General features: G+C 48.7%; 3 protein-coding genes across 7 annotated transcripts; 1 reads left to right on the top strand and 2 right to left on the bottom strand.

The window, feature by feature from the left end:
• Nucleotides 1-52,322: 52,322 nt before the first annotated feature.
• LOC144949004 (polycystin family receptor for egg jelly-like) lies at nt 52,323-63,919 on the bottom strand. The gene is made up of 4 exons (XM_078878789.1): nt 63,809-63,919; nt 58,907-59,435; nt 57,378-58,810; nt 52,323-56,765 (listed from the first exon to the last, which is right to left on the bottom strand). Exons 1-4 carry the CDS (start codon nt 63,917-63,919, stop codon nt 52,323-52,325), a joined length of 6,516 nt encoding a protein of 2,171 aa, XP_078734915.1.
• A 22,758-nt stretch (nt 63,920-86,677) lies between these two features.
• On the bottom strand, nt 86,678-106,692 carry LARP7 (La ribonucleoprotein 7, transcriptional regulator). Of its 3 annotated transcripts, XM_078879044.1 has the most exons (13): nt 106,652-106,677; nt 104,013-104,063; nt 103,536-103,767; nt 102,572-102,672; nt 102,312-102,395; nt 101,839-102,003; nt 96,651-96,726; nt 91,613-92,153; nt 91,309-91,403; nt 89,076-89,227; nt 88,529-88,682; nt 88,109-88,200; nt 86,678-87,570 (listed from the first exon to the last, which is right to left on the bottom strand). In XM_078879044.1, exons 2-13 carry the CDS (start codon nt 104,016-104,018, stop codon nt 87,493-87,495), a joined length of 1,776 nt encoding a protein of 591 aa, XP_078735170.1. In that variant the 5' UTR covers nt 104,019-104,063; nt 106,652-106,677; the 3' UTR covers nt 86,678-87,492. The 3 variants fall into 3 exon arrangements, with proteins under 3 accessions (XP_078735170.1, XP_078735169.1, XP_078735171.1); XM_078879043.1 differs by lacking the exons at nt 86,678-87,570; nt 88,109-88,200 and having other exon boundaries at nt 88,208-88,682; nt 106,652-106,679; XM_078879045.1 differs by lacking the exons at nt 86,678-87,570; nt 88,109-88,200; nt 104,013-104,063 and having other exon boundaries at nt 88,209-88,682; nt 106,652-106,692.
• Nucleotides 106,693-107,117: 425 nt separating this feature from the next.
• Nucleotides 107,118-133,443, top strand: LOC144949158 (leukemia inhibitory factor receptor-like). Of its 3 annotated transcripts, none has more exons than XM_078879041.1 (17): nt 107,118-107,421; nt 107,893-107,993; nt 112,265-112,534; nt 115,181-115,307; nt 115,895-116,049; nt 117,264-117,421; nt 117,789-117,972; nt 119,281-119,360; nt 120,179-120,407; nt 121,843-122,097; nt 123,893-123,997; nt 124,711-124,845; nt 127,044-127,202; nt 128,283-128,373; nt 128,548-128,617; nt 128,864-129,155; nt 130,846-133,443. In XM_078879041.1, exons 2-17 carry the CDS (start codon nt 107,933-107,935, stop codon nt 130,956-130,958), a joined length of 2,484 nt encoding a protein of 827 aa, XP_078735167.1. In that variant the 5' UTR covers nt 107,118-107,421; nt 107,893-107,932; the 3' UTR covers nt 130,959-133,443. The 3 variants fall into 3 exon arrangements, with proteins under 3 accessions (XP_078735167.1, XP_078735168.1, XP_078735166.1); XM_078879042.1 differs by having other exon boundaries at nt 107,118-107,489; nt 128,286-128,373; XM_078879040.1 differs by having other exon boundaries at nt 107,118-107,489.
• The last annotated feature ends 10,736 nt before the right edge of the window (nt 133,444-144,179 follow it).

The following is a 144,179-nucleotide window of genomic DNA, read 5'->3' as shown; positions in this document are numbered from 1 at the left end:
ATAAGGAGCTGCAGCAGCTAAACCACCACGTACAAAACTAAAATATAAACTACATCAGTATCATCAATATACTAAATATACTCCCAATAAGCTGAGCTACTAACAGTAAGTCATACATTACATCTTCTTGGTTCTTTCGGTAAAGTCACGTAGAATGGAAATAATAAAATAATAAAAATGAAACATAAGATAATTCTCACGACGTTTCGGCCACAACACAAGCAGCAGTCCTCAGGTGAAGAACAGGTCTGTCAGAAAGACAGCGTCTGAATGAACACCACCAGGCTTGGCAGCGTATATTTAAGCTGGGTTGGAGGGGGAAGAGCGCCTTGACAAAGGAATTTGCATATCAAGAGGAATTTAGCATATTTATGGGAAATGCAGGTATGTGATTAGTACTACTTATGTCCGTGCATTATGCAGGATTAGCAGCATCAAAGGGAGGGAATATGGGAAATGCAGGTATGTGATTAGTACTACTTATGCCCGTGCATTATGCAGGATTAGCAGCATCAAAGGGAGGGGATATGGGAAATGAAGGTAAGTGATTAGTACTACTTATGCCCGTGCATTATGCAGGATTAGCAGCATCAAAGGGAGGGGATATGGGAAATGCAGGTATGTGATTAGTACTACTTATGCCCGTGCATTTTGCAGGATTAGCAGCATCAAAGGGAGGGGATATGGGAAATGCAGGTATGTGATTAGTACTACTTATGCCCGTGCATTATGCAGGATTAGCAGCATCAAAGGGAGGGGATAGGGGTAGCATTAATAAAGGGAAGGAGTGTTAATAATATGTAGCTGCAGTACCTAAAACCACCACGTAAACAACTAAAGTATAAACTACATAGTATCATCAGTATACTAAATACACTCTACAATAAGCTGAGTTACTAACAGTAAGTAATACATTACAATTCTACGTCGTAAAAAAAATATATGCTTCCATCTAAACTTTATTCTCTTACATCACACAAGTCTACACCGTACTATATACTGCCATAGACAAACCCAACGTTAAATTATATACTGTATTGCTATAAACCACCCTAAACCTTATACATTGTATTATACACTGTATTATTCTACCCACCCTAATGTATATCACACTGCTGTATATTCACTATACAATTACGATACTATATATTACTTTGTACATTGTATTAAGCATGTAATTTTTTTATACGATTTGTTATTATACACTGTACCATTGACCGTCGTATGAAAGATACTAAGAGGAAGCATCGAAATATGTCAATGGGAGAGTAGTGAGGGAAACTTGCAGCGGAGCAAAGAATCCATTCCCTGCAAAGAATACAATGCCAGTGAGTGGACTGCGGTCTGAAAGTCACCGTAAACGTGAACACAATCAGTTAAGTTATTACGTCCTTCCAATAATTGCTGAGCAAGAATCCATCTTCTTGGTTGAAATTGTCTCTGTGTTTGTATATGTCGATCGCCTCATGAACGAATTTCTCATGGGAGCCAGATGGCTTGCAGAGAACCTCTGTCTTGGAGAAGTCAATGTCATGTGAGCCCACTGAATTGTAACAGTGATCTGCCACGGCTGAGGTGTTTGTCCTACCGTGTTTCAGGTCTGCTTTATGTTCACGGATGCGGTCCGAGACATGTCGTTTGGTTTCTCCAATGTAACTGCTACCACAGAGGCAACTTAGTTTGTAGACGCCAGGGTACTGTATGTCTGGAACCACATATTTTACAGACGGGACCAGATCACGGATTTTATGTACTGTGTTGAATCGGACCTGGATCTTGTGTTTAATCAGGATTTTGGAGATCTTTTTTGTGACCCCAGCAATGTAGGGTAAGGTGATGATTTTGAAAGGCTCCTCAACAGGATCCTTCTTGATGGTTGGAGTGATTGCTTTGCGGATTGTGTAGTCGGAGTAACCATTAGCCTTAAGAGCTTGGCGTACGTGCTTGAGTTCACTGGCAATGTGTTCCTGGTCAGAGATGCATTGGGCTCTATGGTGTAGAGTCTTGATGAGGGAATTCTTCTGGGATGGATGGTGGTGGGAGTCCGGTTTTAGGTAAGCATCCGTATGGGTGGCTTTCCTGTAGACAGAGTGGCTCATTGAACCATCAGGTCTCCTTTTAATTAGGACATCCAAAAAGGGTAGCTTGCCATCTTTTTCGACTTCCATAGTGAATCTGATGGCTGGGTGTATGGAATTGATGTGGTCGAGGAATTGGTCTAGAGCAGGCTGGCCATGTGGCCAGATGACAAATGTGTCATCTACATACCTCTTCCATAAGGTCGGGCATAGAGTGGCAGTCTGGATGGCGTCAGTCTCAAATTCCTCCATGATAGGGGGGAGTGTCTCACCAGGGGGGGTACCTCAGTATTCAGTCCTTGATGAACCAAGTCTTCAATGATTGCGATGGTGTCACGTACAGGAACTTTGGTGAATAAGGAACCCACATCAAAACTGACAAGCAGGTCGTCTGGGGACAGGGAAATTCCCTTTATTGTCGATACCAGGTCAGTAGAGTTTAGTACCGCAGAGGTGGTTTTTCCAGTGAAAGGCCGCAGGATTTCAGACAAAAAACGAGCCAGTTTGTAGGTGGGGGAGTTGATAGTAGAGACAATGGGACAAAAGGGTGTATCTTCTTTCCGTATCTTCGGCAAGCCATATAATCTTGGTGGCCTGGCTGCAGAAGGTTTCAACGAGAACTGTTTGGTTTGATCAATTAATGCGGTTGAATCAGGAATGATTCTGTTGGTTTTAATGACGAGGCTGTTGGTGGGGTCTCTTTTTATTTTTGTATCGCTGCCATCGTTGAGTAGTTCTTGAATTTTGTTGTTGTATTCTATTTTGTCCATGATGACAGTGGCATTGCCTTTGTCGGCTGAGAGGATGACAATGTCATCCCTCTTTTTTAATTGAGCTAATTCAAAACGCTCATCTTTGCTGATGTTGATAGCTGGCATCTTAGCGTTTTTGAGGGTTGCAGCGATTTCAGATCTTGCTACGTCTGCAGCGATGTGACCCAGACCCTTGAGAGCCACATCTACTTGGGTAATGATATAATTAGCTGGTATGTGTCTAGGTGTGACTGCAACGTTTAGTCCTTTAGCTAAAACGGATTTCAGACCATCAGAAATAGAACTGTTACTGCGATTAATTATGACTTTGTTAACGTCTAGCTTTTCGGTGTGTGGGTCCCCGGTCTCTTGTTAGAGAGGAGGTTGAATTTGGAAATCAAGTTGTCCTTACATTTGGTCGACATAGCGGCAGCTGAAGAGGCAGTCATATTGTCTACATGTTCCCAATCTGAAGTGGACATTGTTGTAGTCAAAGATAAGTGTGATTTGTAGAGTGTCTTGTCTAACTGATCTAGTTCGGTGTGCGTAAGTCTAATTTTTTCTGAGATAAGAGCTAAGCTAGTTCTAGACAGAATTCGTTTAGCATTAGAAGAAGTTACAGCAGCAGAGGTAGTGTAAATGCGATTGGTATTATCTTAGTCGCGGCATCTCTTCAGAAAGGTGAGAGACTCGATTAGACAAAATAGAATACAACAAAATTCAAGAACTACTCAACCTTGGCAGCTTTACAAATATAAAAAGAGACCCCACCAACAGCCTCGTCATTAAAACCAACAAAATCATTTCTGATTCAACCGCATTAATTGATCAAACCAAACGGTTCTCGTTGAAACCTTCTGCAGCCAGGCCACCAAGATTATATGGCTTGCCAAAGATACAATAAGAAGATACACCACTTCGTCCCATTGTCTCTACTATCAACTCCCCCACCTACAAACTGGCTCGTTTTTTATCTGAAATCCTGCGGCCTTTCACTGGAAACACCACCTCTGCGGTACTAAACTTTACTGACCTGGTATCGACAATCAAGGGAATTTCCCTTTCCCCAGATGACCTGCTTGTCAGTTTTGATGTGGTTTCCTTAATCACCCAAGTTCCTGTACCTGACACCATCACAATCATTGAAGACTTGGTTCATCAAGGACTGAATACTGAGGTACCCCCCCAATACATACTTCACCTGGAATGGAACTTTCTACAAACAAACTGAGGGCACCCCAATGGGCTCCCCCTATCTCCGGTTGTAGCCAACGTTTTCATGGAGAAATTTGAGACTGACGCCATCCAGACTGCCACTCTACGCCCAACCTTATGGAAGAGGTACGTAGATGACACTTTTGTCATCTGGCCACATGGCCGGCCTGCTCTAGACCAATTCCTCGGTCACATCAATTCCATACACCCAGCCATCAGATTCACCAAGGAAGTCGATAAAGATGGCAAGCTACCCTTTTTGGATGTCTTAATTAAAAGGAGACCTGATGGTTCAATAAGCCACTCTGTCTACAGGAAAGCCACCCATACGGATGCTTACCTAAAACCGGATTCCCACCACCATCCATCCCAGAAGAATTCCCTCATCAAGACTCTACACCATAGAGCCCAATGCATCTCCGACCAGGAACATTGCCAGTGAACTCAAGCACGTTCGCCAAGCTCTTAAGGCTAATGGTTACTCCGACTACACAATCCGCAAAGCCATCACTCCAACCATCAAGAAGGATCCTGTTGAGCCATTCAAAACCATCACCTTACCCTACATAGATGGGGTCACAAAAAGATCTCCAAAATCCTGATTAAACACAAGATCCAGGTCCGTTTCAACACAGTCCATAAAATCCGTGATCTGGTCCCGTCTGTAAAAGATGTGGTTCCAGACATATAGTACCCTGGCGTCTACAAACTAAGTTGCCTCTGTGGTAGCAGTTACATTGGAGAAACCAAACGACATGTCTCGGACCGCATCCGTGAACATAAAGCAGACCTGAAACACGGTAGGACAAACACCTCAGCCGTGGCAGATCACTGTTACAATTCAGTGGGCTCACATGACATTGACTTTACCAAGACAGAGGTTATCTGCAAGCCATCTGGCTCCCATGAGAAATTCGTTCATGAGGCGATCGACATATACAAACACAGAGACAATTTCAACCGAGAAGATGGATTCTGGCTCAGCAATCATTGAAAGGACGTAATAAACCATTTCAGATCTTAACTGATTGTGTTCACGTTTACGGTGACTTTCAGACCGCAGTCCACTCACTGGCATTGACTATATATCTTTTATTCTCCGCAGAGAATGGAGTCTTTGCTCTGCTGCAAGTCTCCTATCACCACTCTCCCATTGACATATTTCGTTGCTTCCTCTTAGTACCTTTCACGCGACAGTCAATGGTATAGTGTATAGCAGATTGTATAATAATAAATAGTATAAAAGTGTAATGTTTAATATAATGTATAAGGTAATATATAGTATCGTAATTGTATAGTGAATATACAGCAGTGTGGTATACAGTAGGGTGGGTAGAATAATACATAGTGTAATATTAAATGTATAGGTGGTGTATAGTAATGCAGTATATAATTTAATGTTGGGTTTGTCTATGGCAGTTTATAGTACGGGGTCGACCCGTGTGATGTAAGAGAAAAAAGTTTAGCTGGAGGCATATTATATTTTTGCAACATAGAATTGTAATGTATGACTTACTGTTAGTAGCTCAGCTTATTGGAGAGTATATTTAGTATATTGATGATACTGATGTAGTTTATATTTTAGTTTTTTACGTGATGGTTTAGCTGCTGCAGCTCCTTACTATTAAAATTCTTTCCCTTTATTACTGCTAACCCTACTTCCTCTCTTTGATGCTGCTAATCCTACATAATGCACGGGCATAATATGACTTTGAAACCCCCCCCCACCTCCTACGCATTCCACAAGTAGTGAGTAATTCCATATCTGCATTTCCCATAAATATGCTGAATTCCTCTTGATATGCAAATTGCTTTGTCAAGGCGCCCTTCCCCCTCCAACCCAGCTAAATATACGCTGCCAAGCATGGTGGTGCTCATTCAGACGCTGTCTTTCCGACAGACCTGTTCTTCACCTGAGGACGTCTGCTTGCGTTGTGGCCGAAACGTCGTGAGAATTGTTTTTTATTACGTGTTATTTTTATTATTTCCCTTCTACGTGACTTTACCGAAAGAACCAAGAAGAGGCTTGCAGAAGTCCAAAAAGTTATAGAAAGTAGGGGGTAAATGGTTGATCTAAAAGGTTTCCGAAAATTGTCGACCCCCCACCCCTCAAAAAATATGTTTACCCCCGCGTAGGCTAAACACCCTACATTCACTAGAGTGAGTAGTATCCAGTGACTATAGTAGTATCTGACTCTACAGTAGTATCTTCTGACTATAGTAGTATCTATTTACTCTTTAGTAGTATCTACTGACTCTATAGTAGTATCTGCTGACTAGTTTTATCTACTGACTGTACAGTAGTATCTACTGAGCCCAGTAGTAGCTACTCACTGTTTAGTAATATCTACTGACTAGTAACTACTGACCGTAGTAGTATCTACTGACACTACAGTAGTATCTACCGACTCTATCGTAGTAACTACTAACTCCATAGTAGTATCTGCTGACTCGATAGTAGTGTAGAGAAGCTCCCACGGACGCACTCGGAGACGGAGGTAAGTTATGGGCTTTAGCCGAGGATTTATTAAAGCTGTTACAATAACACAAGGGCACACAACTCCCAGGGGCTAGGGGTCCTACTCTGAGTCCGGGTCCCTGCCGGCTAGCTCCGGTCTCTCTCTCTCGTGTCGGATCGGGGACTCTGCCGACTCCACCGACCGGAGAGATAAGCACCTCTATCGGCTACCACCGGCTGCTCCCCAGACTCACTACTCAATCCCTCTCTACCCCTGGTTCCCTCTTCACCCTTCTTACTCTACCCGTTCCCACAGTGACCCCGCTTACGTCACGGGGTATCCCTTAAGTACCCTAGGAGACGTGACGTCATCACAGTGAACGGCACACCTGACGTCACGTCCCCATTTTACTCCTCTACAGTAGTATCCACTAACTATAGTAGTAACTACTAACTCTATAGCAGTATCTACTTACTCTATAGTCGGTATTACTGACTGCAGCAGTATATACTGACTGTAGTGGAATCTACTGACTGTAGTATTATCTACTGACTATAGTATCTACTGACCGTACGGTAGTATCTAATGACTAGAGTAGTATCTACCGACACTATAGCAGTAACTACTGACTGCAGAAGTATCTAATGACTTTAGTAGTATCTACTGAATCTATAGTAGTATCTGCAGACTATAGGAGTACCTGCAGACTCTATAGTAGTATCTACTGACTATAGCAGTATCTACTGACTCTGTAGTAGCATCTACCGACTTGACAGTAGTATCTACCGACTTTACAGTAGTATCTCCCCACTTTACAGTAGTATCTCCCCACTTTACAGTAGTATCTACCGACTTTACAGTAGTATCTACCGACTCTACAGTAGTATCTACCGACTCAACAGTAGTATTTACCGACTTTACAGTCGTATCTCCCGACTTTACAGTAGTATCTACCGACTTTACAGTAGTATCTCCCGACTTTACAGTAGGATCTACCGACTCTACAGTAGTATCTACCGACTCTACAGTAGTATCTACCGACTCAACAGTAGTATTTACCGACTTTACAGTCATATCTCCCGACTTGATAGTAGTATCTACCGACTTGACAGTAGTATCTACCGACTCTACAGTAGTATCTCCCGACTTTACAGTCGTATCTTCCGACTTTACAGTCGTATCTCCCAACTCTAAAGTAGCATCTCCCGACTCTGCAGTAGTATCTACCGACTCGACAGTAGTTTCTCCCGACTTTACAGTAGTATCTACCGACTCTATAGTCGTATCTATCGACTCTATAGCAGTTAACTGCTACTTAACAGAGTGTCGTGGTGAGGCCTAGTCCCGTGCAGACCCCTCGGCCTCGCCTAGATTGCCCAGCCGGCCGAGGTAGCACCTTGGCAGGCTGGGGCTGGGCTGCTATAACCCCCCTCCCCCCCATCGCTCGCTCTACAGTAGCAGTAACTACAAACTTTACAGTCGTATCTACCTACTCTATAGTCATATATACCGACTCTATAATAGTATATATCAACTCTATAATAGTACTAACTTAACAGAGTGGTGTGGTGAGTCCTAGTAATGTGCAGAATCCCCGGCCTCGCCTAGATTGCTCAGCCGGCCGAGGTGGCACCTTGGCAGGCTGGGGCTGCGCTGCTACCCTCCCCCCGCCCGCTCTACAGTAGTAGCTACGGACTATAGTAGTAGTATCTACCGACTATATAGTAGTAAGTGCACACATTGGGGCGGGGGGGGGAGAAGAGGACATCACACTTTGAAGAATTTACCTCAGCGTTGTGTGTACTTTTTTCTGCATTGTTGACGCGAATGAGAATTACCCCCACCGATCGCGTGTGTGCATTGCTAGGGGCAACCACGGTTCAACTTTCTTGCGCATGCGCAGATGCGTGCTTTGGCACGCGCTCAGCATAGTAATATAATAATTAATAGTAATAAATTGTTAAATTAACTACTTGAAAGTTGACCGGCGTGAAATACGAATAGCGCTGGCTCACCACGGGGCTGATCACGTGGTATCTGGGTACTTTTTTTTTACGAAAACCCCACGGTTCGTGAGTTAAATCCATCGCAAGTTTCGTCCACAGACAGACAAAAAAATTACTTTTAATTCGATACAAAATCTACACATTACACAACACAACAATCATTAGCGTTGTTTGCTTGCGTTGAATGGAGGCACTCCCAGAAGGCCATGTGTCCGTATACTTCACGGCCAGAAGTGATGGTGGCCAGTGGTCAAGAATAGCGATGGAGTGAGAGCCAAAGCAGGGAATGCCTCCAAGAAAATTACATCCCACCGCAGAGATGGAACGGTGATGGAATGATTAAATCTTCTCGGATAGTGTTGCATCGTGAAATTGGGAGAGCATAGAAAATAGCAATGGTGCGGGGGAGCTCGGTGGGGTTGGGGCGTCATTCAGCAGTGAATAGATTTTGGCCGATAATTTGAATTTTCAACAGGAATTGTCTGGAGTTCCTGTGGTTCCCCGAATACCACATTTCTCTGGACAACATCCGCACCATGAGCGTGGAAGAACTCAACGCTTTTCCACTGGTAAGAGGTGTTTCTGTGTAAGTCTCAATGTCTGCATCTCTGCTTGTTTCTGTGTGTATGTAAATCTGTGTCTATATGTGTCTCTAAGTGAGTGTGTGTGTCTGTGAATTTGTATCTATGTGAGTCTATCTCTCTGTAAATCTCTATCTCTGTGCGAGTCTGTGTGTCTTTATAAATGTATAGCTCTGTACGAATCTGTGTGGTGGTGATGGTGGTCATGACAATGGTGGTAGCGATGGTGGTGACCGTTGCTGCCTACAGTGCTAGAGGCAAGCGAGGCTGCACCTGGCTGGGTCATGTAGCCTATATATGCCCAGCCACCGCATGCCCAAGCATTTCCTGTTTGGCCGGATAGATGGGGCTAAACGGGCAAGGCATGGGCTAGAGAAGATATGGACGTATGTGATCCAGAAGGATGTGGAGTTGATTGGACGTGCCGATGGCTGGTACCAGCAGTGTCCAGATCGGCATCTGTGCGGTTCGTGAAGGATGCTGATGGGGAGTTGGAAGCCGTCATCCTCCAGCAATAACAAAGGGCAGAGGAGCGATGCTCAAAAGGAGCAGAGCGCCGGGCTGCTAAAACACAGAAAATTGATAGTGCATCTGTTAGTCAACTCATGACACCTGAGTGTTTCATGACCTTCTGCCAGCGGGCCTCAAGATGCACATAACATGGCACATGCACTATGGTGACGTTACTGCCATTTAGTGGTGAACGGCGGTTGTTGTGATGGTGTTGGAGATGGTGGTGGTCGTGATGATGATGGTGTTGGTGGTGATAATGGTAGTGGTGATGGTATCTATGGGACCCCTTTTTTTCATTATCAAGATATTACAAGATAGACAAGGCGAGCAGTACAAGGAAATTGCAAGTACCAAAGCATTCATAGCTCGGGTTAAACATTTGTCATAGTGGTGATGCAAGTCCATGGGTCTTACCATTTTTCAGGCTGGTGTTGCGTACACCTTGTGCCACACAGAGACAACTGCTGCTGGGATTATGGGTGGTGGGGTGGACAGTAGGTTCTCCCAGGCTAATCTGCAGCAGCGCATTTAAATGCTCGAGATGACCTATGAGTGATATAAGGTGATTATTGCCTCATCTATCAATAAAGAGCCTTTACATCCTTCTTTCCCTCTTGTTTGTGCCCACATCTCCTTTGGTGCTCTGTGTTGCTTGGCTTGCGACAGGTGCAGCTGTTGCAGATGTACCAGGAGAGGATGTTTCAAATTATGGACCAGGTGGTGGTGCAGAACCAGCAGCACCTTGAGGAGCAGCTATGCTGCTTCCGCGAGAAAGTGCGAGTGCTTAGAAGCGTCATGGTGAAGGTGCGTGTACATGGTGGAAGTGTTTACCCAGTCTACCATGGGCTCGCCTCCCTATCAACGCGAGACAAGGAATGGTGGTGGTGGCTTATGCCCCCACTGAAGATAAACATCAGTGGAGGGATGCAGGCAAGGCCAAGGATTTGGGTATTCTTGGCCACGGTCACGCCCTCTTTCTCTATGCTTGCGAAACCTGGTCCCCCCTAATGGAACATCTGCGCCGGTTAGAAACATTCAGGCTAGCCTGCCTACGATCCATCCTGGAACTAGGTTATATTCTGTGAGGAGCTCACAAATCTTTGGAAGATGTGGACACATTGCCATAGGTGAGCTCCTCCAGCAGGCAAGGCTGCATTGGCTGGGGCACGTAACCCGCATGCCAAGCCACTGCATACCCAAACAGCTTTTATTTGGCCAGATATAGGGGGCTAAATGGGCGCGGTACAGGCTAGAGAAGAGATGGACTGATGTGGTACAAGAGGATATGGGGCTGAGTGGATTTTATGATGACTGGTTCCAGCGGTGTCAAGATCAGCCTCTGTGGATGATACTCATAAAGAACGCTACTGGGCAGTTGGAGGCAGTCACCCTCCAGCAACAACGGAGGGCAGAGGAGCAACACTTGCAACAACGAGCTTAGTGCCGAGTAGCTAAAACACAGCAATTTAGCACAGTAGGGGGCACAGGTGGTGCATCCGCCAGTCATTTCAGTAAACCCGTGGCACCTGGGTCTGTCCCTTGACCTGCCAGCGGGCCTTTGACACTTCATGTGGCCGTAAAGTGCACCTACAACAACTGCCATTCACCACTTAGTGGTGAATGGCAGTTGTTATTTACGTGACTTTACCGAAAGACCCAAAGAATATGGTGAATGGCAGTTGTTGATTTTTATTTGTCGTGATTGCTCACCCAGAACAGCTTTGCGGAGTCTCATTTAGCAGACGGGTCCTGCTGAGTGTTTAGCAGTTTGGGGGGGTGGTGGGTGAGCGATCATTGCAACTGCTGCGCTTAATTTCAATCCAATAATTGCCGTGGTGTATCCTTGTGTTGTTTTGACTTTTGCGACGTTGGCGCAGCGGCTTAGCTTTTACCGAGTGCCGCCACGGCATCTTTCACGACCACTGCGAACTAAACAGACGGCGCGGTGGTAGCGTTAATACTCACCGCCATGGTATTAACCGGGGCGGCCTGTGGGATTTGAGCTGCGAATCTCTACCGTCGTACACCCTCCTCCTCTCCTTCTCACGCAGGACGAAAATCCCGTCGACAACACGGACGCCGGTACGGACGCCTTCTTCGCGCGACTGGTCGCAACCTGTGCGCAGACGGCAGAATCCAAGCGGTCGAGCGATGACGCAGGGGGGCAGGATGACACGGGAGGGGGGGGGGAGGCCCACGCCCAGGAGGGCCCCCGCACCGTGCTTTTCGCTGACTATGAGGAGGAGGGGCAGGAGAACGATGCTGCGTCCCCGCTCAGCCTGGGCCCACAGGACAGGCCCACGGTGGATGTGCAGACCCTGCAGGACGTGACGATGTAGAAGGTCGTGGAGGTTCTGTTAGAGGAGATAGACCCCCTTCCCCTGCATAATTAGCCCTCCCACCCCCTCATACGATTAACATTTGTGCACTAGTAGCATCTAAATGCAAGCGGGTCTCCAAACACTTCAGAGGGGGGAAAGATTGTGTATATGCATAGCAAAATATAAATATACTCTTTGGTTTTTTCGGTAAAGTCACGTAGTTAAAAATAAAAGAAAAAACAACTGAATTAAATCACGACGTTTCGGAGGTAACACAAGCTTCCGTCTTCAGGTGGAACCGTCACAGCAAAATTACTGGATACAGTTATTTTTCTGTGAGGGTTCCACCTGAAGACAGAAGCTTGTGTTGCCTCCGAATTGTGATTTAATTAATTTTATTATATTCTTAGGTTTTTTCGGTAAAGTCACGTAGGTAAAAAACATTAAAAAGTGCCCGCGAGCACAAGTCAGATCTGAAACACGGCAGAACTGATTCTTCGGCCGTTGCCGATCATTGCTACAACTCGGTGGGCTCTCATGAAATTGTATTTTCCGAGACCAAGGTTCTCTGCAAACCTCCTGGCTACCATCAAAGGTTTGTACACGAAGCCATACAAATATACAAACACAGACATAATTTCAACCGTGATGACGGTTACAAACTGAGTAATCATTGGAAAGATGTGATTAACCATGCAAAAAAGATTTAACTACACTTATTTGCCAATCTTATTTGACAGACAACCATCACAGTTTTACCATGTCTAGTGGTGGTCTCCCTGTTACAGGTTGAGTCACAAACCGCACCTCTCCATAACAAAGGCTCAGCCTTTGTTATGGAGAGACACGGCATAACAAAGGCTCAGCCTTTGTTATGCAGTCTATTCTTAGTCTTAAGCCTCACCTTACTATATTAATAAAAGTATGCGGCCCTTGCCCCACCACCTTCTCCAACCATTATATAAACGGAGTGGTAGCTTCTGCAATCTCTCATTTACTTGATACAGCTGTCGTGGCTGTGACGGTACCACCTGAAGACGGAAGCTTGTGTTGCCTCCGAAACGTCGTGATTTTTATTTTATTTTACTTTTTAATGTTTTTTATCTACGTGACTTTACCGAAAAAACCTAAGAATATGAATCATTGCAGTCACGAAAGTTTCAAATCTAGAATTAATTTTATTATTTTATTTTTAACTACGTGACTTTACCAAAAAACCCAAAAAGTATGAATCCTTGCAGTCACGAAAACTTTTAATCTATATAAATATATATTACGATATATATGTACAGGAAAACTAATGGGGAGTTAAATCTTGACTTCAACCAGGGCAGGAATGGAGTTTCAACTGGTGTGGAGTTGCAGAGACGAAGATAATTCCCAGCCTTGCACACATGCGTAGGGAGTGCTAGTGTTAAGGTTAGCGCGCTGCACTTTGATCTCGGCATGTTCACAATGCATGGCTCACAGTGGAAGTGAAACATTTAGGCTGTAATCCGCCTGTACACTCGGCATGCTCACAATGTGTGGGAACTACAATTTATAATCTGGCTGTACTATAATGGGATAACTTGAGGTGCTATGTTTAACATATTAAACATACTGGACATTAATGAACCAAAGCTAAGGGGAATAGTGAGGGTGGGATGAGTTATTACATGGCTACTTAATGCCACCCATCCACTCACCGCCTCAACCATTCACTCGTCCACTCACCTGCTCACTCACCAGCCCACTCACCCGCTCAACCATTCACCCACACACCCGCTCACTCACCAGCTCAACCACTCACCCACCCACCCCACTCAGTCACCCACTCAACCATTCACCCACCCAACCACTCACCCACTCAGCTGCTCACCCATGCACCCACTCACCCGCTCACCCATGCACCCACTCAACCGCTTACTCACCCACTTACCCACTCACTCATCCATTCATTCACTCACTCGCCCCATTCATTCACTCGCCCAATCACCCACTCACCCATCCAGCAATTCACTTACCCACTTATCTGTTGGCCTGTCATGGCACACAGTGTGAGTGCAAGTGGTCAGCATTATGCCTGGAGGCTGTTATATCTTCAAAATCAATGTTAACCCATGAATCCACCTGTATATAATCTGTCTGGCTCCTGAAGACATTTATTTAAACAAAATTCAGGGAACACTAGCAAAGCGTGTTAATATAACTCTTGGTTTTTGCGTATACATTTTGAGAAATGGACAAATTAATGTTCAATCGCAACTTAGAGGTGTGAATCCAGGCTCAGATTTCTCTTTAGCTGCCTTCATGCTTGTAAAAAGTTCCATAGATAAAAAAACCTATTGTTTTATTGAAATCTACAAGTTGAATTGGGTTAATATGTATGTTGAACGTCTTTTGCATTTCTTTCGCACCGCACCGTGTGTGGCTAATTGAAGGTGCGGGAATCAGTAAAACTTTACACTCACTGGCACAGTGAACAAGGTGGTGGTATGGTCAACCATGCCTGGCCACCTTCATCTGCTCAACTGAGTAGCAATAAACCCGATGAAGGCCCACAATAAGTTCAGCTATCACTTTTCAATAATATTTGCCATCAGCAACAAACTGTCGGGTTCATAAGGGAGTGCATCAACAAGTGCACCACCGCACCCCACACATACACTTCCATATGTATACATTTCACGTGGGTCGGTAACAATATAAATACAATGGCAATCATTCGCTTCTCATTGGATGTGATGCCGTTTTGACGTAAAACTTGTGTGACTGAAGGAATTCATATTCTTGGTTATTTCGGTAAAGTCAACGTAGATAGAAAATAAAAGAAATACAAATAATAAAGTTAAATAAATACATTTCAAATTATACAAGCAAAAAACCCACAACGTTTCGATCGCAACACAAGTGGTCTTCATCAGGCGGAGAGAAAAGAGGGGGCAAGCCTCCAAATGCAACTCCTTATAAGGGCTTTCAAATTGAGCAAAGCTGTGCGGCGTAATGAGCATAGGCGGGGCAGCCAGCGCACATGTAAGAGCAAAGCACCAGAAGTACAAGTAAAGCGAGTGCGTTAGACAATGGGGGAGGGAGAGTATGGGTGGTAGAGCTGAAAGGCGAGGGCGCAGTCCAAGTGTTAAACAATGGAGGGAGGAAGAGGGTAGAGATGGGGGGGAGAGAAGGGAGTAGAGGTGGGGAGGGGGCATTGCACCTCGCTACACCCATCCACACTGCTGACGGTGGAGGTTGACAAGAAAACAAATCAAGTCATGACCCAAAGTGGTTGATGACATCTTTCCAATGATTGTTGAGTTTAAAACCGTCGTCTCGGTTTAAATTGTGTCTGTATATATGGATGGCTTCGTGAAGTACCATCGTCCTAGATAAATCGATTTCGTGTGAGCCAGCCGCATTAAAGTAATGATCAGCCACGGCAGAAGTATTGGTCCTGCCGTGTTTCATATCTGCCTTATGTTCACGAACACGGTCTGAGACATGTTGTTTAGTTTCCCCAATGTAACTGCTGCCGCAGATACAGCTTAGTTTATAGACGCCGGGATATTGCATGTCAGGAATCTTGTCCTTCACAGATGAGATCAGATCACAAATTTTATGCACTGTGTTAACTCGGACCTGGATCTTATGTTGTGTTTGTTCAAGATTTTGGAAATCTTTTTGGTTATCCCTACTATATAAGGCAAGGTGATGGTTAAGATTGGATCTTCAGATGGCTCCTTCCTCACAGATTGAGTAGTCAGAATATCCATATGCCTTGAGAGCCTGGTGTATGTGTTGAGTTCACTGGTCATGTGTTCATGGTCAGAGATACATTGAGCTCTATGGTGCAGCGTTTTGATGAGGGAATTTTTCTGTGATGGATAGTGGTGGGAATCAAGTTTTGGTAGGCATCAGTCAGGGTTACTTTCCTGATGTGGCGCTTTCGTGACTGCAGGAATTACTCTTTGGTTCTTTTGGTAAACAGAGTGGCTCAATTAGCTATCTGGTCTCTTTTTGATTAAGACATCCAAGTAAGGTAGCATTCCATCCTTTTCTACCTCCATGGTGAATTTGATTGCTGAGTGTATGGAATTGATGTGGTTGAGGAATTGTTTCAGAGCTGGTCGGCCATGTGGCCAGATGACAAACGTGTCATCTACGTATCTCTTCTATCTGCGTTACTTTACTGAAAGAACCAAGAATATGTGATGTCATTGCATCCCCCCCCCCCACCAGAGTTCCACCCCTCCCCCTGTTTCGTGCTGTTTGTTGTGGGAAAGGGGAGGCGATACCTGGGAGGCCCCACCCCGGGAGGGTAGGGCAAGGCTGAGTGAGTGACAGGAGGGCCACGAGAGACGGCCATCGGCGCGGCACGACCGCGTGGTCGCCTTAAATGTAGTGTTAAGAGGATGGAACTCGAGGCAGCTGCCTCCATCCACCTCCAGCACGTTCTGCTGGTGCAGCATACGAGTGGGTTCGTTAAAGTGTGGGTTGGTTAAAATGGTTAAGTGTTTTATTAAAGTTTTATTTGCAAGAGCCGATGGTTCGTTTTGGTCAACTGCGCTGAGGAGTGGCTGTGTGCTGGGAGCTCGGGTGGGCTGGACTGCTTCATGAGGGGTTGGAGAGAGGTCATTTCGGACCCACCCCTCATAATTTGGATAAATTATACAGGTAGGAACAACAGTTCTAGATTTGAAGCTTTCGTGACTGAAAGAATTCATACTCTTAGGTTCTTTCGGTAAAGTCACGTAGGTAAAAAAATTATATTAAAATAAATGAAAATAAATAAATTAAATCACGACGTTTCGGAAGCAACAAGCTTCCGTCAGGTGTAACTTCTCCAGTAAAATTAATGTAGCGTATGAAGTAAGCTATTCAAGACACGTGTTTTTTATATAGGGTGCTGGGCAGGGAGGAGCCAATGAGTCGGGGGGGGGGGGGATAACCATCTCGGTGCTTTTACACTGCAAGTACGGTGCTTGTACACTGCAAGTACGGTGCTTATACAATGCATGTACGGTGCTTATACAATGCATGTACGGTGCTTGTACACTGCAAGTACGGTGCTTGTACAATGCATGTACGGTGCATTGGACGCTGAATGGCGAATGGGAATGAAACACTGTTGTAAATCAGACTTTTTTCTCCTTAGTGTGGGTGGTGTATAAGGCTGGATATGACTGTAAAATTATAATAATAAATATGGATATGATTATGGGAGTAAATATAAACTGGCTGAATCTTAATTTTGGAGCTTTCGTGACTGCAGGAATTATTCTTTGGTTCTTTCAGTTAAGTCACGTCTAAAGATAAAATAATAAATTAAATAATAGCATATTACGACGTTTCGATTGCAACACAAGCAATCATCAGGTATAAAAGAAATAGCAACAAAAATCTAACTAGAAAACTATAGACAGACATACAAGCAGACAGACATCACAAGGACACAGAGAGAGGACACATATCGGCACAAAGAGAGAGGTCGTTTCTGTGACGGTGCCTTAAATATAGAGAGGGGGGCGGGGGCGGAGAGAGGGAGGGGGCAGAGAAAAAATTAGCATATCAATGAGTGGACGGCAACGTGATGCTGCTGCAAGTAAGATGACGACGCGGCACGGCACGCAGGCTTGAAAAGCAGGAGAAAGACACACTAAAATGTAATACATTACATTTCGATATTTTACTAGGTTATTTAATTTTAGTGTGTCTTTCTCCTGATTTTCAAGCCTGCGTGCCGTGCCGCGTCGTCATCTTACTTGCAGCAGCATCACGTTGCCGTCCACTCATTGATATGCTAATTTTTTCTTTGCCCCCTCCCTCTCTCCGCCCCCGCCTCCCTCTATATTTAAGGCACCGTCACAGAAACGACCTCTCTCTTTGTGCCGATATGTGTCCTCTCTCTGTGTGTCCTTGTGATGTCTGTCTGCTTGTATGTCTGTCTATAGTTTTCTAGTTAGATTTTTGTTGCTATTTCTTTTATACCTGATGATGATTGCTTGTGTTGCAATCGAAACGTCGTAATGTGCTATTATTTAATTTATTATTTTATCTTTAGACGTGACTTAACCAAAAGAACCAAAGAATAAACTGGCTGTTTAGCAGTAAAATGCACGACAGCTAAAGTTTGAACTTGGTTAATTACATCCTTCAGGTGGGGACTGCGAAGCGTAAGCACAACATCTTAAGTGTGTCTAAGAGGTGGCTTTGACGAGTTAAATCTTTTTTACATAGTTAATAACATCTTTACAATGATTGCTCAATTTGTACCCATCATCACGGTTGAAGTTACGTCTATGTATATCTGGATGGCTTCATGCACAAACCTTTGATGGTAGCCAGAAGGTTTGCAGAGCACCTTGGTCTCGGAAAGACTATCATGAGAGCCCACAGCGTTCTAACAATGATCGGCAACGGCGGAAGACTCAATTTTGCCGTGTTTCAAATCTGACTTGTGCTCGCGGACACGATCGGAGACATGACGTTTCGTTTCCCCAATGTAACAATCACCACAGCTGCAACTCAGTTTATAGACTCCAGGGTATTGCAAGTCAGGAATGACATCTTTCACAGATGGGATTAGATCACGGATGTTATGTACTGTACTGAATCGGACCTGGATCTTATGTTTGTTTAGAATTTTGGAGATATTTTTGGTCACACCTGCTATGTATGGTAACATGATCGTTTTGATCGGAGTTTTAGGTGGTTGGTTCTGTATAGTGGGAGAAACAGCTTGGCGGATGGTACAGTCAGAGTATCCGTTCATCTTGAGGGCCAGATGTACATCATCACGTTCATCTTGAGGGCAAGATGTACATGTTGTAATTCACTGGTCAGGTGGTGTTTGTCAGAGATGCAATGAGCTCTGTGGTATAGTGTTTTGATGAGAGAATTATTTTGAGCCGGGTGGTGGTGGGAATCCGGTTTCATGTAGGAATCTATGTGGGTGGCCTTCCTGTAAACAATGTCCCAATGAGCCATCAGGTCTCCTCTCAAACAGAGCGTCCAAGAATGGTAGTTTGCCATCTTTCTACACTTCCATGGTGAATCTGATGGATGGGTGTCTGGAATTGATGTGATCCAGGAAAAGGTTCGATGCTAGGAGGCCATGTGGCCAAATGACGAAAGTGTCATCTACATATCTCTTCCACAGGGAAGGACGCACGGTAGATGTCTGGATGGTGTCTGATTCAGACTTCTCCATGAAAACATCATCACGTTCATCTTGAGGGCCAGATGTACATGATATCGTCAGGAGACAGTACCATGTCCTTGACCATAGAAACCAATTGGGTTGAGTTAAGTACTGCTGAAGTGAAGGGAAGCAGAGTATCTGATAGAAAACGGGCTAGCTTGTAGGTAGGAGAGTTGATCGTGGACACTATGGGCCGTAGTGGGGTGCCTTTATGGATATTGGGAAGACCATAGAATCTGGGAGGTCTTGCAGCCGAGGGTTTTAGGGAGGGACGTTTGGTTGGTTCGATTAGGGAAGTCGAACTCGTGATCTTGTTGGTTTTTGTCGTTAGGCTGTTAGTAGGATCACTTTTAATTTTGGAGTAACTACCATCATTGATGAATAGGTCCTGGATTTTGTTGTATGAGTCTTTATCCATGATAACCATAGCATTGCCCTTGTCGGCCGAGAGGATGACGATATCATCTCTTTTTTTTAATTTGTGAGTTCAGAGCGTTCGTTTTTGCTAATGTTGCTAGTAGGTTTCTTAGAATTCTTGAGAATGGTGGCTATATCAGCTCTTGCTACGTCCGCTTGGATGTGTCCTATGCCTCTGAGGGCTACCAACAAGATCATCACGAGTTCGACTTCCCTAATCGAACCAACCAAACGTCCCTCCCTAAAACCCTCGGCTGCAAGATCTCCCAGATTCTGTGGTCTTCCCAAGATTCATAAAGAAGGCACTCCACTACGGCCTATAGCAGAGGTGTGGACTCGAGTCATGTGACTTGGACTCGAGTCAGACTCGAGTCATGAATTTGATGACTTGCGACTCGACTTGGACTTGCATAACAATGACTTTGTCCCACCTATGAGATGTGGACTCGAGTCATGTGACTTGGACTCGAGTCAGACTCGAGTCATGAATTTGATGACTTGCGACTCGACTTGGACTTGCATAACAATGACTTTGTCCCACCTCTGGCCTATAGTGCCCACGATCAACTCCTACCTATAGGCATTGCCTCACCAACACTTTACCTGGAATGGCACTTTCTACAAACAGAATGAGGGTACCCCTATGGGCTCCCCCTTGTCACCAGTGATAGACAATGTTTTCATGGAGAAGTTTGAATCGGACGCCATCCAGACGTCTACCCTGCGTCCTTCCCTGTGGAAGAGATGTGTGGATGACACTTTCGTCATTTGGCCACATGGCCTCCCAGCATTGAACCATTTCCTGGACCACATCAATTCCAGACACCCATCCATCAGATTCACCATGGAAGTGGAGAAAGATGGCAAATTACCATTCTTGGATGCTCTGTTTGAGAGGAGACCTGATGGCTCTTTGGGACATTGTTTACAGGAAGGCCACCCACACAGATTCCTACATGAAACCTGATTCCCACCACCACCCGGCTCAAAAGAATGCTCTCATCAAAACACTATACCATAGAGCTCATTGCATCTCTGACCAACACCACCTGACCAGTGAATTAAAACATGTACACCTGGCCCTCAAGATGAACAGATACTCTGACCGTACTATCCGCCAAGCTGTTTTTCCCACCATACAGAAACAACCACCTGAAACTCCGATCAAACCCATCACGTTACCATACATAGCAGGCGTGACCAAAATATCTCAAATTCTAAACAAACATAAGATCCAGGTCCGATTCAGTACAGTACATAACATCCGTGATCTAATCCCATCTGTGAAAGATGTCATTCCTGACTTGCAATACCCTGGAGTATATAAACTGAGTTGCATCTGTGGTGATTGTTATATTGGGAAACGAAACGTCATGTCTCCGATCGTGTCCGCGAACACAAGTCAGATCTGAAACACGGCAAAATTGAGTTCCGCCGTTGCCGATCATTGTTACAACGCTGTGGGCTCTTATGATATTGTATTTTCCGAGACCAAGGTGCTCTGCAAACCTGGCTACCATCAAAGGTTTGTGCATGAAGCCATCCAGATATACAAACATAGACATAACTTCAACCGTGATGATGGGTAAAAATTGAGCAATCATTGTAAAGATGTTATTAACCATGTACAAAAGATTTAACTCCTCGTCAAAGCCACCTCTTAGACACACTTAAGCTGTTGTGTTTACGCTTCGCATTCCCCACCTGAAGAAGGATGTAATTAACCAAGTTTAAATTTTAGCTGCCGTGCATTTTACTGCTAAACAGCCAGTTTATATTTACTCTCAATCATATGCATATTGATTCTTATAATTTTACAGTCATCCAGCCTGATACACCACCATCACTAAAGAGAAAAAGTCTGATTTACAACAGTTTTTCATTCCCATTCGCCATTCAGCGTCCAGGCATCGTACAAGCACCGTACTTGCAGTGTACAAGCACCGTACTTGCAGTGTACAAGCACCGTACTTGCAGTGTACAAGCACCGTACATGCATTGTTCAAGCACCATACATGCATTGTTCAAGCACCGTACTTGCAGTGTACAAGCACCGTACTTGCAGTGTACAAGCACCGTACTTGCAGTGTACAAGCACCGTACTTGCAGTGTACAAACACCGTACTTTCAGTGTAAAAGCACCGTACTTGCAGTGTGAAAGCACCGAGATGGTTATCTCTCCCCCGACTCATTGGCTCCTCCCTGCCCAACATTTTATATTAAAAAAACACGTGTCTTGAATAGCTTTCTTCACACGCTAAAGTAATTTTACTGGAGCAGTTATTTTCATTCATTATTATTTTTTTACCTACGTGACTTTACCAAAAGAACCTAAGAGTAGGAACAACAGGTTCCACACTGCCCACCAGGGATTATTTGTCGTGCATATGGGGAGGGGCGGGGCTGGGAGGGGAGGGGCTGGGTGGGGAGGGTGGGGCTGGGTGAGGAGGGCCTGCTCACCCCGTGGTGCCCTTATAAAACTTAACGTTTAACCAACACACTACACTATACAACGACACGATACACTACACTTATACAGGTAGGAACACCAGGTTCTACACTGCCCACAGGAATTATTTGTCGTGCACAAATGCGCTGTACAACCAAGTACCTACCTGTCCACTCCGAAGGAACGTGTATTTTCTTTGGATATATGGTGTGGATAAAATGCTATTTTTTACTATAAACGTCCAATGGAGGTAATACAATCAATTTCGATTTAAAGCTTTCGTGACTGCAGGGATTCATCTTCTTGGTTCTTTCGGTAAAGTCACGTAGAAGGGAAGTAATAAAATAATAAAAATAAAACATAATAAAACAATTCTCACGACGTTTCGGCCACAACGCAAGCAGCCGTCCTCGCCTGAGGACGGCTGCTTGCGTTGTGGCCGAAACTAAAATAAAAATCACGACGTTTCGGAGGCAACACAAGCTTCCGTCTTTAGGTGGAACCGTCACAGCCACGACAGATGTATCAAGTAAATGAGAGATTGCTGGAGCTACCACTCCGTTTATATAATGGTTGGAGAAGGGAGGGGGGTAAGGGCCAAGTGCAGCACACTTTTTATTCTTCGGCCGTTGCCGATCATTGCTACAACTCGGTGGGCTCTCATGAAATTGTCTTTTCCGAGACCAAGGTTCTCTGCAAACCTCCTGGCTACCATCAAAGGTTTGTACACGAAGCCATACAAATATACAAACACAGACATAATTTCAACCGTGATGACAGTTACAAACTGAGTAATCATTGGAAAGATGTGATTAACCATACAAAAAAGATTTAACTACACTTATTTGCCAAGCTTATTTGACAGACAACTATTACAGGTTTACCATGTTTAGTGGTTGTCTCCTTGTCACAGTTTGAGTCACAAACCGTACCTCTCCATAACAAAGGCTCACCCTCTTAAGCCTCACCTTACCATATTAATAAAAGTGTGCTGCACTTGGCCCTTACCCCCCTCCCTTCTCCAACCATTATATAAACGGAGTGGTAGCTCCTGCAATCTCTCATTTACTTGATACAGCTGTCGTGGCTGTGACGGTTCCACCTGAAGACAGAAGCTTGTGTTGCCTCCGAAACGTGATTTTTATGTTATTTTATTTTACTTTTATTAATTTTTTCCTACGTGACTTTACCGAAAAAACCCCACTATGGATAAGCCATACTTATCCATAGTGGGGTTTATATCTGGGTGGAAGTTGAGAGGCGGTTCCACCAGGGAGGCTTCGGGAACGTTCCGGGAAGGTTCCGGAAGGGGCGTGGCCAGAGGCGGGGCTTAGACCGGGGAAGGGGGATATAATGGGACACGGAGCAATGCGAAGGGGTCAGTGTCGAAGACAAAAGGAGGTGCCGCCGATGCTGCCCCGCCATATCCATCAACCACGTGGCGGCTCGTCCTCCAGCTGCTCCTTAGCGCACCATCAGCCAGCAGTGCGCTGGAGAGCGGGTGAACGCCACGTGGCGCGGGGCAACGTAGCTACGCGAAGAGTGGATGCCGCAAGGAGAAGAGACGGAGACATGTGGCTGGCTGTACTGAGTTTTTATTAAATACAAAACTTAGATTTCTTACCGTGTCTGAGACCACTCATTTCAGAGTGATGCGTTCCCTAGTTACCTCGTCACACCCGAGACCTTCCAAATACTGTACTCTCTCCATTTCATTACTTTTAACTTTATAAAAAGTGGAAAACTAGAATGAAATAGGAGTGTTACGTAGGCTATAATCACTGTCGAGTGGAAACAAACGTTTTTGGTGAAAACAGGCCAATTTGCGATTGCTAATCAATCAACCATCACTAAACGTTAGTTATCATAGCTAAGTAAGTTACACTACTTGGAAAGTTATTTAGCCATACATTCACCCAACGACCAACAATGGCGCTTATGGGCGTGTTCAACCTAATGTTATTGTCTTTATTACATTATATTTCTCAGAAAGCCCACATGAAGTCTGAGTAAAGTGTCAATCATTGATGCTGCGCTGCATGTGTAATATTTGTAAAAAGTAGCTTTCATTTATTGCATATTCATATAGTGTAGTGTATACCTGTACTTGCTTATGATAAATAGTACTATTAGTGTTTCTTTGATTAAAGTGCGAGCAGTTTTATTACAGTCAGCTTTCATTCACAGTGCCATCATGAGTAAGTGGAAGGGTGGCAGTGACATTCGTCAGTTTTTTGGGCAGCCTCAGAAAAGAAGAAAAGTAAGTTGAGAGCAGTGAGAAAATGAGTATCAGTCAGATGATAGAAGTATACAGTAGTACAAGAGATGAGTCAATGTTTCTCGATATAATATTTGGCATTCAGATCAGAAATGGTTATTAATCCATTCCTGAACATCCATGGCAAGAAACACCACTTGTTCACTGATAATATTTCTTTCATGTTCACTCTGGTGCATTCAGAGTAGAGGGAGAGAGAGCATGAGGATTTCTGACAGGGCAAGAAGAGAATGTGACATGGAGATGAGTGAGAAATTGAACAAATATGTATGTTTAAGACCGAATAATGACATCATAACAGTCTAATCCTAATCTTAATTTAAGAAGAGATATTCCTCTCATGTGTATTTCAGATAATACAATCAAGCAGGGAGAGTGAGTTTGAGAAAATGACAGAGAGATGAGACAGGCTAGCGAAGATGAAGGTGCAGGAGAGGGGGAGGAGCTTGGACCTCGCCCAAATCAGCCAAAATGTTAATGTCATACCTAGTCACACCCTATAAAATAGAACACTCTATTTTCAGAAGAAATGGTTTAAAGATTATACTTGGCTCCATTACAGGGGGTTCTCTGTTTATATTGTGCTAAATACTTTGCAACACAAAAGTCTAAGCTTGTGTTGTGTGGTTATTCTTGACACCACTGGAGACTTGTAGATCCACACTGAGACGGAGATTCATGTAAGTTATTTATTAAACACTCTGCACACGACTTTTACATTTCGAGTACTGCACACTCACTGCCTACACTCCACACCCGACGCCTGCACCCGTTATGGTGTGCGTCAGAACTCTGACCTGCACGTGGAACTGTCTCCCATTATTCTACGCCCCGGCACGGCTTCCCCTCGTCTGCCCCGGGCGGAGGCACGCTGCCATCACCGCCCGGCGACGAGGTTGGGCTTCTAACCCTCTAGCCTTCCTTCGGCGGCGGCTGGGCTGTTCCCACTGCAGGCACACGTTCCCATCTCTACTCACACTCCACACCCCAGGGGAAGGGTACTGGGGATTCCTAGCACTCACACAGGCTACTCTAGCCTGGCGCTAATTTCCCCCTACCCTGGGTCCCAAATTCCAACCTCACACCTTTCCAGCTCCTTGCGACGACCCGGAACACGTCATGGGTCCCACCCTAAATATCCCCGGGGGACATGACGTCACCGTCCCACCCGCCGTGCATGACATCACTCTCTGACGTCACTGCACCGAAAGGCGAGCGTGACGTAACGTCATTATTTACTATTATCTGGTCCAACACCAATGGGGACTAGGCTCTAAAGAAAACCGTCTCGGGTGTGGACCAATCAATTTCAAGGGCAGTGCATATTATTATCATTATCAGAGTTGCTTCTTTTTGTTCGCTTTTTTGACTACTTGTGTTGTGGTTATTGCAAACATGATGCCTTGAATAAAGGTGTCAGTTTTGTACCAGTTTAAAAAAGTAAAACCCTACTACTATATTTTGCCACTGGTAAAAGAGATCTCATAGTGTAAATGCTTACCCCGAGCTCTCAATACTCTGATATTGCACTGTGTTTGAGTTGTACGCCTTCTGGTGTCATCTGGTCCAACACCAATGGGGACTAGGCTCTAAAGAAAGCCGTCTCGGGTGTGGACCAATCAACTTCAAGGACAGTGCATATTATTATCATTATCAGAGTTGCTTCTTTTTGTTTGCTTTTTTGACTACTTGTGTTGTGGTTATTGCAAACATGATGCCTTGAATAAAGGTGTCAGTTTTGTACCAGTTTAAAAGGGTAAAAACCTACTACTATACTCTACACTTGTATCAAAAGCAGATTCAGCTTTTGTCAAGACTGGCTTTCAAAATTGGAAGAAGGCGCTGGGGAAATTTTGTGTGCATAAAGACAGTCAGTGTCACAAATTAGCTGTGATGACTCGGATTCAGGAGCCAAAACCTGTTAATGTGCAACTTTCATGTGAGCTTGAAAGACAGCAGCAACAAGCAAGGAGAAACCTCATGAAGATTGTTGGGGGTGTAAAGTACTTGGCACGGCCTGGCTTTTTGAGGCGTTGATAAGGAGAGTGGGAATTTCAGCCAGCTTCTAAAGTACGAAACAGAGGGCGATGCAGAGCTGACCACCTGGCTGAAAGGTCACTTTGATTTCACCAGTCTCCAAATGCAAAACCAAAATTTGAAGCTGATGGGAAATACAATCGTCAAAGAAATTGTGTCGGAAATAACATCAATGCCAGTGGTACAGTTCGCACTTATCATTGATGACACCCAGGATATATCAGGAGTTAAGCACGAGTCAATATGTTTGCGCTTTGTAGATGCAGATCTACAACCAAAGGTAGAATGCCTGGGACTCCACGAAGTGTCATCAACAGGGCAAAATATAGCCAAGATGGAATGTGATGTGATGATGCGTCTAGGCCTTCCTCTGTCCCAACTTCGAAGACAAACCTATGACGGTGCCGCAAATATGGCTGCATGATTGCAGGGGGTGCAAGCCATTTTAAGGAAAGAACAACCACTGGCTATGTATTGTTACTGTGGTCCAGACTGCATGAACTTATCTTCTTGGTTCTTTCGGTAAAGTCACGTAGAAGGGAAATAATAAAATAATAAAAATAAAACATAATAAAATAATTATCACGACGTTTCGGCCACAACGCAAGTAGCCGGCCTCAGGTGAAGAATGAAACACCACCAAGCTTGGAGCGTATATTTAAGCTCGGTTGGAGGGGGGAGGTGGGAAGAAGAGCGCCTTGACAAAATAATTTGCATATCAAGAGTAATTTAGCATATTTATGGGAAATGCGTAGGAGGTGGGCGGGGGGTTTCAAAGTCATATTATGCCGGTGCATTATGCAGGATTAGCAGCATCAAAGGGAGGGGATGTGGGTAGCATTAACAAAGGGAAGGAATGTTAATAGTATGTAGCTGCAATTACTAAACAACCACGTAAAAACTAAAGTAAAAACTACATAGTATCATCAGTATACTAAATATACTCTCCAATAAGCTGAGCGACTTACAGTAAGTAATACATTACAATTCTACGTCGCAAAAAATATTATATGCTTCCAGCTAAACTTTTTTTTATCTTACATCACACGGGTCTACCCCGTACTATATACTACCATAGACAAACCCAACATTAAATTATATACTGTATTACTATACACCACTCTATACCTTCGACTATAATATTACCCTAAGTATTATTCTACCCACCCTACTGTATACCACACTGCTGTATATTCACTATACAGTTACGATACTGTATATTACCTTAATACATTGTATTAAACATTACAATTTTATACTATTTATACAATCTGCTATACACTATACCAATGACCGTCGCGTGAAGGATACTAAGAGGAAGCAACGAAATATGTCAATGGGAGAGTGGTGAAAGGAGACTTGCAGCGGAGCGAAGAATCCATTCCCTGTGGAGAAAACAAGATATATAGTCAACTAGCGGAAGTACCCGGCGTTGCCCGGGTGAAAAATATATTTCTTAAAAACTTTACATATATACACAGATACTAAGGTATTGTCAAAGCCCACCGGGCTTTGACAATACTCACCACTCACGCTCACCACTCACCCTCACCACTCACCCTCTCCCTCACCACTCATGCTTACCACTCATCCTCACCACCACCACTCACCCTCACCACTCACGCTCACCACTCATGCTCACCACTCACCCTCTCCCTCTCCACTCACCCTCACCACTCACCCTCACTATTCACCCTCACTACTCACTACTCACCTTCACCACTCACCTTCACCACTGACCCTCACCCGTCACCCTCACCATCACCACTCATCCCCATGTTGTGTCTATACCCTTTTTTTAATTAAGAACAATTCAAAAAATATATATATATAATAATAAAACAATTTAATCTATATATATACCTTTTTTTTAAAATTAATTAATGAAAACAACTCACTTCTTCTCACAAGAACACCAGGAATCCATGAAACATGGAGGGCGGTTAAAATGTTGAGAGTTCGGCCACAAAGAGGTCATGGACATCCAGATGGACAAAAGATGTATGGACTAGCCTCCCAAGACATCTGGAGATGTACAGATAAGGGCAGAATAAATAACGGTTGAAACTTCGCGTTTTCTTAACGTTTTCCTTACCGAAAAGTAGAAACTTAACAAAGATAATTAACCAACAAACAATAATATTTTTTTCTATTATTATATGTTTCCTACCTACACGACCTTCCAAAAAAAATAAAAATAAAAACTAAAGAGTACGAATTCCAGAAAGCTTAAGTGGAAACATAATTACGCTTAACCTCAGGACATTAAAATATAACTCAGAATAAACACCAATCTCTGGAGAACTAAACTTGGCGAAGCCAAAATAATAATGTGACGAGAATCATTACGAATATTCATTAAACATAGACGAATGATTACCACGATACTAAGACCGAAGGAACTCATAAAATATAATTCAAGAATAAATGTAACACACAGGACCACATAAATGTATTACAAACATCTCCTCAGCCACCTTTGTCTTCCAGCGGGGTCTGACGGGCAAGGAGGGAGCAAAAGGTCACAAGGGGGGGGGGGGGTGTCTGCTTCTTCTCACTCTGTCTTGTTTGTTTTCTCTCGCAAGAGACGCGGAGAGAGGGGAGTCACGTTTTGAGTTAGGCACGGGCGCACACCGCGAAAGGACAGTCTGGGTTGAGTCAGTCCGAGTCGAGCTCAGCGTTGCGACGGGGCACGCAAGGGAGCTGTGGCAGTCGTGCCTCGAGAAGAGATGGGACGACGAGACATCGTTAAAGTGGCAGCCTGAGAGCAGTCTGGGTTGAGTCGTGCTCAGTCTCACAACTCGGCTTGCGACGCGGTGTTGCGACGGGGCTCGCAAGAGAGCGGAGGCGCGTCGTGCCTCGAGGAGAGATGGAACGACGAGACATCGTCAAAGTGACAGTCTGAGAGCAGTCTGTCCGAGTCGCGCTCAGTCTCGCAACTCGGCTTGTGACGCGGTGTTGCGACGGGGCTCGCAAGAGAGCTGGGGCGGTTGTGCCTCGAGAAGTGATGGAACGAGGAGTCGTTCGAGTCGCAGAAGTCTGAGTTCAACCTGAGTTGGGGCTGGGTTTCAGCCGTGCTCCGGCTGGCGGAGCGTCGTGAGGAAACGAAACACCGATGCCGATAGCAGGTGTCGCTTCTCGCAGAACGAAGTTAAGTGCGAGTGAAGCTGGCAGCTGCACGAACAAAGGAAGCACGGAGCAGAGAGAGTGACGAGTGACGACAAGCAATCAACCTGTAAAAGGGCGGAGATCGCCAAGCGTCGACCAAGCGTGCAAAGCAGAGAGCGCGAAGCAGTGGAGAAAGCCTGGTCAAACGGCTGTGGAGAGAGAGAGAGCGCAAGAGCAGCACGACTCGGACGTCACCGGGCGTCACCGAGCGTCGTGCCAACTCGTCATCCAGCAGTGGAGAGAGAGAGAGAGCAAGAGCAGCACGACTCGGACGTCACCGGGCGTCACCGAGCGTCGTGCCAACTCGTCATCCAGCAGTGGAGAGAGAGAGAGAGCAAGAGCAGCACGACTCGGACGTCACCGGGCGTCACCGAGCGTCGTGCCAACTCGTCATCCAGCAGTGGAGAGAGAGAGAGCGCAAGAGCAGCACGACTCGGACGTCACCGGGCGTCACCGAGCGTCGTGCCAACTCGTCATCTAGCAGTAGAGGGAGAGAGAGCGCAAGAGCAGCACGACTCGGACGTCACCGGGCGTCACCGAGCGTCGTGCTAATTCGTCATCCAGCGGTAGAGAGAGAGAGAGAGCGCACAAGCCGAGCGACACGCTGAGCGAGGGAGCAGCAGCGGCCACGCCCAACCCAGAGAACTTCTGGCCGCTGGTTGTATCCTCCTACACCACACAAGCTAACGACACAATTAATATTACGAGGGGACAACGCACACACAGCACGCACACGAATAAGAAAATTGTCATTGCGTTTCAGAAAGGGTTGCCATTTCGAGGTGGTGCGTTCAATATCAACTGATCGTGCAAAGCAGTTGCTGCCGTCGAGTTACATGAATAAGAAATGTTTTTAGTCATTCATTTTCGTTAACTGCATAATTTCGCCAATGAAGAAGTATTTTTAGTCATTCATTTTCGTTAATTGCATAATCTTGCCCATGAATTTATTGACGTATACCTGCTTTCGCATAAGAGAGTGTCATGTGCTTGTTTAGAATTAAAATTGCTTAACACCAACTGTTCGAGTGCTTCTTTCCAAGTCCATGCAAAACTGTCTTATTCATAAGAGCTGTATCCTGATGAGATCTGAACTGGTGACCTTAAATATCATAACACACACTAGGATAATCGGTAAACGTTTAATCGATGATAATCGTGTTATCCTGATTGACAACTCTGGATAAACGAAGCTGAGCCTAATTATCACAACTGCACACATTAACATCGTCGCAAGCATCCGCATAAATTACTACGATTATCTCAGCGATTATCATAATTTATGCATATAATTACACGCATTATCATAATTTATGCATATTAATACACACACTATCATAATTAATGCGATTTGAAGATTTTTCGGAAAATTATTAATTTTTATTATTTTCATCAAAAATTCATAACTCCGACACATACAACACCCACCACTCACCCCAAACCACTCACCCTCACTACTCACCATCACCACTCACCCTCACCACTCACCCTCACCACTCACCCTCACCACAAACCCTAACCACTCACCCTCACCACTAACCCTCACCACTCAACCTTACCACTCACCCTTACCACTCACCACTCACTATCACCACTCACCCCTGACCACTCACCCTCCCCACTCACCACTCACCCTCACCACTCACCCTTCCTACTCACCACTCAACCTCACCACTCACCCTCGCCACTCACCACTCACCATCACAACCACCACTCACCCTCACCACTCAACCTCACCCTCACTACTCACCATTCATCCTGACCAATCACCACTGACCAATCACCACTCACCACTCTCCACTAACCCTCACCACTCAACCTCACCACTCACCCTCACCACTCACCCTCAAAACTAACCACTCTCTCACAACTCACCCTAACCACTCACCCTCACCACTCAGCACTCACCCTCACCACTCACGCTCACCACTCACCCTCACCACTCACCGTCTCCCTCACCACTCACGCTTACCACTCACCCTCACCACTCACCACTCATCCCTACCACTCACCCCTAACCACTCACCCTCACTACTCACCATCACCACTCAGCCTCACCACTCACCCTCACCACTCACCCTCACCACTCACCATCACCACAAACCCTAACCACTCACCCTCGCCACTAACCCTCACCACTCACCCTTACCACTCACCCTCACCACTAACCCTCACCCTCACCACTCACACTTACTACTCACCACTCAACCTCACCACTCTTCTTCACCACTCACCCTCACCACTTACCACTCACCCTCACCATCACCCCTCACCATCACCACTCACCCTCACCACTCGCCCTTACCACTCACCATCACCACTCACCTTCACCACTGACCCTCACCACTCACCCTCACCACTTACCACTCATCCCCACCACTCACCCCTAACCACTCACCCTCACTACTCACCATCACCACTCACCCTCACCACTCACCCTCACCACTCACCCTCACCACTCACCCTCACCACTCACCATCACCACAAACCCTAACCACTCACCCTCACCACTAACCCTCACCACTCACCCCTCACCCTTACTACTCACCACTCAACCTCACCAATCTTCCTCACCACTCACCCTCACCACTCACCCTCTCCCTCACCACTCACGCTTACCACTTACCCTCACCACCACCACTCACCCTCACCACTCACGCTCACCACTCACGCTCACCACTCACCCTCTCCACTCACCCTCACCACTCACCCTCACTACTCACTAATCACCCTCACCACTCACCACTCTCCACTAACCCTCACCACTCAACCTCACCACTCACTCTCAAAACTAACCACTCTCTCACCACTCACCCTTACCACTCATCCTCACCACTCAGAACTCACCCTCACCACTCACCACTCACGCTCACCACTCACCCTCACCACTCACCCTCACTACTCACTAATCACCCTCACCACTCACCACTCTCCACTAACCCTCACCACTCAACCTCACCACTCACTCTCAAAACTAACCACTCTCTCACCACTCACCCTTACCACTCATCCTCACCACTCAGAACTCACCCTCACCACTCACCACTCACGCTCACCACTCACCCTCTCCCTCACCACTCACGCTTACCACTCACCCTCACCACTCACCACTCATCCCTACCATTCACCCCTAACCACTCACCCTCACTACTCACCATCACCACTCACCCTCACCACTCACCCTCACCACTCACCATCACCACAAACCCTAACCACTCACCCTCGCCACTAACCCTCACCACTCACCCTTACCACTCACCCTCACCACTAACCCTCACCCTCACCACTCACCCTTACTACTCACCACTCAACCTCACCACTCTTCTTCACCACTCACCCTCACCACTTACCACTCACCCTCACCATCACCCCTCACCATCACCACTCACCCTCACCACTCACCCTTACCACTCACCATCACCACTCACCCATCACCACTCACCCTCACCACTCACCCTCACTACTCACTAATCACCCTCACCACTCACCACTCTCCACTAACCCTCATCACTCAACCTCACCACTCACTCTCAAAACTAACCACTCTCTCACCACTCACCCTTACCACTCATCCTCACCACTCAGAACTCACCCTCACCACTCACCACTCACGCTCACCACTCACCCTCTCCCTCACCACTCACGCTTACCACTCACCCTCACCACTCACCACTCATCCCTACCACTCACCCCTAACCACTCACCCTCACCACTCACCATCACCACTCACCCTCACCACTCACCCTCACCACTCACCATCACCACAAACCCTAACCACTCACCCTCGCCACTAACCCTCACCACTCACCCTTACCACTCACCCTCACCACTAACCCTCACCCTCACCACTCACCCTTACTACTCACCACTCAACCTCACCACTCTTCTTCACCACTCACCCTCACCACTTACCACTCACCCTTACCACTCACCACTCACCATCACCACTCACCCTCACCACTCACACTCACCAATCACCCTCACCATCACCACTCACCATCACCACAAACCCTAACCACTCACCCTCACCACTAACCCTCACCACTCACCCTCACCAATAACCCTCACCCTCACCACTCACCCTTACCACTCACCACTCAACCTCACCACTCTTCCTCACCACTCACCCTCACCACTCACCCTCACCATCAGCCCTCACCATCACCACTCACCCTCACCACTCACCCTTACCACTCACCACTCACCACTCACCCCTCACCACTCACCATCACCACTCACCATCACCATTCACCACTCACGCTCACCACTCCCTTTCCCCACTCACCCTCACCACTCACCCTGACCCCTCACCACTGACCACTCACCCTCCCCACTCACCCTCACCACTTTCCTTCCTACTCACCACTCAACCTCACCACTCACCCTCGCCACTCACCACTCACCATCACAACCACCACTCACCCTCCCCACTCACCACTCACCATCACCACTCACCTTTCCTACTCCCCACTCACCCTCACCACTCACCTTCACCACTCACCGTCACAACCACCACTCACCCTCACCCTCACCATCACCACAAACCCTAACCACTCACCCTCACCACTAACCCTCACCACTCACCCTCACCACTAACCCTCACCCTCACCACTCACCCTTACCACTCACCACTCAACCTCACCACTCTTCCTCACCACTCACCCTCACCACTCACCACTCACCCTCACCATCAGCCCTCACCATCACCACTCACCCTCACCACTCACCCTTACCACTCACCACTCACCACTCACCCCTCACCACTCACCATCACCACTCACCATCACCACTCACCATTCACCACTCACGCTCACCACTCCCTTTCCCCACTCACCCTCACCACTCACCCTGACCCCTCACCACTGACCACTCACCCTCCCCACTCACCCTCACCACTTTCCTTCCTACTCACCACTCAACCTCACCACTCACCCTCGCCACTCACCACTCACCATCACAACCACCACTCACCCTCCCCACTCACCACTCACCCTTACCACTCACCACTCACCCCTCACCACTGACCCTCACCACTCACCCTCACCACTCATCCCCACCACTCACCCCTAACCACTCACCCTCACTACTCACCATCACCACTCACCCTCACCACTCACCCTCACCACTCACCCTCACCACTCACCATCACCACTCACCCTCTCCACTCACCCTCACCACTCACCCTCCCTACTCACTAATCACCTTCACCACTCACCACTCTCCACTAACCCTCACCACTCAACCTCACCACTCACCCTCAAAACTAACCACTCTCTCACCACTCACCCTTACCACTCACCCTCACCACTCACCACTCACGCTCACCACTCACCCTCACCACTCACCCTCTCCCTCCCCACTCACGCTTACCACTCACCCTCACCACTCACCACTCATCCCCACCACTCACCCCTAACCACTCACCCTCACTACTCACCATCACCACTCACCCTCACCACTCACCCTCACCACTCACCCTCACCACTCACCATCACCACAAACCCTAACCACTCACCCTCGCCACTAACCCTACCACTCACCCTCACCACTAAACCTCACCCTCACCACTCACCCTTACTACTCACCACTCAACCTCACCACTCTTCCTCACCACTCACCCTCTCCACTCACCACTAACCCTCACCATCACCCCTCACCATCACCACTCACCCTCACCACTCACCCTTACCACTCACCACTCACCATCACCACTCACCCTCACCACTCACCCTCACCAATCACCCTCACCCTCACCACTCACCATCACCACAAACCCTAACCACTCACCCTCACCACTAACCCTCACCACTCACCCTCACCACTAACCCTCACCCTCACCACTCACCCTTACCACTCACCACTCAACCTCACCACTCTTCCTCACCACTCACCCTCACCACTCACCACTCACCCTCACCATCAGCCCTCACCATCACCACTCACCCTCACCACTCACCCTTACCACTCACCACTCACCACTCACCCCTCACCACTCACCATCACCACTCACCATCACCACTCACCATTCACCACTCACGCTCACCACTCCCTTTCCCCACTCACCCTCACCACTCACCCTGACCCCTCACCACTGACCACTCACCCTCCCCACTCACCCTCACCACTTTCCTTCCTACTCACCACTCAACCTCACCACTCACCCTCGCCACTCACCACTCACCATCACAACCACCACTCACCCTCCCCACTCACCACTCACCATCACCACTCACCTTTCCTACTCCCCACTCACCCTCACCACTCACCTTCACCACTCACCGTCACAACCACCACTCACCCTCACCCTCACCATCACCACAAACCCTAACCACTCACCCTCACCACTAACCCTCACCACTCACCCTCACCACTAACCCTCACCCTCACCACTCACCCTTACCACTCACCACTCAACCTCACCACTCTTCCTCACCACTCACCCTCACCACTCACCACTCACCCTCACCATCAGCCCTCACCATCACCACTCACCCTCACCACTCACCCTTACCACTCACCACTCACCACTCACCCCTCACCACTCACCATCACCACTCACCATCACCACTCACCATTCACCACTCACGCTCACCACTCCCTTTCCCCACTCACCCTCACCACTCACCCTGACCCCTCACCACTGACCACTCACCCTCCCCACTCACCCTCACCACTTTCCTTCCTACTCACCACTCAACCTCACCACTCACCCTCGCCACTCACCACTCACCATCACAACCACCACTCACCCTCCCCACTCACCACTCACCATCACCACTCACCTTTCCTACTCCCCACTCACCCTCACCACTCACCTTCACCACTCACCGTCACAACCACCACTCACCCTCACCCTCACCACTCAACCTCACCCTCACTACTCACCATTCATCCTGACCAATGACCACTCAGCACTCTCAACTAACCCTCACCACTCAACCTCACCACTCACACTCACCACTCACCCTCAAAACTAACCACTCACGCTTACCACTCACCCTCACCACCACCACTCACCCTCACCACTCTCGCTCACCCTCTCCCTCTCCACTCACCCTCACCACTCACACTCATGACTCACTAATCACCTTCACTACTCACCTTCACCACTGACCCTCACCACTCACCCTTACCACTCACCACTCATCCCCACCACTCACCCCTAACCACTCACCCTCACTGCTCACCATCACCACTCACCCTCACCACTCACCCTCACCACTCACCCTCACCACTCACCATCACCACAAACCCTAACCACTCACCCTCACCACTAACCCTCACCACTCACCCCTCACCCTTACTACTCACCACTCACACTCACCCTCTCCCTCACCACTCACGCTTACCACTCACCCTCACCACCACCACTCACCCTCACTACTCACGCTCACCACTCACGCTCACCACTCACCCTCTCCACTCACCCTCAACACTCACCCTCACTACTCACTAATCACCCTCACCACTCATCCTCACTACTCACTACTCACCTTCACCACTCACCTTCACCACTGACCCTCACCACTCGCCCTCACCACTTACCACTCATCCCCACCACTCACCCCTAACCACTCACCCTCACTACTCACCATCACTACTCACCCTCACCACTCACCCTCACCCTCACCACTCACCCTCATCACTCACCCCTCACCACTAACCCTCACCACTCACCCTGACCCCTCACCACTGACCACTCACCCTCCCCACTCACCTTCACTACTCACCTTCACCACTGACCCTCACCACTCACCCTCACCACTCACCACTCATCCCCACCACTCACCCTAACCACTCACCCTCACTACTCACCATCCCAACTCACCCTAACCACTCACCCTCACCACTCACCCTCACCACTCACCTTCACCACAAACCCTAACCACTCACCCTCACCACTAACCCTCACCCTCACCACTCACACTTACTACTCACCACTCAACCTCACCACTCTTCTTCACCACTCACCCTCACCACTTACCACTCACCCTCACCATCACCCCTCACCATCACCACTCACCCTCACCACTCGCCCTTACCACTCACCATCACCACTCACCTTCACCACTGACCCTCACCACTCACCCTCACCACTTACCACTCATCCCCACCACTCACCCCTAACCACTCACCCTCACTACTCACCATCACCACTCACCCTCACCACTCACCCTCACCACTCACCCTCACCACTCACCCTCACCACTCACCTTCACTACTCACCTTCACCACTGACCCTCACCACTCACCCTCACCACTCACCACTCATCCCCACCACTCACCCTAACCACTCACCCTCACCCTCACCACTCACCCTCATCACTCACCCCTCACCACTAACCCTCACCACTCACCCTGACCCCTCACCACTGACCACTCACCCTCCCCACTCACCTTCACTACTCACCTTCACCACTGACCCTCACCACTCACCCTCACCACTCACCACTCATCCCCACCACTCACCCTAACCACTCACCCTCACTACTCACCATCCCAACTCACCCTAACCACTCACCCTCACCACTCACCCTCACCACTCACCTTCACCACAAACCCTAACCACTCACCCTCACCACTAACCCTCACCACTCACCCCTCACCCTTACTACTCACCACTCACCCTCTCCCTCACCACTCACGCTTACCACTCACCCTCACCACCACCACTCACTCTCACCACTCACACTTACTACTCACCACTCAACCTCACCACTCTTCTTTACCACTCACCCTCACCACTTACCACTCACCCTCACCATCACCCCTCACCATCACCACTCACCCTCACCACTCGCCCTTACCACTCACCATCACCACTCACCCCTCACCACTCACCCTCACTACTCACCTTCACCACTCACCTTCACCACTGACCCTCACCACTCACCCTCACCACTTACCACTCATCCCCAACACTCACCCCTAACCACTCACCCTCACTACTCACCATCACCACTCACCCTCACCACTCACCCTCACCACTCACCCTCACCACTCACCCTCACCACACACCATCACCACAAACCCTAACCACTCACCCTCACCACTAACCCTCACCACTCACCCCTCACCCTTACTACTCACCACTCAACCTCACCAATCTTCCTCACCACTCACCCTCACCACTCACCCTCTCCCTCACCACTCACGCTTACCACTTACCCTCACCACCACCACTCACCCTCACCACTCACGCTCACCACTCACGCTCACCACTCACCCTCTCCACTCACCCTCACCACTCACCCTCACTACTCACTAATCACCCTCACCACTCACCACTCTCCACTAACCCTCACCACTCAACCTCACCACTCACTCTCAAAACTAACCACTCTCTCACCACTCACCCTTACCACTCATCCTCACCACTCAGAACTCACCCTCACCACTCACCACTCACGCTCACCACTCACCCTCACCACTCACCCTCACTACTCACTAATCACCCTCACCACTCACCACTCTCCACTAACCCTCACCACTCAACCTCACCACTCACTCTCAAAACTAACCACTCTCTCACCACTCACCCTTACCACTCATCCTCACCACTCAGAACTCACCCTCACCACTCACCACTCACGCTCACCACTCACCCTCTCCCTCACCACTCACGCTTACCACTCACCCTCACCACTCACCACTCATCCCTACCACTCACCCCTAACCACTCACCCTCACTACTCACCATCACCACTCACCCTCACCACTCACCCTCACCACTCACCCTCACCACTCACCATCACCACAAACCCTAACCACTCACCCTCGCCACTAACCCTCACCACTCACCCTTACCACTCACCCTCACCACTAACCCTCACCCTCACCACTCACCCTTACTACTCACCACTCAACCTCACCACTCTTCTTCACCACTCACCCTCACCACTTACCACTCACCCTCACCATCACCCCTCACCATCACCACTCATCCCCACCACTCACCCCTAACCACTCACCCTCACCACTCACCCTCACCACTCACCTTCACCACTCACCCTCACCACAAACCCTAACCACTCACCCTCACCACTAACCCTCACCACTCACCCCTCACCCTTACTGCTCACCACTCAACCTCACCATTCTTCCTCACCACTCACCCTCACCACTCACCCTCTCCCTCACCACTCACGCTTACCACTCACCCTCACCACCACCACCACTCACCCTCACCACTCACGCTCACCACTCACGCTCACCACTCACCCTCTCCACTCACCCTCACCACTCACCCTCACTACTCACTAATCACCCTCACCACTCACCAATCTCCACTAACCCTCACCACTCAACCTCACCACTCACCCTCAAAACTAACCACTCTCTCACCACTCACCCTTACCACTCATCCTCACCACTCAGCACTCTCCCTCACCACTCACCATTCACGCTCACCACTCACCCTCTCCCTCACCACTCACGCTTACCACTCACCCTCACCACTCACCCCTAACCACTCACCCTCACTACTCACCATCACCACTCACCCTCACCACTCACCACTCACCATCACCACAAACCCTAACCACTCACCCTCACCACTAACCCTCACCACTCACCCTTACCACTCACCCTCACCACTAACTCTCACCCTTACCACTCACCCTTACTACTCACCACTCAAGCTCACCACTCTTCCTCACCACTCACCCTCTCCACTCACCACTCACCCTCACCATCACCCCTCACCATCACCACTCACCCTCACCACTCACCCCTCACCACTGACCCCTCACCACTCACCCTCACCACTCATCCCCACCACTCACCCCTAACCACTCACCCTCACTACTCACCATCACCACTCACCCTCACCACTCACCCTCACCACTCACCCTCACCACTCACCATCACCACTCACCCTCTCCACTCACCCTCACCACTCACCCTCACTACTCACTAATCACCCTCACCACTCACCACTCTCCACTAACCCTCACCACTCATCCCCACCACTCACCCCTAACCACTCACCCTCACCACTCACCCTCACCACTCACCTTCACCACTCACCCTCACCACAAACCCTAACCACTCACCCTCACCACTAACCCTCACCACTCACCCCTCACCCTTACTGCTCACCACTCAACCTCACCATTCTTCCTCACCACTCACCCTCACCACTCACCCTCTCCCTCACCACTCACGCTTACCACTCACCCTCACCACCACCACCACTCACCCTCACCACTCACGCTCACCACTCACGCTCACCACTCACCCTCTCCACTCACCCTCACCACTCACCCTCACTACTCACTAATCACCCTCACCACTCACCAATCTCCACTAACCCTCACCACTCAACCTCACCACTCACCCTCAAAACTAACCACTCTCTCACCACTCACCCTTACCACTCATCCTCACCACTCAGCACTCTCCCTCACCACTCACCATTCACGCTCACCACTCACCCTCTCCCTCACCACTCACGCTTACCACTCACCCTCACCACTCACCCCTAACCACTCACCCTCACTACTCACCATCACCACTCACCCTCACCACTCACCACTCACCATCACCACAAACCCTAACCACTCACCCTCACCACTAACCCTCACCACTCACCCTTACCACTCACCCTCACCACTAACTCTCACCCTTACCACTCACCCTTACTACTCACCACTCAAGCTCACCACTCTTCCTCACCACTCACCCTCTCCACTCACCACTCACCCTCACCATCACCCCTCACCATCACCACTCACCCTCACCACTCACCCCTCACCACTGACCCCTCACCACTCACCCTCACCACTCATCCCCACCACTCACCCCTAACCACTCACCCTCACTACTCACCATCACCACTCACCCTCACCACTCACCCTCACCACTCACCCTCACCACTCACCATCACCACTCACCCTCTCCACTCACCCTCACCACTCACCCTCACTACTCACTAATCACCCTCACCACTCTCCACTAACCCTCACCACTCAACCTCACCACTCACCATCACCACAAACCCTAACCACTCACCCTCGCCACTAACCCTACCACTCACCCTCACCACTAAACCTCACCCTCACCACTCACCCTTACTACTCACCACTCAACCTCACCACTCTTCCTCACCACTCACCCTCTCCACTCACCACTAACCCTCACCATCACCCCTCACCATCACCACTCACCACTCACCCTTACCACTCACCATCACCACTCACCCTCACCACTCACCCTCACCCTCACCACTCACCATCACCACAAACCCTAACCACTCACCCTCACCACTAACCCTCACCACTCACCCTCACCACTAACCCTCACCCTCACCCTCACCACTCACCCTTACCACTCACCACTCAACCTCACCACTCTTCCTCACCACTCACCCTCACCATCAGCCCTCACCATCACCACTCACCCTCACCACTAACCCTCACCCTCACCACTCACACTTACTACTCACCACTCAACCTCACCACTCTTCTTCACCACTCACCCTCACCACTCATCCTCACTACTCACTAATCACCCTCACCACTCACCCTCACTACTCACCTTCACCACTCACCTTCACCACTGACCCTCACCACTCACCCTCACCACTCATCCCCACCACTCACCACTAACCACTCACCCTCACTACTCACCATCACTACTCACCCTCACCACTTACCCTCACCACTCACCCTCACCACTCACCCTCACCACTCACCTTCACCACAAACCCTAACCACTCACCCTCACCACTAACCCTCACCACTCACCCCTCACCCTTACTACTCACCCTCACCACTCACCCTCTCCCTCACCACTCACGCTTACCACTCACCCTCACCACCACCACTCACCCTCACCACTCATGCTCACCACTCACGCTCACCCTCTCCCTCTCCACTCACCCTCACCACTCATCCTCACTACTCACTAATCACCCTCACCACTCACCCTCACTACTCACCTTCACCACTCACCTTCACCACTGACCCTCACCACTCACCCTCACCACTCATCCCCACCACTCACCACTAACCACTCACCCTCACTACTCACCATCACTACTCACCCTCACCACTTACCCTCACCACTCACCCTCACCACTCACCCTCATCACCACAAACCCTTACCACTCACCCTCACCACTAACCTTCACCCTCACCACTCACCCTCACCATCACCCCTCACCATCACCACTCACCCTCACCACTCACCCTTTCCTCACCATCATCACTCACCCCTCACCACTCACCATCACCCTCACCATTTACCACTCACGCTCACCACTCACCACTCACCCTTCCCACTCACCATCACCACTCACCCTCACCACTCACCCTCACCCTCACCACTCACCATCACCACAAACCCTAACCACTCACCCTCACCACTAACCCTCACCACTCACCCTCACCACTAACCCTCACCCTCACCCTCACCACTCACCCTTACCACTCACCACTCAACCTCACCACTCTTCCTCACCACTCACCCTCACCATCAGCCCTCACCATCACCACTCACCCTCACCACTAACCCTCACCACTCACACTTACTACTCACCACTCAACCTCACCACTCTTCTTCACCACTCACCCTCACCACTCATCCTCACTACTCACTAATCACCCTCACCACTCACCCTCACTACTCACCTTCACCACTCACCTTCACCACTGACCCTCACCACTCACCCTCACCACTCATCCCCACCACTCACCACTAACCACTCACCCTCACTACTCACCATCACTACTCACCCTCACCACTTACCCTCACCACTCACCCTCACCACTCACCCTCACCACTCACCTTCACCACAAACCCTAACCACTCACCCTCACCACTAACCCTCACCACTCACCCCTCACCCTTACTACTCACCCTCACCACTCACCCTCTCCCTCACCACTCACGCTTACCACTCACCCTCACCACCACCACTCACCCTCACCACTCATGCTCACCACTCACGCTCACCCTCTCCCTCTCCACTCACCCTCACCACTCATCCTCACTACTCACTAATCACCCTCACCACTCACCCTCACTACTCACCTTCACCACTCACCTTCACCACTGACCCTCACCACTCACCCTCACCACTCATCCCCACCACTCACCACTAACCACTCACCCTCACTACTCACCATCACTACTCACCCTCACCACTTACCCTCACCACTCACCCTCACCACTCACCCTCATCACCACAAACCCTTACCACTCACCCTCACCACTAACCTTCACCCTCACCACTCACCCTCACCATCACCCCTCACCATCACCACTCACCCTCACCACTCACCCTTTCCTCACCATCATCACTCACCCCTCACCACTCACCATCACCCTCACCATTTACCACTCACGCTCACCACTCACCCTCACCACTCACCCTCACCACCACCACTCACCCTCACCCCTCACCACTAACCCTCACCACTCACCCTCACCACTCACCCTGACCCCTCAGCACTGACCACTCACCCTCCCCACTCACCCTCACCACTCAACCTCACCCCTGACCACTAACCCTCCCCACTCACCACTCACCCTTCCTACTCACCACTCACCCTCACCACTCACCATCACCACCACCACTCACCCTCACCACTCACCCTCACCACTCAACCTCACCCTCACTACTCACCATTCATCCTGACCAATCACCACTGACCAATCACCACTCACCATTCTCCACTAACCCTCACCACTCAACCTCACCACTCACCCTCAAAACTAACCACTCTCTCATCACTCACCCTCAACCTCACCACTCACGCTCACCACTCACCCTCTCCCTCACCACTCACGCTTACCACTCACCCTCACCACCACCACCACTCACCCTCACCACTCACGCTCACCACTCACCCTCACTACTCACTAATCACCCTCACCACTCACCATCACAACCACCACTCACCCTCACCACTCAACCTCACCCTCACTACTCACCATTCATCCTTACTAATCACCACTGACCAATCACCACTCTCCACTAACCCTCACTACTCAACCTCACCACTCACCCTCACCACTCACCCTCAAAACTAACCACTCCCTCACCACTCACCCTCACCACTCACGCTCACCACTCACCCTCACCACTCACCCTCTCCTTCAGCACTCACGCTTACCACTCACCCTCACTACCACCACTCACCCTCACCACTCACGCTCACCACTCGACAGACCTGTTCTCCACCTGAAGACAGCTGCTTGCGTTGTGGCCGAAATGTCGTGAGAATTATGTTATGTTTTATTTTTATTATTTTCCTTCTACGTGACTTTACCGAAAGAACCAAGAAGAGGTATTACTTACTGTTAGTAGCTCAGCTTATTATATTTAGTATACTGATGATACTATGTAGTTTATACTTTAGTTTTTTACGTGGTTGTTTAGTAACTGCAGCTACATACTATTAACATTCCTTCCCTTTGTTAATGCTACCCCCATCCCCTCCCTTTGATGCTGCTAATCCTGCATAATGCACGGGCATAATATGACTTTGAAACCCCCCGCCCACCTCCTACGCATTTCCCATAAATATGCTAAATTCCTCTTGATATGCAAATTATTTTCTCAAGGCGCTCTTCTTCCCACCTCCCCCCCTCCAACCCAGCTTAAATATACGCTCCAAGCTTGTTGGTGTTTCATTCTTCACATGAGGACGGCTGCTGGCGTTGTGGCCGAAACGTCGTGATAATTATTTTGTTTTATTTTTATTATTTTATTACTTCCCTTCTACGTGACTTTACCGAAAGAACCAAGAAGAGGTATTACTTACTGTTAGTAGCTCAGCTTATTGGAGAGTATATTTAGTATACTGATGATACTATGTAGTTTATACTTTAGTTTTTTACGTGGTTGTTTAGTAACTGCAGCTACATACTATTAACATTCCTTCCCTTTGTTAATGCTACCCATCCCCTCCCTTTGATGCTGCTAATCCTGCATAATGCACGGGCATAATATGACTTTGAAACCCCCTGCCCACCTCCTACGCATTTCCCATAAATATGCTAAATTCCTCTTGATATGTAAATTTTTTTCTCAAGGCGCTCTTCTTCCCCCCCCCCTCCAACCCAGCTTAAATATACGCTCCAAGCTTGGTGGTGTTTCATTCTTCACATGAGAACGGCTGCTTGCGTTGTGGCCGAAACGTAGTGAGAATTATTTTATGTTTTATTTTTATTATTTTATTACTTCCCTTCTACGTGACTTTAACGAAAGAACCAAGAAGATGAATCCCTGCAGTCACGAAAGCTTTAATCGAAAATGCATGAACTTAGTTATGCAGGCTGCCTGTGTAGCCTCTGCACTAGTAAGACGATATCTAATCAATGGGTCTGGTGTATTAATTGGGGGACTTCTTTAATCAATCTGGCAAGTTCAATGTGATTTTCCAGGAAATCGCAAAATCAGAGCATGGTTTCACCTCGTTGAAACATCTCTGTCCCACCAGGTGGACTGTTTGCCGCCTGCCATCTGCTCAGTTCTCAGACAGTATGAGTCAGTGCTGACAGCCCTTGAAGAAATGGCATCATGCAGCTCATCTGACACTTCAACTAAGGCCAATGGTCTTCATGGAACATTTCTAAAAGGAAAACTGTGCTCAGCCTTGTAATGGCTGAAGACCTGATGGGAGATTTTGAGTGCCTGAACACCTCCCTGCAGCTTAGGAAACTGTTTCAGGCATGATGTAGGCTGTGGACCACGTCAAAACAAGTATGCAGGACAAGCGAACGGAGGAGCACTTTGATGTCTTGTTCGCAAAAGCAACTGCTATGGCAACAAAATTGGACCTACAACATATTCAGATGCCTCATATCCACAAACCTACAAAGCGTGACACCGTTCAGGCTGCAGCCCATATCTTCTGCAAGTACCCACTACCGTGCAAAAACCTTACGATGCAAAGGGATTATTTTTGGCCCGACATGACGGCCGATGTTGCCGAGGCTATTCAGGAAAGCCCCGAATGCGCTCGACAGAAACCTCCGCGCAAGAAATATATTCCACCCTTGAAATCGATTAAGGTTACGCGCATTAATGAACTCGTGGCTCTCAATATCCTCGGGCCATTTCCTCCTTCCGCCAGAGGTAACAAATTCTTGTTAGTGGGAGTGGGATATTTTTCGTGTTGGCCAATGGCTTGGCCCCTGCCTGATCAATTAGCATCATCCATCACGGATGCATTTTTGAATGGTTATGTGATGGACAAAGGTGCGCTGGAATGGCTGCTCACGGACCAGGGCCGAAATTTCTCATCCAAGTTGCTGCGTGATGTGTGTGATGCCTTGGGCACCAAAAAGATACGCACTTCACCTTACCATCCGCAGACGGATGGAATGGTAGAACGATTGAACCGTACCTTATCTATCTGCCATGCTTTGTCACACAGTGAGCGAAAAGCAGGCCGATTGGGACCTTCACATTCCTAGCGTATTGTCCACCAACCGTATGGCCCCGCATGCTTTTATGGGCTACTCAATGTTCTTCCTCATGTACGGTCGGGAGAACGTGCCGATTGGCGTACAACTGGGAGCGTCCACTAAGGAGCCCGCGCTGACCCTCCCGGAACATGTCCACGATTCGGTTCGCTGTTTCACAGAAGCACGCAAGGCAGCAAGGTTTGCCATGGCCAAGACCCAGGCCCGAAACAAGCAATGCGCTCGTCGATCGCGACGTGACATGCCATGGGCTGTGGGCGACCGGGCCTGGCTCCATTGTCCCCAGGTGCCGGTGGGTACTTCTCCCAAACTGCACAGGCCATGGCAAGGGCCTGTCGACTTGATAGAAATACGAAACCCTCAATGTGTACGTATCCGGGCGGGTTCGCGCTGTTGGTACGTCCACACGTCTCAGTTGAAGCGCTTCTTTGCTCCGCATGTTGATCCTTCATCCCCATTGCCTGCCCTGCCGGGGTCTGATGCGTCCAATATGCCACCTCGGTTGCCGGTTGATCCCCAAAAGGGGCCTGTTTTTGTCTCCCACAAACTCACAGGTCCTGAATGCCCCGGCTGCTGCCGGCAACCCCGCTCCGGCCGGGCCTTCCTCCACTGCGACGGATGTTGAACATTCCACTCTTCCGCCTCCTGCTGCGTTGGATCCGGCGGGGCCTCGTGCTGCTGCAGGGGATGGGCCGGCGTCACGTACACGTTCAAAATCTGTTCCCTTTCATTGATTGTTATTCTTACTTACCTTGCGTAGTGCGTTCATTATGCATCCTATTATTGTTAAGTTATGATTGTTATTCTTACTCGCCTTGTGTAGTGTGTTTGCTATGCATCTTATTATACTGGTAGGTACGAAGTGAACCAGCCTACAATAGATTATATCGTCCGTCCGTCCGTCCGTCCGTCTGATGTCCGATTAGGTGTAGCAGCATCGCCCCCTACTGCTAACACTTGGCAGGACCCTACAAAAACCTTTAGACTCAGTGAGGCTTTTCTGGCTAAACAAGTGTAACATTCCCTTATAATTCCCTGAGATAGTTTTTAATTAAAACATTTAAATAAAAAATTAACTCACAGCAGCCTAAAGCCTACAGCTAGGCCTAAAGCCTAGAACTAGGCCTCAAACTCTCCCTTTGTATCGTACCCCCGCCATTTCATTTTATTATAGCCATTCATTTGTTCGTTCCTACCAGCCCACCCCGCAGGGACCTGTTTGTTGTTGCTGCTAAGTTCTTCATTCTCGTTGGTTCTCGTATTGTGCGTTGCCTCGTTCCTAGCCGGGATGGCTAGCTTTTTACACCGGGTGGGGGGTGATGTAATACGAGAGTTCACCGACGGTCGCCGTTAGGTGGAATAGGCTCCGCCGCTTCAGCCATTAGCCAATTAGTTGGATGTGATTGATTGGGCCAAAGTTCAAGGGCGGAGCTCAAGGGTTCTTGTGGGTAACCATCGGGAAGGTTCGTGAGGGGGCGTGGCTATAGGCGGGGCCATCTGCCAGTGGCGCGCAGCAGTGGGGAGCATGAGCGAGCCGTGCGCGGAGCAATAACATCTAACGCGCGGAATGAGAGTGGAGTGGTGTCGACATGAAGAGACGATTCTTTGGACGCCTCGACCCTCGATCTTTTGTCGAGATTTTGACAATTGCCTTTGGATGAGGAGTCGAAACCAAAGACGACTTTTCGCATTCCACAGGGGTTGTATCACTTCAATGTCCTTCCAATGGGACTTCACTCTGCGCCGGCCACCTTTCAGCACCTTATGGCATTGGTTTAGTCGGGATTGCAATGGGAATCGTGCTTTATTTATTTGGATGTCATTGTTTTCGGGCGAAATTTCAATGAGCACTTGGAGCTGTACGCTCTGTTTTCTTCCGGGTGCAGGACGCTAAATTGAAATTCAAACCACAAAAATATAATTTTCTACAGACGTCAGTGAAGTATTTGGGTCATGTAGTTAGCGCATCGGGAGTCGCTACTGATCTGAAGAAGACAAGCTGCGTGCGCACGTGGTCAACCCCCAAATCAGTGTGTCAGAGGTCCGCAGCTTTGTGGGCTTTGCCTCGTACTACCGCCGGTTTGTTAAGAACTTCGTAACAATCGCGAACCTGCCCCACGAGTTAACTGCTAAAGGGCAAAAGTTCGATGCACCGCCGCTTGTTTACCTGGATTTCTCTAAGACGTCCATCTTCGACACTGACGCTAGTGATATGGGCATAGGCATTATCTTGTCCCAGGTAGTCGACGGAGTGGAGAGAGTGGTGGTGTACAGCAGCCGTGTTTTGTCCCCTGCTGAGCAGAGGTATTGTGTTACACGCAGGGAGCTGCTGGCCACGGTCCACTTTATGCAGTTGTATCGTCCGTATTTGTATGGCAGGGACTTCCATGCTGCGCTTCAGTACCCTCTGCAGCCAAATGGCCCGTTGGATGGAAATTTTGCAAGGGTACTCCTTTACTGTGCAGTATAGGAAGGGGACCCACCACGTTAGAGATGCGTTGTTGCGCCTGCCGCAGCCGCCCGACTCATGCAGGCGTCGGCCGTGCCGGTCCCCATGCAGGTGACCCTTGAGCGTTTGAGGGAGGCTCGTGAGGCCTCCATATGCAATTCGCCAAGCATCAGGCGGCTAACGAGCGCTTGCGAGGTACGCAACCACCACGCGAACCATGGCGAGGTGACAAGGCATGACTCCATTGCCCCATGGTACCGGTGGGCACGTCACCAAAACTACGTCGCCCGTTGCAAGGGCCGGTGCAGGTTGTTGGTGTTCGTTGACCCCAGTGCGTCCGTATTCAATTCGGTCAACGCCGGTGGTATATGCACCCATCATGGCGGAAAAAGTTTGAGCCGTCGATTTACAATGCGTCATCTCCCATCCAGAAACGGCCTGCGTCCTACGAGCCTATCACGCCACCCCGAGTGGACACGCCTCAGGAGTCTGGCTCCCCTTCGCCCACAGGATCGCTCCGACTAAGGCAGGGCGAGCCGACCGGCCAGCCATTGAAGTCCGAGTTGGAGGACCAGCTGCAGCCGGGTTGCTGGTTTTGGCACGACCAGGACCCACAAGAAGCTTACGGTTCATTGGGAGACACGGCTCTCTAGCGTGCGTTGAGCCGTCTTTTACTCTGGCTGTGCGGGACCCGGTTCGTGGTCACGGACCGGCGGTGGGATCCCGCTCATGGAGGACTGTTTTTCATTGAGGAATGCGAGAGTGTTCAAAGAGACAGACTGCATTGCACACCTGTATATACACACGTATTTGCTACCCGTCGGAGGCCGTCGGACTGCGAGGGGGGCTACGTGCAGAACGAGAGAGAGCGAGAGAATGAGCGAGAGAGAGAGCGAGCGAGAGAGTGAGCGAGAGAGTGAGCTAGAGGGGGGGGGTTTACATAAAGCCAAGTTTAAATATATATTTTTTTAATTACGAAATGATGAACGAAACAAAGTGCCGAATACACCGAGCATCTTCTTGTTTCCACTGATCGTAAAAAAAAGGAGAGAGAGAGAGAACAGGCTAGCAGTGAAGAGGCTATGACAGTTAGAGAGAGAACAGGCTAATATTGGAGAGGCTAGGAGAGTGAGAGAGAGAACAGGCGAGCAGTGGAGAGGCTAGGAGAGTGAGAGAGAGAGAACAGGCTAGTAGTGAAGAGGCTAGGAGTGAGAGAGAGAGAAGGCAGCAGTGGAGAGTCTGAGAAAGAGCAGAGCGAGCGAGCGAGCGAAGTGAACGGAGCAAAGCAGGCGAGCAGCGCAAGCGGGAGTGTTGCGACGGAATTACGGGGTGTTGAACGCGAAGAGTTCTGTTCAATAAAAAGTGACACGAGAAAATGAAGTTGTCCGTGTGAAATAAAAACACTACACATGTATCTCGGATGCCTAGATGATGAGATATAACTTGCATGGAGTGTCAATGGAAGATGTGAACGGGGTTGTGATTGTCTCTCCAGTTAAGAACATTCCAGAAAGGGTAGATATATGGCGCTGCATTCAGCTCACTGCGTTGAGTGAAATTGAGGTATGGCTTATATCATACGGACACCTGGAAAGGGGGCACAGCCCTAACCCTAACTTTAATTTTGGGAAATCTGCAATAGGTTCTAGATGTGCAAATAACAAGTTATATATAGCTCTAAACGCGGCTCGACAAAAATAAATGAATGGTGTAGGTTTCTGGAGAAATCCTTAAAAAAAGATTTTGCCAGGACAGTGTTATTTTTCAGCCATGTCTCGCCGTTTTCCTTCCGAAACACAAACATACTCAAACCAAGTTTTCTTAACCAAAATACATACATACTCAAACAACCATGAAATTATCAATTATAATTTTCCCCACTATCAATGTTATTAGTATGAAAAGATATTTGTATATCTTTTCATACTAATAACAATGATATTTATAAGGGTATTCTGAGGGTCGGCCCGAGACCCTTAGCTCACTGCACCCAAGCAAATATCACACGCTCGGACAAAAAAAAAATCAGTCTTTAGAACCACTTATTTATTTACAGAATAAATATTAACTAACAATCTTGACTTAAAGCTTCCGTGACTGCAGGAATTCATATTCTTGGGTCTTTCGATAAAGTCATGTAGATAGGTTCAAAGAAAATAACAAAGAATAACAAAAAACTACAACGTTTATTTTTCTCCTGATGACGATTGCTTGTGTTGCGATCGAAAGTCGTAGTTGTTTGTTATTTTTTGTTATTTTCTTTGAACCTATCTACGTAACTTTACCGAAAGAGCCAAAAATATTAACTAACAACCCATGACAACACTGAAACACGTTACTCCACTCTCCAGCATAAATGGATTATTGAACTCAAACTACAGGTAAGCAGACACTTAACTCCTGGCAGGGTGAGACAAATTGCATCACTCTCACAGCCAGTTGAGTTGTTGAACTCAAACCACAGGTAACCTGCAGCGGAAGTCCTGGCAGAGTGAGACAAGTTGCCTCACTCTCCCACACAGGTGGATTGTAGTCCTTATTGTTGTCTGCCTCTTTGTCGACTTCTAATTGATCCACGTTTGAATTCACGATTATAGCAGCATTGTCGGAGGCTGCATGTGAAGAAGTATCCACCACGTTAAGTATGGCATTGGTGGTGCTAGTTTTCCAGACATCAACGTTCAGGCCCCGAGGAATAGTGCTCTCCTCACACACTTCAATGCCGCTAAAGAACATGTCAAAGTTGGCTTCTGGCAGGACGCAGCTCATCAGCCTCGGCCCATTTGCTAAACTAAGCGGAAAAGTGCCACGTGTGTTGCTTAGGTGGTAGGAAAGGATGCTGCATCGTTTTGCGGGTGCCCACGCGGCAAAGGCCACGTCTCGCCGGTGCCATGTGGCCCGCCTCTACAGCACAGCGTGGACGGCATCTGAAGATGGCTGGCAGTTCCGGCTGCGGGAGCCATCTTTCCTCTCATGGTCATCATGATCACCACTGTTGACCATTGTCAAAGATGCGCTGGGCTATCTTACAGTCTGAAGTCGTGGTGGTGGGGCCCCAGTTGAGGTCACCGCAGGTCCGCCGGCGGTAGGCATGGATGGCGGTGAACAAAAGTACGCGTGCCGGTTGCACCAGTGCCACGGACTGCAGTATGGAGTAAATGGTAGAAAACAGCCAACGCAGGGAGATGACCTGGCCGTACTGAAAGCCGTAGAGGATAATGAAGAAGATGGAAATGAAGCTCACAGTGCTAACAACTACCCAGCCCAAAAATGCACGCAAGCACGAGAGTACAGCACGGCACTTTGGACTGAGTGGCCGGTAAAACTCCACCTCTTTGGTGCTATAGTTGTCAGATTCTGTGTCATCATCTTCTTTTTCGTCAGATGCTTTGTCGTTATTGTTGTCTGCCTCTTTGTCGACTTCGAATTGATCCACGTTAGAATTCACAATTATAGCAGCATTGTTGGAGGCTGCATGTGAAGAAGTATCCACCACGTTGAGTGTGGCATCAGTGGTGCTAGTTTGGTGGACATGAAAGTTGATGCCCCTAGGAATAGTGCTCTCCTCAAACACCTCAATGCCGCCAAGGATCTTGTCGAAGTAGGCTTCTGGCAGGACGCAGCCATTCAGCCTCGGCCCATTTGGTAAACTAAGTTGAGAAGTGCCGCGTGCATTTCTTAGGTGGTGGGAAAGGATGCCGCTAGAAGTCTGAGGAGCGATGTAATAATTTTGTATGCTCTCCGGGAAGCAGCCATGCTGCAGCCTTTCCTTCCACTTTTGGGCCCGTGAGGAGCTCGACAATTCTGGCTGTTGTCTGATCAAGCGAATCGAATGTTGTGGCTGGAGGGGCAGGTAGAATGTAGTGCAAGAGTAAGCAGTGGCAGCAGCTGCAGCTTCAACATCTCCATTGTGGAATGCCTTCACAACAATTAACTGCAAGGGGATGCCAATGAGGGCACTCTCCACTACGATGGTGAGAGATTGCAACAAACGGACAACCAGGGAGTGGGCGTTTTGCAGTGCCTGCTGCGATAAGCGGAACAGCATAATGGACGTGAGCATGTCGAACAGCTGCAAGCACACACAGCAACCCAATCGCTTTGTTCGTGTGAACGACTTCCCAATGGGCGTCGGATGGAAGACAGACAGCCACAGGTGGTCTTCGCACATCTTCACAGCAAACTGGATGCTCAATACTGTCCAAAAACTGGCCGAGTCACCCAAATCCGAAACCGGGAAAATATGATCTAAGTCGCTCCCAGATAGCCATCTCCGGCATAGAAAGAACCAGCAGCGTCCACTGAGAGGGCACTCGACCTTGACGCGACTTAGGTACCAGCTGGGGCTGTTTCCCTGATGGATGACCCAGGCCCGCAAGTAGCACAGCTCGCCTAGATCCTGCTTTGCTGTGAAGAGAAGGACATCAACGGAAGCGGTTTTCATCAAACTCCGACCATGCGCTGAAACATGGTGTGTTTTGCTGCATCCGTTGGAGCCCACAAGCATGAGGTAGACGTCCGATGTGGTACCCGAGGTGGGACGGCTGCCTGTGAAGACGGTGAGGATGTAAAAAAAGGAGTCACTCTCCTCCTTGTCATCGAGGGTGACGAATATTGACCGGACACCACTGGAGTCTGCCAAATGCCTCTGGTCCTCACAGCGTTGCTTCCGACGCACCCAGCAAAATGTGAACCCAAAAAACACGAGGACGGCACTCATGGTGAGTACTGTGATGAAGTTGTGTGCTACTGACCTGATGAGCACCAAGATTTTGCGCAGGTCTATCACTTCCGGGATGATGAAGAGGCGAGTGGCCATGGTGCGTAGCATAAGCCCCAAAGCGATGCGAGCAAAGCCTCCATGGCTGGGCCCGCACTGGCAGTGCAGTTTGTCGCCCGTGGTGAGGGGCCCCAGCTTGCAGGCTAACTCATCCCAAACCCTGGCATCACTCTGGTAGTCCAGGCAACTGGCCTGGAAGAGCGTCACGTTGACGCCAAGGTTCCCAGGGTTCTCCACCTGCTGCGTCGGCTCTAAGCGCACAAATATCCTGTAAGAGGTTGCCACAGCTTTACCCATACTATCTGAGCCACTGGCATTTTGCAAGATCCACGTGGGCAGTTTTATTAGGTGCGGGTTGGCCGTCCTGTGTGACAGGAGCCAAGGCTTGGAAGGCAAGAGGCTGTCTCGACTGCACTCAGCTGCCATTGCCGATCCTTCACACTTGGGGAAGGGAATATCATCCAAAATTGCATGCACATCACGTGAGGCCACGGCGTTGATGTTGACCATGAGGCTGATGGAGAGCCCACTATCCCTGATGCTAAACTTGAGAAAAGTGAGTGTTCCCCTACCAACGCTCATCATGTTCACATTGAAGACAAACTCCGCAGAAGAACCCGTCCTCGCATTCTCGTCTGGGTAGAAGTGAACTGGCAGGGCCTTGTCCCCCACCTGTCTGCGACGCACCACCAGGTCTACCGACTTGGTATGCAGCTCCACTGTTTTCAAATCGGTGTCCACAGCCGTCACAGCGAAGGCTATGACCGAGGAGCCAAAGTTGGTGTCAGGTCCAAAGCTCGGCAGGGGACTCGTCTCAAACTCAAGCAGCATTGTTGACACAACGGCATTGGGGCCCAGCCAGGGGGTGGTTGTATTGCTGACAGGGGAGTGCATCAGGCAGGCTGTGCAGTCTACGTTGGCCTGATCACCAGATTCCATGTCCCACATCTCAGCCTTGCGCACAGAAAGCCTGAGTCCGTGTGCCTCCAGGACTGTGGAGGCCTCGCCGTTCACTTTCCTCACCAGGACAGTGGCCCCCAGCTCAGCCATCATGGCAATGGCTGGTACTCCAACGTTCAGGAGCATGGCAGACTGATTCTGCGGAGCTGCCTCGGAGATGCTGGAGGACGCATCGAGAACACTCGTGAGAGCTCCCAGCACCGCCGTGCCCACACGCTCAATGCCAATGGCTTCTAGCTCATCAAATCCAGAGAGGAGGGAGTGAATGGCGTTGTTAACCTTGCTCAGTCTGGTCACCGTTTTCGTCAACAGTTCCAGTGACTGCCCAGCACCCAGGTTCCCAATTCCCATTGTGGCCTTCTGTAGGGCGGCTGACACCAACAGGATGTCATCTCTGTTGTTGAGGGGCACATTCTCGAGGCCACCGAGTAGCCGTGTATGCAATGCAGTCTGTTGTGCATCGTCCATATTACTGGCCACATTATTGAGCTCGCTTGCGACAAGATAGATTAAGTAGGCAGCTGCAGAGGTATCTCCTCCCTTCAGCATCATGACCAGTTTGGAGTCATTGCCCAGCACCATGCTCTGTAGGTCGAGAATTGTTATACTGGTATCTGGCTGCTTGGAGACTGACACGTTGAGGAACAGCGTAGTGTAGGCATCCACAGCATTCCACACCTCAATGCAGAGCACCTGTGTGCCACCAGGCAGTAGAAACTGTGGAGACCATGGGTTGTAGCCACTGTAGATGATTGTGCCGTCACATACTGATGTCAACGGGATGCCCAGGCAAGAGAAGACTTTGTACCGAAGTGGCTGGTGGTGATTTTGAAAATCCTTGCATGCGACCTGAAACCAGGTGACCAAAGCGGTGCCCTCTGTCGGGCGCACCTTGCACGAGCCCCCGGATGGTATAGGGTTGACGACGAACGCCCAACGGTGGATGCTGCTCCTGCCCGCATCAGCGGAGGTGGTGTTTAGCTGGAGCAGTAGCTGTCCCGGTAGTGACACATAGTCGGCAAAGGCATGAGGATTAAGCGAGAGGAATGAGCGGTGGCACCCTGTGAGTGAATGTTTGTCCCAGTCGAGAAGGACTTCAGTGGCGGTAGCGGTGGTGGTGTCGCCGCTAGCGCTGGCAGCGACCCACATCAGGCTCCACTCATATCCAAGTCGTCGCTCGGGTGTCTCGTTGCAGTCATTACATCTGCCCGAGAGGACGAGTCGCTCACTGGGGTTGACGGCCGGCCCACAATTGAGAATGCACACGAGCTCAACAACAGGCACCGTGCTCGCCGACGTGAGCCTCACGGCCTGCCGGGCACTTGCGACCTCGGCCCGTCCCTCCTTGCGTACGACAAGCAAGAAATGGTAGACTGCATCGGCCATGAGTAGCCGGGCTGCGATGTCTAGCGTCGGTGATATAGAGTAGACCCAAGGCAATGGTGCTGGAGAGGAAGCCACACGGCAGGGATTGGAAGCAACGCCGGCTGAGGCATCGATCGCTGCAGCTGCCATGGCGTTGAGCTCGGAGATTTTGCATGAGCACAGCCATGCGAAGCTGAGCTGGTGGTGCGGGGAAGCCTCGTCGGGGTCGTGGGAGGCCGAGCCGTCGAGCTGGAGCGGCTGCGCCCATTGCGCTGTACGGAATGAACCGCCCGCAATGGAGGCCACTAGTTCTGATCGATCGATCTGTGCCAGCAGGGGTGGGATGGTGAGAGAGAAGCCAAGCGGATCAACGGGACACAAAAACAGGATTTTCATTCATATTCCTGAAATGACAAACACACATCCACTACACACAGCATCAATGAATAATAATGTCAACATGTAAAGCTGCACTGCTACCACACAGCATCTCGTAGAGAGAGAGGATGGCTCAGTGGCACGATGGGGGACTACCGCCACGCCATGAGCCACCATTACCAACCATTGCCCAAGCTCTGTGGTTCTCTATATCTGAAGGTGTTATAAGCCAATTAATGATGATTGTTTATATGTGGGAGGAAACTGGAGCATCAGGAGAAAACCCATGGAGCAAGGGGAAAACGCTCTATCTTATACAGATGGAACAGGTGGAGTCCATATATTTTGCTTTACTACCTGGTGAACCAGGGTACCGTTCCAGCTCGACAACAACCAAATCTGTGTGTGATCCATCAACTCTTACTGTTGCCTTCACAGCACTGGGTTACAGGCCACATGTACAGAAAATAGCCAAAAATATATATTCGTAATAATGGTGTACAACTTTTAAAAAAGTGAATGTAAGATGATTGTTGCTGAAAATGCAAGTGTTTTCACCTTCAGATCAATGGAATCAGAATTTTCCATGAAGCCCTGTCCCAACGCACCTCGATCCAGGGAGACTCTGACCGAGAAGATGGCATTGTAGGTTCCGTAGGGCAGTGTGTGGCGCGGGATGCTGAGTATCGTGCTGTTGGTCTGGATGCTCAGTGGCAGCGCAACAGTTGTCAGCATAATAGACCCATCAGCACCCCTCTCCACCCTCCTGACTTCCCAAGAGTGCCCCACTTGCACTATGGCAGTGCAGACCACACCTACCGTGGCCCGGAGATCCACGTTGACGCTGCGAGGCCATGTGGGGATCCCGTTGGAGGCTTGGGGCCTCTCGACAGCGACTCCAGGAAGCCCACAGTGGCTGACGGGACGAAGGCGCACGAGCGTGGAGGCAACATCATTGAACAAGAGCTCATCGACCGACAGGTGCAGCTTCACCCAGAAGCCCAGGAACTTCGGGAACGTGCAGAAATGGACGAAGCCATTGGCCTTGTGAAGCGGGAATGGAAACAGCTGCCCCGGAAAGTACTTGGATGCAAAGTGTTCCGCAGGTGCTCCTTTGTTGGTAACGTAAACCTCATTGTCCAGCATCCACTTGCTTGCCGAGAGGGGCTCCTCCTCACCACTGAAGGAGACGTGGAAGGTGTAGGCACATTGCAGCCACGGCGCCAGCACCGGTGTGAACCACACAATAGGTGCGCGTGGATTTCTGTCGAACCAGGGAAGCACCTGCATGGGCCCCCATAGCAGAAGGTCATTGAGTCGAGGCGCCCCCAGCCGTGAGTAGAGCTGTCCGGCCGTGTCAATCATCACCCACAGGCTGAATGAGAAGCAGGACGAAGGTGGCGATATCTTTGCCTCCAGCACGTACACCAGCCCGTTGGGTAGCAGTAGCACCAGCCGCAGTGCATCCACCCCCCCCACAGGAATGGTGCCCCACCGTTGGCCTTGGGCAATGTCCTCATAGGAACCACCGGCGAGGTCCAGAGCGTGGACTCCACACGTGTAGGTGGCTGTTTTGCCGAGGCCCAGCAACCGAGCCCCGGTGACGTCATAAAAATCGCCGGCAGTGCTGATGCCATTGCGCAGGGTGAAGTCGGAGGTCCCAAGACTGAGTGAGCCGGCGTGGGGCAGGGCACCATCATGGAGGGAAAGCACACGGGCGTCTGCGCCGCTGTTCCAGTCCACCCCAGCGAGACTGTTGCAGAACTGGCCGGGGATGCTCGATGGGCCCAGGGAGTCATGCCAGTCGGGTCCATTGAGACGCAGAAAGTGGTCGAGCCCCAGCGGAAAGGGGGTGCTGATGAATGAGGCGATGAGGGGCGTCTTCATCGGGCAGAGTGACGCAGGTTTGCTGCTGCCACTGGAGAGCGTGATCAGGCGCAGGAGGCGAGTTTGTACCCGCACCTCACAGCTGTCGGTCACCGTGGGGCCACCTGAATGGGTAACAGAGGGGTTATCCTCAATAAACATGCAACGTTGGGGCACATTGGTATGTGTTTGGAACTATTGGCTCAACGTTGTTCACTCACCAGGCAGCGACAACGTCACTATGTACAATCCTGCCAGGTAGAATGCGAGGCTCGCCGTGTACTCATACGTCTCGCCACCGTCAAGCTCCACGTGCCACTGGGAGGACACCGTTGCCTGGCCACCCACATACTCCAGCCGGTAGGACCACGCCTCACTCTTGAGGGGCGCGCTCCACACAAACGCCACCTCCTCTCCCTCCATCACATCGTCTGTCCCAACGACATGCAGGCCTGGACTCCACGGCATGTAGAAGCGCCCGACTATTGTGAAATTCAGGCAGTTTCCCCCCATCAAACACCGGGCCACAGTGGTGCCGTACGGCCCGAGCAGGCAGAAGCTCTCAGACCACCCTTCCCAGCTGTGCATGGTTTGAGACACCGTCCACGATTGCGAGGTGTTGGCATCGAAGTTGGCGGGCCATGTGCAGTAAGGGACGGGCCAATCTGGCTCGTTGATGAACTCCAGGCTTGGGGTCCCTTGGATGAGGGAGGTGCCCACTAGACAATGGATGTCTCCATCTGTGTCGACCTGCTCGAGAAGGGTGACCGAGAAAACACATTACTGATTCTGAAGCATGCTTTCCTAAATGCATACTCTTAGGTTTCAACTAAATGCACTCGTCATTGGCCCAACTTTCATGTTCACTGGTAGAATCTTAACAGCATCTCAATAAACCATCTGTTGGGTTTTAGATTTGAAGCTTTCGTGACTGCAATGATTCATATTCTCAGGTTTTTTCGGTAAAGTCACGTAGGTAAAACATTAAAAGTAATGAAAGTAAAATAAAACAAAACAAAAATAAAAATAAAATTCACGACGTTTCGGAGGCAACACAAGTCTCCGTCATCAGGTGGGACCGTCACAGCCAGATTAGCTGCATCAAGTGAAGCAATGATTCAAAATGTAATCCCTTATAAGCAAGTTGAAGGGGGGGAGGAGAGGGGGGGGGAGTTCATCAGAATGTGGTAGCCAATGAATGGAACGTATCGGGAGGGAGGGGGGTGGGAGGGGGAGGGAGCCAACAAAACATTTGGCGACGGCTTGGACGCGGCTGCTGCGCACGCCAACACAATGGGCAGAAAGGGGGGAGGGGAGGTCTGATACACATGATAGAACAAAGGAACGAAAATGCCCATGTTTATACCAATGCAGGCTGAAAAATGAAGAGAGTACTGTTAAAAATAACTGGGGATGTTAACACTCGGTGAAGTAAATTAAAATAGTGCCTGTCAGATAAGATGGTCCAAAAAGTGTAATTAAGTCTTTTTTGCGTGGTTAATAACATCTTTCCAGTGATTACTGAGTTTGTACCCATCATCACGGTTGAAATTATGTCTGTGTTTGTATATTTGTATGGCTTCGTGTACAAACCTTTGATGGTAGCCAGGAGGCTTGCAGAGAACCTTGGTCTCGGAAAAGACAATATCATGAGAGCCCGCCGAGTTGTAGCAATGATCGGCAACGGCCGAAGAATCAGTTCTGTTTTACCTACGTGACTTTACCGAAAAAACCTGAGAATATGAATCATTGCAGTCACGAAAGCTTCAAATCTAGAATTAATGCCCTCTACGGGGAGGAATTCCACCTATCTGTTAGAGTTTTTAACAGACAACGAGACAAGAAGTCACAGCTTCTCGAGACGCTGGCCTTCCTCAAGAGATGCCGCGATAACAAGGTAATACCCATCGCTTTCACACTCACATCCGCTGCTGTGTCCTCACCGAACTCCAAACAGATCTTATTTAAAGCTAGCCTATCACTAATCTCGGAGAGAATAAGGTTACTCCGATCTGAACTCGATAATTTAGACAAGACTCTCTTACAAACACATCTAATGTTAACACAAAAAATGTCACCTTCTGATTGGAACCACGTTGATAACATGACTTCTGCTTCTGCTGACTCAATGTCAGCCAAATGCAAAGCTAACCTGATTTCTAAATTCAACCTCCTATCTAAAAAGAAACCAGAGCCACACATCGCAAAGCTGGATGTTAACAAGACCGTGATTAATCAGAGTAACATTCCAATCTCTGACAATCTAAAAACGGTACTGGCCAAAGGACTAAATTTCGCCGTCACCCCTAAATATATACCAGTAGAGGATATGATTTCTCAGATTGATGTAGCCCTCAGAGGCATAGGACACATCCATGCTGATGTAGCAAGAGCTGAAATAGCTACTATTCTCAAGAATGCTAAGAAACCCACTAGTAACATCAGCAAAAACGAACGCTCTGAACTCGCGAATTTAAAAAAGAGAGATGATATAGTCATCCTCTCGGCAGACAAGGGCAATGCCACGGTCATCATGGATAAAGATTCATACAACAACAAAATCCTGGACCTTCTTAATGATGGGAGTTACTCCAAAATTAAAAACGATCCCACTAAAAGCCTAACGACAAAAACCAACAGTATCATCATGAGTTCGACTTCCCTAATCGAACCAAGCAAACGTCCCTCTCTAAAACCATCGGCGGCAAGACCTCCCAGACTCTATGGTCTTCCTAAAATCCATAAAGAAGGCACCCCGCTACGACCCATCGTGTCGACGATAAACTCTCCGACGTACAAACTAGCCCGTTTTCTATCAGATACTCTGCTCCCCTTCACAGGCAAGACCTCTTCGGCAGTACTCAACTCAACCCAATTAGTCTCTATGGTTAAGGACATGGTACTATCTCCTGATGACATTCTCGTCAGCTTTGATGTAGTATCTTTGTTTACCAAAGTCCCAGTACCGGACACCCTAACAATAATTGAGGACTTAGTCCAACAGGGATTGAATTCTGATGTACCTGCGCTGGTTAGGCATTGCCTCACCAACACCTATTTTACCTGGAATGGCACCTTCTACAAACAGAATGAGGGTACCCCTATGGGCTCCCCCTTGTCACCAGTTATAGCCAACATTTTCATGGAAAAGTTTGAATCAGACGCCATCCAGACATCCACCCTGCGTCCTTCCCTGTGGAAGAGATATGTGGATGACACTTTCGTCATCTGGCCACATGGCCTCCCAGCATTGAACCACTTCTTGGACCACATCAATTCTAGACACCCATCTATCAGATTCACCATGGAAGTGGAGAAAGACGGTAAACTACCATTCTTGGATATTCTGTTTAAGAGGAGGCTTGACGGATCCTTGGGACATTCTGTCTACAGGAAAGCCACCCACACAGATTCCTACCTGAAACCGGATTCCCACCACCACCCATCTCAAAAGAATTCTCTCATCAAAACGCTATACCACAGAGCCCATGGCATTTCTGACCAACACCACCTGACTGATGAATTAAGACATGTACATCGGGCCCTCAGGATGAACGGATACTCTGACCGTACTATCCGCCAAGCTGTCTCTCCCACCACACAGAAACAACCACATGAAACTCCGACCAAAACTATCACGTTACCATACATAGCAGGCGTGACCAAAAAGATCTCCAAAATTCTAAACAAACATAAGATCCAAGTCCGATTCAGCACAGTGCATAAAATCCGTGATCTGATTCCATCTGTGAAGGATGTCGTTCCTGACTTACAGTATCCTGGAGTCTACAAAATTGAGTTGCATTTGTGGTGATTGCTACATTGGAGAAACAAAACGTCATGTTGCTGATCGTGTCCGCGAGCACAAGTCAGATCTGAAACACGGCAGAACTGATTCTTCGGCCGTTGCCGATCATTGCTACAACTCGGCGGGCTCTCATGATATTGTCTTTTCCGAGACCAAGGTTCTCTGCAAGCCTCCTGGCTACCATCAAAGGTTTGTACACGAAGCCATACAAATATACAAACACAGACATAATTTCAACCGTGATGATGGGTACAAACTCAGTAATCACTGGAAAGATGTTATTAACCACGCAAAAAAGACTTAATTACACTTTTTGGACCATCTTATCTGACAGGCACTATTTTAATTTACTTCACCGAGTGTTAACATCCCCAGTTATTTTTAACAGTACTCTCTTCATTTTTCAGCCTGCATTGGTATAAACATGGGCATTTTCGTTCCTTTGTTCTATCATGTGTATCAGACCTCCCCTCCCCCCTTTCTGCCCATTGTGTTGGCGTGCGCAGCAGCCGCGTCCAAGCCGTCGCCAAATGTTTTGTTGGCTCCCTCCCCCTCCCACCCCCCTCCCTCCCGATACGTTCCATTCATTGGCTACCACATTCTGATGAACTCCCCCCCCCTCTCCTCCCCCCCTTCAACTTGCTTATAAGGGATTACATTTTGAATCATTGCTTCACTTGATGCAGCTAATCTGGCTGTGACGGTCCCACCTGATGACGGAGACTTGTGTTGCCTCCGAAACGTCGTGAATTTTATTTTTATTTTTGTTTTGTTTTATTTTACTTTCATTACTTTTAATGTTTTACCTACGTGACTTTACCGAAAAAACCTGAGAATATCTGTTGGGTTAACGTTAGAATGTAGTTGGAATCATTAGGCTAATGTTGGCGCAACGTTGTTTCATGGAATATTGAGAATTTAACAACCATTCATAATGCACAAAGACTCAGAGGGCTGAATACTGTGTGCACGAGTCTGTGTTGATGTTGTGTGAAGCTCGTGGTTTTTACAGTCTGCACTGATATTTTAGTGGTGTAAATTATATTTATCGTTCTTTACAAATTTGACTAAATTTGTTATTGAAATCATGAGGCCAAGAATCCATTCGGAAATTTTGTAGGGCAGGACCAACTTTCCATGTCAGGTCGGTTCAAGGAAGGAGATTATTCAGGAAAAAAAAGTTATTTGAAGTTTCCTTGGACAAAAGCACAAGGAGCAAAACATTTTGGAATAATATGGTGCAATGACAGGGCAATGTAGACACCCTGGAGAGGTGATTGGCTCACTCTGGGAAAGGGCTATGTGTTCACAAGACCTTTGCGAAGAGCTTCTGGCCGCTGCAGGTGAAGGAGAAGAGTGAAGTTTGAAGAGGTTCGGACATAGCGATGATGATGAGGACGGGCAGGAGGGCTCGTGACCACACCATGGTCACTCCAGCAACAGAACCACCAGGGGTGCCACCTGTGCAGGTTTTGGCCTGGATAGTCCAGGAGTTGGCATCTGTGCGTCGGGTGGCAGGAGTTGATTAGCACTGGTTTTGTGGCGAGCTGTATCATTACAATTTCATGCTGATAATGGACCCTGTGTGTCTCAGCCAGCACCAGGTTTTGTCTGCAGTGGAAAAAGTGGCAACCCTAATTGAGACCACCAACACTGATAGTAGGAACACTACAACCACCAGCATCACCACCTCTGCCACCACCATCAACACGGCTAATACCAGCAACGCCACCTCTACCACCACCATCAACACCACTCCCACCTCCATCCAATACTACCACCAGCAGCACCAAAAACTTGCTCAGCATCGTTTCAAATACTGTGCCGGGAGATGGAACCAAACTGGAGACCTCTAGATCGCAAGTTACAGTATTCACACTCACATCCATTACTGAGTCTCATCACATCACTAACGTTACACTAACATCATCAACAGTAGCAAAGCAGGAGAGCACTTTACATGATTCCCTGTACTGCACAGCTTATGCAGGAGTATGTTTTCCAAAGAAAAGGGCAAAACGAAACCTCACGCGACTACTGCCTGCCAAATCTCGCTCGAAGTACACAACTTTCTACTGTATCTCTGTGTATGTATCTCTATGTGTATTTCTGTATATATCTCTGTGTGTATGTATCTTTATGTGTATATATCTTTATGTGTATGTATCTTGTGGTGCCACAGCAACGGAGCAACTCCACCGGCGCTGCTATCCCCTCGCACCCCTCCACGCGAACGCACGCACACCCCCACTAAACACACACATGCACCCACGTAAGGTCTCATGGGGGGGTCACCTGGTACCATAGGTTTTTACCCGAGGGGCCCCTAACGGGGATGTCCCACGGTTTCCCAGTGCCAGGAGATTGGCTGACCCCGCCCCCCCCCAGGCCGAATTGCATTGCGGGCCCGTGAAATAGCTTAAAATTGTATGGGCACGACGAAGCTCACCGAGCGAACCGCAATGAGAACACTCACAGCACAGAGAGATAAGGCCTCGGGGGCAAACACCCAGCGAGCAGCGCATAAGAGGAGGTGGGAGGAAAATTCCTGGACTGACTGAAGCTGTGTATACGCGGGACGGCCGCCCCGATCAAACCGGTTGAGTCCGGGGTCGGGAGGACGGGCGCGTAGACAATGGAGCAAGGCGTAAGGGAAAGCAACGCTCCAGGTAGGGGCGGGGCATCGGTTTAAAATCGAAAGGTAGGTGCCCGATTGGCCGCACAGGGTAACACCACGTAACCCTAGATTTTTGGATTCCGAGGGCATGAGAGGAGAGAGGGAAAACACATTGGGCAGTGCTCCTCCAGCCGTTGAGCTGCCCGGTCGAAGTCACAGCCGCTCGGAGCGTCCGAGGGACGCTGGCGAGTGCTGCTACGACTCAACCCCAGACAGAGATCTCTTGTACCCTCGTCCCTCCGACTCCCACCGCGTCCGTGCGACACCATGAGTACGTCCGCGAGGTGAGAAGTAGAGTAAGGGTACACTCAGGGAGTGAATAGGGATAGGCTAGGCGCTGCTTGCTGAGAATTTTGCTCCGGGCCACGCAGGTTTTTTTTTCTTCAGGAGCGCCATTAATAATCAATATGGCCGTCGTTGTGGCTCGAGTGCGCGTTTGCACAACGGATTAAGGCCACCCACATGAGCGGGGGAAGGGCGCGTGCGCGTGGTCACGCTCCAGCTGCAGCCGCCGATTAAGGCCGACCCATAGGAGGGGGGAGGGGAGCGTGCATATTCATACGGCTATTTTTAGCGCGAACCGTGGTGAGCGAAGGTGCGCCTACGCGGGCACGAGCGTGCACGCAGCCACCTCCGCATGAGTGGTGGTGTACGTGGGGAGTGTGTGGGATAACTCCGGGCGGAGGTGAGCCAGCCACTTAGCCATGTCCCTCAGAGAGGGTGCTGGTGCGGGGGGGCCGATCACCCGATCGGCGGGGGCCCGGCGAGAAGTGGCCGAGGAGGAGGGGGGAGAGGAGGGGGCCGTTAGCTCCCACAATCTCTAAGTGTATATTTATGATTTGTTTCTTTCGGTTAAGTCACGTCTAAAGATGAAATAATAAATTAAATAATAGAATACGACGTTTCGATTGCAACACAAGCAATCATCATCAGGTATAATGAAATAGCGACATAAAATCTAACCAGAAAACTATAGACAGACATATTAGCAGACAGATATCACCAAGATACATAGCGAGAGCAACACAGGTAACAGAGAGGGGTGATCGTCTCTGTGTGGTGGCCTTAAATAGACAGAGGGGGGGGCGGAGGCAGAGAGAGGGAGGAGGGTTAGAGAAAAAATTAGCATATCAATGAGTGGTCAACAGACGTGGTGCTGCGAATGCGATGGCACGGCAAGCAAGCCTGAAAATCAAGAGAAGGACACACTAAAATTAAATAACCTAGTAAAATATCGAAATGTAATGTAATACAACACAGAGGGTCGGTCAACACACAATTAACGCATAGCCTGGTTGATTACGTATTTCAAAGATTGCTAAGTTAGAATTTAAGTGTGAACAATCTAAAGAGAGGACACAGGCAGAGAAAACAAGTCGCCAGAGAGAGAGAAAAAAGATAAGCTTAAAACTTCCCCGTAGAAGTGGTTCAATCTTAATTTTAGAACTTTCGTGACTGCAGGAAGTATTATTTGTTTCTTTCGGTTAAGTCACGTCTAAAGATGAAATAATAAATTAAATTAAATAATAGAATACGACGTTTCGATTGCAACACAAGCAATCATCATCAGGTATAATGAAATAGCGACATAATTGTGTGTTGACCGACCCTCTGTGTTGTATTACATTACATTTCGATATTTTACTAGGTTATTTAATTTTAGTGTGTCCTCCTGATTTTCAGGCTTGCTTGCCGTGCCATCGCATTCGCAGCACCACGTCTGTTGACCACTCATTGATATGCTAATTTTTTTCTCTAACCCTCCTCCCTCTCTCTGCCTCCGCCCCCCCCTCTGTCTATTTAAGGCCACCACACAGAGACGATCACCCCTCTCTGTTACCTGTGTTGCTCTCGCTATGTATCTTGGTGATATCTGTCTGCTAATATGTCTGTCTATAGTTTTCTGGTTAGATTTTATGTCGCTATTTCATTATACCTGATGATGATTGCTTGTGTTGCAATCGAAACGTCGTATTCTATTATTTAATTTAATTTATTATTTCATCTTTAGACGTGACTTAACCGAAAGAAACAAATAATAATTCCTGCAGTCACGAAAGTTCTAAAATTAAGATTGTATATTTATGTGTATATAAATCTATGTTTATGTCTCTCTGTGTATGTATATCTGTCTATTTATATATTTATATCTATATAGAAAAAAGGGAAATTTGTGAATGTGTGTCTGTTCTAAATGTTTAGCAAATTTCCCGAAATGCAACTTGAAATTTGGCATGTGGGTAGCTTCCAGACTGTACACAATGCAAAAAGTATAAAAAAATACTTTTGTATTTGGGGGGGGGGGGGGGGGAATGACCATGAAGTGTGTGGCGTCAACCCGCATACAGGATTGGCGATAATCGATATCTGGTGAGCGTTTGTGGTATCGATTAAACAGGAATAGGCTGATTCTAAACAAATCTACTACCTTCAATTCCTTTGCGCGAATCTAATCTTGACGCGCGAACGTAATTTTTTTTTCCATTTTAATTCATGAGGTAATGATGAAAGTTTTATTTTCATTTGTATGTTATGTTTTTAAGTTTTGAGAAGTTTTAAAATATATTTTCCCTCGGGCAACGCCGGGTACTTCACGCTAGTCTATATATGTCAAAGGGAAATTTATGAATCTGTGTCTGTTCGAAATGTTTAGCATACTTCCCGACATGCAACAAACTTGAAATTTGGCATGTGTACACAATGCAAAAAGTATAAACATAGACTTTTGTATTTTGGGGGGCGGAGGGGGCTTAATAATGGATATATTTTGCATGGCAAGTGAGCGGTGACGTCAAATCTGTGATGTCACCCGCATGCGGCAGCGTTACGCAGTGTGCCTGATCACGTCACGCAACCCCCCCCCAACCCTCCGCGAAGGCCATGTATCCCGCACAAATACGCGGCTGTGGGGGGGGGGAAATAATGGACATAATATACTAGGCTACAAACTTTTAATTTGCCATGTGGCTAGCTTCCATACTGTACACAATGTAAAACGTATAAAAATATACTTAGTTTATTTGGGGGGGGGGAAATAATGGATATAATATATTGCACAAGTGAGCGGTGACATCACATCTGTATGTCACCCGCATGCGGCAGCGTTACACTGTGCCTGCTGACGTCACGCATCCCCCCCAACCCTCCGCGTAGGCCGTGTATTGAACCAAGACAAGAATCCAAGTCTCGGGCAAAGCCGGGTAGTAAAGTTAGTCTCTGTATTTTTCTGTGTATGTATATGTGTGTATGTATTTGTGTGTATGTATCTGTGTATGTATCTGTGTCTCTGTGTACATATCTGTGTACTAGCTTTTTTGCCCGTCCAAGGACGGGTGTATATTGCAGTAAATCAGAAATATTCAATAGAAAAATTGTTCAGCTCATGATTATTAATGAGGGGGGGGGGGGGTTGCCCCATGTGGAGTGACGTCACCCGCTAATGGTTATTGGGGAGAGGTGCGGCATGTGGAGTGACGTCACCCGCTCACGATTATTAATGAGGGGAGGCGTGCGGCATGTGGAGTGTGCGACCTTCTTGTGCATTAGTGTCAATTTCCACACAGGCATGAATATTAAGGGCGGGGGGCTCTTTTGCAGTGACGTCACGCACGGATGTAGCACTGTGCTACGTAGATAAAAAAAAGATATTGAACGACTTTGCGTAATAAATTATTTAATTCAGCTCGACCTTCCTCTGCGTTAGTGTAAAAATCAAACCACTCATGAATATTAATGAGGGGCGGTGGGCCTCATCTGGAGTGACGTCACGCAGGGGGTGGGCCTCATGTGGACTGACGTCACGCGAGGGACGGACAGACACTTCTGGGTGATTACTGTATAGGTAACTAGCTTTATTACCCGGCATCGCCTGAGACTTGGATTCTTGTCTTAGATTAATACACAGCCTACGCGGAGGGTGGTGGGGGGGTGCATGCACACTGCGTAACGCTGCCGCATGCGGGTGACATCACAGATTTGACGTCACCACTCACTTGCCGTGCAATATATTACATGCATTATTGCGCCCCCCCCCCCGCACCCAAAATACAAAAGTATATTTTTATACGTTTTGCATTGTGTACAGTCTGGAAGCTACCCACATGCCAAACTTCAAGTTCGTTGCATGTCGGGAAGAATGCTAAACATTTCGAACAGACACACATATTCACAAATTTCCCTTTTACATATATATATAGACTAGCTTTACTACCTAGCTTGGCCCGGGACTTGTAATGTTGTCTTGGATTAATTTCATATTCCCTTATATTTCACTAAAAAACCCTGAACAAAATGGATGCTTGCAAGAAAGAAAAAAAGCTGAAACAAATCAATCACAGAAGGAAAAATCAACCTTAACCCACTTATACGTAAGGTCAATTTAGGCAACTCGGGAAGGGAATGACGTGACGAGCTGAAAATATTCGCGATTCCAGACAGCATAAGCTGTGCAAATGTCATGACATCAGAGGTCACTGTTCGAGAGTTTTTGCTGCTGCACACAAAAAGATGTATTTAGTCGCGTTGACTGCGAAAATCGAGACAGCTATGCCGCGCATATGTGCGGGATACATGGCCTCCGCGGAGAGTTGGGTGGAGAATGCGTGCACACTGCGTAACGCGGCCGCATGCGGGTGACATCACAGATGTGACGTCACCGCTCACTTGCCGTGCAATATATACATGCATAATTGCGCTCCCCCACCCCAAATACAAAGGTATATTTTTATACTTTTTGCATTGTGTACAGTCTGGAAGCTACCCACATGCCTCATTTCAAGTTTGTTGCATGTCGGGAAGTATGCTAAACATGTTGAACACACACATAATAAAAAATTTCCTTTATATATAGATGAACCACTCTGTGTATGTTTACGTGCATTTATCTGCGTGTATTTCTCTATTATTACCTACAGAAACGGTGAAAAATAAATCTACGCAGCAGTGCTACATCTGTGCGTGACGTCTCTGCAAAAGAGACCCCCCCCCCCTTCATTAAACATTCATGCTCGCGTGAAAATTTACAATAACGCACAAGGTCGCGCACTCCACATGCCGCACCCCTCCACAATAACCATTAGCGGGTGACGTCACTCCCCTAATTAATAATCATGAGCTGAACAATTTTTCTATTGAATATTTCTGATTTACTGCAATATACACCTGTCCTTGGACGAGCAAAAAAGATAGTGTATCTATATGCGTCTCTGTATGTATCTCTGTCTATTTCTCTATGTATCTCTGTAGCTATCTCTGAGGAGCGCATACAGCACACAGTACACAATGTTGCCCCGCGTCCTTGCGCAGTCGCATGCAGAGTGAATTCAAACCGCGTCGTACAGCGAATTTGAGGTCGAAATAGATTTAGCCGCACACACGGCATGATGGCCTTGATTATCCAGCAGTGGATTGGTCGTGGCTCATGTCAATCCCAGTGCTGCTGGGACGGGCGGTGATCATACTTCATCACCCCGCTCAATGGTAAAGGTGCCGTAAGCATAGAAGTACAACACAACACAAGCGCCCCCAGTTATAACAGAGGCGCGTTACTCGGTCAACGGGGCCAGAGGTTACTGGGGTACAGAGCTGTAGTAGCGGATTATCACCATCATTGTGTGCTATACTGTACGCTTATAACGCTATTAATACCAATAAATCATAAGAATAACTAGTAATGGCAATGCTTAGTAATAACAATAATTAATAACACTAATGAATAACAATCATAATTACTCGGTAATCTCGACACGCAGAGGCGACCGTTGAATGGAGGTAAAAGAAACTGCCACTCAAGCCCCGCTCCCTCGTGACGGTACCACACACCACGTGACTCTCCAGCCCCTCCCCCTAACCGCACAGCTCCTCCCCCTACTCCCCCCGGCCCCACGGTAATCTCCACCAATCGGGGGCCTCGCCCCACGTGATGCCAATGAACTTCAATTCCCAAGCTTGGGAAAAGGCAGTAAAAGGACAGCAAACTCAGTGTCAGAGCACCGCTTGACAACAGTCCCCTCAATAAAATGCAATTGTACATTAGAATGTAACTATCAATACATTGGTTCTGCATACTAATGGAGCGAATTTGGGGTCGAAATAGGTTTAGTCGCACACAAGGCATGATGAGGGCCTTGAGCAGTGGATTGATCATGGCTCATTGATGTCAATCCCAGTGCTGCTGGGATGAGGCAACTGGTGGAGGGGGGCTTGACTCTACTTCCCCACGCCGGTCAGTGCTAAAGGTGCCGGTAGCATAGTACAGCACAACACAAGTCATCCCCATCCCTCACTCGTTACTCGGTCAACGGGGCAATTGGTTACGAAGCTGCAGTAGCAGAGTATCACCATCATTGTGTGCTTTGCTGCATGGTTATAACTCTATTAGTAATAATTGCAAGAATTGGTAACAATTACACAGTACATAAACACCACACGGAGAGGCGACCTTCGAATCCAGATAAAACAGCCACTCAAACTCAGCCCCCTCGAGACGTCACCTCTAACCCCCCAAACCCCCTCCCCCTATTGCCCCCACCCTCTCACGCCCGCACCACGTGATCTCAAACCCCCTCCCTGCCCGTAATGTCGAATACCCGGGACCTTGCCTCACGTGATGCGGCGCGAACCAATCGCGCGAGGCTACCACCGTGTCCGCGTCCGGCCATCTTTTGAAATGGGCGGCGCGGGAGCCACGCGGCGGCGACGGGACGATGACGGAGGGTGAGTGTGGGTTTACTCTCCAACACACCGATGTCTTGAGGTAGTAACTAATTGTCACCTTTTGTTTACATGACAAACCGTACGAATTGGCTGTTTGGTGGTGGGTTGACACATGTATATTTATGCGATCTGAACCAAAAAACTTTATTATGGGTAAATTGGTCGTGAAATCTACGGTGTTAAACTGACTACAGCCCATCTATGCAATGTCTCACCCCTGCTCGGAGTTCAGCGTCAGCTTAGGGGCCGTCCATAAATGACGTCACGCGATTTTGGACGATTTTTGACCCCCCAACCCTCGTCACACGGTGTTACAAAAAGTCAGACCCACCCTCAAATATGACGTCATAAATCTCTGCCCCCCCCCCGTCCCAAAAATAAAACATGCTTCAAATCGCTTTAAACTATTGTCATTGTAGTGCGTATTTAATGTGGCGCGGCACTCTGATGTTGTAGGAGAAAACATGTATTAAAAAGTCTATTTAATTGAGTAGAAGGTGTTGTCCATATTTATTTAAAGTTGCGCATTTTGATGTGACGTCACATTTCCGTCACATCGTCACAAATGTTTGACCCCCCCCCCCCCATGTGCGTGACGTCATTTATGGACGGCCCTTTACCTTTGGTTCGAGTTCAAAACATTGGGGCCGGCGAGTGGAGCAATGTGTTTCACATCGACAGCAAATTAACAGTTATTATATTCAGTGTTGTCAAGTGTTGTTAGTTAATGTTAATTCTGTTAATAAATTAATGGTTGTAAAGAGTGAGTTTTCCCTCACTCTTTAGAACCATGGGTGTGATTACTCTTTGGTTCTTTCGGTAAAGTCACGTATAAAGATAAAATAATCAATTAAATACTAGCATACGACGTTTCGATTGCAACACAAGCAATCATCAGGTATAAATGAAATAGAAACACAAATCTAGTATACTTAGAAATGGAATGTAATACAACAGAGTCGGATAACATAACAGTCAACACCCTACCTGATTTATTACATTCTTCCTGAGAATGCTAAATTTGAGAGAGAGATAAAACACAGAACCAGAAACATATAGACAGACATATGAGCAGACATATCACAGAGATACATAGAGAGAGAACAAACATAGGCACACAGAGAAAGCAACGCCTCTGTGTCGAGGCCTTAAATAGAGAGAGGGGGCGGGGGCGGAGAGAGAGGGAGGGATTAGAGAAAATTAGCATGTCAATGAGTAGCACGACGAGTGGTACAGTGCGAAAGCTTGAAAATTAGGAGACAGGGAGAGAGACACACTAAGTTAAATAACCTAGCTAAATATCTAAATGTAATGTAATGCAACACAGAGAGTCGGTCAACACAGAGAGTCGGTCAACACACAATTAACGCATAGCTATGCGTTAATTGTGTGTTAATGGTTGTTTGAGTGTGTATGTGTTTTGGTTGAGGAAACTTGGTATCACTGACAGAAGTCTAACTGCATTTGAGGGATATGTAACAAGACAGGAGGTTGACTGGAGACACCACCTACTCCACAGCATTTCATTAGATCAGGGGTCCTCAAACTTTTTAAACAGGGGGCCAGTTCACTGTCCCTCAGACCGTTGGAGGGCCGGACTATAGTTTAAAAAAACTATGAACAAATTCCTATGCACACTGCATATATCTTATTTTGAAGTGAAGAAACAAAATGGGAACAAATACAATATTTAAAATGAAGAACAAGTAAAGTTAAATCAACAAACTTGCCAGTATTTAAATGGAAACTATGGGCCTGCTTTTGGCTAATGAGATGGTCAATGTCCGGTTCCATATTTGTCACTGCTAGTCGTAACAAGTGATGCAAGTGTGCATCCGTTAGTCTAGATCTGGTTGGAGATTTCAAATGTTTCATTCTGGAAAAAGTCTGTTCACAGACATAAGTGCTGCCAAAGATGGTTGCCATTTTGAGTGCATGGTTCCTGAGATGAGGATATGTCTCAGAGGGGAGAGATGCATAGAAATTATGAAGGCTGCTTGACTTGAATGTGTCTTTCAGAGAGTCACAATTCTGCAGTTCAGCCAGTTCCATTTGGTAAATTGTATCCACATTTTCAATGTCAATAGAAAATGGGTTACGGAAAAGCTGTATGTCCTGTTCATGGAGATGAAGCTCTTTAAATCTAAATTGGAACTCCTTTTGCAATTTTTCCAGTGAATCCACACATGTTTTGTTTGGGAATGCAACCAATGGGTTTTCCGCTAACAGATTTTGAGTTGTGGGGAGATGGCAGAAGTTTTCCTCCTTCACTTGTTTGATGAGGAGGCCTAATTTTACTTCAAATGCTTTGACGTGTGATTGCATATCACAGATGAGCTTCCCCTTTCCTTGAAGTTGCACATTGAAACTGTTGAGTAGCTCTGTTACATCTGTCAGAAAGGCAAGGTGCCATTTCCATTCTGCATCATTGAGCTCTGGTACTTCTTTGTTTTTTGAAAGCAGAAAAGCTGTAATCTGTGGAAGTAAGTCATAGAAACGTTTCAAAACTCTCCCTCGACTCAGCCAACGGACTTCTGGGTGGTACAGAACATCTTCATAGTCAACATTTAGCTCAGACAGAAATTCCTGAAATTGTCTGTGGTTTAGTGCATGAGCTCTAATGAAGTTAACACAAGATACCACAATTTTCATAACAGAGTCCCACTTCAGTGATTTACTACACAGCGCTTGTTGGTGGATGAGGCAGTGTATGGCTATTGGATGAGAATGGTTATGTTTGTCCATCTCTTGGTTAATGCGAGCAATTACTCCTTTCTTAGATCCTACCATGCTAGGAGCACCATCAGTTGTCACACTGGCTAGTTTAGCCCAGTTCAGCTCCAAACTATTCACAGTTTGGCAAACCTTTTCATAGATATCCTCTCCTGTAGTTGTTCCTTTGATGCTTTGCAGTGCAGCAAGTTCTTCTGTGACTTCGAAATAGTCATTCGTCCCACGAATAAAAATTAGAAGTTGTGCAGAATCACGAACATCATTGCTTTCGTCGAGTGCCAGGGAAAAATAGGAAAGTTTTTTTGTGGAGTTTTGCAAATGCTGATGCAAATTATCTCCCATTTCTTCAATCCTCCGTGTAATTGTAGGTCCTGAAAGACTCACTGTACTAAATAAATCGGCCTTCTCTGGACACATCTCTTTGGCAACAGAAAGAAGGCATTCTTTAACAAATTCTCCCTCCACGAATGGTCTGCCAGTGCACGCTATTAGCTTGGCAACTTGAAAACTTGCTCGCAGTGATGAAATATTTAGCTGTTTCTGCTTCACAAAAGTATTTTGCTGAGTTAATGTATTTTTCAGTTTTAATATTTTATCTTTTCTCACTTCTCCGACCAAACAATCATATTTATCTTTATGTTGAGTTTCATAGTGTCGACGTAAATTGTATTCTTTGAACACAGACACTATATTTTGGCATTTCAGACACACAGCTCTTTCCTTGTACTGCATGAAAAAGTAATCATAAGTCCACTGTTCTTTGAATATCCTACACTCCGAGTCAATTTTTCTCTTTCTTGACATCGGTGTTTCCTAGGGAGTCAAAATTGCTATTAGTAAAATACCAATATATATATATACAGTGCTACAAAAACAATATACCAGCAATAACTTTTCCCACACAGAGACATACAGACTGCACTGCCCATCAATGCAGTCTGATTGGGGGAACTCCGCTTTTACCCCAGGCTCACACTGGTGCAGGTGCCATTAAAAAGTTAATTACACCTGCAGTTTTGTTCACAGATCGCAGTGATCACTCTGTTATTACCCCTCTATCATTTACTCAGCGGTGCGTGTGCTGGGGATCTACATCCCCAGCACACAGGAATATCACTGGGAGTGGAGCCGAGGGAGCTGAGGGAGGGAGAGGCAGTCAAGCGCAGCCAGGGGAGGGCTGGCAGCCTTAGGCCTGGGGGGCAAGTCCAGTCAATTGGCCCATTGAACCATTCACCAGCGCAGCCCAATGAGTGCCCACCGCCGCAGCTCAATCAGTGCCCAACGCCGCAGCTCAATCAGTGCTCACCTGCGCAGCCCAATTAGTGCTCACAAGTGCAGCCCAATTAGTGACCATGGGATGTGGGTGTCATTTGTCTCACCTCTTCGGTTCGGGGGGTAATGATGCTGCCAACTTCCTCCAAGCTGCCTCTGCTGTAAAAGACTGTGGCTGCGCTGTGATGCTCAGTCTGTCACGTCTCCCGCGCTCTCTCTCCCACGAACCAGCTTCCGGCTTTCACTGCCCACAATTCACCGCGCAGCTGGCCCCTCCCACATGCCCTGGCTTCCTCTTGAGTCCTGGGAGGTGGGAGGGCCAGATAAATGTCCTTGGCGGACCGCATGTGGCCCGCGGGCCGTAGTTTGAGGACCCCTGCATTAGATTGATGGCCAGGTTCGGGAAGCCCCATTATGCCCGGATGTTCATTGTTGGTCAGGTAGAGTGAACTCCCGTGCTTGTTAGGCTGCGTTGCACGAGAACGGCTGAAACACCGAATGACCACTCATAGTGGTAAAGCAGTGGAGATGCTGAAAGCACATTTTAAGATTCCCAGTTGAATAATAGAGCCGATACATACAGCAAGTAAGATTAAGGAGACATAAAGTGAGTGTTGCAGAATAAATATTGGAGGCAAACAAGAAGACATGTGCCTACAGGAGAATAAAATGCATTTCGATTTAAAGCTTTCGTAACTGCAGGGATTCATCTTCTTGGTTCTTTCGATAAAGTCACGTAAAAGGGAAGTAATTAAATAATAAAAATAAAACATAATAAAATAATTCTCACGACGTTTCGGCCACAACACAAGCAGCCGTCCTCAGGTGAAGACCACGTCTGTCGAGGCGACAGTGTCTAAATGAAACACCACCACGCTTGGAGCATCTATTTAAGCTGGGTTGGAAGGGGGGAAATGTGCGCCTTGACAAAAGAATCTGCATATCAAGAGGAATTTAGCATATTTATGGGAAATGCAGGAATGCGACTAGTACTACTTGTGAAATGCGTAGGTGGGCGGGGGGTTTTCAGAGTCATATTATGCCCATGCATTATGCAGGATTAGCAGCATCAAAGGGAGGGGATAGGGGTAGCATTAATAAAGGGAAGGAATGTTAATAGTATGTAGCTGCAGTAACTAAACAACCACGTTAAAAGCTAAATTATAAACTACATAGTATCATCAGTATGCTAAATATACTCTCAATAAGCTGAGCTACTAACAGTAAGTAATACATTACAATTCTAGTTCACGAAAAATATAATATGCTTCCAGCTAAACTTTTTAAACTTTTTCCTTACATCACACGGGTCTATCCCATACTATATGCTGCCATAGACAAACCCAACATTAAATTGTATACTGTATTACTATACACTACCCTATGCCTTAGAATAATACATAGTGTTATATTACACTATGTATTATTCTACCCACCCAACTGTATACCACACTGCTGTATATTCACTATACAATTACGATACTATATATTACCTTATACATTGTATTAAACATTACACTTTAATACTATTTATTATTATACAATATGCTATGCACTATACCATTGACCGTCACGTGAAAGGTACTAAGAGGAAGCAACGAAATATGTCAATGTTAGAGTGGTGGTAGGAAGCTTGCAGCGGAGCAAAGAATCCATTCCCTGCAGAGAATACAAGATATATAGTCAATGTCAGTGAGTGGACTGCGGTCTGAAAGTCACCGTAAACGTGAACAAAATCAGTTAAGATCCGAAATGGTTTATTACGTCCTTCCAATGATTGCTAAGCCAGAATCCATCGTCTCGGTTGAAATTGTCTCTGTGTTTGTATATGTGGATCGCCTCATGAATGAATTTCTCATGGTAGCCAGATGGCTTGCAGAGAACCTCTGTCTTGGAGAAGTCAATACCTTTCACGCGACGGTCAATGGTATAGTGCATAGCATATTGTATAATAAAGTGTAATGTTTAATACAATGTATAAGGTAATATATAGTATCGTAATTGTATAGTGAATATACAGCAGTGTGGTATACAGTTGGGTGGGTAGAATAATACAGTGTAATATTACACTATGTATTATTCTAAGGCATAGGGTAGTGTATAGTAATACAGTATACAATTTAATGTTGGGGTTGTCTATGGCAGCATATAGTACGGGATAGACCCGTGTGATGTAAGGAAAAAGTTTAAAAAGTTTAGCTGGAAGCATATTATATTTTTTGTGACCTAGAATTGTAAGGTATTACTTACTGTTAGTAGCTCAGCTTATTGAGAGTATATTTAGCATACTGATGATACTATGTAGTTTATACTTTAGCTTTTTACGTGGTTGTTTAGTTACTGCAGTTACATACTATTAACATTCCTTCCCTTTATTAATGCTACCCCTATCCCCTCCCTTTGATGCTGCTAATCCTGCATAATGCATGGGCATAATATGACTTTGAAAAACTCCCGCCCACCTCCTTAGCATTTCACAAGTAGTACTAGTCACATTCCTGCATTTCCCATAATTATGCTAAATCCCTCTTGATATGCAGATTCTTTTGTCAAGGCGCACTTTTCCCCCCAGCTTAAGTAGACGCTCCAAGCGTGGTGGTGTTTCATTCAGACGCTGTCGCCTCGACAGACCTGGTCTTCACCTGAGGACGGCTGCTTGTGTTGTGGCCGAAACGTCGTGAGAATTATTTTATTATGTTTTATTTTTATTATTTTATTACTTCCCTTCTACGTGACTTTACCAAAAGAACCAAGAAGAAAAATAAAATGCATGTTGTGGATGACGTGCTGTGGATGACACGAGCTAATGAAAAAGTGACTGGAAACCAACAAGCCTGAGAATAATTATGGTGAAGACACGTCTATATATTGAAGAAAGATTAACGACATCGTTCTACACGTCGTCAAGACCTGACCACACCTGGCAAATCACCAGGTGCCTGAACTACCTGGCTGCTGTGTCGCCATCCACGAAGCTGCTGTCTGCGCCCAACAACTAAATCCATCTGTCACATGCGGCCCCACGGTAATCTCTCTAGGACAGTGCATATCATTATCAGAGTTGTTTCTTTTTGTTTGCATTTTGACTGCTTGTGTTGTGGTTATTGCAAACATGATCCCTTGTACAAAGGTGTCAGTTTTTGTACCAGTTGAAAGGGTCAAAACCTATTACTATATTTTTCCACTGGTAAAGGAGGTCTCATAGTGTAAATGCTTACCCCGAGCTCTCAATAATCTCATAGTGCGCTGTTTTTGAGTTGTACGCCTTTTTGCGTCATGTGGTCCATCACCAATGGAGACTAGGCTCTAAGAAAAGCTGTCTCGGGTGTGGACCAATCAACTTCAAGGACAGTGCATATCATTATCAGAGTTGTTTATTTTTGTTTGCATTTTGACTGCTTGTGTTGTGGTTATTGCAAATATGATCCCTTGTGCAAAGGTGTCAGTTTTTGTACCAGTTGAAAGGGTAAAAACATATTATTATATTTTGCCACTGGTAAAGGAGGTCTCATAGTGTGAGGTTGACTTCTGTCATTATGTAGAACGAATAAATCATACCCTAGACAAATAAATTCGATTTCAAGTAAGTGACAGATAACTTCTAGAACTAAAAGACATTAGGCCCCGCCCAGCCAGCAGTTGATAAAAAGTCACAGATGAGGGCCCCAATTCAGTGTCAGGCTGCAATTAAGTGCCCAGAAACAACTCAGTGCTTTGCAGCCTGGATTGAGGGTAAACTCCCGTTATCATAGAGCTTAGCTGCATAATGTTAACTAGATATTAATATATTAAAATGGTAATTGTTAATTAGATTTAAACCAATGTGAATTTGACTGATTATTTGGTAATGGAATCAAATAAATTGGGAATGATTCCTTGCCTATCACCAGGCATCGATTAGCCTCCTATTGTAACTATACATAATGAACATTCTTATTTTTCAGCCATTGAAAGCTCTTTCAAGTACATAATCAATGATGATGTTAACTAACGTTGAACATTAAATGACTTCTGGTAATGCAGTTTTAGCCGGGCGTGCCCACCATAATGAAAATCGTTAATGAATATGAGCAGAGGGGCAGGCATAGGCAGAGATTAACTTCTGTATTTGGGGGGGGGGGGGGCAGGGGTTGACTTTGTCTCTCACATGAATCGTGGGTGGATAAAATTAATTAAATTACTTTACATCTTTCTTGTAAAATACTGAAATTAATTAATGAATGTGCCCACTTTGGGGGCAGCATTGACCCCCCCCCCCGTGCACTCCCCCACCCTAAACTCCACCCATGGGGGCAGGGGCACCAAAAAACATAAAAAAACGAGGCCCTGGCCTCTTGATGGTATTGCAGGCCTTCATTAAGTCAAGAAAACACAATTAGGTTCTGCTGAAATCGCCTACACCTGTGCTGTAGCAGATGGACAGAAAACATGGTGTGTGTGCAGGACTGCTTTGGCCTGAAACCACAATGGGGCTCTGCAAGCTTCTCAGCAGGTCTGGCAAGCCAATGTTGAATAATCTTTATCTGATAATTGGTATGTTCGAACTTCAAATAGAGGGACCACAAAGGCTATCCTCAATCCAGTACAGCCCATATTTTGGTCCATGCATGTGTAGTGACGCAGATCGGAGACAGTAATACTTGCAGGCACTTCTATTATTTAACAAGCACCATTGAGATAATACACACCCTACGTGGGTGCACACTATTATGATGAAGGCCGTCTATTGTCGGCGGCACTGCTTAGTTAGAACAGTTGGTAGGCTGTCTGAATAACAGCATCCCAGGATGGTGAAGACTGAGACGACGAATAGGAGATGTTGATGACGATGAGATGGTGATGACAATGATCTTAAACAGCACAACGGGGATTCCACTTCCAGCAACAGCCATAAGCTCCCGCTCAGGGCCCCCTCTTATACTCCCAGCGTGGCCTTGCTCTGCCTTGGCCACGCCCCCTTTCTGAAACCAACTAACTTCCCGATGGGCCTCTTCTGTGACCTTTCCCATCGATGTCCCCCTCTCGTATATATCGTGGCCTGCTGTCGCGAGTACTGACGTACACCGAAGTTACCCTTTTCCGCCAGCATCCAGCGCTATACCACTACACATGTGTAGTGACTTAACTCGGAGATGCTAAGAGTTGGAGGCACAATACACACCTTATGCTGGTACACATTCTTCTGTCGCTCGCTTATACACCTCTACGTGGGTTGCTCGCCTATACACAACACTAGTAGTCTAACACTGATGGTGCTGAACTGAGATAGCAAACTACTGTCTAGCATCGCAATATCGAGTGAAAATTACAGCGACGATGGCGACGAGACGATAGCGACGATGGCGACAATCTTGAACAGCACGATGGGGATCCCACTCCATACGACAGCCCCGAGCTCTTGTTCAGGGCCCCCTTTTATGCTCCCTCTCTCGAACCTACCAGCGGGTTCCCGGGCTTTCCCTATGTGCCCCTTTTGTAACCTTTCCCCCAGATATCCCCTCTGGTGTATCACCTGGCCTGCTGATGCCAGCGCTATGCTGCTACATTACTTATTCTATGCCACTACACATGTATAAAAATGTTCTTTATTGCAGCCTGAACAAAATTGCCACCCTCCCTGAGCAGGTTGCTTTGGAGGTAACTTATGTTGCAATGCCCTGCTATTAGGCTCTGGATCGGCCCTCGCACTTCAACAAATGGCTTATCAGCCAGCCACTCACAGGGAGCATCTACTTTCTCCAATATTTGAGGCACAGAAGCCCCATTAGCGGCTACTTTACATTGTCCCACGATGTTTTTTTTAGCAAAGGGTTTTCTTCTCCCCGAAGAACTCTTAAACATGCTCAGAAAACCTGCAAACCTATACCTTTCGGCCAGAGATCAGATTGCTGTTATTTTAGCTAATTATACAAAAGGTGTAGTTATTATTGCATAGAATTACGCAGTAATTTGTGATCACAAGCTGTAGAAGCAGTTTCCATCTCAACAACCCACGATCACCACTTATGCTGGCATTGCCACACGGTTCTCGGCACCTCTAAGCGTCGTCTGCCATATGCTTCATTTTCAGACGTAAGATATTGGAGACGGTGAGACTGGGTCTGCTGATTTTTTTTCCAGCTAGCTAAAACACCTCCGTCATTTGCACCTTAAGCTTAATTACCAAAACAACACACGGTCAGAGTCAGCATGTACCATAGGCCTCAATAAGACAGGTGTCTCTGACAGCTCATGGTTTGCAGAAACAACAGGCAGGAAATGTTACTGAAGATGAGGAATTCCGAGCGTTCACTGGGGAGGACAGGCTGCTATTCCTCTGTTTGGAGTTAGACAGGTAACACCTGGATTACTTTTGATTGAAAGCTTTTGTGACTGCAGGGATTCATATTCTTGGTTCTTTCGGTAAAGTCACGTAGAATGGAAACAAAACCAAGAACCTGGATTACTGTGGATTACAAGTCCGATGGACTGGATCTGGCTCCAGTTACCACGTGGGTGGATAGTTCTGTACTCAGCACAGAACAAAACCAAACAGGGAGTCGCTCTTGTTCTGATAAATATAAATAAAGGGGCGTATAAGTATGATGGTGAGATGTAGGACGTTAAGATTGCTGCGAGTACCTTTGAAGGCCGGCACAGCACACAAATACAGGGCAAATAAAAAGTGGCGCTAGGCACACTTTGAGGCAACACACAATATAAAGACATTTAGCACTTTCGATTTAAAGCTTTCGTGACTGCAGGGATTCATCTTCTTGGTTCTTTTGGTAAAGTCACATAGAAGGAAAATAATAAAATAATAAAAATAAAACATAATAAATAATTCTCACGACGTTTCGGCCACAACGCAAGCAGCCATCCTCAGGTGAAGAATGAAACACCACCAAGCTTGGAGCGTATATTTAAGCTGGGTTGGTGGGAGAAGAGCGCCTTGACAAAGGAATTTGAATATCAAGAGGAATTTAGCATATTTATGGGAAATGCAGATATGGGATTAGTCACTACTTGTGAAATGCGTAGGAGGTGGGCGGGAGGTTTTAAAGTCATATTATGCCCGTGCATTATGCAGGATTAACAGCATCAAAGGGAGGGAATAGGGGTAGCATTAACAAAGGGAAGGAATGTTAATAGTATGTAGCTGCAGTTACAAACCACCACGTAAAAAAACTAAAGTATAAACTACATAGTATCATCAGTATACTAAATATACTCTCCAATAAGCTGAGCTACTAACAGTAATACATTACAATTCTATGTCGCAACATTTTTTTTATAATATGCTTCCAGCTAAACTTTTTTTCTCTTACATCATACATGTCTACCCTGTACTATATACTCCCATAGACAAACCCAACATTAAATTATATACTGGATTACTATACACCACCCTATACCTTCGACTATAATATTACACTAAGTATTATTCTACCCACCCTACTGTATACCACACTGCTGTATATTCACTATACAATTACGATACTGTATATTACCTTATACATTGTATTAAACATTACAATTTTATACTATTGTAGTGGTGTTAACTACTGGCTGTTCGCAAACTGTGACAGCAGATCGTAAACAAGGTTTTCCCGCTCAATCAAACGGTCAGGGTCAAATGGGGTGAGGTAGGATCCAAACCCAGATTGGGAAGGACCAATCAGAGGGTCTCACAAGGTGGCCGGGGATTGGACAACCCGGCCACGAACAGGTATAAAAGCCAGAGCGCTGAGAGCTCTGGAGGAGTTCTGCTACACGAAGACCCAAGACGGCCGAAGACGTCTAGGACCCTGGACCAAGCCCTCCAGCCCTTATCAGGGCTCGGGCTCAGAGTAACCAGTGGTCGGGGAGAGATCCCCTAAGTCCAGCCAGAGGACGCTGGGAGAGCAGGGAGATTAGATAGCCTGCAAGGTCTGGAGGCTTGTACCTTCCGAGGGAAACGGGTGAGGGGACCATATACCCCTTAGTGTGATAGGGACTGTGTTATTAAGATAATAAACGGTGTGTGCCATAAAAGACGTTTAGAAGTCCGTCCTTACAACACTACACTATTTATACAATCTGCTATACACTATACCATTGACCGTCGCGTGAAAGATACTAAGAGGAAGCAACGAAATGTCAATGGGAGAGTGGTGGTAGGAGACTTGCAGCGGAGCAAAGAATCCATTCCCTGTGGAGAATACAAGAGAGACAAACCCAACATTAAATCAATGCCAGTGAGTGGACTGCGGTCTGAAAGTCACCATAAACGTGAACACAATCAGTTAAGATCCGAAATGGTTTATTACATCCTTCCAATGATTGCTGAGCCAGAATCCATCTTCTTGGTTGAAATTGTCTCTGTGTTTGTATATATGGATCGCCTCATGAACGAATCTCTCATGGTAGCCAGATGGCTTGCAGAGAACCTCTGTCTTGGAGAAGTCAATGTCATGTGAGCCCACTGAATTGTAACAGTGATCTGCCACGGCTGAGGTGTTTGTCCTACCGTGTTTTAGGTCTTCCCGGTAAAAAGGGTAAATTACCTTACCTTGCCAAGGCTTAGCCAGGGCAGTGAAAATGGGTCGTGGATGGGTATTCCAGCATGACAATAACCCAAAACACACGGCCAAGGCAACAAAGGAGTGGCTCAAGAATAAGCACATGAAGGTCCTGGAGTGGCCTAGCCAGTCTCCAGACCTTAATCCCATAGAAAATCTGTGGAGGGAGCTGAAGGTTCGAGTTGCCAAACGTCAGCCTCGAAACCTTAATTACTTGGAGAAGATCTGCAAAGAGGAGTGGGACAAAATCCCTCCTGAGATGTGTGCAAACCTGGTGGCCAACTACAAGAAACGTCTGACCTCTGTGATTGCCAACAAGGGTTTTGCCACCAAGTACGAAGTCATGTTTTGCAAAGGGGTCAAATACTTATTTCCCTCATTAAATTGCAAGTCAATTTATAACATTTTTGACATGCGTTTTTCTGGATTTTGTTGTTATTCTGTCTCTCACTGTTGTAATAAACCTACCATTAAAATTATAGACTGATCATTTCTTTGTCAGTGGGCAAATGTACAAAATCAGCAGGGGATCAAATACTTTTTTCCCTCACTGTATCGAGGTGCAGTGTCCCCACTTTTACAACACTGCGTTCCTGGAAGCCCAGCCATCGTAAATCGAGACCATATTTTCCCAGACAGAAACAGTAGAAACATTACTTTCCAGTGTATTTTTCCTATCGGCCATATTTAAGAAGGTTTAATTTGCAAACAATAATCACAAAAAGACTTCAGAATAACAAAAATCTCCATTTCAAGTCACATTGGGAATCAGCCAGACTTTAAATGTGTTTGGAGCCGTCGGAAGATGTCGTAAATAGAATTTCAGCATCGTAAATGTGTCCGTGGTGAGATTTAAATCATCATAAATGTGCATCATCGTAAATCTGGGCGGGGTAAAACTGGAGACCGTCTATTACTATACATGGTTAGGTGAGCGGTAGTGTAACGGTGAGCGTGCTGTGCTATGAATCCGGCGACCCGAGTTTGATTCCTGCTCAGGGCCAACACCAATGACGATTATCTGAATTGCTCCTGGGCCTCCCCAGGTCGACTCAGCCTCAAAATGAGTACCTGGTGCAGACAAAAGGCGGCCAGCCATGGAGCTGGCCACCCACCCTCTTGTGTGCCGTCCCGGCCTTCATTGGTGCTCGCTAACCGCACTTGCCCCGACAGTCTGTTAAGGCTATAGGGGGATCTTTGTCTTTTGGTTAGGGGAAACCCTCTGGTGGACGCCCAAAGCACTGTTAGCAAGCGCGGGGGCTGATGCGGCATCGCCAGGGTCCGGATAAAGTGGACGAGATGGGCGAGGGATGGGTTGGACAAGAGATGGACGGATGTGGAGCTGAGTGGACTTGACGATGACTAGTACCAGCGATATCAAGATCGACCTCCGTGGAGGAGGCTGGTGAGGACGCTGCTGAGAAGTCGCAGGCAGTTGCCCTCCAACAATGGGAGGCGGAGGAGCGATGCTCACGAGCAGAGCGGCAGGAAGATAAAACACAAGTTGGCACAATGGGTAGTACATTTGCTAGTCATCTCAGTAAACCAACTGATGGCATCTGGATCTGTCTCGTGACCTCCTGGGCCAGTTCTGATCATTATCATCACCAGTATTGGTGGTGGCCGCGAGTGAGAATCGAACTCCCGATTGCCGGGTTTATTGCGCAGAATGCTAACCGCTACTCTACCGTGCTCCACTCATACTTCTACTACACACAACCACCATTTGCCATTAAGTGGCGGTGCCATATCCACAACGCTTTTGGCCGACCACTTAGTTCCTCGAACTCCCTCCCGTAGCCTCAGAAGTGCCTCCTTATTCTTACAAATAAACATTGGTAAAAATTATTTCCGAGTTGCTACTCCACGTTTCTAGAATACCTTTGCCACTCATCTACAGCTTGGTTCCCTTTCTTTTCATATTGAACACAGCGTTTACTTGCACCTGTACCTAAATGTACTTCTACAGTAACTCTTGCTCCCATGTTTGCACTGTCTTTATAGATCCACGTGTGTTCATGTCACTGTTAGATGCAAATAGAAAGCTTCCTTGCACATGCCACTAACTTCATCTGGTGCCTCTTATATTTACCCCGTTTTCTTTATAAAGGACCTCAGTAATAGCTTATTTGATATCTTCCACAGGCCACACTTGCAAAAGTGATGTTTTGCTCATTTACGAAGACTTCTAAATGTAAAGTCCCATTCATTGCTGCACGACACAAGTAGCACAACTGTAAGAGAATTTTGAAAAGACTTGAAAACTTTATTTAAAAAAAAACGATGCAATGTCCTCCAGATGCTAATAGCACAGATAACATGAATCTGCTCGTTTATCCAGGAAAGCCTCACCACGTCTCAACTATTTTCAGGAGGGTGCTGATGAGTATCCACAATAGGGGGGGGGGCGATGATTGCCACGCATTCCCCAAGTAATTGGTGCAATTCATAAAATCTGGTGAATGTGGACCATGAGGCCAGCACACAATAGCCTACTCTTCTTCGAGTTAAATCATGGGAGCTCAATGTCCACCGCGAAGCAGATTGGGCGTAGTATCTTATTGTTAATCTTCACCCCAGTATTTACTAGGGCAGCCTACCAGATGCTAACCATGAACCTCTATCTTTGGTGATTGACGTCCCTTATTTAACTCTGTGATAGCCCATTGACAATTCATTGTCTCTATCGTTAAATTGCCGTAACTTTTATTTATTGCGTTTGTCATTTTTTCGTGATCTAGGTTCCTCTTACAAATTACTTACTCCTGGTCTCGAGTTTTCACTTAGATTCACGGCTCACGTCCTATATTCAAACACAGGAGGGCCCATTGAGATTAATTTGAGTAATGGAAGTACTTTATTTAATCGTCATTAAACTTAATTGCCTCTATTGACTAGTCCTAACCATAACTTTTTATGAAAACAGAGAGGGCATATTGAGATTTTGGTGGATGATGGTGACGATGCTGTGTGTGACGACGTTGCTGATGTTCTTATTAATCTGGAGATATCTGTGCCGAGTATGTAATGATGATGTTGATGATGTAGATGTTGTTGATGTCATCAATCAAACTCAAAGCGGAGGTGTTTGGTGATGACATCGGCCTTCTGCTTCATCAGCTTCTCCACTCGATCCAGCAACTACAGAGATACATAGAGACCCTCACATTCCCATAGAGACCAACAGACTATCGCATATATCCAGTCTCATAGAGATCCTCACACTCTCAGATATCCAGACTCTCAAAGAGACCCTCACATCCTCAGAGTTCCACAAACTCCCAGAAACCCACACTAACACCGAACCACATACAGCGACTGAGATGCAAACTCAGTGACTCACAGACTTAAGATAACTAAAACTAAACTATTTTAAAAAGTTTTTTTTTTTTTTACCAGGTAAGGCCCCACTGAGCTACACAGCTCTTTTTCAGAAGCGACCTGACCATAAATGATAGCTCAATGAAGTGGCTTATCATGCAGGAATTTATGTGGAGAGAAAAACCAGAAGACCCGGAAAGAAACCCACACGACCACGGAGAGAAAGACATGCAAACTCCAAATATACACTTGTTAGGGTCGGAATAAAATCCACGACCTTCTGCATACCGGGCGAGGGAGTTAATGTAGCCACCATGGCACCCAAACCCAGACTCGCAGAGACCCAGCCCAGACTCACTTTGCTAGTCCCCCTCTTCTTTTCACGAGGTCGATTGATCTTCACCTGTCGATCAACGAGAATCTTCTGCCAATATCTCTGTTCAGCATCTCCTGATACACGGAGAGGAGGGAGACATGGGGAGGAGACATGAGAGAATAGGAGGATGACACGGGGAGAAGTGAGACATGGGAAAGAGAGGGGAGGGATAGAGACATGATGATTTGTACAATGACTATCAACTGTGTACCCCCCCCCCCCCCACAATGAGACATTGGAGGGTTGGCAACCTTTGCCTTAATTTACAAACTTGGGGTGTGTTTGTAAAAAAAGTTCTACATGGGGACCGGCACCCGGCCCAGCACTTCTGTGTGGACATCTCCGCTCCGACGGCACGGCGGCGCTCGTGGGGAGTGTTGAGCATGCAGTTGGGCGAGGAACCTGTGAGGACACCGAGCCTCCAGGTGTCGTCCCCGTGTCTCACGTCGCCACGAGAGACGACCGTCTCTGCGTCCTCGTGCTTCCCGAATCTCACGTGTCCCTCCGTGTCCCCGTGAGACACGTCTACGTAGACAACAGTGTCTCCCAGTGCACCCTACACGGGGAGAGGATGGCATGGGCAGAAGGGGAAAATGGAGGGTGGGGGAAAGGGGAGGGTGGTGGGGGGGAGAGGCAAACAGGGAGAATTATAGTTAATTTGTTTCCTAATGTGTCTTCCTGTGTCCGTGTGTGTCCCCGTATGTCTCGGTACGTCTCCGTGTGTGTCCATGTCTCCGTATTGTTGCCTTGGTATAATATATGGGTCTCTGTGTGAGTCTGTGGGTCTTCGTGTGAGTCTGTGGGTCAACAGAGTCTGTGGGTCAACAGAGTCTCTGGGTCAACAGAGTCTGGGTCTGTGCGAGTCTGTGGGTCTTGGGAGTCTGTGAGTCTCTGTGGTTCTCTGTGAGTCTGTTTCTGTGCAAATCTACGTGTTGTCTACATGTCTCACTTTGATCTCCTGTCTCCCTGGAAATCCATTCTCACAGGAAATCCTCACTATGACACCGCTCACAAAAGGGGGTGGCTCTTTCCCAGAGTGCTTTGCGTCTGCTGTCTTGGCACGATTCCCTGTTCCTCCACTCCCAGAATGCACTGGGGCTTCTGTGAAGGAGAAATACAGTCTGGGTTACCATAATCTATCCACTGCTGGATGAAGACCTCCCTCATGCCAATGCGCATAGTACATTAGCAGTGGGGTTGATTGATGATCCAGTCGCTTCTCATCACTCTGTTCTTGTTAACGTCACTAACTCACCCAGCCACCAACTTACAGTCACTTGCCCAAAGATCCCCAGTACAGCCTTTACAGACTATTTTGGCAAGTGCTGTTAGAGAGCACCTATAAAGGGATTGCACACGAGTGGTGGGCGGCCAGCACCACGCCTGGGTGACTTTGCCTCCCCAGAGGCTATGTTTACACATCGTACCAGGAACTAATTTGCGGTCAAGTCGACCGAGGTGAGGCCCAGGAACGGTTCAGAACATTTCTGGTATTGGCCGTGAGCAGGAATCAAACTCGGGGCGCCGGGTTCGTAGCGCAGTGCGCTAACCACTGCACGACTTGCTCACTCAGCCACCCACCCACTCACTCACTTACCACTCATCCACTCACCCACCCACCAACCCACGAAAATAACCAGGCTCAATTCAAGAACCATCAACTCTTATCCATTACGCCTTCCATCATGTCGTTTGATGTTGGCCACGTGGCGTTTTGTGCCTTGTTGACCCGTGTGGTCAGCAAGTTGAGATGGGGAATGCTTTTTCTCAACAGCGGTGCTCGCATTTCTTCCTCGACAACTGAAGGAGGGCGACACCTACGCATGTGTCCATGTTAACGGTTGGGGAGATCGCTTCGCCCCATGCGTGGTTCCCCTTTTCTTGTTCCGGTGACTTCTTTGATGGCTCACAGCGTGGCTCTCTAGCCATTGTAAATGGATTTGATCGTGCACCAGCATTGGTGGTGGTTACGCGTGCTTCTAGTCCACCACTGTGGAGGCAGCGAGGGTTGTTGGATCATTGCACAAATTACGTGAAAACTTCCTGTGGCCGTCCAGGATGTACCATACCCTGTGCGTTGTTGTCTGCGTGGTCGGGGACTGTTTTTGTTCTGCTGCCATGCCCAAGCTTGCATTTAGTGTTGAAAATCGGCAGAAATCGACGTACTTATGTAATCTGTACTCATACTTTATTTATTTTTCGTGCCGTTATCTTTTCTCTATTTTGCAATCCTGTTGTTTTTTTGTAATGCTTGTTGTTGTAACTTGCTGACCCGCTCCTTACTGGATATATGTGAAACAAGGGCTTTATAGCGCATCCGATTCCTCCTCCAGTCAAAATAAAGATTCCGATTCTGAAATTATGCGAAACTCCCTTGCCATGGGTGTTCAGGAGGTAGCGTACCATGGCTTGTCAGGAGAAGGCAGTACTGCAAGTGGACTAATCACCATCTGTTTCATCCGAATGGAATACAGCGTTGCCCCCTCATGCATGTTTTCTCCGGGTGCTCCAGTTTCCACCTACAGTACAGTATTATTAATGCTCATCATTAATTAGCTGAAAACATCTCAAAATGTCAAATCCAATGCAGGACCCTCCTGAAAAAGAAAAGAGTCCTACGACCTGTTGAAACTCTCTTGGATAAATATGTCTGCAGCAGCAACAGCAGCATCATTATCATCATCTGCATTACCTGCACGCCATCACGTGTGGGTCTCTGTTTCTTTGCGTCTCCACGTGCGTCTGTCTCTCTCTGTCTAAGTTTAAATTTTCGTCTGTCTTCCTGCTCACTTTGTCTTCATGTCTGTCTCTATACATCTCTCGGTCTATTTGTTTTTTGTATGCATTTTCCCCGTGTCTCTGTAACTCCATGTGTCCATGTCTTCATACCTCCCTGTATATCGGCCATGTCCTCCTGTCTCCCCATGCCTGTGAGAGTCTGTGGCTGTGTCTCTGAGTTTGTGGGTCTTATGTTTACGTTTTGCCTGTATCACTATCATCCTGTCTATCTCTCTCTACCTGTCTCCTCAGGTATGTTTCTGTCTCTATGTCTCCATATATTTACATCTCCGAGTCTGAGGGTCTCAATTAGATTCTCAACTGGACATCTGTGAAAAAGAGCTCATAACTCATCCCATTCCTCCAGTCTAAATAATATAATTCTCTGTCTCCCCATGTCTCACCTCGTGTCGTCGCATCTCTTAATGTTGTCTTCAAGGCTCCCATCGCCACCTTTTGTCTCTGGATAAAATCTCTCCTCAAATTCAACCACGACTCTCTAAGTGGAGGGAGGGAGCGAGGGAGCGAGAAACAGACGGACACAGAAAGGAGGGAGACATGGAGGAGGGAGAGGGTGACAGAAGAGGAGACAGAGAAGGGGGAGGGATACATGGAGAGAAGGAGGATTTGTGATGTACTGTAAAATGAATATCATTTTTAGACTGGGAATATTTCTGAATGCACTGTGGGAGTGAGGGACACACGTACTTGCTCATTACACACAGTCGATGGCCTCCTTCTTTCTCTCCCTGAGTCCCCGCGTGAGGCAGAACAGTCCCCACCGTGTCCCCGTGCCTCCGCATGCCTCTGTGTCTCTGTCTGCGTCTCTGCGTCTCTCCGTCTCCATGTTCCTGTGTTTCCTTCTCTCTGTCTCGCCGTGTCTCCTTTTGCCTGTCTCTTCCCTGTGTATCTATGTCTCCGTCTCCTCGTGTATCCTTGTCCCTGTCCCCCCGTGTCTCAATTGTGTGTCTACGTTGTTTCTTGGTGCGTCTCTTATCTTCGTGAGTGTGTCTCCGTTTGCCAAGCTTGTCCGAAGACAGGCTGGTTACTGGCTCCTCTGTCACTTGCATCTCTGCGTCTCTGTGTCCCCGTGTCTCCCGTCCCCTCTTTGTCGCCTTTGTCCTTGCTGTCCCTGTGTCTCCCGGTGTCTGTGTTTCTATGTCTCCCCGTCTCTCTTTTCTCCCCGTGTCTCCATGTGTCTTCGCGTCTCTGTGTCTCTGTGTCTTCAGATCGGAGACTGAAGCAATTCCTGTGAAGACAAGGGGTTTGTTCAAACCCACACACTCTCAACAGAGATCTGCCCTCTCTCAGAGACCCTCATACTGTCACAGAAATCCTCATTCAGTGAGGGAAAAAAGTATTTGATCCCCTGCTGATTTTGTACGTTTGCCCATTGACAAAGAAATGATCAGTCTATAAATTAAATGGTAGGTTTATTTGAACAGTGAGAGACAGAATAACAACAACAAAATCCAGAAAAACGTATGTCAAAAATGTTATAAATTGATTTGCATTTTATTGAGGGAAATACGTATTTGACCTCCTCTCAATCAGAAAGATTTCTGGCTCCCAGGTGTCTTTTATACAGGTGTAGGGGTTATTACGGGGATAAAAGGCGGATGGGAAACACAAGGGTGTCTGCACCCACACACACGGGTGGCTACACCTACGTCCGCATCCGTTAACCACTGGGGGGCCATGGGGGCTCTGTGATCCCCCATAACCCCGCCCCTCCGAGGGGATCCCTATAAAAGACGGGGAGCCAGAGAGCTCGTGGCCAGTTTTAAGAAGAAGCTTACCAGTGAAGTCTGAAGACCGGCAGAATAGGCCCTGGGACTCCCCTGTCTCGCTGCCCTTGTCAGGGCCGAGCTGGGTAAGCCAGCGGCGCGGCCCAAGAGCTTCCGAACCTCTGCTCTTGTAAGGGCAAGGCCGGCTTAGCTGGGTGCCGGGATCCGTGCTTACCAGGGCCGGATCAGACAGCCTCCCGTAGCCCATTAGAGGAGGACTGGGAACAGGACAAGGGAATTAGTACTAGGGGTGGTTTCCCAGCTAGTACGGGTGAAGGGGTCGTTACCCCTTCAACTATTGTATCTGTCCTTGAGTTAATAAAAGAGTGTGCCTCGACTCTGTCGTCAGTCTCCCTGGAACTCACTACATCTGGCGTCAGGAGTGGTCCAAAGCATGGATACGAGACGGACGACTCGTGCCCAAGACCCTGGAGAGGACGACAACGAGGGAGAGGCGGTGCAAGACATCGCCGCCGACGTACCTGGCCAACCGCTGCCGGCTCCAACACCTGCGGGGCAGTCGGAGAGGGTCGGGACGTCGGCTGATGAGTTGGCGTTAGCCCACTCCCGACTGGCGGAGTTCCTATATGCAGCGGCCGCCATGCTGGAGCAGATAACTCGCCTGGGGTCAGGGGGAGCGGCGCAGCGGGAAGACGGACAGCGCCCGCCAGAAACTCCCGCCTTTGCGATGGGCCAGAGGCTTGAACTTCCCGCCACGGGTACAGTAGGAGCCGAGGGAGGGGCCCCAGCTCGTCATGCAGGCGGCGGGGCCCAACCAACGTGCGCCACGTCATCGGCGGGGGCGGGTCGCAGTGGCTACCTATCAGCAGTCGCCAGGTCATCACCAGCGGACGACAGCACCGACCAAGCTGGAACCAGCACGTCACCAACGGCGCGACCTCCATTAGGGTCCGCCATTGCTCCCCATACTGTCCATGGACACGGTACAAGTGCTGAGAGATCATCGGTGACGGAGCCGACATTTCAGCAACGCCTGCCGGCCCTGCAGGTGTTCGTATCGAGCGGCGGCGATTGTGGTGGGTTCCAGCGCCGTTTCCTCGCCCACCAGGAAATGGCTGGGTGGACGGACAATGAGGCGCTGTGTGCTCTTCCGGCGATGCTGGATGGCGACGCCCTTGGCACCCTCACCCGCTGCACCCAAGTCGGCACGCTCCACGCCTCAGTTGGCGCTGCAGGTGCTGGCCACGGTTTATGGGCCGCCTTCCGATTGTCGCCAGCTTTTCTACGAGCGGCAGAAGGGCGACAAGGAGTCACCACTTGCGTACCGCACGGCCCTGATGTCGTTGGCGAAGGCAGCCTTCCCGCGCATGGACGAGGAGGGGATCGATGCGATGGTGGCCGAGAAAATTTTGCTATTGGCCGACGACTTGAACTTCATCATCCTGGCACAGGATGATGCGGACATGTCGTCATTACGGGCTGCAAGGCACATTCATGCCAATCTGATTTCCCAGCGAAGGAAGGCTAACAAGGCAGCTGCGGGACACACTGTGGCGGCGACCACCTCCGAATCTGAGGGGGGCTTCGCTGCGGGCCGTTCTGCGGGATGGCGGTCTGGCGGGCGACCGGCTCGGGACGTACCGAGCCACCGAGAGCAGCCCAAGTCTTCTGGAGCACTCGTCGTGTGCTACAACTGTGGCCTCCGGGGCCACGTGGCTTCGGGATGCCGGGCTCCTCGACAGCGCGGAGCAAGAACTGCGGCTGAGGACGGCCCTCTTCAAAAGCCTCCACAACATCCTCCGGCAAGTCGTGGCACCCCACATGTTCGGCCTGCACGCACACCCACTTCCGTCTCACATGGCCCGACACACGATTCTCGGGGTTGGGGTGCTGGTGCGTCGGGTCGCGGCTTGATGGGGAGGGCGCTCCAACCGGGCCAATGGTCCGAGTTGGCTCACCGTGTTGTGGCTGCGTCGGCGGGGTCGTCCGTTGTCACGGGGCACATTGATGGGGTGGAGCTCGGGGTAAGCATTTACACCATTGGAACCTCATTTGCCAGTAAAAATATAATTGGTCAGCTCTCATACTCTGATGGTGCATTGGCATTGTCTTTGAGTTGTGCGCCTTTTGGCGTCATCTGGTCCAACCCATGTGAGACTAGGCTCTAAGGAAAGCTGTCTCGAGTGTGGACCAATCATCTTCAAGGACAGTGCACATTATCAGATTTGTGTTTTTTATTTGCATTATGACTGCAGGTATTGTGGTCTATGCAAACATGACTCCTTGTAAAAAGGTGTCAGTTTTGTTGCCAGATAGAAGGGTAAAAAACCAATTATCATATTTTTACTGGCAAATGAGGTTCCAATGGTGTCCCACTCCTCTTTGCAGATCTTCTCCAAGTCAATAAGGTTTCGAGGCTGACGTTTGGCAACTCGAACCTTCAGCTCCCTCTATAGATTTTCCATTGGATTAAGGTCTGGAGACTGGCGAGGCCACTCCAGGACCTTAATGTGCTTCTTCTTGAGCCACTACTCTGTTGCCTTGGCCGTGTGTTTTGGGTCATTGTCATGCTGGAATACCCATCCACGACCCATTTTCAATGCCCTGGCTGAGGGAAGGAGGTTCTCACCCAAGATTTGACGGTACATGGCCCTGTCCATCGTCCCTTTGATGCGGTGAAGTTGTCCTGTCCCCTTAGCAGAAAAACACCCCCAAAGCATGTTTCCACCTCCATGTTTGACGGTGGGGATGGTGTTCCTGGGGTCATAGGCAGCATTCCTCCTCCAAACACGGCGAGTTGAGTTGATGCCAAAGAGCTCCATTTTGGTCTCATCTAACCACAATACTTTCACCCAGTTGTCCTCTGAATCATTCAGATGTTCATTGGAAAACTTCAGACGGGCATGTATGTGCTTTCTTGACCAGGGGTACCTTGCGGGCGCTGCAGGATTTCAGTTCTTCACGGCGTAGTGTGTTACCAACTTTTTCTTGGCGACTATGGTCCCAGCTGCCTTGAAATCATTGACAAGATCATCCCGTGTAGTTATGGGCTGATTCCTCACCGTTCTCATGATCATTGCAATTCTACGAGGTGAGATCTTGCATGGAGCCGCAGGCCGAGGGAGATTGACAGTTCTTTTGTGTTTCTTCCATTTGCGAATAATCGCACCAACTGTTGTCACCTTCTCACCATTCCAGCCTTGTGTAGGTCTACAATCTTGTCCCTGACATCCTTGGAGAGCTCTTTGGTCTTGGCCATGGTGGAGAGTTTGGAATCTGATTGATTGCTTCTGTGAACAGGTGTCTTTTAGACAGGTAACAAGCTGAGATTAGGAGCACTCCCTTTAAGAGTGTGCTCCTAATCTCAGCTCGTTACCTGTATAAAAGACACCTGGGAGCCAGAAATCTTTCTGATTGAGAGGTCAAATACTTATTTCCCTCATTAAAATGCAAATCAATTTATAACATTTTTGACATGCGTTTTTTCTGGATTTTGTTGTTGTTATTCTGTCTCTTACTGTTCAAATAAACCTACCATTAAAATTATAGACTGATCATTTCTTTGTCAGTGGGCAAACGCACAAAATCAAAAGGGGATCAAATACTTTTTTCACTCACTGTACTGTCAGAGACCCGCACTCTCACACAGAGACCCGCAGACTCCCAGAGACCAACAAACAAACATTCACACAGATACACAGACTCACACAGAGACTCATAGACTCAAGAGACCCACAGAACCACAGACACCTACAGACTCACAGACCCACAAAATCACAGACCTATAAATTGAGAGGCTCATGGACTCACACAGAGGCCAACAGACTCACATAGAGGCCCACAGGCTTGCACAAATATCCATATCCTTGGAGACACATTACAAGCTCGCAGTGGGTAGGTGGGAAAGTGTGTATGTGTGTGTGTGGATGATCAGTTATTATCATCGGCAAGTGGGTAAGATGAGTGATTGTGTGAATGATACTGAGTGGGTGCGTTACCTGAAATTGGTCTTCTCTTCCGGGTTTTTGGGAATATCCCTGCAGCAGATACTGAGTTGACTGGATGATGTAACATCTGTCAGATACAGATACTGAGTCTCACTGATGTGCAATGAGTAGTTATATATTCTATGAGTGGTTATATTTTTGAAGGCACTGCAGCAAAGAATTTCAACTCAGCCACACAGACAGAACGAGGTTCTACAAAAGGGAATATTTTAAAAAGCATTTCAGGAGCGACAATGCCTTCGAGTTTTCTACTTGAATCTCACTCAGAGACTCATATGTCTGAATATTTCTGAATGCACTCTCAGAGTAAATACACATAATTATACATGTGTAGTGACAGAGAAAGGTCACTACTGTGTCGGCACGTACGAAGGCTGGGGGCCCCAAGGGGGTGCCTGGGGGGGTCGCGTGGTGGAGGGATCCGGACCCTCCCAGAGGTGGGGGAAGTGAGGCGTGTCCTGGGAAGGGAGGCGTGGCCTGAAGAGAGCCAGCCACGCCGGGGCGGAGCCAGCCACGCCAAACCAAATATAAGCGTGGTGTGAACGCAGAGCGAGGCTGCTGTTGTACTGTACTCCAAGGTGAAGACATCTTCGGTCGTCAAGTCCCGAGTCGTCGTCCTGGGCCAGGCAGGCCGTTGCCTGCCTGGTCCAGTCTGTGTCGTGTTCCAGAGTGTTAGTGAGTTGAGGAAGATGGTCACCACCTCTTGTAGAGTGTTATATTATTTACCGTTTAATAAATAGTGTTGCCTCCAAGTTGCGTGTGTGTGCACCTAATTTGAACCTACTACATTTGGCGTCAGAAGTTGTGGAAATATAAATATTGCTAGGTGTTATCCTAGGGAAGTAAAATGGGCACACGAAAAACAAAGACAAAACTCATCTGGACGCCTTCGTACGACGGGGATGGTGTGACGACCATCCTTCGGACAGCCCCGGAGATGGCAGCCCCGGTGACAGAGGGAGAGAGATGGCGCTGCACGCGGAGCGGCGGGACTGTCATCGCACCGCTGCTTCGCCGCCATCGGGAACGGAGCGATGGAGCCGCGGGGAGAGGACACCGTCGTCTCTGCGGGGGCTGGCGGGGGGAGGCCCAGCCATGCGGGCCACGCGGTGGGGCCGCCAACTAGGTGGCTGATTGTGGCGCGGTTCCCGCCAAAACGCCGCTCCCGCCAACTCGAGGGCTGGTCGGGGCGCGGTTCCCGCCAAAACGCCGCTCCCGCCAACTCGAGGGCTGGTCGGGGCGCGGTTCCCGCCAACTCGAGGGCTGGTCGGGGCGCGGTTCCCGCCAAAACGCCGCTCCTGCTGCCGAAATGCCGCTCCCGCCGACATCAACGCCTGCAGAGGGGGAGTTCCAGCCTTCTGCTCGAGCGCGAGAGGTGGATGGGTTCGCAAGAGCAGGCCGTGTTCACCATGAAAGATTCTTCGGGCCGTTCCAGTGCTCCACCTTGCCGCCCTCCGCTATTCACAGTTTGCCAGGCGAGTCGTGACATGACAAGCACCCGGCCCCAAGAAAAATAATAATAATCTTCACCCATCTTACGTGCGCCGGGTTGCGATCGCGTGTGTTTTTTTTTAACTCGCTGGTTTGCGGAGCGTGTTCGTCCGGTTGTGTGCGTGATAAAGTGACGCGGCGACCATGCGGGTTTCTGCTTGTAACAAGTGTTGTTGTTAAATACGGCGTCGAGATCGGTATCTTCTGGGTGTAGTTAATGATTAATTCGTGTTGGTGTCCCGAGCTCCGTTGATATCCTGTATGTTGCCGTGTTAATGACTCGTGTTGTTACATCGTTTTGTTGCGAAATCGCCGTTGTTATTGTGTATACTGTATGGAGTTTCGCTCGTGATTGCCACGTGTAACTGTAAGAAACTTTGATCGTCATTGTTGCCAAGGTACAGACCGTATGGAGCTTTGCTTGGAATTGTTAACAGTGTATGGAATGTTGGGTACTTGCTTGTGATTGTTTACTATGTACGGATTGTCTGGAGTATTGATTGTGTGTGTTGCCATGTGGGGACTGGATGGAGCATTGCGCCAAATGATTCACTGTACGAATTTCATATACTGCATATACTGTAGTAATCAATTTGGCGATTCTTGGGGTTTGTGTATAGTTTTTTTGCTCTCAAAATTCGAATGCCCTGAGTCCCATGGTTAATGTTGAAGGAGATTTTGAAATGACAGGTTCGATTTGTTTCAAACTCACTGGTTGGTTCCTGTCCGTTGTTGCACAGATGATGTCTTTTGTGCGAGAATGCTCCTTGTGTTCTACATGGATCGGGGGTGCGTTTCCCTTAATTGCCGTCAAATTGCGTTGCTCTCTCCACTCGGTTGGTACAGCTGCATGCTGCAATGCGAGTCTCGGAGATGATGTGTACGGATACGGGATGTGAGGTGTATTGTTGTGACCATTGAATATTCGGGATCGTCACAAATTGTGCGTACCTGTTCGGCATTGGATCAGTTCTGTGGGGGATCATAATTCAAATTGTATGTGTTGTGATGGTGTTAAATTGCGATGGGGACATGCTGCCAGGGATTTGGAATTGTGCTGCTGGTTGTCACCTATCTTGGGGCGCAGGTCCTGACCAGGATGGCCCAGTGAGTGTTGCGTGTCTAACATGAACGTTGTGGTCCCGTCATGCAATGGCTGACGGCTTGACCTGACAGCCCGGAGATTGAAACACTCCGTGGCATGTCTAGCCTAGTGGGCTGTGCGCTCACAGGGCTCGGAGAGTGTGGTCCCGTCATGCAATGGCTGACGGCTTGACCTGACAGCCCGGAGATTGAAACACTCCGTGGCATGTCTAGCCTAGTGGGCTGTGCGCTCACAGGGCTCGGAGAGTGTGGTCCCGTCATGCAATGGCTGACGGCTTGACCTGACAGCCCGGAGATTGAAACACTCCGTGGTATGTCTAGCCTAGTGGGCTGTGCGCTCACATGGCTCTGAGAGTGTGGTCCCGTCATGCAATGGCTGACGGCTTGACCTGACAGCCCGGAGATCGAGACACTCCGTGGCTTGTCTAGCCTGGTGGGCTGTGCGCTCACATGGCTCAGAGAGTGTGGTCCCGTCATGCTGTCTGACAGCTTGACCTGACAGCCCGGAGATCGAGACACTCCGTGGCTTGTCTAGCCTAGTGGGCTGTGCGCTCACATGGCTCAGAGAGTGTGGTCCCGTCATGCTGTCTGACAGCTTGACCTGACAGCCCGGAGATCGAGACACTCCGTGGCTTGTCTAGCCAAGTGGGCTGTGCGCTCACATGGCTCAGAGAGGGTGGTCCCATCATGCTGTGTCTGATGGCTTGACCTGACGGCCCGGAGAGTGGGACACTCCGAGGTGCGTTGAAACAGTGGGCTGGAGATTCGTAAGGTTCAGGTGGAGTTGTCCTGTTACGTTGAGACTGTATCCCTCGGTTGTTAGGGTGCATGTTGTGCAGTGAGTGAACGATGGGTCGTCTCGGCTTGGTCGGTACAGCTATATGCTGCGATGCGAGTCTTGGAGAGAGACTGGGTTAAAATCCCACCGATATGGCCGACGCGTGCTGCTGGTTGTGACGCCGCGTCGGAAAGGCGGTGGGGTGGTAACATGGAAATTCCCCCCCCGATATGGCCGACGCGTGCTACTGGTTGTGACGCCGCGTTGGAAAGGCGGTGGGGTGGTAACATGGAAATTCCCCCCCCGATATGGCCGACGCGTGCTGCTGGTTGTGACGCCGCGTCGGAAAGGCGGTGGGGTGGTAACATGGAAATTCCCCCCCCGATATGGCCGACGCGTGCTACTAGTTGTGACGCCACGTCGGAAAGGCGGTGGGGTGGTAACATGGAAATTCCCCCCCCGATATGGCCGACGCGTGCTACTGGTTGTGACGCCGCGTCGGAAAGGCGGTGGGGTGGTAACATGGAAATTCCCCCCCCGATATGGCCGACGCGTGCTACTAGTTGTGACGCCACGTCGGAAAGGCGGGGGGGTGCTAACGGGTGACTGTCATTGCATGCGTGATTCAAACGGGGGGGGGGGGGCTGTGCTGGAGCGTAAGTGGGTTAGCCAGTTTTCATGTATAATTGTTGTTAATTCCCCGTTTTCTATGCGGTTCCCTTTTACCCTCGTCGATTCTGTATATATTACGTGATTGTATTTCTTATCGGTCGCCGGTCATTTATTGATGCTGTTGGTTCGGAGGCACACCTTTTCGATGTTTCACAGTTGTGTTACAGCCGGGGACGGCTGTGTGTTTATACAGGAGGGGGTGATGTAGTGACAGAGAAAGGTCACTACTGTGTCGGCCCGTACGAAGGCTGGGGGCCCCAAGGGGGTGCCTGGGGGGGTCGCGTGGTGGAGGGATCCGGACCCTCCCAGAGGTGGGGGAAGTGAGGCGTGTCCTGGGAAGGGAGGCGTGGCCTGAAGAGAGCCAGCCACGCCGGGGCGGAGCCAGCCACGCCAAACCAAATATAAGCGTGGTGTGAACGCAGAGCGAGGCTGCTGTTGTACTGTACTCCAAGGTGAAGACATCTTCGGTCGTCAAGTCCCGAGTCGTCGTCCTGGGCCAGGCAGGCCGTTGCCTGCCTGGTCCAGTCTGTGTCGTGTTCCAGAGTGTTAGTGAGTTGAGGAAGGTGGTCACCACCTCTTGTAGAGTGTTATATTATTTACCGTTTAATAAATAGTGTTGCCTCCAAGTTGCGTGTGTGTGCACCTAATTTGAACCTACTACACATGTATTGATATTATACTCTTTGGTTCTTTCGGTAACATCACGCAGATAGAAAATTAATAGATCACGACGCATTGACATGTTAATCTCTCACAATACAATAGCCACTTCCACAGCCTGAGGCAGACCATCTCTAGCCCTGCCCTCTTACCCTGAGGCTGCACCCATCTCAGGCCTATATAAGACCTTGTTTCAGTAGCTTTCTCTCTCACCTGAAGACGGTCACTTGTGTTGCGATCGAAACATCGCGATCTATTAATTTTCTATCTACGTGACTTTACCGAAAGAACCAAAGAGGATGGATTCCTGCAGTCATGAAAGCTTCAAATCAAGAATGTATTGATGTTGCTTAGTCTAGGGGATCCCCTTAATCGAAGCTAGAATATTAACTTACAGGGATACACAGACTCACCCAGAATCACAGAGACTCACATATACATTTTCTGCATGCATTTCAGGAGAAAGGGGCTAACCTGCACAGCTCTGCAAGCCTCCTCGCTGGTAGAAAACTCTATGAAGGCGAAACCCTTCGCGTCGCCCGATGATCGGAACCGTGGGAGCGACACGTAGAGGACACGGCCGCACGGGGAGAAGACTCGTGATAACCACTCGTGCGTTACCCCGTGTGGCAACCGCTCCTGCACAACCACAACCATCATTATAAACTCCACCACCATCATCATTACGACAAAAAACCCACCGCCACCATAAAAAGGACAAAGATACCCCATGTAGCCATAAGTCTTTTTGGGAAAGCGCTATTAATAAACAGCTATGAAGGCCGGAACAGCACACGAGGGGGTGGGTGGCCTGTGCAACTAGTGCCAATGCTTACACACGACCACCACCACTGTCACGATTATCATAACCACCACAACAATCACGATCTTGTGAGTCTATGTGCGTCTCCGTGTCCCCATGTCCCCAAGTCTCCATGTCCCCTTACCACATAAACGGTTCTCTCATCTTCGTCCTCAGGTTTGGGACCCAGTGGAGATGAGCGACGAATTTTGAGGCCATCACTGCTCACCTGCATCAACATATCACCGATATCAATACATACATCATATATCACTACATCATCAACACATGTAGAACCCCACACTCGGTTACATATAGACCCACGAGACCCACAGACTTACAGTGACCCACAAACCCAGTGTGTATCCGTATCCCAGATCTCACTGAATACATCTCATATCTTACCTCGAGCTGTGTTGAGGTAGACACAGCTCTTCGGATGATGTTTATATCAGTAGACAGAGTCTTCATCCGATTAAAAGACATGAGCACGGACAGCGGGACGACTGAGACATGGGGACACGAAGACATGGGGGAGGGACACAGACAAGATTAAATTAACATGACTGAAATCAGCACATCTACTCAGTTTGTCTGCCTGCTCCATCCTATGTATTCCTCCTCTCACCTACCCCTTCCCCCACCCTCCCCACAATGTCAGAATCTGAATCTTTATTTATCCTGCAGGAATTCGATGAGCTCCTCCCTGTGTCTCCTCCTTCCCATGGCGAGATGTTAACTGTCGCCTGGGAGAAAGGATGTTGTGGGTTCGGTCCCGACCCCGAAATCTGTATATTTAGAATTTGCATGTTCTCACTGTGGGCACAAGGATTTTTCTCTGGATCTTACAGTTTTTCCCTCCACATTTAGAAATATGTTTAGAGTATTTGGTTGCTATACATTTCCACATACGCCACTTTGTTGAGCTATAATTTGTGGTCAGATCGCTTCTAAAAAAAAGCTGTACAGCTCGGTGGGCCTTACCTGGTAAAATACTAAAAAAGTTTATAGTTTTACAGTTCGTAACATCGTGACCTCATATCTATGGGAAAACATTTTTGGCGGTATCAAAATGATGAAAAAGGATTAGGCTTAACCCTTTCCGGCAATAATACAGGTGTTAAGATGATCCCATAAGATAAAACTGCTCAACGCGAGCTATGAATTCTGTGATATTTGCATTGCCTTTGTGCTGTTCGCCGTTTGATGTTGTTCTCTGGTCTAACACTGGTTGGTGAGATAAGGCCATAAAGGAGGCTGGAGCACCTAGTGTAGGCCAATCAGTTTCAAGGACAATGCATACATTCTTCCTCCCCGTGTGCCCTCGTGTGTCCACATGTGCCCTCGTGTCTCCCCATGACTGTCTTACATCCGTCCGTAGACGCGTCAACAACTTGTCTCAGGAATTTGTCTTTGTGTAGATTCGTGTCTCCGAACCAGAACTCAATCTGTCTTCGGATCTCGGATAAGATTTTCCCAAGTCTTGTCCTTTTCTTTGTCTCCTTTGCCTCAGCAGAGACGCAAGGGGGACACAATGTCTCCGTCACCATCCCCATGTCTCCCTGCAACTCCATAACGGCTTTGTGTCTCCAATTGTTGATCTAAAACACAAATTACAATAGAATGTCATCAAGTAAAAAAAACATGTTATTTTGAATGCTTCTTTTTCATAGTATATATGTTGTCTCTTAATTGTGATTATTAATTACATTATTGTTAGTTGTAATATTAGGTTAGTAACGCTTAGTCTGTGCTCTCCAGTTGCCTGAGTTAAAAGTAGTGGGCTCGGTATCGCCCAACCCTGGCCAGGTGGCTCAACAAACGGAGTAAATGAGGCGTACATGACCTTCATCACCAGTGTCGCTCCCCGTACGTGGCAGTCTCTGTCTGCCGATGCCTGAGTGAGGGTTGTTAAAACGACAACCGCTAAACCGGTTACTGTTTTCATATTACAGGTTCCGAAAGTCGGGAACCGGTAACCATTTAGTGAACCGAACAGATTTGGTTCGTGCTGTAACAATAATGAATGTTATGTTAATGATTAATGCCCATATACAATACCATGTTTTATCCATGCTTTATCCATGCTCGAACACAAGCTTGGATTCATATTCTTGGTTCTTTCCGTAAAGTCACGTAGATAGAAAATAAAATACAAAAATAAAATTTAAACAATAAAAGCAAAAAAACCCACGACGTTTCGATCGCAACACAAGCGGTCTCATCTACCACCTGATGAAGACCACTTGCGTTGCGAACAAAACGTCGTGGGTTTTTTGCTTTCATTATTTTCAATTAATTATTTTTTATTGTATCTAATTTTATTAAACAAAAAATCTTTTATTTTCTATCTACGTGACTTTACCGAAAGAACCAAAATTATGAATTCCTACAGTTACGAAAGTTAAGTCAAAATACAAGCTTGGATATTTTGAATACACATTTTTAAATCATTAGTCAATCGTGTCACATAATTTATGGATCTAAAGAGATGATTTGTGGATCGAAAAATCCCATATTAGGCAGCCCCTTGACGCTTATTGGATTCGTAAAGTATTAAGATAAAGTATAATTTATTGTCACAGATTAATTTTATCCTGTTACAGCACGAACGTACAAAAACCACGTAGCAACATAGATTGTGCCCTCGTCTCTCAGTTAGGGGTAAACGTTCAACTCTGCAATCGCTCGCTAAAACCACTGTCAGTGGAACAGCTTCTACTGCAGGGAGCTCTGGAAGTAGGCGTACCCACGCTTTACCCCACCGCGCGCGACCCGTAAATCCATCACAGTGCAGAATAAACACAAACTGCGTGTTGTCTGAGAATAGGTTTTCCCCTTTTTTCTGGCAACAAAACAAGATGTTAAAACACCAAACTCGAACATTTTACAATGAATCATGTCTGCATTAACCACAATACTTGTGGTCAGAATGCAAACAAAAAACGTACTCTGATAATATATGCATCGTCTTTTAAATTGATTGGTCCACACCAGAGACAGCTTTCTTTTGAGCCTAGACCAGAGGATGCCAAAAGACACCTTTTGGCTTGCTCTGGTCTCACACCGTTTTGAGACTAGGCTCAAAAGAAAGCTGTCTCTGGTGAGGACCAATCAGTTTAAAAGAAAATGCATATATTATCGTACGTTTTCTATTTGCATGCTGACCACAAGTATCGTGGTTAATGCAGCCATGATTCCTTGTATAAGGTTTCAGTTTGGTGTTTTAACATCTTAACACTTGTTATGTTGCAGAAAAAAGGGGAAATCCTATTATGATATTTTGGTACTGGCATGATGCGTGTTGTGTTTAGTTCAAGGCCGTAGCCATGGAGTCAACATTGGGGGGGGGGACCAAATCTTCCAGGGGGTCTGGGGGTCCCAACCCAGAAAAATATCTAAATTTGAAAACTAATTTCCTGCCATTTCCTGCCTAAAATATTTTAAAATTCACTAACACATGGGATGGACTTTTTATTTATTTTTTACAATATTGTCTAATAGTGTATCGTATTATATTGCTGTTTTTACTTTTTTACCATTTCTTGTTTCATTGTATGTAATGTTTGAGATTAGGGATTAATAAAGTACAACCATAACCACAATCATATAAACAGAAATCTATGCATTGATTTATATGAAGAGAAGTCCAGATATTGTGGCCAAGGTTGAGCAAATCGTTGTTTTTATTTACATAGCATAGCAATTATGATTACTTTTTATAGCAATATATTGGGGGGGACATTTTGAGCATATTTAAATATATATAATTACGGCCTTGGTTTAGTTTGTTGCCCTTCCCGCACAATCGATTAGCGCGGTTTGCTCCGTAAGGCGCGATTCAATTTGCTGCCGCGCCAGCAGATTGAATCGAGCGACCTCGTTGAGCTCAAGACAATCTTCTCTGCGAGGCTATTGAAGTGGAGCCACCACGGATCATCAGCATCGTGCTACCACCACCACCACCAGAGCAAATAAACATTGACTTAAAGCTTTCGTGACTGCAGGAATTCATATTATTTGGGTCTTTCGGTAAAGTCACGTATATATAAGAAATATAAGGACGTTTCGATCGCAACAATCGTCATCAGGAGGAAAAAAGTTGACTTGTGTTGCGATCGAATCGTGATATTTCTTATTATTTTTCATTCACTTTATTTTTAATATTTTATTGTTATTATTTTTTCTGTCTACGTGACTTTCCCTAAAGACCCAAAGAATGCAAATAAATATAAATTTCACCCCGAACCCCCTCACCCTACCTCCCCTCTACAGGATCCGATCTGCAAATCCCGCAGTGACCCTAGTCGACACCGCGGCTTCACGCGCGGCCTACTCGAATAATCTACAGTACAGCAACAACTACGGATACGGAACACATGAACTAATTTGAACATTTTCGGCGGGGCAGGGAGTTAAAGTAAATAGTTCAATTTATCGGTTTAACTTTATATAAGAATAAAAATGTTTTAAAATGTTACCCACGTTGATACGCACGGGCTGGCGGTTGGTTGGGGTCCTTGAGGTGTGTGGCCAGAGGTGGTCGCAGAGCTCGTGGCAGTGCCTGAGTAATGCTAATTTAATTAACTCGAAAGTGTCGTTTTCCTTGAATAAACAGGCATTACGCTGTGATCACACGATTACGTCAGCGCGCACGGTATAATTCTACGACGTTATGTATCTGGTGTACATATATATAATCGCGTTATTGAGTAATGTTGCGTCGGCAGTCGTGCACAAACAAATACACATTTCTAAATAACACCGTGGGCTTAAATATAATAAGCGACGCATTGAGAAATTGCCCTTTTTCATAGCTGATTTAAGATATATCTTTAAAATGAATGACAAAAAGTAATCACAATTCTCGAATTAGCGGCGTTAACGTGATGACGTCACAAAACTGTCCAATTGGGGATTGTAGCTGATGATGTCATCGCGTTAATGATATCACGTAAAAGCATGACGAAATGACGTCAGCGCGTACGAATGCTTACACCGGCGTACGTGCGCGGTGACGTCATCACGCTGTCCTGTAAATTCTGTAACGTAATGAGGTCGGCGGCTAAAATTGCAGCAGACGATTGGACCCTTCGCCGAGGCGACGTTATCACGTCCACGCCACCCATTTCTACATTCGCCAATCTCAATAGCGGGAAGTTTCCGCCCTTTACGGGAATTAAAGACAACGGAGGTTCGGGGAGACGGAGGAAGAGAGGCTCGGGGAGACTGAGGAAGAGAGACTCGGGGAGACGGTAAAGGAGACGGAGGCAGACACGAGGAGACATTGATCCCAGCCTTCATCCCACGAGCCTACAACCCGGTAAATAACAATGGACCCTAGAGCAGCCTCGGTCTGGCTCTCTGAGCCTCCGTTATTTACACTGAGCCTAATAGGAGCCTTAGTCTGGTTCTATACGCCTCAATGATTCACCCCAAATCCCGGAATCATAATTCTGGGAAAACGGATCCCTTTTCCTGTGCTCTCACATCCGCGAATTAACCCCCCTCCTTCCCCCCCCATTAAGGTTCAACATCTCTTGAGGTTATTCACTCAGCCACTCATTATTCAGTCACTCGCCCACCAACTCACTCCCACTCACCCGCTCACACGCGCATCTAATCACTCCAACTCACTTGCCCACTCACCTTAGATACCCACTCACTCACCTCTCACCCACTAATTCACTCGGCTACTCACTAACTCGCTCTCTTTCACCCTACAGGTTATAATGGTCACATGACGTCCATCTACAGCCGCCCAAAATGCATCACGCGTGGATATTAATTGTGGTCGCTATTTTACTGATGGAGACAAATTGTCAAGGTATTGGCACTCACTGCTCACACATCCACGCACCCACCCATCACTCACTAAACACCTGTCTACTCACCTCTTACCACTCACCCATTCGAACACGCACTCACCCACCTCTCAGGCGTTTACTCAGCACACAGTCACACAGAGGCACTGCTGCCCACCACCCACACGACTCATTGAGCCGCTCACTCCACTGTCTCGACTTCAGGAGTTCTTAACCTGGGGTGCATCTCGCACCCCCTGGGGATCCGAGATGCTCTTTCTGGGGGTGCGAGACATGCCGGATTTTTTAGGAGGTAAATCATCGAAACAAATTAAGCACGGGCACGTAAGTACAACTACTTTGTTTTATTTAACCCTATGTATTCATATTTTCCTTTTTTACGATTGAGAATTAAAGGGGTTGCAAGTCTGCAGTAAGTAAAGGTTAACCATTGGTCTGCTCCTTCCTCCTGTACTCTCACACACCCCAGTGTACACCCAGGGGCGCAACTCCCGATGACAACGGGGGTCTGGGTGTAGGATCCGACTGTGGGCCCCCCTCCTCTCGCCCGACTCACTTTTACTGCAATAGCTACGGATGGTTTTAACTCTGTATAGACATTTTTTTTTCTTCTTGGTTCTTTCGGTAAAGTCACGTAGAAGGGAAGTAATAAAATAATAAAAATAAAACATAATAAAACAATTCTCACGACGTTTCGGTCACAACGCAAGCAGCCGTTCTCAGGTGAAAACCAGGTCTGTCGAGGCGACAGCGTCTGAATGAAACAGCACACGTGCTTGGAGCATATATATAAGCTGGTTTGGAAGGGGGGAAAAGGGCGCCTTGACAAAAGAATATGCATATCAAGAGGAATTTAGCATATTTATGGGAAATGCAGGTATGTGATTAGTACTACTTATGCCCGTGCATTATGCAGGATTAGCAGCATCAAAGGGAGGGGATAGGGGTAGCATTAATAAAGGGAAGGAGTGTTAATAGTGTTAAGTAGTTGTTGCTGTTGTAGACGGAGGTACTCGGAGACGGAGGTGAGTTAGGGGCTTCCGCCAGGGTTTATTAACAGGTATCACTATAAGGGTTCCCTCTTCACCCCTTCCACTATCCCCGTTCCTCCAGTGACCCCGCTTACGTCACGGGGTCTCCCTTAAATACCCTCTGAGGCGAGACGTCACGTGCACTGCCCGGCGCGTGCGACCCCACGTCCCGTGATGTCACAGCACCGGACAGCGCACGCGACGCCACCACTCTCCTCTACTCCTCTACAATAGTATGTAGCTGCAGTAACTAAAACCACCACGTAAACAACTAAAGTATAAACTACATAGTATCATCAGTATACTAAATATGCTCTACAATATGCTGAGTTACTAACAGTAAGTAATACATTACAATTCTACGTCGTAAAAAATATATAATATGCTTCCATCTAAACTTTATTCTCTTACATCACACGAGTCTACACCGTACTATATACTGCCATAGACAAACCCAACATTAAATTATATACTGTATTGCTATAAACCATATCACACTGCTGTATATTGACTATACAATTACGATACTATATATTACTTTGTACATTGTATTAAGCATATAAATGTTATACTATTTGTTATTATACACTGTACCATTGACCGTCGTGTGGAAGATACTAATATATAGTATCGTAATTGTATAGTCAATATATAGCAGTGTGATATTAGGGTGGGTAGAATAATACATAGTGTAATAATACAATGTATAAGGTGGTTTATAGCAATACAGTATATAATTTAATGTTGGGTTTGTCTATGGCAGTATATAGTACGGTGTAAACTCGTGTGATGTAAGAGAATAAAGTTTAGATGGAAGCATATTATATATTTTTTACGACGTAGAATTGTAATGTATTATTACTTACTGTTAGTAACTCAGCTTATTGTAGAGTATATTTATTATACTGATGATACGATGTAGTTTATACTTTAGTTGTTTACGTGGTGGTTTTAGTTACTGCAGCTACATACTATTAACACTCCTTCCCTTTATTAATGCTACCGCTATCCCCTCCCTTTGATGCTGCTAATCCTGCATAAAGCACGGGCATAAGTAGTACTATTCACATACCTGCATTTCCCATATCCCCTCCCTTTGATGCTGCTAATCCTGCATAATGCACGGGCATAAGTAGTACTAATCACTTACCTGCATTTCCCATAAATATGCTAAATTCCTCTTGATATGCATATTCTTTTGTCAAGGCGGACTTTTCCCCCCTTCCAACCCAGCTTATATATATGCTCCAAGCACGTGTGCTGTTTCATTCAGACGCTGTCGCCTCGACAGACCTGGTTTTCACCTGAGGACGGCTGCTTGCGTTGTGGTCGAAACGTCGTGAGAATTGTTTTATTATGTGTTATTTTTATTATTTTATTACTTCCCTTCTACGTGACTTTACCGAAAGAACCAAGAAGATGAATCCCTGCAGTCACGAAAGCTTTACATCGTAAAAGAAAAATTATTTGTAGGCTATAACTGTACTGTAAGTATTATTTTAGTTGCACCGTGTATTGTGTTTAGAGGAAGACAGTCTGACAGTGACTGTTAATTAAAACAACATTTAAAGGTAACAATACTCACACATTTTTTTCGTGCCTCTTGCTTTCATGCGCATGTCAATTTAAATCATGCTGTTCAGTAACAAAACACTAGCAGTAGCGCTACTACAGTAAGTCTCCGGGTTGCAGAAGACCCGACTTACGGAAATCCGACTTTACGGAATTGCTCATGAATCATGTTACAAAAATATCATTATGGGGAAATGTGTGCGTTAGTTACGTAAGCAGAAGTAGTAAGCATCCTTCCGCGTGCGGGCATAACCACCCCTGGTGTGTTTGTTCGCCCTCCCGTAACACCTCTACATCTGTACCTTATTTAACACAATTACACGATTGCTTATGGTTTCAGCCAACAGTGATCGGAGAAGTCTAGGCCTGGCCTAATGCACGGTAAACAAACATTTGGAAGTGACTGCTTTCTGTTAAGAATTAAAATACAAATGTTTCGTGGTATTCATAGACAATTGGATAAAGTATATGTTCCATTAGTTTAATAATGGATAGTGTTAGGGTAGATATTCGATGAAATGAAAGAATCGTAGGAAGTGCAGGGCATATGTACAGCGATAGGATACGGGTAGCTATATAAAAAAGACCAAACGAACGAGTAATCGGGTAGGGGAGGCACAACTATTTCCGGATATGGGACTTTATCTTGATTTTTGGGGAACATTGTTCAGTTTCCAACATACGAAAAATTCGGATTATGGAAATATTTTTTCCTCTATAACATTGTTTTTTGGCATATATGGTTAATTATTAGAATATATTTTTTATAAAATATCTTAACATTCTTTTTTGGGGCCCCCTTGTGGCCGACTGGGCCCCCATCCGTCGCATCATGCTGCCACATACCCCCACACCATACTTGTGTAGAGGAGTATTGTGAGTAACCAATGAGGGAGCGAGCGGGTTGACAGTCAAGGATGACGTAACGTCACGGGTGGTGTAACGGGTATCTTCGGGAACAAAGGCGAGTCCGAGCTGGAGGGAGGAGCCACCCAAGGGGTTCTTAAGGGGGACCCCGTGACGAAGGCATGGTTGTCGTGGGGAGCCAGGCTAAGGATCGGCTGCAGGGGGTCTCTCCCTCCTCGTCGCGGAGCGGTGTTGGCTGAACCTCCACTCCGGGCAGACGAGTGGGAGAGCCAAGGGGATAGCCGAGGGTAGGGTCCCGTAGTATTCAGTCAGGGTCGGCTGGAAGAGAGTCTCTCTCTCTCCTCGTCGCGGAGCGGTGTTGGCTGAACTCCCGAATGGGCAGACGAGTGAGTTAAATGAGCCCAAGGGGTAGCCGAGGGTAGGACCCAAATAGTATTCAGTGTCTGGGGTAAAGGACCGAGATCGAGTGCACCTACACTGTTGTGAGCGTAGGATGTCGACTGTCACAGTGATTTAATAAACAACAGCCCTTATAGTATTCCTTGTCTCCGCGTGGTTCTACCGCATAACACTTACCCTGTGTACACCCACTCTTTGTCTTCCTGTGTACCCTCTCTCTGTGCTCTCCCTCTGTGCTCTATCTCACATCTCTTTTTCTCTCTCTCCCTTCCTTCCCTCTCTTTTTTTTCTGTCTGCTCATTTCTCTCTCCTTGGATCATCTCTCCCCACCATCTCTCTCACCCCTCACCCTGTCCCCCTCCCCATCCTCTCTCCCCTCCTTCTCTCTCCCTGTGTGCCATCAGGTTCAGATTGTGATGTGGAACCCCAAGACATCGTGGCTCCTCTGGGCGTCCCCGTCAATGCTACGTGTCTCCTCCGTGTGCCCGCCGACCCCGTATCTCTGCACTGGAAGTTGGGGAGCAAACAAATTAATTCGGAACTCTCGGTGTCCACGCGTCCTGGTACTTTGTCCGTGTCCCTGTCTGGACTGGCTTTGTCTCCTCCAAGCGGACACAATCTGCTGTGCTTCAAGGAAGACAGAATGTGCTACGGGACTGTGGTCTACGTGGGGGGTGAGTGTCTGTCTCTGTGTCCCAGTGTCTCTGTGTCCCAGTATCTCTATGTGAGTGTATATTAGTTTGAGAGTCTGGGTGTGTTTGTGTGTATCTGACTTGGGAGTGATCGGGTAGTGGTTAGCGCGCTGCGCTACAAACCCGGCGACCTGAGTTCGATTTCCGCTCACGGCCAACACCGGTGACAATTATCTGAACCGCTCCTAGGTCTCCCCTAGGTCTTTGAGTGTGTGTGTCTCATCTGTAGGTTGACTCGGGCCTCAAATGAGTACCTGGTGCGGTGTGTATACATCACCACCGGGGAGACAAAGGCGGTCGGGTGTGGTTTTGGCGACCCACCCAGCACTTGCCCCAACAGTCTTAAGGCTATACCGGGGATCTTTGACTGGCAAAACAACCCCCACCTCCTCGGCGGTTGCCAATCCTTAACTCTGTGGTGGCTGTGAGCTATGCCATTGGGGGCGGGGGAGAAGGCCGATACTAATCGGCCGTTCCACTTGTGGCGCTCGCAACCACCACAGCCAACGGGGGCTCTGGATTGGTGCGAGGGGCTGGTGACCCCTCCACCTTCAATTCAATTCCCAAAAATGAAAAAACGATCCAAACAAGCTTGTGCCGGAGACCCCAGAGGGAGTAGGCGTCTGTGACGTCTCCAAACTAAACCCTTTTTGGTGGGTACTGGAGAATTAACTCTGCATGGTTTCCTCAGTAACAGTGGGAAACGACTCTGAGTGGCCACCTGGAATGTTCGAATGCCCACTATGGAGGAGAGGCTGCCACTCCTCTGTCGGGAGCTGGACCGATACCGCCTGCACCTTTGTGTAATACAGGATAACTGGTGAGCTCGTTCTGGCTCTAATCACCTTCAGAGGTGGACAGTCCTCCACTCAGGGCAGGAAACTGTCAAACAACAGGGATTACCTCTTCTTCTGGAGGAGAGTTATGGGAAGTCCCAAGCTCCTGCGGGCTCGCATCCCCATCAACAATAGGCGAGGAATGGTGGTGGTGGCTTATGCCCCCACTAAATATGAACATCAGTGGAGGGATACAGGCAAAGCTGATGAGTCGGATATATTCTATGACCTCCTGTCCCAGGTGCTGGCTAAGGTGTTAAATAATCCTTGGAGGTCCTGGAAAGGATCATTCAACGTTGTATTTCCAGGTACGCTGAGGAAAGTTTTTGTGGGCCCCCAATGTGCTTTCAAAACGGGTCGATCCTCTACAGATCCTATATTCTCTGTTCATCTGCTACAGCAGTGGTGTAGGGAATTTCAGGAGGACCACTATTAAACATCTTTTTTTGACCACGAAGTTTGGGAAGCTTTCCAACAGCTGTACCAGAGCAATTTCCATCTGGTACAGATACGATAGAAGACTGTTGGATGTTCCAGATTGCGGTCAAGGGATGGCTCCCTATTGGTCAATCATTTTATATATGCAGATGATCTGATAATTGCTGCCCACTCTGAGGAGTTAGAGTTGCTACTGTTAAATCTGGAGCATGCTACTCAGAGATGGGGCCCTATAACCAGCCCCACAAAAGCAAAGCACCTGCCCTGGGTGTTTTATGTCCTCAAATACTCTACCCTCTCCATTCTCCATGAATGATGGGGCAGTTGAGGGGAGAGAGTTGGAGGAGTTTCCATGACTGGGCAGTGTGCTCATGACCGACTCTGCTTTGGCAGTGGAGGTCTCCGAATCAGTCGTGCGGCATCTTTTCATTGGCTGTGTAATGCTCTGTGGAGGGTACCTGGTCTATCCATACAAAGTTCCAAGTATTCTCAGCCACAGTTGTGCCCTAGCTTCTCAATGCTTGCAAAACATGGACCCCTTTCAAGGAATATGCGTGCCGGTTCGAAATGTTTAGGATGTCCAGCCTATGATTCATCCTGGGTTTAACCAGGCTGAATTTTGTGGCAGATGAGAGAGACTGCATTGGCTGGGTCATGTAGCCCTCATGCCCACCAACTAAACGAAGGCTAAAAGGGCATGGCTCGGGTTGGAAAAGACATGGACTGATGCGGTACAGGAGGATGTGTAGCTGAGTGGACTTGCCAATGACTGGCCTCTGTGATGAAGGTTTGTGAAGGACGCTACTGGGCAGTTGGAGGCATTCACCTTCCAACAAAAGTGAAGGGCAGAGGAGCGATGCTCAGAAGAACAAACAATGCCCGGCGGATAAAATGCAGTGAGGTGGCACATTGGGGACCATAGGTGCTGCATTTGCCAGTCATCTCAGTCATTCAACCCATGGCACCTGCTGGGTCTGTCCCGTGACCTGTCAGCGAGCCTTTGACACTTCACGTGATAGCCTCAATGTGCATCTAGCCTGGCACAATGTAGTGACGAATGGCAGCGGCTATGTGTGAGTGAGTATGTATGTGTGTTGACTTGGGTAAACTCAGGTTAACTTGGCCTTAAATGAGTACCTGGTGCAGTGTGTAAACATCAGCACTGGAGGAAGCAAAGGTGGCATGGTGCTAGCCACACACCCCTTATGTGCCGTGCTTGCCTTAATAGGGGCTCACTAATAGCACTTATCCCAACGGTTTGTCAAAGGCTATGCGAGGGGTATTTGTCGATGTGTAATTGAGAGGGTGTGGGTGTCTACCCATTATTCACCGTGTCTCCGTTTCTTTGTCTCAGAGCCCCCTGTGCCTCCGATGTCTGTGAGCTGTGAGACACCTGACCTCAAATCCTTGTCCTGCGTCTGGAAGCCAGGAAACCGGACTCACGTTGGAAAATTCACTCCCAATTACACCCTCACTTACAGGTGAGACAAAGCTCCCCTGTGTAGCCTTAACAGGCTGTTGGGGAAAGCACCGTTAGCGAGTAGCACCTATGGAAGCCAGCATGGCACACGAGGGGGTAGGTGGCCAACACCACACCCGGCAGCTTTTGCCTCCCCAATGGCGATGTTTACACACCGTAACAGGTACTCATTTGAAGCTGAGTCGACCTAGGGGAGGCCTAGCACCGGTCAGATAATCGTTACTGATCTTGGCCGTGAACTGGAATCGAACTCGTGTCATCGGGTTTGCAGCACATCGCGCTAACCGCTGCGCTACTACTCATATGCAGGTGAGACAGTGACAAAGATCCCCGTATAGCCTTGGCAGACTGTTGGGGCAAGTGCTGTTGGCAAGCACCTATGGAGGCCGGCACGGCACACGAGGGGGTGGGTGATTAGCACCACGCCCGGCCAACTTTATCTTCCCAGTGGCAATGTTTACAATCGCACTAGGTACGCATTTGAGGCTGAGTCGATCTACAGGTGAGACACACACTCTCGTTGTGTAATCTAAATGCCCTCAGCTGCAGTGGCATGCTGTATATGTGTTGTATGTGGTTTCCTATAAGCTCTGGGAATCGCAGTGTGACTGTGGATGCCACGGAGACCGGGAGAGTCGTGGAGCTCCTGGACCGTCTGTCCGGCTTCTCCATTACCGTGACGACGCAGAACCGGCTTGGGGTCGCTATGGAAACCGAGATGTTCCCCACGGCAACGCACGCTTGTACGCACTGAGAGAGATTCACAGACACCCTCACTGTTATAGAGAAAAAACTAAAACTTTTTTTATTTTACCAGGTAAGGCCCACTGAGCTATACAGCTCTTTTTCAGAAGCAATCTGGCTACAAATTATAGCTCAACGTAGTGGCTTATCGTACAGAAATTTATAGCAGCCAAATACTCTTCGCACATGTTTCGAAGTATGGAGGGAAAAACCAGGAGGACCCGGAGAAAAATCCACACGACCACAGGGAGAGACACGCAAACTCCAAATATACAGGTGTCAGGGTCAGGATCGAACCCAAAACCTCCTGTATATCAAGCGAGGCAGATAACAGCGCGGAGACACAGACTTACGCACTCATAGAGACTCACAGAGACCCGCACACTGTCATAGAGATATTCGCAGACACACGGACAAATTCGGTTTTCTGTAACGCAATTCCTACAGGGCCTCAAAGCGCCTTAAGTTACGGAAAAAAAGCCTGTTGTTAAAACCAGCGAGTTTTTAAGACGTGACTTAAGAAAGTATACCGGACTCATTCCCCTCACAGACCGAGGGAGGGAATTCCGTAGCCTCGTGCAGAGACAGGGGCGCTACTATGGGGGTGGGTGGGTATGCGGCAGTGCTCTGCGGCGCATCGGGGCCCAGTCGGCCACAAAGAGGCCCCGAATCAACTGATAAACAAGTACAAACATGTTAATAAAAATTCTATATATAAAAATATTACTACCATTAACCAAAACAAAATTGTTACTAATTATTATTTTTTATTTCCGAAATATACACAGCGTAAAATCTAGTAACGCAACTGCTGGTGTTTGTTGCTGAACACCAGCAGGCTGTTTTACTAACTGACATGTGCATTAACAATAACTTTAACTCTTTTATTAACACTGTCATTGTGAGACTGTGTTCCTCCAAACCCAATACACGGTGCAACTAAACTAATATGTACAGTATACTTATACATATTATTGTTATACGGGGTTAAAAACGCCCGTAGCTATTTCAGTTAAAGTGAGTGGGGAGAAAGGAGGGGGGGCACAGTCGGATCTTGCGTAGCCCCCCCTCCCTGTTGTAATAGAGACTTGCATCCCTGCGCAGACACATAGCAAGACCCACAAAGACCCCTCCAGCAGCGCTGTGGTGAGCCAGCAGCTGCAGCGCTGCGCCTTTACCTTTGTACCCACCTCTCCCCACCCCTATTCCGCAGTGCGCCCTCCTCCACCCCAGGAATTGAGGGTGGAGGGCGTGGAAGGCAGCGACCCCCCCGCGCTCAACGTGAGCTGGCTCATGACCCCCCACCTCGGCGATGTCGCGCTCAACTTTGAGGCCTGCGCCTTCATCTCCGGCAGCGACCGCCCCCTCTGTGTGAGACAAATGGGGAGAGGGAGAGATACGCAGAAAGAAAGAGAGAAGCAGAGAGGGACACGCAGAGAGAGGGACATGCAGAGAGAGGGACACGCAGAGAGAGGGATACGCAGAGAGCGAGAGACAAAGAGACACGCAGAAAAAAAGAGAGAGACGCGTAGAGAGAAAGGGACACGTGGAGAAGGAGAGAGACGCATGGAGTGAGAGAGGGAGGGATGCATGGAGAGAGAGAGGGTTGAGAGGGAGGGATGCATGTAGAGGGGTAGGGTGAGAGGGAGGGAGGGTGAGAGAGAGAGGGATGCATAGAGAGAGGGAGGGAAGCACGTCCTCGCCGCACTCTAACCGCGTGCGTGTCGCCACGTTCCAGGCGGAGCTGCCGATGAGTCCCCCGTGGGCCGAGTCCGCGCGGGGCAAGCGGCCACAGCTACTGCTGTCGCCCGTGCCTCCCTACACGGCGCTCAGCGTTCGGCTCCATGCGAGGGGCCCGGTGGCGGGGCCCAGGCAGTGGGGCCCATGGGGGGACCCCTTTGCCCTTCGCTCACCATCGGCCGGTGAGTGCCAGGCTAGATATATGATGAGGCCGGTGAGTGCCAGGCTAGATACATAATGAGGTTGGCGAGTGCCAGGCTAGGTGCACTCTGCATTCAGGGGTGCCACGGTTTGCGAGATGTTAACTCCCTCACCTAGTATACAGGAGGTCGTGGGTTCGATTCTGACACTGATGCACGTATATTTGGAGTTTGCATTTCTCTCTCCCCGTGGTTGTGTTGATTTTTCTCTGGGTCCTCCGAATCTTTACTCCACATTTAGAAACATGCCTTTAGAGTATTTGGCTCCAATAAATTTCGACATGATTATCAACTTTGTTGAGCTATAATTTTTGGCCAGGTTGCTTCTAAAAAAACAGCTGTATAGCTTCGTGGGACTTACCTGGTAAAATAAAAGTTTTAGTTTAGTTGAGAACTGTCAAGAGATTGTCTTTGTTTTCTCTTTCACAACAACAACCGCCATTTGCCACTAAGTGGTGGTGACATCACCATGCTGCTTGTCCCAGACTAGGTCTACCATAAGACCATGTGAAGTGTCTCAGACTGGCTGACAGGCGGTCATTGCACAGACCCAGGTGCCATTAGTTGACTGAGATGACTTCCAAGTGCACCACATGTGCTCACCATTATGCATACTAATTGCGTTTTAGCTACCCGGCGCTCCGCTCGTTGTTGTGAGCATCGCTGTTCCGCCCTCCTTTGTTGCTGGAGGGTGACTGCCTCCAACTGCCCATTACCGTGATTCACAAGCTTCTTCTACAGAGGCCGATCCTGACACAGCTGGTACCATTCTTCGGCAAGTCCATTCAACTCCACATCCTCTTGTACAACATAAGTCCATTCCTTTTCCAGTCTGCTGCTCCAATTTAGCCCCCTCTATCTGGTCAAACAGAATCTGCTTGGCCAAGAGATGTCTGGGCATCCAGGCTAAATGACCCAGTCAACGCAGCCTTGCCTGCCGGAGGAGCTCACTGATGGAACTGTCTCCAGATCTTTCAAGGATCTGTGAGCTTGCACAATCCAGTCCTTTCAGGGGCTGTGCGTTTTGCAAGCATATAGAAGGGAGGACATAACTGTGGCCGAGAAGACATGAAGCTTTGTATGGAGCGATGACCAGGTAGCCTCCACACAGCGTTACGGAGCCAATGAAAAGACAATGCCGCTCAACTCATTCAGAGTGAGACTTCTGTCTGGTACATAATTGGAGTTGGCCATGAATACCTGGCCAGTGAGGTATCTGGGCAAGGACATTTTTTTTATCGGCGGTTGTGTACATTACAGTGACCTCATCACTCTCCCCTCTCTCGCCAGTGCCTCTGGTGACCCCTGACCTGTGGAGGATGGTTTCCATTACAACTGCGGGTGAAAAGATGGCTGCCATCATGTGGAAAGTGCGAGATTTAAAATAAGTCTTGACCCTCACAATTAAGCGACATCAATCACGACACGGCAATTACACCGGAGAGATTTCCCCAGAGCAATTGCACCAGGCCGATTACACTGGGGCGATTACGCCAGAGCATTCGCACCAGAACAATTACACGGGGGCAATTACACCGCAGTGATTACTCTACAACTATTGCACCATAGCGATTTCACTGGAGCGATTACTCCACAGCGATTATACCGGAGCAATCATCGGGGTGATTATGCCAGATTGATTTCACCAGAGCAATTACACCAGAGAGGTTTCACCAGAGTGATCGCACCGTAACGATTACACCGGGCGATTATTTACCCACCCACTCACGTACTCAGTGGTCCATCGGCCTGGAACTCACCTACCCACTCACTCACCTACTCACACACCCACTCGCCTACTCAGCGGCCTATTGGCCTGGAATTCACTGCCACTGCACGATGTTCGAGACTCTTAACACACATTTAACGAGTTCAGTGGAAAATACAAGAAAAAACTGTTTAATACAGCTTACAAAATACGAATATTGTGCACTCGTGATAACCTCGGTTATAATAGTTGAGCGCTTATAAATGTACTTACCACGGTGATAATTTCACAGGGCTGTGAAGCTCTCTGAGAGTTGATGCTCTCTCAGCTCGATGGCTCAGTGACTTGCAGAGAGACCCACGGACTCCCGCAGGCTCGTAGGATGCGCAGTCATCCCTGATCGTAAAATGTTGGGGTTGCGCCTTGTCATCTGGAGGATGCAATGGCGCTACCCCTAACCCCAACATCCTGTGTCTTCAGGCCATCGGCGACACCGAGGCGCGTGGCAAGGTCCGGTCCTACTTGCTGTGCCTCTCGTCGGCCCCGGGGACCGATAAGGAATGCCACAAGGTTCCATCACCCCCGATGAACGGGTGGCCCCTCCCCCCGGGAGCTGCCCTCCCCGTCACCGTGACGATAACGGTGACTAACGAAGCAGGGGCGTCGCCCCCGGCGACCGTCGTCATCACCCCCAGAGACTACAGCACAGGTTCGTAATGGCCGTGCTACTGATTTCATGGTGGCTATCACCACCATCCCGTACGGACTGTCCTTCATTACCTTCAGGTTATTGTGTACTTACAAGCTGATATTATTGTAAACAGCGTTGCCTCGTTAAACTGCCCAAGCCTGTAGTAATAACCAATCCACCTGCGATTCTAATTACCAAACTGCTGACGTGTACTCTTTGGTTTTTTCGGTAAAGTCACGTATAAAGATAAAATAATAAATTAAATACTAGCATACGACGTTTCGATTGCAGCACAAGCAATCATCAGGTATAAATTAAATAGAAACACAAATCTAGTATACTTAGAAATGTAATGTAATTCAACAGAGAGTCGGATAACATAACAGTCAACACCCTACCTGGTTAATTACGTTCTTCCTGAGAATGCTAAATTTGAGAGAGAGATAAAACACAGAACCAGAAACATATAGACAGACATATAAGCAGACAGATATCTCCGTGATATCTCTGTGATATCTGCCTGCTTATATGTCTGTCTATATGTCTCTGGTTCTGTGTTTTATCTCTCTCTCAAATTTAGCATTCTCAGGAAGAACGTAATCAACCTGGTAGGGTGTTGACTGTTATGTTATCCGACTCTCTGTTGTATTACATTACATTTCTAAGTATACTAGATTTGTGTTTCTATTTCATTTATACCTGATGATGATTGCTTGTGTTGCAATCGAAACGTCGTATGCTAGTATTTAATTTATTATTTTATCTTTATACGTGACTTTACCGAAAGAACCAAAGAGTAATTCCTCCAGTCACGAAAGCTCCAAATTAAGTTTGCTGACGTGTAGCTGTATGAAAATAAAATTGGATACGCGGTGACAAAATCACCGATCAGCGATCTGCCCTCTATGGTCTTTGTGAAAGCAGTGTCAGGGTGTCTTCTCGTATCGATTCTGCTCACAGTCGATCCGACAGCCACGTTTTAAAGAGAACCCATTAAACGAGGGTTATCGCTGCGTCGATTCATTGGCAAGCGATCCGTGGATCGAGTGAATCCCATTGGTTAGTACGGCGTCGTGTGAAATACCCCCTTTCTTTCGATTGGCCTGACATCTGCGCGATAGGCGATTCGCACAAAACCTTTTGCCGACATTGCGGCGCCTCCTCGACGGCCGGACCAAGGAGCTCGTTGAGGCGAGATCTCGAGCGACGCGTCGTGCGCGGTGCGTCGCTTTTCCACGTAACCGGTGTCGTTCAACGATGAGGCCAGTGGATAGATACACCCACGCGACAGCCCGCTTGGTGTCACCCTGTCAGGTGGTGCAGGACTCAAGGCTCAGAGCTCCCTTGGCCCTGTGACCCTGCGCGGTGGTCTCGCCCACGGCCACAGATTGCGATGTGAGGAAGCCTCCGAATGACATAAACACTACCCTCTTTGTCTCCCTCGGTCTCACAGAATCTGTTCTGGCGGAGAGAATTGTGGGAACATCGTCATCATCGCCATCGTCATTTTCATCGCCATCACTGGTGCTATCATGGCCACCGCACCCATCGCCGTGCGGCCTGGTGGTGCAGTGGTCGATTGCCACGGAGTCCGAAGGTCATCCTTGTTCGGTTGCTATCGGCAACATCAGCAGACACAACAACATCATGAGCAGAACCTACTGGAAGAGAATCAGACCAAATTCTACCAGGGCAACACTTAACGCAGGTAAGAGGCTATATGGCAAAACCCGGGATGTTCATGATAGCCGTGTCAGGTTCAGAATGGTTCAAGGGGACCATACGTTACAAGGTGTAGTGACATCAGGAATGTCACTATATAGTGCCGGCTCAGAAGGGTCGTGCCGTTCGATGTTCCTACGCCGTGGACAGCACCCTGTGGGGTGGCTGTGTGTAATATCAGCCCTGGCGGGGCTTGGCGAGCACTGGGATAGTGCGGGCACCACGCACAGTATGTGGTGGGGGCTCCCCCGAGGGGGAGGGGGTGAGTGTCAGCCCAGGGGTAGGGTTGCCCTGGGCCATGGCACCCTGGTTGACCCCATAGACACATGATCCTGAATGTCCATACAGGGGGCCCCAGGTGGGGGGACTCGGGGGTGATCACGTGTCCAGAGAGAGCTCTTGAGAAGGATGGAGAGGGAACGAGAATGTTCGGGAAGGCGTGCGGGGCCGAGGGCGGAGCGGCCCCGACTGGAGAGGGATATAAGGCGGGTCCCTGAGAGGGACCAGGGTCACTGCATTCTACAAGCTGAAAGCTCAACACCTACAAGCTGGAAGCTCTGTGTCTCAAGCTGAAGCTCTCCGTCTTACGAGGCAACCACGTGGTCGGAGACCCGAGTGAGGGATCGACCCTTGGTAGCAGTTAACTCGCTGTAGTCTAGTAAATGGGCAGTTACCCCTTTGTGTGTTGCCTCTAAAAGGAACAACGTCTGTGACTCAGTTGGACCCACTACACAGGTATCCCTCGATTTACAAATGCTCAGTTTACGAAATTTCAACACTAAGGTAATTGACAAATTATGGATAGAAAATCGAATTTCCATGTTGAAATTTAACGATGACATCACCTTCCACAGTCATTCCAGCATGCAGGTCTTTTTGGTGAGTTCCCTAAAAAGGTTATTTATTTATTTGCTTACAATTAATTATTATTCAATCGTTTTTATATTCATGTTCTCTGTTTTTGTTTAAACCGTGATATCAGTGGTGTGTATATTTTGGTTAGGAGTTGGAGTAACTGTCCGAAACACATCCCTCATGTTTAGTATTAAATGAATGGGAAAATCCGTTCTCATTTACCATATTTTGTTTTATGCTTTTTTTTGGAAGATCGCATCCCTTTCATAAATCGAGAGATGCCTGTATTTTGTATTCCTGTGTTTTTGTCTCTGTTTAACCCCATCCCTGTGCGTGCGTGTTTGTGTGTAAGGACATAGTCTCATCATCACTGAGCTTGTTCGACAGGCGAGGCTGCGTTGGCTGGGTCACATTGCTCACATGCCCAGCCACCGCATGCCCAAGCAGCGTCTGTTTGGCCGGATAGAGGGAGTTAAATGGGTGCGGCATGGGATAGAGAAGAGATGGAGCTGTTGCGGTAGAGAAGGATGTGGAGCCAAGTGGACTTGCCGATGACTGGTACCAGCGGTGTCAAGATCAGCCTATGTGGAGAAGGCTCGTGAAGGACACTACTGGGCAGTTGGAGGCAGTCCCTCTCCATTAACAAAAGAAGGCAGAGGCGTGAGGCTCACAACAATGAGCGGAACGGCAGGCGGATAGAACGCAGCAAGTTGTCAGTGGGGGGCACAGGTGGTGCATCTGCCAGTCATCTGTCAGTCAACCCAAACACCTGGGTCTGTTCCATGACCTCCTGCTAGCAGCGAGCCTTCAACAGTTCAAGTGGCCTCAAAGTGCACTTAGCCTGGCACAAGCACCGTGGTGACGTCACCATCACTTAGTGGCGAACGACAGCTGTTGTGTTTGTGTGTGTGTCTGTCTCTGCGCAGAGGACGAGGTGGAGTCGTACGTTCGCTATGCCGTGTGTGTGTACGCTTGTGCGCACAACGAGTTCACGCTCATCAAGGCTGCCCGTGCATACCTACAGGAGGGCAGTGAGTACACAAGTTTGTGTGTGTACACGAGTGTGTGTGTGTGTACACGTGGGGAACAGTAGCGCAGCGGTTAGCACGCTGCTCTACGAACCCAATGACCCGAGTTCGATTCCCGCTCACGGTCAACACCAGCGACGATTATCTGAACCAGTCCTGGGCCTCCCCTAGGTTGACTCGCCCTCAAATGAGTACCTGATGCGGTGTGTGTAAACATCGCCACTGGAGAGACGAAGGTGGCCGGGCGTGGTTCTGGCCATCCATCTCCTTGGAGTGCAGTGCCGGCCTTCATAGGTGCTCGGTAACAGCACTTGCTTCAACAGTCTGTTAAGTTATACGGGGGATGTTTGTGTTTATGCCTCGGAAATATGGTGCACCACCTGTGCATCTGCCAGTCATCCCTCGCTGCTGACCTCTGGTCAGAAAGCGAGCCTTCAACAGTTCATATGTCCTCAAAGTACACGTAGCCTGGCGCAAGTGATGTTGCCACTTAATGGCAAATAGCGGCTGTTGTCTAAATATGTCTGTTTCCATATGCTTCTCTCTCAGTGTCCTTGTCTCGGTGTCTCTCTCCCTGCATCTCACCGTCTCACTTTCTCACTGTGTGCCCGTGTCTTTCTGCATCTTTTTTTCTCTGCGTTGCTCTGTCTGTCCCCGCGGCTCTCCTCGCAGCTCTGCCCACATCTCTTCCTGTGTCTCTCCCCGCATCCCCACAGCCCCTGTAGGTACCCCGGCTATCTCCGTGACCGATGTCTCTGAGCAGTCGGTGACTCTGAGCTGGGAGCCGGTCCCAGTGCTTGAGCTGCGGGGCTTCCTCACTGAGTACCGGCTCACCTGGAATGGGGACAGAGGTGAGTCCCACTCACCGCTTTTCACCACTACTCACCACTCACCCATAAACCAATACAAACACAAAGTTCTCATGTGGTAAGTGCTGTTATCGAGCACCTGTGATGGCTGGTACAGCACACGAGGGGGTGGGTAGTCAGCACCATTTCCGGCTGCCTTTGTCACTCTAGTGCCAATATTTACACACCGTTCCAGGTACTCATTTGAGGCTTAGTCGACTTAAGAGAGAACCAGGACCGATTCAGATTATTGTGCCTACTGTTGGCCGTGAGAGGAAATCGAACTCTGGTCGCCGGGTTCGTAGCGCAATGTGCTAACCACTGTACCACCGCTCCCCACTAACTCACACGTGCGCTAACGCGGCTAAGCATGTGTAGTGCCATAAGAGGGGAAGGGCTGCTGGGGGCTCTGCAATCCTAGGCAGATAATCCCACGGCGCCAGGCGCTAGGATCCCAGGCAACCCAGACGCTTAAGCCCCTTGGCGCCACCAACGGGGGGGGCTGTGTGTGCTCTGTGGGATATCTGGGGGCACACACAACCCCACCCCTCGTTGGGGACGAGGCATAAAAGGGCAGCTCCCTGGCTGATCGGGGCCAGTCGCAGCTCAAGACCCAAGACCAGCCAGCTTAGGACCCTGGACCGCCTCGTCCCGCTTGTCCTTGTAAGGGCCGGGACGCTGTGAGGGCCAGTGGTGGGACTCTGGAACTCCCGGCTCTACGTCCTTGTAAGGGCGAGTTCCGAGGAAGCCAGAGTCCAGACCCGCACCTTGGCTGGGTTTGGTCAGATAGCCTCCCCTAGGGTAATTGTAGCCGGAGGACCCCAGAGCGTAGCCAGAGTAGTGTATCTAGGCTGTGTACCTAGGCTGTGTACCTAGGCTGTAACAGAGTATCAGGACTGAATGGAGTGTTGTATTGTAATAAAGAAGTTACCTCTACAAGTGTCTCCGGAACCCATTACACATGTAACCTGGACACTATTCCCTGCAGCAGCTTAAACGGTCGACAGAACACTGAGTGTGTAGTCTCTTTCGAGTCCCCGTGTCTCTGAGTACCCGCGTTGTCTCATGTCTCTCAGTGTCCGCGTTTTCCTCGTGTCTCTTGAGTGCCTGCATTGTCCCTGTGTCTCCTAGTGCCCATGTTGTCCCCGTTTCTCTGAGTGCCCATGTTGTCTCCGTGTCTCTGAGTGCCCGCATTGTCTCCATGTCTCTGAGTGCCCGTGTTGTCTCCGTGAGTGCCCGCGTTGTCTCCGTGTCTCTGAGTGCCCGCGTTGTTTTCGTGTCTCTTAGTGCCCGCGTTGTCTCCGTGTCTCTGAGTGTCCGCGTTCTTTCTGTATCTCTTGAATGCCCATGTTGTCTCCGTGTCTCTTAGTGGCCGTGTTGTCTCCATGTCTCTGAGTACCCGCGTTGTTTCCATGTCTCTGAGTGCCCATGTTGTCTCCGTGTCTCTTAGTGCCCATGTTGTCTCCATGTCTCTGAGTGCCCGTGTTGTCTCCGTGTCTCTTAGTGCCCGTATTGTCTCCATGTCTCTGAGTGCCCACGTTGTCTCCGTGTCTCTTAGTGCCCGCGTTGTTTCCGTGTCTCTTAGTGCCCGTGTTGTCTCCATGTCTCTGAGTGCCCGCGTTGTCTCCGTGTCTCTTAGTGCCCGCGTCGTCTCCGTGTCTCTGAGTGCACGCGTTGTCTCCGTGTCTCTTGAGTGCCCATGTCCCCGTGTCTCTTGAGTGCCCTTGTTGTCTCCATGTCTCTTGAGTGCCCGTGTTTCCGTATCTCTGAGTGTCCATGTTGTCCCTGTCTCTGCATGCCAGTGTTGTCTCTGTGTCTGAGTGCCCGCATTGTCTCCGTGTCTCTGAATGCCCGCGTTGTCTCCATGTCTCCAAATGCCCGTGTTGTCCCCATGACTCTTGAGTGCCCACGTTGTTCCCGTGTCTCCGAGTGCCCACGTTGTCCCCGTGTCTCCGAGTGCCCGCGTTGTCCCCGTGTCTCTTAGTGCCCGCGTTGTTTCCGTGTCTCTTGAGTGCCCGTGTCCCCGTGTCTCTTGAGTTCCCGTGTTGTCCCCGTATCTCTGCGTGTCCTTCCTTGTTGTCCCCGTATCTCTGAATGCCCGTGTTGTCTCCGTGTCTCTGAATGCCCGCTTTGTCTCTGTGTCTTTGAGTGCCTGCGTTATCTCCGTGTCTCTGAGTGTCTGCGTTGTCCCCCTGTCTCAGGCATTCTCCGCTCGATCTCCGTGCCGGACGCGGCTCTGCGCGTCCTCACAGTGTGGCAACTCTCCCCTAGAACCCAGTACTGGTTCACAATGGCTGCCCTCACAGCACAGGGAGCAGGGCCAGAGGGGGATCCTCGCCCGATCCTCACCAAAGACTCCTGTAAGGACTCACCCACCCATCCACTCACCTAATCACTCACCCACCCACTCACCTACTCACCCCCCACTCACTCACTCTCCCACCAACTCACTCACCCACCCACTTACTCACCCATGCACTCACTCATCCACCCACTCACTTATCCACTTGCTCACTCACTGACTCGCCTGATCTATGCGGCTTTGTGAGCTGGGTTCTTGTATGTACATACTTTGAACTTTTTCACACCGTACGTAGCCAGCCGTTCTAATCAGAGTGCGGGTAGCATGGTTGGCTCCGTCCGGTGAACCCCTCGTGATAGTTCATTCTCTTCATCCCCTATGGGACATAAGGCCGCAATGAGTTTCCTCCACTTATTCCTGTCCTTGGCAACTTGTTGAGCCTCACCCCAAGAGAGGTTGATTGCTGCTGCCAGCTCGTCTTTCAAGGTCTCACGCCAGGTGGTCTTGGGTCTCGGGTTACCTTTTGTCTGGTGGTGTCCATCTCAGGGCTATTTATCGTTATACGGTCCCTGGTTCAGAATGGACCAGGGATCGTATAACGGATGTCATCTCCAGCAAGACGTCATGCAGCAAACATCGCCAGTGTGGCTTGGGTTTCTCAACGCCGCTCCTCCTGCTGCTCTTCCGCCCTTTGCTGAGAAAACAAATCATTAGGAGCACATGCCCACTACGTTCCAGCTGGTTTTTTCTGGCTCTGGTGCTGGGTGGTGGAGCGTTCCAGCACTGATTGACGTTTCACCGACATGACGACCTGACCCAAACGGAAACCGGTCACGAGTCCTCTAGTTTCTCACCCACTTGCTCGCTAACCAGTGTACTCACTCGTGCTTACACGCCCACCCGCTGGCTCGCTTACACGCAAAGACACAAACAATTGTGCACTCATGTACTCGCAACACATGCGGTGTTTGCGTGCGTGTGTTTCTTACCAAGGGTCTGTGTGTCTCCCTGCGTCTGTGTCTCTCCCTGTTTCCCCATGTCTCTCTGTGTCTCCCCGTGTGTGTCTGTGTCTTCCCTTGTCTCCATATCTCTCTGTCTCACCCATGTCTCCTCGTCTCCCTGTCTTCCCGTGTCTCAGCAGTCGATCCTGCTAGGATCATTGTCCCTGTTTGCCTCAGTATCACCGTAGGCATCATCCTCGCCATTATTTTATGCTTTCATAGACAGAGGTGAGTGCTATGTGTGCACCTCACTCACCCGTTCATTCACTCACCCACTCATTCCCCCACTCACCCACTTACCCACACACTTGGTGATGATGCTGTTGATGTCGGCTATGTTAATGATGATAATGATGTCGATAATTATGTTGTTGATGATGATGATATTGTTGATGGTGTTAGGTTGAAGAATGCGTTTTGGCAACCAATCCCCAGTCTCTTCAACTTAGCCTGGCTAAGGGAGTTGGTGGAGGTGAGAATAAGCACACAGACACCCACACAGACACGCACACACCTCCTCCTTGTGTCTCTCTCACCAAGTCTCCATTTCCCTTCCCTATTCTCCCTGGGCAATCCTCGTCCTCCCCATGTCTCCCTCTTCTCCCCGTGTTTCCCTCTGACTTCCCATGTCTCCTCCGATCACCCCCATGTCGCTCTTCTCCAATGCGTCTCACTACTCCCCCCCCCCCACCCCCCACCATGTCTCCGTGTGTCTCAGACGAAGACAAGGCCTGTCTCCTTGTCTCCTCCCATGTCGCCGTGCTTCACGGACGTGGACCCATGCTCCCTGGAGATCGTGTCTTCCTACCCACAATCCCCCGTGTCTCCCGTGTCCTCCTGTGTCTACGGGTATAAGTTGGAAGAGACACAGGAAGACACAGAGACACTGGTAGACACGGACACACGCGGCAGAGACACGGAGATGCACGCGGGAGACACGGAGACGCGCACGGGAGACATGGGCGTCCTCTACTCAATAATTTCTCGAGACAGCACGACTCCTGCTATCGGTGAGGTTCATAATGGCCGTGCCAGGGGGTTCATAATGGCCATGTCAGGGGGTTCATAATGGCCGTGTCAGGGGGTTCATAATGGCCGTGTCAGGGGGTTCATGATGGCCGTGTCAGGGGGTTCATAATGGCCATGTCAGGGGGTTCATAATGGTCGTCTCAGGGGGTTCATAATGGCCGTGTCAGGGGGTTCATAATGGTCGTGTCAGGGGGTTCATAATGGTCGTGTCAGGGGGTTCATAATGGTCATCTCAGGGGGTTCATAATGGCCGCGTCAGGGGGTTCATAATGGTCGTGTCAGGGGGTTCATAATGGTCGTGTCAGGGGGTTCATAATGGCCGTGTCAAGGGGTTCATAATGGCTGTGTCAAGGGGTTCATAATGGCCGTGTCAGGGAGTTCATAATGGTCGTGTCAAGGGGTTCATAATGGCCGTGTCAGGGTGTTCATAATGGCCGTGTCAGGGGGTTCATGATGGCCGTGTCGGGGTTCATAATGGCCGCGTCAGGGGGTTCATAATGGTCGTGTCAAGGGGTTCATAATGGCCGTGTCAGGGGGTTCATGATGGCCGTGTCGGGGTTCATAATGGCCGCGTCAGGGGGTTCATAATGGTCGTGTCAGGGGGTTCATAATGGCCGTGTCGGGGTTCATAATGGCCGCGTCAGGGGGTTCATAATGGTCGTGTCAGGGGGTTCATAATGGTCGTGTCAGGGGGTTCATAATGGTCGTGTCAGGGGGTTCATAATGGCCCCGTCAGGGGGTTCATAATGGTCGTGTCAAGGGGTTCATAATGGCCGTGTCAGGGGGTTCATGATGGCCGTGTCGGGGTTCATAATGGCCGCGTCAGGGGGTTCATAATGGTCGTGTCAGGGGGTTCATAATGGTCGTGTCAGGGGGTTCATAATGGTCGTATCAGGGGGTTCATAATGGCCGCGTCAGGGAGTTCATAATGGCCGCGTCAGGGGGTTCATAATGGTCGTGTCAAGGGGTTCATAATGGCCGTGTCAGGGGGTTCATGATGGCCGTGTCGGGGTTCATAATGGCCGCGTCAGGGGGTTCATAATGGTCGTGTCAGGGGGTTCATAATGGTCGTGTCAGGGGGTTCATAATGGTCGTGTCAGGGGGTTCATAATGGCCGCGTCAGGGGGTTCATAATGGCCGTGTCAGGGGGTTCATAATGGTCGTGTCAGGGGGTTCATAATGGCCGCGTCAGGGGGTTCATAATGGCCGCGTCAGGGTGTTCATAATGGCCGCGTCAGGGGGTTCATAATGGCCGCGTCAGGGGGTTCATAATGGCCGCGTCAGGGGGTTCATAATGGTCGTGTCAGGGGGTTCATAATGGCCGTGTCAGGGGGTTCATAATGGCCGTGTCAGGGGGTTCATAATGGCCGTGTCAGGGGGTTCATAATGGCCGTGTCAGGGGGTTCATAATGGCCGTGTCAGGGGGTTCATAATGGTCGTGTCAGGGGGTTCATAATGGCCGTGTCAGGGGGTTCATAATGGCCGTGTCAGGGGGTTCATAATGGCAGTGTCAGGGGGTTCATAATGGCCGTGTCAGGGGGTTCATAATGATTGTGTCACCGGGCTCATAATGGACGTGCCAGAGGCTTCATAATTGGCATTTCTCTCTCGGGGTGTTCACAATGGTCATGTGAGGATTTGCATCGTCTGCCTATGTCTTTCCCCTCACAGGAGGTGGTGGGAGTGAGGTGTTGGAGGAGGAGAGAGAGCAGAGCGATGGATTCACTGCTGACCCCACCTGCCTCCCCGTGTCGAGCTACCTGCCCCAGAGAACGTCTTCCTGATACACACAAAGACATAGATCCCCTGTGTAGCGTTCAACAGACTCTTGGGACAAGTGCTGTTAAGGAACACCTATATGATATACAAAAAACAAAGACACACGTACACACATAGATACTACAACAACAAAAGCGGATATTAGCCACCAAGTGGCGGTGATGTCACCAATGTCGCTTGTGCCAGGCTAGGTCTATCTTCGCTGACAAGAGGTCATGGCACAGACCCAGGTGCCATAGGTTGACTGACTGTGATGGCTGGCAGATGCACCAACTCTATCAATTTACTGCGGTTTATCCGCCCGGCGCTTTGCTTGTTGTGAGCGTCGCTGCTTTGTGCTCCATTACTGTTGGAGGGCGACTGCCTCCAACTCCCCAGCAGCGTCCTTTACAAACCTCCACAGAGGCCGATCTTGACATTGCTGGTAGCGGTCATCGGCATGTCCAATCAACTCCACATCCTTCTTTACCACATCAGTCCATCTCTTTACTAGGCTGTGCCTATTTATCCCCTTTGATCTGGCCAAACAGAAGTTGCTTGGGAAAGCGATGGCTAGGCCATGTGGGCTACATGACCCAGTCAACGCAGTCTTTCCTGCCGGAGGAGTTCACAGATGGGACTGTGTCCAGATCTTTTAAGGATATCTGACCTTGCACAATCCAGTCTCGTTAAACCCAGCATGGTTCATAGGCAGGGCAACGTGAATGTTTTAAAGTGGTGTTCCTTTAAAGGGCTCACCGTTTTGCAAGCCTAGAGAAGAGAGGGAATAACTGTGGCTGAAAAGACCCGGAATTACTCTGGAGCGACAGGCCAGGTAGCTTCCACGCAGCATTACGCAGCTGATGAAAAGATAATGCTGCTTGACTGATTCGAAGTGAGACCTCCACTGCCAAACAAGAGCATTGAACGATAGAAAAAATACCCATGCAGGTGCTTAGTTTTTTGGGGGGCTGGTGATAAGGCCCCATCTCTTAGTGGCTCACTCCAGATTCAGAAGTAGTGTCTCTAACTCCATCTCAGTGGGCAGCAATCACCAGATCATCAGCATACGTAACATGGTTGGCCAATAGGGAGCCATCCCTTGATTGGGCATTGATCATTGTATCTGTACCAAATCTAAATTCCATTGGTACAGTTTCTCGAACGACATGGTAAAAGAAGATGGTAAATAGTGTAGGGACCGGAGGACAATCCTGGCGCACCCCAAGGTGAACAGGGAATGGCTCAAACTCCCAGCCACGCAGCTTTACCTGGGCCTACCCGCCATCATGAAGTTCCTTAATGATTGTGAGCAGAGGGTCAGGAACTCCAAAAGAACGGAGAATTATCCAGAGCCCTGGCCTATTGATGGTATAAATGGCCTTGACCAAGACAAAGAGCCCCCTTATAGCCTTAAAATAATGTTTGGGCGAGTGCTGTTAGTGAGCACCTATGAAGGCCAGAATGGCACATGAGGGGGTGATGTGGCCAGCACCATGCTCGGCTGCCTTTGTCTCCCTAGTGGCGATGTTTACACATTGATCCGGGTACTCATTAAAGGTTAAGTCGACCTAGGGGAGGCCCATGACCAGTTCAGATAATCATCACTGGTGTTGGCCGTAAGCGGGAATCGAACCGAGGTCACCAGGTTCGTAGCGCAGCACACTAACGACTACACTACCGCTCCCCAATAAACACCCAAAGATGCGCACATGAACACACGTAGCCAAACACTCCAGTATTATTGTTGTTTACCCAGGAAAGCCTTAACGAGTCTCGAGACTCTTATTAGGAGGCTCCGACGTTGCTGTTGCGTGCCAATACCAGTAGAGTCATTTTCAGGTAATGTTTCAGTATTGGGATGTGGTTTTGACCAATCCTGGTTACACTGCTCGCGTGTGTTTAGCTATGGGAGGAAAGCAAAGAACCCGGAGGAATCCCATGCAGGGCCACGGTTATCGTATGGAGACGGTCTTTGTTAGTGAACATATAAGAAGGTGGTGTGGCTAACACCATGTCCAGTCGCCTTCGCCTCCGCGGTGCTGATCTTTACATGCCGCACCAGGCGCTCATTTAATGCTGTTGACCTAGGGAGGACCAGGACCGCTTCAGATATTTGTCGTTGATTTTAGCCGTGATCGGGAAGCGAACTCAGATGACAGGGTTCATCGTGCAGCGCGTTAACCACTGTGCCACCGCTTGCACCAACACACGTACTTGTACAAAGACAAAAGGTCTGCCGTGTTACCTACACAGACTGTTGGAGCAGTCTGTGTAGGTAACACTCGGACATAACAGATCTTTAGATTAAAAATACACCAGACAGTCCGGATGTTTACTATTCACTCATTGTTTCATTATGAGTATAGGTTTTGTCTTGCTAATACTGCACAGGTCAAAACGTTACTGGAATAGCTCTTTTATTTAACCACGCACACGGAGAAACCCATGGACTCGCACAGAGACCCAATCTCACCCCGTTTTGGCCTTGTATTGAAAGTTCACAATAAAATATTTATATGAGAACGTCTTTGTCGAGGCTTTCACAGTGGCTCATGGTGGGCGGACCGGGTACATCATGGGGTCACTCCATTATCAACGTTGTGGAGCGCGGCAGGACCCTCCTGAAGAAGAGTCTCGAGACTCAGCGGAGATTTTCCCCGGCAATTCCCCAATTCGCCGCGGCTGCGTTCGGGTCGCCGCCATTACGGTGTCTGCATTCTCGTTTTGCGTCGCAACAAGAAGGGCCTCGCCTAAAACATCGGACAGTCCACCAAAGCGAGCCTGATTGAGACACCCGCGTGTCAAAACCGGTCCACAGTTTTGCTCGCGTAGAATCACCGCTGCCCCAGGGACTCCCGTCGCTTGCCGACCGCTCTCTTCGCGGTTTGACGAAACCTCGAACCATCCATCAGCCGTTACAGATTCCACGGGGCGAAGACGGGTGTCTTGTACCTCTGCCTCTGTGTGCTGTGCGTCTGCCTCTCTGTGTGCTGTGCGTCTGCCTCTCTGTGTGCTGTGCGTCTGCCTCTGCAGGACCGTCCATGGGGGGGGGGGGGGGGGGTGAGGGGCCCGCTGCAATAGTTGTTGTGTGGGCCCCCCGACGCCTGCACATTAAAGCAGAAGTATTACATCTGACACCTGGGCGGTCGCCCCGATTCGCCGACTGTACCCGCGGGACGGTTCTCTCTGTGCTATGTCTACTCGGTGTCTCTGTGTGTGTCTACACGGTGTCTCTGCTATATCTACGCGGTGTCTCTGTGTGTGTCTACTCGGTGTCTCTGTGTGTGTCTACACGGTGTCTCTGCTATATCTACGCGGTGTCTCTGTGTGTGTCTACTCGGTGTCTCTGCTATATCTACGCGGTGTCTCTGTGTGTGTCTACGCGGTGTGTCTGTGTGTGTCTACACGGTGTCTCTGTGTGTGTCTACTCGGTGTCTCTGCTATATCTAGGTGGTGTCTCTGTGTGTGTCTACGCGGTGTGTCTGTGTGTGTCTACACGGTGTCTCTGTGTTGTCTACGCGGTGTCTCTGTGTGTTGTCTACGCGGTGTCTCTGTGTGTTGTCTACGCGGTGTCTCTGTGCGTTGTCTACACGGTGTCTCTGTGTGTGTCTACGCGGTGTCTCTGTGTGTGTCTACACGGTGTCTCTGTGTGTGTCTACGCGGTGTCTCTGTGTATCTACGCGGTGTCTCTGTGTGTGTCTACGCGGTGTGTCTGTGTGTGTCTACTCGGTGTCTCTGTGTTGTCTACGCGGTGTCTCTGTGTGTGTCTACTCGGTGTCTCTGTGTGTGTCTACTCGGTGTCTCTGTGTGTTGTCTATACGGTGTCTCTGTGTGTGTCTACTCGGTGTCTCTGTGTGTTGTCTACGCGGTGTCTCTGTGTGTGTCTACTCGGTGTCTCTGTGTGTTGTCTACACGGTGTCTCTGTGTGTGTCTACTCGGTGTCTCTGTGTGTGTCTACGCGGTGTGTCTGTGTGTGTCTACTCGGTGTCTCTGTGTGTTGTCTACACGGTGTCTCTGTGTGTCTACTCGGTGTCTCTGTGTGTTTCTACGCGGTGTCTCTGTGTGTGTCTACTCAGTGTCTCTGTGTGTTGTCTACACGGTGTCTCTGTGTGTATCTACGCGGTGTCTCTGTGTGTGTCTACGCGGTGTGTCTGTGTGTGTCTACTCGGTGTCTCTGTGTGTTGTCTACACGGTGTCTCTGTGTGTGTCTACTCGGTGTCTCTGTGTGTGTCTACTCGGTGTCTCTGTGTGTTGTCTATACGGTGTCTCTGTGTGTGTCTACTCGGTGTCTCTGTGTGTGTCTACACGGTGTCTCTGTGTGTGTCTACTCGGTGTCTCTGTGTTGTCTACTCGGTGTCTCTGTGTGTCTACGCGGTGTCTCTGTGTGTGTCTACTCGGTGTCTCTGTGTGTTGTCTGCGCGGTGTCTCTGTGTGTGTCTACTCGGTGTCTCTGTGTGTCTACGCGGTGTCTCTGTGTGTGTCTACACGGTGTCTCTGTGTGTGTCTACGCGGTGTCTCTGTGTTGTCTACTCGGTGTCTCTGTGTGTTGTCTACGCGGTGTCTCTGTGTGTGTCTACTCGGTGTCTCTGTGTGTGTCTACTCGGTGTCTCTGTGTGTGCCTACTCGGTGTCTCTGTGTGTCTACGCGGTGTCTCTGTGTTGTCTACGCGGTGTCTCTGTGTGTGTCTACTCGGTGTCTCTGTGTGATGTCTACTCGGTGTCTCTGTGTGTTGTCTACACGGTGTCTCTGTGTGTCTACTCGGTGTCTCAGTGTGTGTCTACGCGGTGTCTCTGTGTGTGTCTGCGCGGTGTCTCTGTGTGTCTACTCGGTGTCTCTGTGTGTCTACGCGGTGTCTCTGTGTGTGTCTACACGGTGTCTCTGTGTGTGTCTACGCGGTGTCTCTGTGTTGTCTACTCGGTGTCTCTGTGTGTTGTCTACGCGGTGTCTCTGTGTTGTCTACTCGGTGTCTCTGTGTGTGTCTACTCGGTGTCTCTGTGTGTGTCTACTCGGTATCTCTGTGTGTCTACGCGGTGTCTCTGTGTTGTCTACGCGGTGTCTCTGTGTGTGTCTACTCGGTGTCTCTGTGTGATGTCTACTCGGTGTCTCTGTGTGTTGTCTACACGGTGTCTCTGTGTGTCTACTCGGTGTCTCAGTGTGTGTCTACGCGGTGTCTCTGTGTGTGTCTACGCGGTGTCTCTGTGTGTGTCTACGCGGTGTCTCTGTGTGTGTCTACGCGGTGTCTCTGTGTGTGTCTACTCGGTGTCTCTGTGTGTGTCTACTCGGTGTCTCAGTGTGTGTCTACGCGGTGTCTCTGTGTGTGTCTACACGGTGTCTCTGTGTGTGTCTACACGGTGTCTCTGTGTGTGTCTACGCGGTGTCTCTGTGTGTGTCTACACGGTGTCTCTGTGTGTGTCTACGTGGTGTCTCTGTGTGTGTCTACTCGGTGTCTCTGTGTGTGTCTACTCGGTGTCTCAGTGTGTGTCTACGCGGTGTCTCTGTGTGTCTACACGGTGTCTCAGTGTGTGTCTACGCGGTGTCTCTGTGTGTGTCTACACGGTGTCTCTGTGTGATGTCTACTCGGTGTCTCTGTGTGTTGTCTACGCGGTGTCTCTGTGTTGTCTACACGGTGTCTCTGTGTGTGTCTACGCGGTGTCTCTGTGTTGTCTACACGGTGTCTCTGTGTGTCTACGCGGTGTCTCTGTGTGTGTCTACGCGGTGTCTCTGTGTGTGTCTACGCGGTGTGTCTGTGTTGTCTACACGGTGTCTGTGTGTGTCTACGCGGTGTCTGTGTGTGTCTACGCGGTGTCTCTGTGTGTGTCTACGCGGTGTCTCTGTGTGTGTCTACGCGGTGTCTCTGTGTGTTGTCTACGCGGTGTCTCTGTGTGTGTCTACTCGGTGTCTCTGTGTGGTGTCTACTCGGTGTCTCTGTGTGTGTCTACTCGGTGTCTCTGTGTGTGTCTACGCGGTGTCTCTGTGTGTGTCTACTCGGTGTCTCTGTGTGGTGTCTACGCGGTGTCTCTGTGTGTGTCTACGCGGTGTCTCTGTGTGATGTCTACTCGGTGTCTCTGTGTGTTGTCTACGCGGTGTCTCTGTGTGTTGTCTACTCGGTGTCTCTGTGTGGTGTCTACTCGGTGTCTCTGTGTGTGTCTACGCGGTGTCTCTGTGTGTGTCTACGCGGTGTCTCTGTGTGTGTCTACTCGGTGTCTCTGTGTGTGTCTACGCGGTGTCTCTGTGTGTGTCTACGCGGTGTCTCTGTGTGTGTCTACGCGGTGTCTCTGTGTTGTCTACACGGTGTCTCTGTGTGTGTCTACACGGTGTCTCTGTGTGTGTCTACACGGTGTCTCTGTGTTGTCTACGCGGTGTCTCTGTGTGTGTCTACGCGGTGTCTCTGTGTGAGTCTACGCGGTGTCTCTGTGTGTGTCTACGCGGTGTCTCTGTGTGTGTCTACGCGGTGTCTCTGTGTGAGTTTACGCGGTGTCTCTGTGTGTGTCTACGTGGTGTCTCTGTGTTGTCTACTCGGTGTCTCTGTGTTGTCTACACGGTGTCTCAGTGTGTGTCTACGCGGTGTCTCTGTGTGAGTCTACGCGGTGTCTCTGTGTGTGTCTACGCGGTGTCTCTGTGTGTGTCTACGCGGTGTCTCTGTGTGAGTCTACGTGGTGTCTCTGTGTGTGTCTACGCGGTGTCTGTGTGTGTCTACACGGTGTCTCTGTGTTGTCTACACGGTGTCTCAGTGTGTGTCTACGCGGTGTCTCTGTGTGTGTCTACGCAGTGTCTCTGTGTGTGTCTACGCGGTGTCTCTGTGTGTGTCTACGCGGTGTCTCTGTGTTGTCTACACGGTGTCTCTGTGTGTGTCTACGCGGTGTCTCTGTGTGTGTCTACGCGGTGTCTCTGTGTGTGTCTACGCGGTGTGTCTGTGTTGTCTACGCGGTGTCTGTGTGTGTCTACGCGGTGTCTCTGTGTGTGTCTACGCGGTGTCTCTGTGTGTGTCTACGCGGTGTCTCTGTGTGTGTCTACTCGGTGTCTCTGTGTGGTGTCTACGCGGTGTCTCTGTGTGTGTCTACTCGGTGTCTCTGTGTGGTGTCTACTCGGTGTCTCTGTGTGTGTCTACTCGGTGTCTCTGTGTGTGTCTACGCGGTGTCTCTGTGTGTGTCTACTCGGTGTCTCTGTGTGGTGTCTACGCGGTGTCTCTGTGTGTGTCTACGCGGTGTCTCTGTGTGATGTCTACTCGGTGTCTCTGTGTGGTGTCTACGCGGTGTCTCTGTGTGTTGTCTACTCGGTGTCTCTGTGTGGTGTCTACTCGGTGTCTCTGTGTGTGTCTACGCGGTGTCTGTGTGTGTCTACACGGTGTCTCTGTGTTGTCTACACGGTGTCTCAGTGTGTGTCTACGCGGTGTCTCTGTGTGTGTCTACGCGGTGTCTCTGTGTGTGTCTACGCGGTGTCTCTGTGTGTGTCTACGCGGTGTCTCTGTGTTGTCTACGCGGTGTCTCTGTGTTGTCTACACGGTGTCTCTGTGCGTGTCTACGCGGTGTCTCTGTGTGTGTCTACGCGGTGTCTCTGTGTGTGTCTACGCGGTGTGTCTGTGTTGTCTACACGGTGTCTGTGTGTGTCTACGCGGTGTCTGTGTGTGTCTACGCGGTGTCTCTGTGTGTGTCTACGCGGTGTCTCTGTGTGTGTCTACGCGGTGTCTCTGTGTGTTGTCTACGCGGTGTCTCTGTGTGTGTCTACTCGGTGTCTCTGTGTGGTGTCTATTCGGTGTCTCTGTGTGTGTGTACTCGGTGTCTCTGTGTGTGTCTACGCGGTGTCTCTGTGTGTGTCTACTCGGTGTCTCTGTGTGGTGTCTACGCGGTGTCTCTGTGTGTGTCTACGCGGTGTCTCTGTGTGTGTCTACGCGGTGTCTCTGTGTGATGTCTACTCGGTGTCTCTGTGTGTTGTCTACGCGGTGTCTCTGTGTGTTGTCTACTCGGTGTCTCTGTGTGGTGTCTACTCGGTGTCTCTGTGTGTGTCTACGCGGTGTCTCTGTGTGTGTCTACGCGGTGTCTCTGTGTGTGTCTACTCGGTGTCTCTGTGTGTGTCTACGCGGTGTCTCTGTGTGTGTCTACGCGGTGTCTCTGTGTGTGTCTACGCGGTGTCTCTGTGTGTGTCTACACGGTGTCTCTGTGTGTGTCTACTCGGTGTCTGTGTGTGTGTCTACGCGGTGTCTCTGTGTTGTCTACACGGTGTCTCTGTGTGTGTCTACGCGGTGTCTCTGTGTGAGTCTACTCGGTGTCTCTGTGTGTGTCTACGCGGTGTCTCTGTGTGGTGTCTACTCGGTGTCTCTGTGTGTGTCTACTCGGTGTCTCTGTGTGGTGTCTACTCGGTGTCTCTGTGTGTGTCTACGCGGTGTCTCTGTGTGTGTCTACGCGGTGTCTCTGTGTGTCTACGCGGTGTCTCTGTGTGTGTCTACGCGGTGTCTCTGTGTGTGTCTACGCGGTGTCTCTGTGTGTGTCTACGCGGTGTCTCTGTGTGTGTCTACACGGTGTCTCTGTGTGTGTCTACTCGGTGTCTGTGTGTGTGTCTACGCGGTGTCTCTGTGTGGTGTCTACTCGGTGTCTCTGTGTGTGTCTACACGGTGTCTCTGTGTGTGTCTACGCGGTGTCTCTGTGTGTGTCTACGCGGTGTCTCTGTGTGTGTCTACGAGGTGTCTCTGTGTGTGTCTACGCGGTGTCTCTGTGTGTGTCTACGCGGTGTCTCTGTGTGTGTCTACGCGGTGTCTCTGGGTGTCTACGAGGTGTCTCTGTGTGTTGTCTACACGGTGTCTCTGTGTGTTGTCTACGTGGTGTCTCTGTGTGTGTCTACGCGGTGTCTCTGGGTGTCTACGAGGTGTCTCTGTGTGTTGTCTACACGGTGTCTCTGTGTGTGTCTACACGGTGTCTCTGTGTGTGTCTACACGGTGTCTCTGTGTGTTGTCTACGCGGTGTCTCTGTGTGTGTCTACGCGGTGTCTCTGTGTGTGTCTACTCGGTGTCTCTGTGTGTGTCTACTCGGTGTCTCTGTGTGTGTCTACGCGGTGTCTCTGTGTGTCTACGCGGTGTCTCTGTGTGTGTCTACGCGGTGTCTCTGTGTGTGTCTACTCGGTGTCTCTGTGTGTGTCTATGCAGTGTCTCTGTGTGTGTCTACGCGGTGTCTCTGTGTGGTGTCTACGCGGTGTCTTTGTGTGTGTCTATGCAGTGTCTCTGTGTGTGTCTACACGGTGTCTCTGTGTGGTGTCTACACGGTGTCTCTGTGTGGTGTCTACGCGGTGTCTCTGTGTGTGTCTACGCGGTGTCTCTGTGTGTGTCTATGCAGTGTCTCTGTGTGTGTCTACACGGTGTCTCTGTGTGGTGTCTACGCGGTGTCTTTGTGTGTGTCTACGCGGTGTCTCTGTGTGTGTCTATGCAGTGTCTCTTGTCTACGCGGTGTCTGTGTGTGTGTCTCCTCGGTGTCTCTGTGTGTTGTCTACGCTAAGCGCTACTCTACTGCGTGTGGAGAGCGGTGGTTGGGTCGCGGTTCGCGCGCCGCGCTACGAAGCCGGCGACCCGAGTTACCCAATACTGGTGACGATTATCCTGAACCGGTCATAGGCCTCCCCTACGTCGACTCAGCCTCAAATTATTATCTGGTGCGGTGTGTTAACGTCGCCACTCGGGAGACAAAGGCGGCCGGGCGTTGAGCTTGGCCACCCACACCCTCGTGTACCGTGCCGGCCTTCATAGGTGCTCGCTAACAGCACTTGCTCCAACAGACTATGTTAAGGCTATACGGGGGATCTTTTTATTTCGTCCCTGTTTGACCCCGCGTGTTATTTATAAAGCGGCAGCGTCATCACGGAGCAGCTGAAAGGGCAAAGTGTGAACAAGGGCGCAGCGGAGGCATGGTAAGTGCGTGTCTCCATGTATCCGTGTCTCTATGTACCCGTGTCTCCGTGGCCCCTTGCCTCCGTATTCAGGTCACTCTTGCAAATGAGACCCTAGCCTGGTCTCTTGAGTTCTCACCACGGTGAAGGAAATAAACTTGAAACTTGGAGCCGATTGAATCTGGAGCTGAGTGGACTTGCCGATGACTGGTACCAGCGGCGTCAAGATCGGCCTCGGTGGAGGAGGCTCGTGAAGGACGCCGCCGCTGCTGCTGGGAAGTTGGAGGCAGTCGCCCTGCAGCAACAAAAGAGTGCGAAGGAGCGGCGCTCACTGCGACGAGCGGAACGCCAGGCGGATAGACCATTGGGCTACACCCATTTCAGACCTTTTAAAACAGTCTGCCTCAGCAGCAGGCCACGCTTTCCCACCTGATGACGGACGCTTGTGTTGCGCCCGAAACGTCGTGATTTATTTTATTTTCTATCTACGTGACTTTACCGAAAGAACCAAAGAGTATGGATCCCTGCAGTCACGAAAGCTTCAAATCAAGATAGAACGCAGCAAGTTGACACAGTGGGGGCACAGGTGGTGCATCTGCCAGTCATCTCAGTCAGTCAACCCATGGCACCTGGGTCTATCCCGTGACCTCATGCCAGCGGCGAGCCACCGACACTTCACGTGGCCTCAAGATGCACCTAGCCTGGCACACACGCCGTGTTGTTGGGACGAGCGGAAGCTTCCACTCAGCTACCCACGACGCATGCCGTGGAATAGCTGAACGAGAACGAATAATTTTGATTTGAAGCTTTCGTGACTGCAGGAATCCATACTCTTTGGTTCTTTCGGTAAAGTCACGTAGAGAAAAAATAATAGGTCGTCCTCAGGTGGGATAGAGGACGATTGCTTGTGTGGCGATCGAAACGTCGTGATCTATTATTTTTCTACATGACTTTACCGAAAGAACCAAAGAGTATGATAACGAACTGCAGCCTGCGGCGGCTGCTACTTTAATCGAACGCCGCAGCAAAGAATGAGACGAGTCCATAATAAAGGTTTTTGGGTCAGACCGCGTTATTTATAAATGTGTCGTAACCCTCCACCACCCGACACGGCCAAACAGTAAAAAATGTGTCACGTTTTTAAATTGAATGAGAAGAATGCCTGCTGGAGTCTCCTACAGTCACACTTCGTGGCAAATGGCGGCTGTTGTTCTCTGTATCCCCGTGCCTCGCCCCCCACCACCACCGCCGCATCCCGCGGCAGAGTTCTGCGCTGTCTGTGTGGGCGCTGCGCGTGGGCCCCGGGGAAGACGCCATGGCCGCGCTGCGTCTCCTCGTGGCGCGCCGCGGCCTCCAAGCGCCCTTCCTCCTCGCGGCCGTTGGCAGCGTCACGGGGGCCACGCTGCGCCTCCCGGGCCCCGCAGCGCGGAGCCCCGAGGCGAGACGGGGCCCGCGCACGCCACCACCACCATCATCATCGTCAGCTCTGAATAATCATCTTCATATCACCGTTGTCATCATCACGATCAAAATCACCATCGGCAGAATTATGATCATCGTGATGAATATTGCCACGAGCAGAATCCGTATCACCATCATCACGATCAATATTGCCATAGAATCAGTATAACCATTATCACGATCAATATCTCATCAGCAGAATCAGTATCACCATCATCACGATCAATATCCCCATCAGCAAAATCAGTATCACCATCATCACGATCAATATTTCCAGAGCAGAATCACTATCACCATCACCACGATCAAAATCACAAGTAGAATCAGTATCACCATCATCACGATCAGAAAGTTACCATCAGTATAATCATGACGAAGGTCGTAACCATCATGTTTCTGGTGTCGACCAAATGATAACTGCTTTGTGAGATCTTGGACTGTTTGGGTTATGACAAATTATCCCCCGATATCGGAATCGGATTCGAGTCGCCCTGTGCTTGCCCGAGTACTGACAGAATGAAAGACGCAGGGACTTCAGGATTGGCTGAACAGCTGAGTGAATGAAAACAGCCGTGCATCGACTGGGTAGAATAAATCACCGCATGACTGACCGGGCGAATGAAAAAACAAGCTAATACGTGAATAAGAAACTGAGCTAATGAGCGACTCGCTCTCCGTCGTGTTGGTGGGGACGGTGGCTATGTAAAATTGAGCGGTGCTTGCCGAAGGGGGAAGGGAGGAGGCTACAAGCCACACCACGTGTCCCGCTTAAGCCTCCTGAGAAAACTTGGCGGCTCTCGCCTCCCTATCCCCACATCGTTTCTAGGAGGTGACGGAGTTCGCGGACCCCGCCTCGTGGTCGCTGCTGCCCCTGGAGGGACCCCTGGAGATCGTGTCGCTCGTGGGGACCCTCAACCCTGAGGCGCACGTCCACGCGGCGCTGTCGGACGCGCGGGGCCGCGTGTGGGGCGGCCACGTCCTGGGGGAGCTGCGCATCCACACCACGGCCGAGATTGTGGTGGGGGAGGCCGCGGGCCTCGCGTTTTCGCGTGCCCACGACCCCGCCACGGGGTTCCCTGAGCTGTGCGTGGGGTCACGGGGCGAGCGCGAGGACGACACTCCTGAGGCGGAGGGCTCGGGGTGATTCGCGTTGCTCGTCGTTGTTCAGCCACGAGAGCCTCGCTGAACCACCTCGTGAGCCCCGTGTCACATGAACGGTGGCGAGATGTTAACTACATCGCCTGGAGGTCGTGGGTTCATGACGCCTGTATATTTGGAGCTTGCATGTTCTCCCCGTAGTCATGTGGATTTTTCTCCGGTTCTCCGGTTTTTCCCTCCATATTTAGAATTAACATGCGTTGAGAGTATTTGGCGGCTTTAAATTTCCACGTGATAAGCCACTTTGTTGAGCTATAATTTGTGGCCAGGTCGCTTATGAGAATGAGCTATATAGCTCAGTGGGTCTTACCTAGTGAAATAAATAATAGTTTTATCGTTTGTAACATCGTGACCTCATATCTATGGGACCTTATTGCCGGTATCAGAATAATGAAAAAGAAATAGGCTTAACCCTTCCCGACAATAATACAGGAGATATTAAGATGATCCCATAAGATAAAACTGCTCAACGCGAGCTATAAATGCTGTGATATTTGCATTGCCTTTGTGCTGTTCGTCGTTTGGCGTTGTTCTCTGGTCTAACACCGGTTGGTGAGACGAGGCCATAAAAGAAGCTGTAGCTCTAGTGTAGGCGAATCAGTTTGAAGGACAATGCATCCATTTTTTTAAATCAAAGCATGTTTGCATGTTTTACCACGAGCATGTGTGGTGAATGCAGACTTGATGATACCTTGCAATAGGTATATATTCGGTGTTTGAATATCTGAACACCTGAATTATTGCTAGAGAGGGTA

This window comes from Lampetra fluviatilis, chromosome 52 (assembly GCF_964198595.1).
Source record: "Lampetra fluviatilis chromosome 52, kcLamFluv1.1, whole genome shotgun sequence".
Lineage (NCBI taxonomy): Eukaryota > Metazoa > Chordata > Hyperoartia > Petromyzontiformes > Petromyzontidae > Lampetra > Lampetra fluviatilis.
Note: the sequence above shows the minus strand (reverse complement) of the source record. Positions and strands in the feature narration are given on the sequence as shown.

Coding starts and splice junctions, on each gene's coding strand:
- LOC144949004 (XM_078878789.1), bottom strand. CDS start 63,919: ATGGTGTGGTCACGAGCCCTCCTGCCCGTCCTCATCATCATCGCTATG. Junction 58,811..58,906: donor AGTGACGTTGTCGCTGCCTG/GTGAGTGAACAA, acceptor TTACCCATTCAG/GTGGCCCCACGGTGACCGAC. Junction 56,766..57,377: donor CTGATTCCATTGATCTGAAG/GTGAAAACACTT, acceptor CTGCTGGCACAG/ATCGATCGATCAGAACTAGT.
- LARP7 (XM_078879043.1), bottom strand. Junction 102,673..103,535: donor TGACGCGTCTACGGACGGAT/GTAAGACAGTCA, acceptor CCCATGTCTCAG/TCGTCCCGCTGTCCGTGCTC. Junction 102,004..102,311: donor ATGAGAGAACCGTTTATGTG/GTAAGGGGACAT, acceptor GTGGTTGTGCAG/GAGCGGTTGCCACACGGGGT.
- LOC144949158 (XM_078879041.1), top strand. CDS start 107,933: ATGCATCACGCGTGGATATTAATTGTGGTCGCTATTTTACTGATGGAG. Junction 107,994..112,264: donor GATGGAGACAAATTGTCAAG/GTATTGGCACTC, acceptor GTGTGCCATCAG/GTTCAGATTGTGATGTGGAA. Junction 112,535..115,180: donor GACTGTGGTCTACGTGGGGG/GTGAGTGTCTGT, acceptor TCTTTGTCTCAG/AGCCCCCTGTGCCTCCGATG.